The 142,986-nt window shown below is 51.4% G+C and overlaps 2 protein-coding genes across 2 annotated transcripts; both read right to left on the reverse strand.

Annotated features, from left to right (window-relative positions):
- Positions 1 to 16,158: 16,158 nt before the first annotated feature.
- On the reverse strand, positions 16,159 to 105,234 carry LOC147413167 (serine/threonine-protein kinase PAK 3-like). The gene is made up of 23 exons (XM_086480586.1): positions 105,223 to 105,234; positions 104,721 to 104,817; positions 104,442 to 104,637; positions 95,641 to 95,707; positions 94,993 to 95,098; positions 94,810 to 94,836; positions 93,980 to 94,003; positions 93,703 to 93,740; positions 92,592 to 92,719; positions 91,451 to 91,611; positions 88,290 to 88,353; positions 87,202 to 87,253; positions 83,109 to 83,188; positions 82,829 to 82,988; positions 82,442 to 82,579; positions 82,179 to 82,232; positions 69,441 to 69,554; positions 68,494 to 68,593; positions 67,861 to 68,057; positions 63,803 to 63,940; positions 62,230 to 62,258; positions 46,090 to 46,142; positions 16,159 to 16,181 (listed from the first exon to the last, which is right to left on the reverse strand). The coding sequence occupies exons 1-23, from the start codon at positions 105,232 to 105,234 to the stop codon at positions 16,159 to 16,161; spliced, it is 2,058 nt and encodes a 685-aa protein (XP_086336712.1).
- Positions 105,235 to 106,676: 1,442 nt separating this feature from the next.
- LOC147413168 (coiled-coil domain-containing protein 40-like) lies at positions 106,677 to 118,174 on the reverse strand. The gene is made up of 17 exons (XM_086480588.1): positions 118,029 to 118,174; positions 117,661 to 117,851; positions 117,055 to 117,138; positions 116,747 to 116,966; positions 115,758 to 115,912; positions 114,811 to 114,933; positions 114,293 to 114,414; positions 113,327 to 113,570; positions 113,037 to 113,219; positions 111,551 to 111,796; positions 110,565 to 110,778; positions 109,845 to 110,014; positions 109,629 to 109,720; positions 108,906 to 109,026; positions 108,054 to 108,242; positions 107,684 to 107,842; positions 106,677 to 106,923 (listed from the first exon to the last, which is right to left on the reverse strand). Exons 1-17 carry the CDS (start codon positions 118,129 to 118,131, stop codon positions 106,678 to 106,680), a joined length of 2,862 nt encoding a protein of 953 aa, XP_086336714.1. The 5' UTR covers positions 118,132 to 118,174; the 3' UTR covers position 106,677.
- Positions 118,175 to 142,986: the final 24,812 nt, after the last annotated feature.

The following is a 142,986-nucleotide window of genomic DNA, read 5'->3' on the forward strand; positions in this document are numbered from 1 at the left end:
AAGCCCAAAGAAAAAAAAAAAAAAAAAAAAAAAGGAGATTTTAAGGAAATAAAAGGGTGAGAAGCTCAGTGGGGACCAAGGCCGGGGCTCCCAGGAGCCTTGCAGGGGAAACTGAGGCACGCGGCGGTGTCACGGCCAGCACCCCACGGGATGCGGCACCACACCTTCCCTGAGAGTTTGTTTAGTGTTAAACTGGGCAGACCGGAGGCTGCTGGCTGGACCTCCTCAGAATTAGCCCTTGGGGTGGGGTCTGCCCCACGGTCAAGGGGAAACTGAGGCACGGGGTGGGAGGAAAAGTCAGTCCCTCATCCCTGCAAATGGGATCCTACTTTGCTGTCAGCAGGGGAAACTGAGGCACGGACTCATCCTCCACCTCTCCAAGGTGCCCCAAACCAGCTCCCAACTGGAGAAACTGAGGCACGGACCCACTGGTGCTCCCCCCCCAAAACCCCAGCCTTGCTCAGCAGGGGAAACCAAGTCACAGATCCACCTCCCCCTCACCTCCCCGCCCCCTCCCCCAACAACTCCAGCAGCCCCACTTCTCCCAGTTGCGCCTTGGAGTGCTCCCCCCAGCCCCGGCTGGTTTTGGGGCTCGGGTGGGGGTGACCCCTCGCCGCGGAGGGCCGGGCCGGCGGCTGCCACTCGCCGTAACGCCCCCGCCCGCCCCCCCAACACCCGCGGCCCGTCCGCGCTGGGCGGGGGCAGGTTCGGGCCGCGGAGGCGAGCGGAGAGGCGGGGCGGGGGCCGCAGAAGGGGCGGTGCCGGCGGCGGGGGCGGTGGTCGCGGCAGAGGGTCTGGGCAGGGCGGGGCAGGGCCCGCACCGGGCGCTCGGGGGCGGCTTCTTCGCCCCGCGACGGCCCGCGGCCACCTCCGCGCGTGCCAGGCGCCGCCGGAGGGCACCGGCGGGACCGGGGGGGGGGGGCGGGGGGGCTGGTGGTCGCCCCCCCGGGCGCGGTTTCTCCTCCCTCATGAGCGGGGGGCAAGTGCCAAACGGGCTACTGAGCCCTACGATCAGGCTTTTGCAGCCGAGGCCGGTTGGTGGGGGGTTGGCCGCGCTGGGATGACCTGATCTCCGCCACACTTTGGCAACCCCTGGCCGCTGCCGGGGCTTTTCAGGGCAGGGCCACGAGCCACAGCGGGGGATCGGTGAAACCCCCCACTCGATCACTCTTCCCTTCCGACCAAAGCTCCGGTCATACCGCCGTGTGGGGGGCTGCTCCAGGCGCAGTGATTTGCCACAGGAGAGTAAAATCATTTTGGACGTTGATACAACGGGGAGGAGTCGGTGCAGCTCGGCAGTCAGGAGCGCTGACCAGGATGATGCTGGACTCCCAGTTCATGGGGAGCGTGTGAGCAACCACGCTCAGCTCAGTGTGGGCACTTGCATCATTTAAAGGTCAGGCTCGCTGAAACACTTCCCTGAACCGAAGCCGCACTGGGTTATGCCCTAAAAATCCCCGGGACCGCCCAGCTGCACCAACCCCAGGCGTCTCCACCGGCGTGCCGTTCCTTGCAGGCTGGCCCGCTCCTGCCAGTGAAATCCCCGATCCCTGCTGGCTCCTCGGGACGAGGCGGGTCACCCCGCTGCCGCCAGCAGCACCTGCCCCAGCAGCGGGGCCGTGTGCCCAAACCTGGTGTTTCCCTGGCCATGGAAGTGCAGCTGGAGTGAGGGCCGAGGGCCAGCGGGGACTGCCAGCGCTCACGACACCCCTCTCATCCGAAGGGTCTTTGCTAGGGCAGTGCTGAGGGACAGGCTCTACTTAGACCATGCACAAGGTGTATTTATTTTTAATCAACTTCCTTGCTGACAGGTGCACACTTCAGTGAGAAAAGATCATTAAACAGCTTTCTGTACCACGGAAGTCTAACCATGCAAAAGAAAGATTATTCTGTTTTTCCCGGAAGAAAACATAAACTCCGAAAACAAGTCTCAGCACTGAAAGCAAATTATTAATTTAATAGCACTGTAAAACCAGATCACAAAACCACACATGCAAGACATACGATTAGGATGTCTAACTTGGAGCCTCTTTCCCTTGAGAATCAAGACAAAAACAATTTCACTAGAACGGATGGGTTATTTCTGTTACAGCAGCAGTATTTGGACAAGGCAGGTGTTACCATTCTTACAGCTACAAAAGCAGGGCCCTTCAGGCTTGACAGCTCCCCACTACTGTTAAGGCCAGAGGACAAGTTCATAGAAACCTCTAAATTGGGCATTACAAGAATTAAAAACCCTCAGATGTGTGATTTTCCCCCTATGCCTATGCAGAAGAATCAAAGCCCAGACAACGATCATCAGATGCAACCGCATTAAACAAGACTTCGTGAGGAATTTGTGAAGTAAAATTTTTCATCTTTTTTTTTTTTCTTTTTTCTTTTGGCAGTATACAAAGAGCCAAACCAAACCAAACCCCAACAGACTTATTTTGAGACCTGACTCTAAGATCTTAAAGTAAAATCAATTATTTTTTCCATTCTCTTTTTTTTCTTCTTTATTTTAATTTTGCAAGCAAAGGCCTGTAACGTTACACGAACAATCCCTTTTCGATGTGACATCACGTGGCTATGTACTTCCCAGACTAATGCTCAGGAGCAACCACAGCTCAAACACCACCCCGGGGTTTTGTTGGGTTGGTTTGTTTTCAAAAACATTTTATATTCCTCTCCGGTAAGAAAACAACAACAACTTGCCTGGGGTCCTGTGATCAAAACCCCCAAAATTCTGCCAGTGACACAGGGCTCGGAGCCAGGTATTCATCTGATGGCTGTTCCTGTCTCTTCCCTCGTCACTCCCTGCAACTGGAAGGAAAGAACACTATTTGTGTTCCTGATCCCTTCACCACTCCTCCCAAGACCCTGAAGTCTCTCTTGATTGCCCTTGGACTTCTGGTTACAACTTCATCGCTGCCTACCTGGAAAATCAATCCTGGATAATGTACAGGGTACTAATGGATAGGCACACCCTAGGCCATCCCCCCCCCCCGCCCCCAATACTTATAGTCACGCGAATTGGTGGGGTGAATTTCTGTTAGGCCATGATGCTGAATTTAAAGCAATCACTTAGACGTAAAATACAACTGTAACAGGCAGAAAATGTTCACCTCACTCTACAATGTTCCAGTAATTTAACCTTTGAAGGACAAGGAAGAGATAAATCACCATTGTTCCACCAAGTGAAAATCCAATGACCTATTTTCTGATGATACAAGGTAAGCACCAGACTGCAGTACTGTAATTCTTAAAGTTACCTTTTCAGGGAAACGGTCAGTATTTCTCCGCCCTCACTGAAGAGGGTATTTCAAGCAAGAGTTCATGCAGACAGCTGCAGTGCACAACCATCTGCATCAACAACTCAGCAGCCTTTTGCCACCTTACCCACTGTTTTCTATCACCTAAAACTGTTAGCTGTCCCGCCCTTTTCACCAGCAGGGCGGGACTGCAACATTTCCTGACTGCAACAGATCCAAGACGTTCACAAAACGTACCTCCTCAGGGGACACCACATGGGTGACTCTGACAGGAAAGGGATCTCCTGGACCAGGTAGCGGTGGCAACAGGTACGAAGGCAAACCAGGAACGTCTTCTTCGAGTAGCTCCTAGACCAAGAGAGGTTTTGGTCAGGCATCATGTTTAGTAACAAAATGGAAACTAGCTTTGGGATGATTCCTGGCACAAAGGAGTTATCTGAGAATGTAACCAGCATGTCTTTGATGAAAAAGATATTAATCAACATTTCCAACAAAAACTTAAGCTAAAAGATAACAGAAGAGAACTAGTTAATTAACACTTTTAAAATAGAAAGCATCTATCTTTGAAATGGTCCTAACACACTGACTTGCTAACTTGGCTGCTGTTAATTCAAAAGTGCACTGAATATGGCATTCCCTTTAAAGAGAGAAAATATTTAGAAAGAAAAACGAAGATAACAGCAATTTACCTGCATGGATTAACCCGAATGCCGTGCCCAAGGCTACTGCAGTTTGCCAGAGCAAGCTATCCCTTACGAGAAAGGCAAAGGATAATTTGACTCCTTAGCCGCCAGCACCATCCCACGTTCAAAACAGATCACAGACTTTGCAGGGTACAGATACCCATTGTCTGGGCAGCACAGCACGCTCCGGTCTGTCGTCTTCTAGACCCTCATATTGTACAGGTTCAGCTCTACGTGCCGTGCACTCACTTGGCTCAGGACAAAATCAACCTTGGCACATTCCATTATGCCTTTAAAGTAAGGATGGATAGCACATAGCTCAGCTGGACCATAGCTCCGGGGTACAGCTCCTGTCCTCTCTCGTACTTTAATGTCATACGTAACAAAAGGCACAATTTCTCTGAAATAATTTTATTTTTCACACATCTACTTGAACAGTTTTCATTCTGCCCAAAACAAAAAGTGGAAGCAATCAGATACCGATAACTGCAAAATAAAACAGCTTAAAAACCCCAACAAACCCATCTTGATAAATACCGGTAAAGAAAGGACATCTAACTAGATCACAGACACACACAAAGTGCCAGATTTCTGCCAAACCACCAGGAATATTGTGACGGGCCACCTGACTGCACCTGGCTCTGAAGATTCCTCTGAAATTCCTGCTTGTTCCCAACAGAGCACTGCACATCGCCCAGCCGGGCGCTTTGGTCACCTCTCGTGCGCTTCTTTGAAAGAAAAACTGCCCTCGCAGCTCTGCTGTTGTGTTACCAGCCCTTCCTCGCTGCCAGCAGGGTGCTTACTGCCAGATCTGCCACACCGGGGCGTGGACAGCCCAGTTGCAAACACTGACCCTAAAAAGGTGTCCTGCCAAGACCTCTCAAGGAGCTACCCGTTTCAAACGGCTGTCCCTCTGCCTTTCCGCCTTTCCGCCTGTTCTTGAAACACCTGAAAAGGCCTCACATTCCTTAATGCATCTTTGAAGCCACAGCCAAACCCTGAATGTTTAATAGATAATTCACACATCACCTAACACTGCACACTTAATAAGGCAACACAGGAGCGCTCTTCAGCACGAGGAATTCAATCCAAAGAAAGCAAAGGGCAGGCTGCAGGGCAGCGTGTCACCTCGTACCTCCTTCACCACACGCAAAGCTTTGGCCTTGAGCAGCCTACATGAGCCCAGCCAGTAGGCTGAGGCATTAAAGACGTCTTTAGGGTGAGGAAGATCGAAGTGACAGTCCGGCAAGTCTCAGATTCTGTACTTCCCCGACACGGACAGGGTACCGTAGACTTCCCTCTCCTGTTGACAAAAGGAAAGCAGAAAGGGCTTTCTACCCAGGTGTTTGCAGAACGCCTTTCCACTGGACTTGTTGCGAACATCAGCCACAGAACAGGTCTTCTTGGTGTCACAGATGGCGGGACCCACGACCCACACAGCTGGCCTTCAGCATACGGCCACAGTCACGTGACAGCCCCGTCCTTCATCCAGGCCTGGCCTGATAAATTTCTAACAAGGAAACAACAGCTCAGGGGATCGGGCAGGTCTTTCAGTCGTACAGATCACCGGTTCCAGAGGGAATTAACTGCCTGTGTAAAAGTGGGGAACAGGGACAGGAGGAATAAGCCTTCCTGCAAGCCGCAGGGACCAACCACCTCGCAGTCCCAGTGCTGGGATCTGCAACGCTGCCGGCAGTGCTGCAACACCGACTGCAGCATCTGCTCTCCTACCGTGGAAGCCCACGTGGAATCAGAGGAGAAGGAACCAGCCCTTCGCACGCTGCTGCTTCTGCCTAAAGGGTTCTCCCTCTGCCTGAGGAGACGCTGGTCCCTCCTAGAACGGCTGGTGGCTGAACAGCTCCTGGTGAGGCTGGAAGCGCTCAGACGACTACAAGTCAGTCCCATCACAAACGGCTGTGCGTCAAGTCTGTTCAGCACGGCCTTGGCTGTCATTCAGAAGGCAGGGGCTCACTGAATGAACGTGCCCAGGGTGTCAACAGCAGTTTGAAGCGCAGCTCTCCTCCGACCCGAGCTGACGGACTGTTCCAAAAGCCAGCATTGCCATTTCCAGGGGCAGATTACAAGGGACCAGGCTGGCCAAGGGCTCGCTCAGATCATGAGCTTAAAACCTGCAGACCTCAAGTACCTCCCTACGGAGGGGCTGACAGGCAGCGCGGTTAAATACAAAAACAGGCCGTAGGAGGAACTGGGGACTTATTTTGGCTCAGACGCTTGGAAAGGGTTTGTTGTCAACTGCTGTAGAAAAAGTAATTCTAGAAATGACGGTTAGTTAAACCTCAGCTCAGAACAAAGAGATTAAAAACTCGTCTGTCAAATGAAGCAAGGTCACAGTCCCCCAGGCCTGAATCTAGGAGCACAAGGCAGCACCTGTACCTACGCGTATGCACACGAAGACACGTTCACGTGCACACGTTCACCCAGAACGAGACTCGCTGCCGTGAGCTCACCACGCCCGGGGTTCTGGGGTCCTCTCCAACACCCTAGTGCCTGCCAGGGAATCTCCTGGCTAATGACTAAGCTGGGATGGTGCTACGGTAACAAAGACCAGCTCCTGAACTCGCCTGTCAGCTCAGCAGAAGCGCATCTCGCAGACAGGAACACACTCTGAAGCAAGACACCGGTGTAGCGGGCTCTGCATAAGCAGCTCATTACCACTGTTAACAGCACGACAACACTCCCAGAACAGACCACAGTCCTTACCAGGTTACCTACCCGAAAACACGCATGTGAAGCAAGGAAGTAAAGTTACTATAAAATAATAACATGGGTAATGGCTGTACTTTACATAGTAACGGTATCCTTCAGCCAACGCAGCGTAGCAGCTGGCTTGTGAGGATGGAGGGCTGCTGAGCCTCTCTGCAGCTAAACCCAGAGCTGATCGCGGCTGAACGTTCTCAGAGCTGCAGGCTTCCCCCTTCTGCTGTTCCCGAGGCTCGGCTCCCGGAACCAGCTCGAGCTCTGGATGCCTTGCCCTTTTCTGGTCCACAAATGAACACCTCCAACACCCATTTTCTTACACATTCTTCTGAACCGCTTATTTCTGGATCGGGTCTGCTTAATGCTACATGCCTTGCGGAGAGCATTCCGGGCTTTCCGAACGCTCCTTGCTTACAACCGCCTTACGCAGCTTGGTGGCTGTTTTCCAAATTTCATTTTTGTTCTAAGGGTACAATCCCATTTCAAGACAGTTTGCAGAAAGTCGCGTGTCACGTGCTGACTTTACCAAAACGCAACAAGAGACTGATTCACCATTGGGGTTTCACTGTTACTCAGTTCTAACGCACGCTGAGAGATTCTTCTAACTGCATCACTGCCATGCCCGCCACGATTACATCAGCAGTGACAGCAGCGTCCTCTGAAGGGGAAAACGATCCTCTGAAGCAGAGACGAGCAACTGAGCAGTCTTTTTAATGTCAGAGGGACAGCAGCAAGAGACACACCTACACACACAAAAAAGCTCACCAGCTTTGTTATGTCCTGACCCTCTTCAGCAACACAGAACTTCTGACGTGCCATGAAGGAAGAAAGCGACGTTCCACCAAAACACAGGCTGACGGACAATTTGCCCCACGGGTTATCTGGTAATTCCTACTTAGACAGGACAAAATAAGATTAGAACAGGCACAGTGTGACTGAGGTTTTAGAAACAGCGACCCGGAAGTTCCAACCTGTCAGTCCTACGCGCGCCCCACTCATTCGCCAACAGGACGAAACCCCCAAGGATGGTCGTTAACGTCAGGTAACGACACAAATGGGAACGTGCCCGTCCCTGGAACGGCAGCCCCTACCACTCGGTCCAACACCGAAACACCATCCCACGTTCGCTCACTCAGCGATAAACCCTTCTCTTCCACAATATACCATTAGAAATTAAATTATCTGAAATTGCAGGTTTTCAGACAATACAGATTATCTGTTTCCCTGTAGTGTCATACATTAATTTAAGCATGTCCATACTCGATTACGCCCAATTTTAATAACTTAAAATTGAATTGACAAGAATTTATGCTGTTGGTAGGTAGGTTGCTTGTCAGAACAACAACACAGAATACAAACAGCACCAAAAAGCATTTTTGACCTCTAAAGGACGCGTTTCGGGCCTGAAAATTATAACAAAGGTAAAGTCACGGGAGAAAACTTTAGTTTGGGATTTTGATCTTTCTACGCAACACATTTACTGCTGTACTCCTTCACCTATTATTCCTGATGCAAGTTAAAAGGAAATTAAAGCAAGATAACAGAAAGTAAGCCTCATTCCACACCCGTGAATACATTAAGCTACCTGAACATGGATTTCAACCTCCTCATGTGTAAGTAGTTCTTGAAGGCAATCCATTGCACCTTGCTGCCAAAAGCTGCCGATCTGTTGGGTGAAAGCAAGAAATCGCCACACGTTAAGACGCTGACACTAAGCCCCACACCATCCTCAACACAGGGGCATGAAAATAGGCGACTATCATTGAAAAACTTGGTTGAAAACACCCATCACTGGTTTGAGTTGTCTACAACAGTTTAAACGTTACCTGCTCTTTGGGACACTAAAACTTTCCGTGTGACAAAGCCCACCAGCCAGTTCAGACGTTGAAGTGGCTTAGAAAGAGACGCTGCTTGCCAAGGCTGACCTTTACCCCAGGCATAACAAGGTCTGTGTGCACAATCACCCAAAGCAGAACCCAAAGACACAGAATTACACTCGGAGATAACAGACAACAGGAAACACAGGACACTTTAAAGACTTCTGTGTTTCCCTGCAATATCTGTCTGCGTCCCAACCCGCAGGCCGATAAGCCTGTCTGTCTGAATCTATCCGTTGAACTGCTCCCAGCAATAAAAAGGTTTTCTTTAAGAACAAGTTCAAAAGTGAGCCAGTCGTTTCAGTAATTCACCTTTACTAAATGCACCATTCAAATGGGACTAAGGTGTGATGACACCCGAGAACGTTGTTTACATACCAATTACCGACTAACAAAACCCCTAAACCACTCACTCCCATGAGTTGAGCAGCGGTAACAGAGGGTTTCCCTCACAGCTACCTGCAGAATGACAGAAACTTTTGCAGGACTTGAAGACTGACAATTTTCTGGCTATTTTGCATTAAGAAATCCAGGCCCCCCTTCTTCTCGCTGCTACTGCAAAACAAACTACCACTCCTGAGTATCATCCTGCCAACTACCGCAGCGTCCCCTCTCACAAAGATTTAATTCCAAGGACAGCTGCTTCTGAAGTATGGTCGCTTCATAAAGCAATCCGGCGGCTCCTGGTAAAAGCCTGCCTTGCTGAAACCATCCTCCAGCTGTTCTCCCCATCCTCGCAGGCAAGAAAACACGCCAGCAACTAGCCTCAACCTTGGTGGGACTCAACAGCATACCAGTTTGAGTAACTACCAGCTAAAACCTCTTCCAAGTCACCGTTGCTCACCGGTACTGTCTTGTGGAGCTCACAGGGTATGCAAAACGCAGGAACACCAGCATACAGCGCGGCTGGATACAGAAGACACGGAATAACCCTCTCCATGTAACCATGGTCTATGTACTGTACCTATAGGAAAAGAAAAGCTTTCCTGAAATAATTCAGTCAAGTTTACTCAGAGAACGCGTTCATTGACAGCATTCACTTCTCTGGGGGAAAAAACAACAGTCTGCTGAGAGCAGGTGATGTGATGAGGTGGAAATGAAGGAAAGGATTAAAAAACCGCTATGGCAGGTCAGAAGTTCGCTTTCCAAACTTGTCTTGCAAGAGACCCCACGTGTTGTGCAATAACCCACAGCAGTTTAGAAGTGAAAGACATAAAGAATGCGTGAACCAGGCTGGAGTCAGACTTGCAAATCTACGTTGAAAGAGGGCAAGCAGACTCAAGAGTTTAGGTAGGATTAACTGCTCATTCGAAAAAGGAGCTCTGTACCTGTGCAGCAGAAAGCATTCAAAACACACAGCCAGCCCCGACTCTCTGGGTGGGGGGAAGCTAAACCCAAGTATTTTCAAAGCGTTCCACACATGGTAACACCAACAGCAAAAGAAGAAAAAACCTGCAAGGGATTACTTACAGGGGATCAAGGGGAGCTTTTTACTTAAGAACATTTATCATCACCAGGAAAACTACGGGAAAGATTGTGACAACTGAGATAGGTACGTAGAATTCATCTTTAACAGAAACATTAACATCCGGACAGTTACCACACTTTTAAGCAGAATGAGCATCTGGAAAGTCAGGTCAGCTGAATGAAAAAAAGGTGTGATCATAAACTGACGGTAGACGACTGGATTATTTGCCTTTTTTTTTTTTTTTTTTTAACATACACGTGCGCCTGTTCATACACACATGCCCCCTGCCCCCATATAATCAAACTTACCTGGAGATAGGCACTGCTGAGTCCTACAACTCTACCTCGATACCACATGGCATCTGGTCCTCTTACAACACAAGCTTCTCCCTTTGCCCAGCAGTACGGTTGCAGAAGACCAAGGCACTGGAAGTTACTTTGTATGTCAGTCATCAATTGGTTTAGTGCCGTTTCTGGGGGTGGGGGGAGGAATAAAAAAAATCAATTCAAAACAGTCTATAACATAGTAGTGCAAATGATTTCAGTCACCAAACCCCAGCAGATTCAGGTGAAGACCTGTATAAACAGAAACCACACGTGCTGCTCCAAAGAATATTTTCCAACACTGATACAATCTGTATGTTCGACGTCCAGCATATGCAAACACGCTACTGCTCAAAACAAAAAGCAAACTGCATTCTAATTGGGAAGCCATTAGTATTTCTGGACTCTCATCTCAGAGAAGGAGGGTCTGTAAATTTTGCAATCGACACCTTGACAGCACTAGTACAAGAGCCTCTCCATGACCAATGCAACAGATTGCCAGAGACAGCAGCAGGACACCATGAACCACCACCAAACACACGTCCGGACGACCCTCTGGAAACCGGGAAACTGGGTACTGAGCTCACGCAGAAAGGGGAAAGTCCAGCAGTAGCTGAGAACCAGGCTAACTCCCAAGCATCTTTAGGCCTGCACCTTCCTCAACAGCGGCAAAACGTACCACCAGCTCCGCGTTCCAAAGCCAAGCACTCGCTGCTGCACCCCAGACTGCCCAGAGAAGAGGTGAGTAACCCGCCTGTCGAAGCGCTTGGGCCTCCTGGATTTCTGGGGCGGACGGAAGGAGGGGAGAGCCCGTTGGGGTGGGTGTCAGGGCACGGCAACTCCTCCGGGGATCAGGGTTTCCTCTGCCAGGGAGCTGCCGGAGCTCTCCCCACCGCTGCAGCGCAGGGGGTGCACGGGCATGCACCCCTCGCCCCCCCTGCCAAAGGCCTCATCGCCTCCCAACAGCAATCCTCCCCAGCAGGAACCTTCCAGAGCCGGGCTCTGGCACAGGACGCGCACACCAGCACACAGAGCTGCCATGTTCCGATGCACCCAAGCCAGCAGATTCACAGGCACAAACGTATTTTCTCCTCTGGAACCTTACCGGAGGATTTGGGTATTATATAAATAGTTCCATCGCATCCAACGCAACTCACTACAGCTTGAAAAGTCTTTGCTTCAGGTATAAAGGGGGGTTTATAGATTTCACCCATTCCTGAATGACGCTGTGACACACGTGTTTTACACGACTGTTCTTCACTCTCTGAAACAGCGATGTTGTCCTCCAGAGCAGCGCTGGTTTTCACACGTGCCGTTTCTGAACCGCAGCCGTCCAGTCGTGTGTTCCCTTGCTCTAAATGTACTTTAAGATGTTCCTTGGAGACTGAGCGAGCCACACCAGCTTTATGAGTTCTAGCAGATTCAATCAAAGCATATCAACACATTAACTGGCAAAGAACTTGAAAAGTGCAAAAGAACAAAATAACAGAAGTCAAAACCCAAACACACCAAGATGGCAAATGCTTGTTAAAATACTGCCCAACATCTCATCTACCAGCTGAGAGAACTGAAACGTGCACTGGGTACAACTACGAACGTTATAATCCAAGTAGTTCACTGCAGATGGAGTTCAGCTGCCACATGTGCTGTAGAGGACAGTGCAAACTTCTGGTTTACTCATTAGCTTATCACGATGCGAATATGAGAGTCAGAAAGAACATAAAAAGGAAAGTATCCAAACCTCCTGTTTTGAAAAACCAAACCCTTTTTAACAAGCTGCTCTGCAATATCAATCAATTCTCCTGTTTCATCTTTGCAAAGAATTTTCACAGGCAATGCACCAGCCACATCCCTTTCCTGGAGAAAATGAGAGAGATCGACAACATATTACACTGTGCAGCTCCGCTAACTACCGGCATTTTCCATTGTACTGGTACTGGCCGCCAGTCAGACGTTGTTGAACAACTGGTGCCCACATCAGAAGACAAAAACCATTTGATCTGTGTCACAGTTCCCATCGTTTTACCACCTGTTCTAAACAGGTCATTTAAAAAAAAAAAACAAATCACAGCACAAACCCTTGCTTAGTCCCTCAGCTCTGTCACTTGCATGAGCTGCCAAACACCAGTTTTCCTCCAGCAGGAGCTTTAAGCCCACTTGTAACCACCTGTGCTCACCAGTGCTGTCACTTCCAGACACACTGTAAAGCCTCGCTGGCAGCTGCCAACGGACACTGAATCCATCAACCCCCACAATAATTCCGTTTTCTTTTACCGGTGCAAGCAATCAGTGACTAACGATGCTCGTACAGCATCGGACTCGTTCTTTCCATTTCCGAGCAAACTTGAAAGCTAATAGAGTGGCTGCTGAGACTGTTCTCCTCAAGAACGTGAGCATCTTGCTCACCTGTCCATAAAAGCTGTCAGCATCCAGTGATCCCAAAGATGTAAATATTATTCTTCAGTAACTAAATGTAGCTCAGACTCTGTTCTTTCCGCCCCGGGGGCCAAACTGCTCTAACGCACCAGGGAATAACGAGAGTAAAGCAGAAAACAGAAAAAGCCCCTTTCTCCCCACAGCAAACACCACCTTTCTCCCCACAGCAAACACCACCTTTCTCCCCACAGCAAACACCACCATCTAAGCAAACTCCATTCAGGACTTTTTGAAGAGTAACAACATTCAGAAAAAAGAAATAAAAAATTAAGAGACAACCTGACAGAAAGTTTACAAATCCTGCTGGGTTTGGTTACAAACCTGTAGGAACACTTTGACTCGTGCCCCAGCTAGGTAAGAGGATAAACACTCACATGCTGTTGCTGTCCACTGCGGGCTTCCACCTGCTGGTCTGACACAGAACAATCACGATCCCTTTAGTACAAGAGAAGTTGGCATCTCCTGAGCTTAACCACAAACCCTGCCCTTTACTCGGCTTTTGAATGTTTTTTGAAACTGCCTGAACTGTCAGGGGGAAAAAAGACAGTTTCCATTACAGTCAACAGGAAAAAGAAATGGTTATTCATCTCTGGATCTACACGACAGGAAGAATTCAAAAATCTAACCCCAAAACTTCAAAATGAGGAGCATCAGGAGGTCCAGAAGGATGACGCCTGTCTGAACAGAACAAAGGAAAATCCATATGTCATCTGCAAATTGGCTTTTTATAGTCATTCAGAGAACAGGTTTTACAAACATGATTATTTTTTCTTCACAGCACAGACGGCACATAAACAAAGGCACGGGACGATACCCCGGTTCTCTGACCTCCTGCATGTTTTCACGAGACCAGATTCATCTCAAACTCTGAGACAAGGAAAAAAGCACTCAGTGCAGTCAGAAAAACCTCTACCATCTGCCCACTATTTTAGAATTCATCCTATAAGTATGCTTTCTTGCTTTCTATAGCCCCGTTTCTGCTTTACTGGTAAGTAGCTCAACCCTTCGGAAAAAAAAAAAACCTTTTTATAGAGCAAATCACAGCTGCCATCCCGTTTCTTCTTTATTCAAAAAGCAAAGCCCATCCAAATCCCAAATAATCAGTGCTAACACAGAAAAATACTAAGTTATGGCATTATTAGGTGTCTAAGACTGCTACTCCGTATAAGGAAAGGCTACCTTATATCTGCCAAGGAACATTCTGTTGCCAATGGCCTAATGATCTTCAGATTTTCCTCGAGTCTTCTTAGACAGCTGATATCCACTGTTTTTTCAGCTCCAGAATCATAAAGCATTACCTGTTACAGATAAGAAACACAACAGAACAGAACAAAACCCCCCTCTCACTCTTCGCTGTAAGGAACAGAATTCAAAGCATGCCTGAAGAGGTGAACAAAATTCAAACAAACAGTACCAGGATTCACTGAGTGGCCTTTGTGCTGAAGTACTTCCTCACACAACACCGGTGACCACCGCAGCGGGCCGAGAGGACAAAACACACACAAACATGCTCAAAGGGGGTCCAACAACTTTACAGGGCCTGTGACTTGAGTAAGAAAAGTTCTTCTCCTGTGCTCCAGTTACGCGGGTGCGTTTCAGTTTGTAAACCCAGGAACGGCGGAACAGCTCCTCTCCACCCCCCGCTTTTCACTCCGAGGTGGTTAAAGAGCTGCTCGAGGGCTCTTTGTCTCAGAAAGCAGGCGACACAAACCACAAGTAGAGAAGGTCGCACCGCTGCTCCCAACTACCACCACCCACGGGCATCAGCTGATGAGGGTGGAGAGAACCCATGGCAATCCAGCCCTGGATTATCTGCAGGATTAAAAAGCCACTCTGACTTTTGAGGCAAGTGGTTATCTATTCACAAAATGCCTCTTCTGGTGCTCCTCCCTCTTTTCAAATGAGCGCAACAACACGCCTGTTTAAAGCCGCCCTGTGGGAGAAGCTCCCGGGGAAAAGGTTACCCCTGCTCGGCCCAGGGCGTCACCGCCCGTTTAGGGCCCAAGCAACAGCAGGACGGCATGGGTGCTGGGGTGCTGCTCTCCCTTCAGTTGGCTCCCTCGTTTACTTTGGATGAAGCGTGAACTACTGGGACCCTCAGGCTCACGCAGCTGGAATCTAAGCTAAACCATTAGGCTGCAGCTTGGGAATCTGCCATGGTGCAAAGCATCGCGTAAACACCCGCACAGTCAACCTCCTGAGCCCTCTGCCACGGCCGGGCCCCTGCTACAGGCACCTGCGCTTTGATCAGACAGAAAGCTTGTCTGCAGCAACGCACAACAGAACCCGACCTCTCGACAAAAGCAGGAGGCTGGATGAGACTGTATTAACACAGAAGTAAGCAGCAGAGATTTGACATTATTTCAATCAGCGCACGCTTACAACCTTTAGAAATCAAAGCACGAACCCTCCCCCGGCAAGAGGCTTACCTCTGCACAGCTGTCAGGCACAGTCCTGCTTACTCGACCTCTCTGCCACTGTTTCACCTCACAGCTGTAAACAGCACAGTGCGTGCCACGTTCCCACTTCACGGGCTGGGGCTGGGATTCTCTGTAGGTGGTGGCCATCTTCTCCTGCAAACTAACATTCAAGGAAACCACGTTTCTAGTGGCCCAGTTTTGTCCGGCGAATGAAGGGGTATTTAGCCCACCACTGCCCAACTAGCACACAGGACAGTCTCAGTGACCGTTTAACAGACACACAGTATGGTTGTTTTTCTTCATGACACGTTAGAAATACCTGAAGTGGAGCTCCCAAACACATGCCGTACCTAAACACCTGCCAAAGGCAGGCGGATGGATACACCATGTCTAGAAAAGGCCTTCAGACTTTCCTAACAGCCTATTAGAAGCACCTGGAAAGAACGAACTTGACTGAAGCTCTACAATGCAAGATACCGGGATTCTTTAGCAAGATTTCTAACACGGGAACGTGGAGGAGAAAAGAAAGAGCAGAAAGATTTCATCTCTTTCTGGACAGTGTGGCATTTATCAGGCCCCAACATTTACTACACTAGAACTGACCAGAAATAGGAGTTCGACATGTGCTTAATTTGGAATCCCAAATATTTAATAAAACACAACATAGTGCCAATCTGCCTTCTGGCCCTAGACTTTCCCCAACAAAGCCAGGGGAGCCCACAGCACCAGAGTTTGCTCTAACTACACTTCACCAGTTTGTCCTAAGAATGCTTTGGATTTCAGTACCTTTTCAGTGTCCTTTCTGATGACAGCCACTGTAGAAAGATTTTACTGGGAGATACAACATGACTAATTCTCGCTTGTAGCTCCTGCTTAGAAAGGGATTTGAAATCTCCTCCGTCCATGGACTCCACGTCTCTAGGATTTAAAGCTTCCGAGGCTTCAGGAATTTCTAGAGGAACATCCCATATTTCATTGGGCCTTACACCAGTACTTTCAGGGCACCTGTAAAGAGCATAAAGTCATTGGAACGGGAAGTTTAAAGCCATTTGAGACAACACAAAAAAGAGCTCAACCAACAGTTCAACATGACGGGAATCACTCAACGCGGAGAAGAGCGAAGAACAAGTAACTTAGAAAAGCAGACAAAAAAAGGCAAAATAATTTCTAAGTGCTGAAACACTTGGGAGAGTACCTTGCTTTTATTCCCCTTCAGAAGGCATCCTTGCACGTTCTGCTGAGAGATGGCAGCACTACACAGTCCAGGCTGCCAGCAGAAAAGCAAGCCTGACACAAACGGACTGCTGAACATTCACGTTTGCGTCTGGCTTAAAAGACATCAAACGACCGACATCAAGCTTCTGGGAGATCAGTGTTGTCTCCGAGCGAAAGCTGCAACATTCTGCTTCTAAGATGTGTAAGTATTCCTTCCAGACGCGAAGATGATGAACGTCAGCCAAACATTTACCTTTCTAGCGGTCCCTGAGCATACAAACACACCACAACCGGTGCCAGCACTGTCCTCAGCAGAGTCCCGAGTGAAGTCTGGTCATGCAACACCTTGACGAAAACTTGTTTAAATGGCCTGAACCGGATAGAATAAAGCCCAGCAGCAACCCAGAGGTGGCTGGTAGGTACTTTGAGCCACAGCCCGGCTCAGGACAAGCCTGTGTGAGCTGCGCCAGCTAGAGCCGTAAGAGACTGCAGCTCCAACAAAAACCTGTGAACACAAAAGAACTGGCTTCTGGTAACCACCGCTGACCAAAGGAGACGGCAAGCGTGAGTTTAACTGTAGGCACTGCTGGGCCGCCAGGAAGAAGCTCTGTTCTCGGAGATCTACCACCCATCTATGCCTTCCTTCACGGGAAGGAAACAAACTGCTCTGGCAGAGAGAAATTCCCTGAAGCTTTGACTCACCCGCTGCCCACTGCCCCACAGTTATTTCTGCAAACCTGCCTGGGGCAGGCGTTTGGAAACCAACGGGTAAAACAGCCGCCTTGTAGAACCAGGGAAGAAAGGAACACCAAAGTTCACAAGCAACGCTTGCCGTGTGTCCAACCAGCCTGAACTGGGAAACGGACAGAGGCAACGTGCCACAGAGAGCTCTCCCAAGTGAAGCACACGTTACGAGTCCTCCAACACCCTCTCTAGTAACTCCAGTACAGCAGTATCACTGCACACCCATCAGCAAAAACCATCTGTTTGGAATGAACTTCAGGCTCCAAGGTTGCTCCCCGGAATTCTGCATGGACTACTTCCTATCCCAACGCAAGAGCGAGGTGACTGAGGTTTGCTGGCCAGCAAGCCAGCTTCAGCAGAGCTGTACTCTCCCACTTAGAGTCTCTTCTACCAGTTCAGGGCTGGCCTGGGCATCCCCCAACAACAACCTTAAACACGGAAGAGTAATCCTAACGGGAGCCGGTGGCACCTCTCCTTTCCTGAAGGGCAGAAACGCCAGGGAGAGAGAGGAGGGAACAGAACAGAGGGAACAGAGGGAGAAGGAACCAAGGTCAGGAGAGCAGAGGGTATTGGGGGGGCAGAGGCACACTCCTGAAGGGACCGAGGCCTGCGGAGGGCCTGTGCTGAAGCACGGGAAGCAAAGAGCACGGAGGAAGGAGCAGCGGGGAGAAACGGCTGGTCCTGGCCCCAGCCCCTGCCCTGCCCATGGCCTCACCGAAGGGACTGAGGGGAGCCGGGGCATCAGGGGAGGAGAGGGGCTTGGAGCAAACTTGCGCTGGGAAAGGGAGAGGGGGCTGCTGTAACTGTTTGGGTACAATGCTTGCACCAGTCTTGAAGGATTTATGCTAATTAGCAATAAACTAAGGTAAATTGAGTCTGTTTTGCCCACAACAGTAGTCGGTAAGCAACTTCCCTGTCTTCTGTCATGTTGACCCATGAGATTTCTTGCTCCTCTTTCTTCTGTTTTCTCCCCAGTCCAACCAAGGAGGGGGCAGTGAGCGAGTGACCACAAAAATCCACATTAGGCAAGCCACCAACTTTAGACACTTACAGTAAAGTCACACGGCTGCTTGTTTGCAGCTGCCACACAATAAAACACCCCAGTGACAGTGACAAAACAACTCTGCTGTTCAGGTTTCAATAAAGCTCCTTCACTTGACAAAAACCTGACTGAAAAGCGTGACCAGTAAAGAAAAGTCTTCCTAGGACTTAGTCGTATTTCTGAGCTAAGAGACGAAAATCCACTTACTTACTTCCTCCTGAAAAAAGCAAATTCAGAAATTCCCTTTCGGAATCAAAATTTTCTACACAGCAATCTTCTTATTCTCATCCCTATTCAAGAGTTATTCACGAGAGAGTAATGACTGTTTTTCACAAACACAGCCCACGGATTAGCCTTCCAAAAAGCCAACAAACTAAATGCAGCCCTGTCATCTCCTTATCAGCCCCATCTCCCCCAGCAGGCTTCCCAACCCTTCTGTCTGTGGCTATCACAGCTGGTTACCTCAGTACTTCTTCTCCAACAACAGACCTTCCACAGAGACAGTTCAAAACGTTTGTCTTGCGTTTCTAAAGAACGTCTTACAAAAGCAGAATGAACTCATCTGTCCAGCTTCTCAGCATGTGAGACCTTGGTTCCAAGTGAACTGCCCCGGATAATGCTCGCCCCATGTTTTGCAAAATTCTGTTCTAATTCCTTGGCCTGAGGTCTGTCAGGAAGACTTGCTGATCTGGAATTTGGAGACTGCTGACATTGCCCAAGAGCCCAGGAAGTGAACACAGACGGGACCAACTCCAGGTGCCTGATTTTAACCTCCTGCAGGTTGACTCAGACACCTGAAGATGCCTTGAAGCTCCAAGTGCTCAAGCTGATCTCAACTCCCGCAGCAGACGAGGCATGTATGAAGAAAAAGAGCATCTCAAATAATCTGGGCAAGGGCAGGAATCGCTGAATGTGAATTTGATCAGAGATAAGAAATCCAGTTCCCTTCCTCACAGTCGACCTGAAGCTTCTCGAGGAGCCTTAATTAACAGTTGAGGTTAATGAAGCTTGGAATTTTCAGCCTCCAAACCAGGGACACAGGCCTACTGCCACCCTGCCAGCTGTGCTGCACTCAGCTGACTCAGCATCAGGCTGAACCCAAACCTGTTTGCTTCTTCTCCCCCCTCACGAGGTGGCACAGCGCACGCTGCTCCTTCTGTGTGCACTGGAACGAAAAACCTTGGGACACCTACCAAACCAAAAGAAGTCTTCCAAGAAAACTCAGGAACCTTTGTTCAGAGTGGAGGATTGACACTGGTGTAGTTGTTGTATTCCTTTCTTAAGTAGCCTGCCAGGGGGTATGTCCTGATCCTTCTGCTGTTTCTTCTCTCAGCCTGCAGCACGCACTCTGGGTGCTGTAGAGTAGGGAGAGTGCAGTCTTACTGCTGTGAGAAAAGCTACGCATCATGCTCTATTTTAATTCCAGCCTTAACAAAAATTCTGTGTCTATACACATGGGTCACAATTAATTTCCTCAAATTCCTGCATCCCTATCAGGAATTAACTGTGCAGCACCTAACTTTGTTCCAGCTACCAGTCATGAGGTTTTATCTTTATATACATTCCTCCACTATTACACACCCATTTGGGATAAGAGCTGGTCATTTCATGTTAAGAAATGAGGATGAAGCTGAAAACTTCAAATCATTAAAAATACATTCATTTACTACAAGTTTCTGTGCTAAAACACATTTTCAGGAAGTTATTTGCTAATGAGTAATTATGGCATTTCTATAAGCAGTGACACCTCCTGAAAGGCTCAGGTAAGCCATCGGCACTGACCCGTTTGAAAAGACTTCTCTGCCTGCAGACACAGCTGGAATGCTTTTCAGAAAAACTCCCCAACTGGAGAAACTTGCCGCTGAAAAATCGCTGTCACTCAGAGATACAGCTCAAAGAGAGTTCAAAAAACATACGAGGTATTTCAAGCCCCGTTGAAGGCAGAAATGGCATGTTTCTGAACTGGATACAAGTCACTGCTCTTTGGAGGTTCTCCCCTTGACGTCACCAAAGCTACAGTAGATGCTGCTGCGCTCCCTGACAGCTTTAGAAGTGGCCCATGGGGGAACTAGTTCCAGCTGATGCGGCTCGGGTTTTGTCTCATGGGGGACTAAACACAGGATAGATTTGAAAGACACTGGTATCTGATTTTATGTGCACCTTACCCTGAGAGGATCTTCACTAAAGTAAGGAGGTTCTCCACCCACCATCTCTATAGCCATGACCCCAGGCGACCAGATGTCCACCTTGGGGCCATAGGCTTCTTTTCTCATCACTTCTGGTGCCATCCAGTATGGAGTCCTGAGCACTGTGCTCCATCGACTCTGCTCAGGGATGATCCGAGCACAGAAGCCAAAATCAGCTGAGGAGAAAAACAAGTGGTGTTAAAGGCAGCTTGAATTAGGAAGGCGAGCAAAAGAAATCCCCACTCTATACCTGAGAACACGGTGTGGAATCTATCTGGAAAAGCTGCCATGCTCTGTTTACTCAGTGCTGTAGCCACGGAAATACTGATTTGGCCACTTAATAACACCCCTCAAGTTTTCTGCAGTGGCTTTTATTGACTTGAACCGTTAGACTGTAACTGCCTCCCTCTGGAAGGGCCACACACAAACCAAAGCCACTCTTGACACCTTTTTCCTTTCTATGCCTCTCTGCATGTTGGAACTGTCCTCAGAGCTGGCAGCAGTGGTCAGCGCACTGCCACAGGCATCCCTTCTGGGGAACTGGCCGTCAGTCAAAAGCAGCCCCGTGCCACAGCCTGGGAAGGCTGTGCCTGACCAGGAATACCCACCCAATTTGACAGACCTGTCCATGCCAAGTAGAATGCTGTTGCTTTTGATGTCCCTGTGAATCACTTGCTTTAAATGAAGGAAATCCAGGGCTTGAAGGCACTGATACGTAAAAAACAAACATGAGGGTAAAAATTAATGACCTGATTTCACCACACAAGAAAGGAAATGCCTCTAAAAGATTTAATTTCTAGATTAATTGTGAGTAACGCCCAAATATTGCGCTTTCCAGAGGAATAGTTTGGTGCTTCAACTTACTATTAAAGTAATAACTTTCCAAATAAAGGCTTATCAGGTTTGGAAAGAGAAATGTCCATTACTGTCACAGACTAGCCCCTGAAAGCACAGGCAGGATGGCTGCTGCCCAATCAGTGTGCTATCTCCATCCGTATGACAAACTATTTTTTGCCAAAAATGAGAAAGTCCCTTCCTTCGGTTTGAAGTGGATCACTGTTGGGTGGGAGGTTGCAGGACAAAGATTTTATTGTCAGGCTCTATAGCAGGATTGGAAACAGCACCTTAGTAATTTTTCAGAAGCAAATGCCATTTTGGGTCGAATGCTATCCTTTTAAGCTGAGGACTCTGACAAATGAGTCTCTATTTTTCTTTGCTGTTCTTTTAAAAATCTGCCACCAGCATGTTTGCTTTTACAGGCGAGGAATGCAGTACAGACATGCTCCAGGCATGTGTTTAAAGAGGTAGAGCTGAGAAGAGTAAAAAAAGAAAAAAAAAAAAAGAAAAGATAACACAGTAACAGTGTTTCAGAGTGTAATGACAGAGGACAGTAAGTGCAGCGATATTGGCAGGCAGTTCACTTAAGATGCCCTTTCTTCTCCATATCATAAAGCAACGCAGAAACAAAGCTCTCAAGATGAAATCCCTCATGTTCTTACCACCTGTTCACCAGTACCATCCTGTCCAAGGAAGAGGAAGCACACGCGGGATCCCTCACCTCCCTGCAGACAGCTGCCATCTGCCCTTCCTCCATACAAAACTGGGTAACATCTTCGGTTAAAGCGCCTCCGGCCATGTATTCCGTCACCACCCGGAGCTCATCACCGACCAGGTGGCTGAAAGAAGAAAACAAGGGCACTGAGATGAACAGGCACAGCTAAATTACCTCATGGAAAAGACTGCTGGTGGCTTTTGTTTCCAGGTCATTTTCAAACGAAGGCAGAATAAAATGACTAGACGTTCCTTCTAGGCTATACAGGACTTAGAATCTGTGCAGCCTAAATGAGAAAGGCATGCGAGTGAAAAATTACATGTCTTAGATGGCAAGCAAGTGAAAAATGCAGTTTACCAACAGCAAAGATAAATCTGGAACCAGGACATAGCACATCATCTGGTTCATCATCTTAACGCAAAGATTCCAGGATTAACTCCAGAAACAAGGCAACACAACTTTCATAGACATCCATGGTAGGAGGGTGTGTACCACTGAGGACAGAAATTGGTCCACAGTTTGGAAAACCTTACATAAAAAACACACAGAGAGAGGAAAAAAAAATTTAAAACTGGCAAATGATGTGTTTCTGGAAACAAGAACCTAGTCTTCCTGGCATCCACAGTAATGGAAAATAGTGGGAACAGCCCAACGGAAATAATTTCTGTGAGGACTTATCAGCACTTATCATAAGACAGAGAAAATATGATCAATTTAAAAAAAAAAGGAACAAAAAAACCCCAACAACAAAAACAACAACAAAACAACACAGAGGTAGTGAACTCATGGGCTGTTGTTTTAGTAAGACATGGCTGATGCACATTTTTAAAAACAGTCTTCAAACTATATATGCCAGAAAAGATTAACGCAGACAAAACACAATCTTCTCCCAGAAATTGTATATGAGTAGATAAATAATGAAGAGGTCAATCTTCTGCCAGAGACCAGAAGTTTTTTAATCTTTGGCTTGCAGTACGTAAATGAACATTCATGTGATAGTACCAGAACTACTTACCTGTCTAAACAGTTAACAATATTTGGATTCCTATTTTCCCTCATCACCAGGCTTTCGTTAAGAGCTCGTTCCTTTTTGTGCTGTTGTTGGAGATTCATTTGTTTTATGGCCACCTGAAATGACATTAAAAACCATTCATTTGAGCAGTCTGTGGTACGAGATCAGAATGAACACGAAGGGAGTGGGTTTGGAATGACATAGCAGAGCTCTGCCAAGCTGTCTTGTTATTAGACGTAAGAGGTCAGTAACTCACACTACAACGCCCTATTTCTTTGCTAGCTTGGGTGCTGCTTGCAGGACACATGGCCAAATACATTTTGCCTTGTAAATCTGTCAAAATGGTCTACCATTTTTAGGTCTATCTAGGTTCTTTTCAAATGGCCTTAGTGTATCACGGTATTATTATTCATGCACGCTTTCAAGCAGGAAGTGATTTTATTGCTGTGAAAACATAAAACCAGCTGGTAATGCTTTAGCAATCGTGATTTTTGATCATTATTTCAGCAATTGCTGGTGTTCTTGACTGCATAACTGAAACAAAACACAAATGCACGTTACGTGGCAAATGCTGTACTAAAAAGATTACTAAGGTTACACAAAAAGTACGACCCTAGCACTTCCTAATGCCTTGAATTTTTATTTTGCAACTCTGAATGCCATTCTTTAGCACAGTTTAGATTTGCAATTATTTTCTGGGTTAAAAAACAATAATCCATTCATCAGTATTTTATGGATACACCCAGGGTCATAAGCAGAGCTTAGGGCTTTTAGATCCCTTGCAGACCTCTGTCTCAGAGCAGCTGTAAAGTGCAGCACTGCAGGTGGATGAGACACTACCCGTGAGATTCAGATGTATCTGTTGACAGCCAGGAATGATAAATCAGAAAGCTGAAGCTGTAGCCCCAAAGAGCAAAGGGATTCTCTAAGACACCACCTTGTCTAATTATCACTAATATGACCACTTTTGCTCTGAACCGCTGTAGCCAGCCTGCCTCTGCCTCAGCCTGGCTCCTGCACCCAGTGCCACCTTCCCCCAGGCAGCCATGGGCCCTGCTCGAGCTTTTCGTCCTGGCCTCCTCGTGAGCCCACTTCTGCCAGCCCCGTCCCTCTGGGCTCAGCCCTGCTTCCCTCCCTGCCTTCCAGCTCAGCTCCGGCCAAGGGCTCCTACAAACCCACCCCAGAAGAGCCCCCCTACCCGACACGCGCCCGCTGGGGAGACGACGCCCCGGGGCTATTTCAAGTCTGCCTCTTGCTCCCCCGTAGTCTGGCCAGCCTCCCCCTCTGCCCAGTCCTGCTCTTGACATGGCCCAAAAGAGAGCACCCCTCCGCTCTCGGGCCTGGTTTTCCAGCCAGATTTTCAGGCAGTGTTTGCCCATATTCAAAAACGTTAAGATGCCACTTTAAAGGGGCCACTACAGGGACTGTCAGTGTTAACTCTCCTTCAAGAGCTGCTTCTCAACCCCCCGGCCCCCACTTCACTGCAACCACTCCATGGGCTGTAACAGGCTGTCACCGACACTGGACCTAAACACGGCTGTATTCTTTTGGAGAGAGCTTTGGTCTTGAGATACGTCTTCTCATCTGTCAGGTGTGTGTCAACCAGCTTCAGGATGACTAAAGCACAAAACTGAGTCCTAAACACGATCTCTCCTTCATTAGGTCTTGCATCACACTTTGGAGATGAAACACCTGATGGAAAAAATGCTAAACAGTATTACTGCCTGAAGCTGTGGTTAAGGTAAATTGGGACTGAATGACGGCAGCCTTCAGCAGCGAGTGGATGCATCAATATATTCAGTAACTAAGACAGAGCTAGTGTGGCCTTCTCTGAAAGGAGAAAGTGCCCTCCTTGCGTTCTTGCTGGTTGTTAATAAGGACAAAGTGTGTCCAAAATTAAGTGACGTAACAAAGCTATTTATTCCTCACAGCAACAGGGGAATCTGTGACCACCCCTGGGGTTCTCCCGAGGCCTCTCACTGTGACAGATCTTCAGATTTTACGATCTGTATTACTAACCAATCTATGGCCAGGTCCACAGGCAGTTTTACATGCTGTAAATGTACAGAGTTAAATTGTATATCGAGACCAACATTCTCTGTAAGAGCACAACTTCATGCACAGTGGGGAACAGAGATGTAACAATTTCTAAACCAACACATTCACATTGGCAGTAAAAACTATAGTTTTTAGCAGGCCCAAAGGCTTGCTGCGATTTCTTTACAGATTTCTCTCCATTCAAATGCCCAGTCAGGGATGATGTAACATGGTAGCAGCCGGGGACCAACAGCACTGTGGAGAGCACCAACCTGTCCTCAAGACACAGTAAGTAAAAAACCAGTTCTCTTACGATGGGCCTTGGAAGCGATGGGTGAAGCATCAGCCCAAGCACAGAAAGCACCAAGGCTCTTCCTGATGCCAGGGGGACCAGGACCTCCCCCCAGGAATTCGCAGGCACCTTTTCAGGCATTAATCAACCCCTCGGTGCAATGGCTGCTGGAAAGCGGATAGCCACAGGAAGCGTTCAGTTCCTGAGGCACAGAACCACGGTGCCCTTAAAGAGCTGTCCCTGAAAAGCTGAAGACAGCAGACAAGGTACGTTGCAGGCTGACGCCAGCCTGCGCTTCAGAGGAACAGCCTTTGCAGTAAAGATCTCCTGGCGATCCGAAAGCCCATCCGCTGTTCGCACCAGGGGGGAAAGCGCTGAACCCCTGCCAAATCTGCTGGGGCTGTTGACACCTACCTCTTGTCCCGTGCTGATGTCGAGTGCGGTATAGACAGTTCCAGACACCCCAGAAACAAAAGAGCAGCAGAGACATGAGAAGTGGTTTAGACCCTGGAAGTGAAAGCCCTGACAGGAGCTCTCTGTTGCCTGTAGTGTTTCCAAAACACCTTGGTTCCTCCACTCCTTCAGCCAGCAGTGCACAGCGCAGCAGCCCAGAAGCCCCCTGCCATGCAGGCTATCCAAGAGAAAACTTAGGTCCAAGAGGAAGAAAAAGGGCTGATGCAAATCTCCAGAGTTCATACTAAATTCTTTTAGTCCACAACTGAAAGGCGGGGTGCATATACAGACTGGAAAATAATAGATTTCATTCTTTTCCCTTTTTCTCCAGTTTTGCGCTGTTGGGTTTTATTTTTTCCCTTTTTTTTTTCCTGCGGTGTGTTTGTGTGGGTTTTTTCCGGAGAATGTAACACGCACACAGTCTAGCTGTGCCTTCTCAGATCTCTTCTTTGGATCTATCTGCAAAACTCAGGCAACACCACGCAGTCATTCTGAGAGCCCTGAACACACGTGCCAGCCATCTGAGGAAAGGACAGTGCATCGACACTGTGTTTATTACTGAATTGTTGGTTTTCACTACCTCTGCCAGAAAAGAGAGCTGAATATCTAATCTCTGGTTGCAGTTTCTAAACTATGCCGTTATAATCCTGATCACTGAGTATTTTTTGAAAGCAAAATATTGGAAAGAAATGTTCTTGAGAAGTGTTATTTATCTGACAGCTATCAGGTTCTAAGCTGCTCTTTCAGGCAATAAAGATTTTTCTCCTTTCTTTAGCGTGGCCGTATTATTTTGAGACACACAAAAATGATTTCCCCTAAGAAAACAAGCAAACGGGTGCCAGAAACTTGAGGGACAGTAGATCTTCCAGGTCCTGCCCCTCGCTGCAGACAAGACGTTGCCAGCATCAAGTGCTCTTTGACGACGCCTTCTGACCACAGGCACCAATTCTGATCAGTACTGAGAGACAGCAGAATCTAAGCCCAGGGTCTGAACACGTTTGGAGCTTGCCCGACTTCACGCTTGATATCACACCAGCAAAATACCTGGCGCGTGATTTTGTGTAAGTAGCTGTGACTGGACTTACCCTTGCCCGACTTGTTCAAATCGAGTGTATTTCTGCTTAGGATCTGCCACGCTCACAGTGCTCCCTGAAAGAAACAACATTAAAAATGGACACCCCCCCTTCCAGCAGATCAGAAATGCCGCCCCACTGTCTGGGGTTGGGAGCCGTTTGTAGGCAGCTGGGTGACAACAATGATACAGGCAGCTCCGCAGCACAGAGAGTCTCCACGAAGACTGATTTTTACAGTCCTCTGGAGAGTCACCCGGACAGGAAACCAAGAACTTGGAGAAACATTCACAGGAGCCGCAGATCAGAAAAGAACAAGTACCAGTGCAAGTGCTTGTTGTCTCGAAACACTAAGGACAGCTGGAACAACAGAGCCTTCATCTTCTTAGCAAGAAATAGTCTGTGCGATTCCCCAGAAGGTTTAAGACTTCTGGAGGTTAACTGCCCCTTGGGTTCTGGAATCCATTCTGATGAACAGGTGCCACTTGCAGACAGGAAGAATATTGCAGAGTGTTCCCAGGAGGGGATCTTCTCAATGTTTCAGCGGCTTGCCAAAAGAATGCCGTCATGTTTTTACAGAACAGCGTCTCCTGTTACAAACAAGAGAGAAAAAGCATCTCAGGCAAGAAGCCAGAGAGATTGGGAACAACAAGGAGGAATGCAGATTGGGACAAAGAGGCAGTGAACGAAAAACCAGCCATGCGCTGCAGGACAGAGACAGAGGAAGGAAAAAAGAGGGGCAGGGAGCAGGACAGAGGGAGAGCAAGGAAAACCAAAGGGGCAGGTAGAATAGCAGAACAAGAGAGGGGCTTGGAAACCAGAGAGGGACGAAGAGGGAGCAGGGGACAAGAACAGACAGAAGAAGAAAGGTACAGGGAAGCAAAAGAGTGACGCCAGTGATGGAAGGTGGGAGGGCACAGGCACAGGGAGGCACCCGGAGCACAAGAGGGGTGACACGGCCCCAAGTGTGGACGGAGGGTCGCAATCACGACAAATTTATCTACACACTTGCAGATAAGCCGGCACGTCTTTATTGCAGCGCTCGGAAGCACAGGGACAGCTCCACCCGACGGGCTTCAAAGTTACATCAAAAATTCAACATCTTATACCCTTTTTCTGCAAAGTCAGGATCTTTAACAGATTTTAACATAAGCATGCATGTTATGCCCACTATTAATTTTGACAGTTACAATGATTGGTCCGCCCTATTCTATAACTTTCTTAATAGTCCTATCCTAATCTAATCATTGGTTATTTTACTGATCAAAATCTCTGATATACAAATTAGGATGGGGAGGATGGGAGAGTCTTCACAGCAACATTCCTTTGTTTCAATGGTTTCATCACATAAGAGAACTAGCTGAGAATGTACAATTTCACCCCTTGTACCTGCCTCCCTCCCTTCTCGTTCTGTGTTCTGTACAGTTTCCCAATCCACAGCACCTTCAGCTTTGGCCATCTTCCTAAGGCCTGCATCTGCTGTCTCTTAGCATAAGTGAGGTTTTGTCTACTCCTTACCATAATGTAAATTATTTGAATCAGGAAATAATTAACTATAAGAAATTAGTTGTTTATTCAAAACAATTAATTATCAATGAAATTCAAAATTCAGATCTGATTATAACACAAGGGCCCAGGACTCACTGCCGCTCCCGCTCTTGGTGCTGCTGGGAGGATTTTACTGTTGAGACACTTCTGTCTCTGCCTCTCTCAGCTCTTACAATATGAGGCTTCCTACATACACAGCCTCACTGCGCACACACACACACCCCCCGCCCCCACGGCTATACCGTGCTTTGGTTACGCACACAGACCCCGCGGTGCATGTTGGTGACCAGCTCTGCTGAGGACTACTCACAGGGACCCTTCCTCACGCCGAGAGGCCGGCTGTCTCTTGTCTGCAGCTGGGGGCAGCTCGCAGCCGGATCCCCTTCGTGTCCTTCTCCGGCTGCTTTTCCTTTTGCCCATCTCCTCAGCTTCAGCCTGAGCTGGATGCAGCTGACGACATCCCCAGGGCAGGAACAGACCACCGAGCCCCTGGCACGGCCTCTGGCAGAGGGAAAGAACCCTGACTGTCACAGCCGGCCCCAGGCCGGAGCCTCTCCTGCTGCAGCCGCTCCTGCAGACTCCGCTCCTTCCCCGCACTGCTGCTGAAGGCCCCTGGGTTAACAGAGCCCTGGGCCTGCCCGAGGCCCCGCTCGCCGCTGCCAGGACAGGCCGTGGGGCAGCCTGGGGCTGCGGGACAGGCCTCAGGGGAGGGGCTGGGGACGGGGCAGCTGCAGGGGGGAGCGGGGCTGGGGGGGCTCAGGGGGGCTCTGAGAGTCGGCGTGTCCAGTGCCTGTGCTGGGGGGTCTGTCTCCCTTCTCCTTCCCCTCCCCAGCTCTCAGGTCACCCCCGGGGATGCCCCAACTGACCCGGCTCCGGCTTGGAGCTCCCACCCACCACCCCCGGGCAGCCAGCAGGCAGGAGACACCCCCTCCCCCGTGCAAGGCCCTCGCTCACCTCAGGGGCAGCCCAGCCCTCACCTCAGACGGGCCATGGCTGGAGCAGAGCCTGCACCTCCCGGCACCAGCCCCTGTCCCAGGACTACAGCTCCCAGCATGCCCCGGGGCCTCTTCCTGCTGCCTGCCCCTGCAGGGACACTTCCCCCGGCCCTGCCCCGCCCCCGCGGGCCCCATGGCCCCTCCCCCAAGCCAAGAGCAGGGCGGGAAACATCCCCCAGAGCCTGAGGGCCAGCGGGAGGGGGAGTGTGGGGCAGGGCGGCAGAGAGGGACCGAGCAACGGTGGCCGCCGGGGTGGGGGAGCAGGGGGAGCACGAGGGGCCGGGGCAGGCAGGGAGGAGGCTAAAAAAGATGGGGACAAGGAGCCAGAGTGAGGAAGGGGAAGAGAAGCAGCACAACAGGCTTTAAGGCAGAAAGAGAACAGCTGGAAACCAGGGAGCCAGAGCCTGGGAGAAGGGGAGAAAGATCAAAAATACCGGCTGTGGGCACTGCTGCCATTGCTTGAGCACTGTCCAGGAACTGCACGGCCAGGAGCCTCAAAATAGGGGTGGCCTGTGAAAGCCCTGCCCCGGGCCCGCTCCTGCACCCTGCTGGTGGTGGTGAATGTCGCCTGGCAGGGTGGCCAGGGCCTGGGGGAGACAACCAGTTGCAGGGTGGAATTGCCCAGCTTTTTTTTTGTTTGCTGGTTGCTTTTGCTTTTTTTAAAAAATAGCATTACAGCTCTGAATACAACCTGCAAGGAGAAAGGAACCAGGCGTACCGGGCTGGGCACATTGAAAGCCCAAACCCGCTCAACAGCCGCACAAACCACCGCTGGCTCCCGCTGTGCACACTCCACTGCCCGCCTGCAGGTACAGGCAGCCGCTGTTTCTTGAGCCTTCCCCAGGATCGGCACCACCGGGCAGCTCAACAAACCGGGTGGGCTGCAACCACAGGCCATCTGCACGACTGCAAGGGTCTCTCTCCTTTGCTCGTGAGCTAGTCCAGCTTCTGGTTTCCCTAGTGAATTGCACAAACACACAGCGCTCTGAACAGTAGCTGGCCCGAGACACTCGCTCTTGCCCACCGCTGGGTCGCCGTGGCCTGTGTTCCCTTCTGCCCTTGCTGGCCGCCAGCCCTCTGGACCCACCCGTGCCCTGTGTGCAGAGTGGGGCCGCACACGAAGGAGTGGGAATCGCTCTCCAAGAGGAGGTAGGACGCACTGCGGTGATCACCTGCAGGGCTCAGTCAAACAAGCACACCAACCAGCAGTTTGCCTCTGTGGGGTTGGCTCCTTGATCCCCCCCTCCCCTCCTTTTTCCATGCCTATACATGCCCCTCAAATGCCTTGACTCCCCTCTTTCTCCGCCCCTGTCTCCTCCCAAGCAAGGGACCTCCCCGCGGGTATTTTTTCCCCCTTGCTCCCAGGTTTGCCACAGCCGTCCACAGGTTTGGTGTTTCAGGCGCTGTTAGCTGGGTCACCTCGGACTTCCACGGCATTACCGATGCAGTTTTTTCCTGGGTACTGCTGTCCCTGCCAGACTGCTCTCCCCAAAACCACCCCAGCTCTTCCTTCAGTTATCTGTCAAGTGTGGCCACCTCCCACACCAATCCCCCTTAACTACCTGTGAAATCCGGCTCTTCCTCATGGCACTCTGACTCCCGTCAGCTTCGCACTCGCTTTGCTACAGGCAGCAATAGCTCTTGGCATGCTCAGGCGTTTCCCACGGTGTCTTCAGTAAGCGAAGGCTCCCGGCAGGCCCTAATCTTCAGCTTGCGTGCCTTAAGGCATACCCCCAACGCTGGCTGCGTGTCACATCATTTCCTCCTCTCCTCTTGCTAGCCTCCCTCTAGCCAGTCTTCTCCACTCCACGGTGGCTCTGAGCACCCTCGTCTCAGACCGGGCACGGTTTCAGCTTTTGGAGTGACTCTTTGCCCGTGTGACCGACTTGTCTGCCTGCAGCCTCGTTCTGCAGGTGCTGGGCATGGAAGTCCTTGCCTTGCACAGGAGACTGGACTGAAGCATGGTTAGCTGTGAAAATGGTCAACTTTATTTCAAGAACTAAGTCAAGAGCAGCAGTTGTGTGTGCCCTGAGAGGAGCGTGGGCAGGACCGAGCAGGCCACTGGCACTGAGGCTGCCTTTGGATCTCAGCAGGCATAGCCCCAGGAGGAAAGGGTGGTGCTACCCTACAGCCTGCACTGATCCTCTTCTTCTTGCTGCTCAAGCCTTTTTCCCCCTTAGCTCCTGCAGGAGCTCCTGCACCCGAGTAAAGAACTCCACCAGCTTCTGGAGTGGGAATGGGCAGGAGCTAAACGTGCCCGACTGTGTTGGGATCGGCCTTGGCCTCTGCACGGGGGTGGAGGCGGTGAGAAAATGACTCCATGCCCGCGCCGTTGGAGCAGCCCGAACTGCTGGGTGCAGTCCCATCTGTACCAGGATCCAGTCGTAAAAGTGCTGCGTGGAGGTGTAGACTCCGGGCCGCCTGGCTCTCGCGCAGCCTATCCCCCAGCTGGTCACCCCCACGAGCCAGAAGTAGTTGGCGTGCTTATCTTGGCAGACCAGAGGACCACCGCTGTCACCCTGCAGCGGAGCGGAGGAGAGTCAGAGGGTTCTGGTGGTGTTGGGTGGCCCCTGTCAGCACTGTGGCTGGCTCCTTCTCTCTCCTGGCACCTGCCAGAGCTGTACCCAGTGCCCAGCAAGGCTCTGCTCAGGTGCTGGAGCCTGCAGGACCTTGTCTGGGAGGGGGTGGTGGGCCTGCAAGGTAGGGCGCTCTCTCCTCTCTGCCCGCTGATCCTGGAGGTGTGGAAGGGGGACGTTCCAGGACTGGGATGCAGACCTCTGCGCTGGGGCAAGAGCACTGGGTGGCCTTTCTGGGCAGAGTGCCGGGGCTCTGGGACAAGAGGGGTGCTGGGCAAGGGCCTGCAGACGGGGAAGGGGAGGCAAGCCCCGACAGCGGTGGGGACCCAGCGGCAGGAGGGCGACTCGGCAGGCGCAACACGCGCCGGGGGACGTTTGGGCGCTGGCGACAGGGCTGCCTGTGCTGCTGGGGGCTGGCGCGGAGCACGCTCCTACCTGGCAGGTGTCGATGCCTCCCTGCGGATAGCCGGCACACAGGTTGTGGGGGTGGACGGCCCCTCTGTACCAGCGGCTGCTGTTGCAGACCTTGACATCAATGAGGTGGACCTGGGCCTCCTGCAGGACAGCGGTCGATCCTCCAGCTGTGAGCACAGGAAGGAGTTAGCAGCCAGCAGCCCTTCTGTTCCCACTTCTCCTCCCCTGTGTGGGCGAAGCCCTTCCCTAGGGCTCGCCTTTGCCCCTGCAGAGGCCTTGTGCCGGGCTTGCCCTTCCATCTCGCTTTGGCTAATGGCTCGGGCCCATCTCTCTGTGGCCGTACGTCCCCGCAGCCCGACTCTGGTTTTCGCCGCCGCCGCTGCCCAGAAGCCCAGCCCGCCTCCCCAGCGTGCCGAGCTTACCCTCGGCACACGAATACTCTTTGGGAACTCACATCTTGCCATGGTGGCACCCCAACCGCTGACGTAGCAGCTCGTCAGCTCTGACACTCTCAGTGAGGCGTCGGGCACGCAGGCCAGCTGTACGTAGTAGCCGCACTGGACAGGCTGGTCCAGTTCCAGCAAGGCGATGTCGTTCCTTTCCGTGACGTTATCGTAGTGTTCATGAAGTATCAGCCGATAAATACTGCGCACTTGGGTCTCAGGGCCCAGCTGACCCAAGTGGGTGGCCCCGATCACCACATGCCACATGGTGAGGTACCTGGAAGGCAGATGCAGAGAGGCCTCAGAGGGAGCGGAGCCACGTAATGCAGTAGCCCCGCGGTTCCCTGCCTTCTGCTTCCCAAGGCAGGGAGGAAAGCAGCGCTGCGGAGGGTGCCACTGCCCTAGCATGCCTTGGGCACCAGGAACGTGGAGCTGGAGGCTGCTAGGAAGCGGTGGCACGAGCCCAGCCTTCTGCGGAGCAGTCTCTCAGCTGGGCTCGCCAGTGCCCTGGCACCGGGCATACTGCAAGGCAGCGGGATGGCAGGAGCTCATGGAGCTGCGGACGGGGCGCCTGCTGGTGCTGTGGGGATAGCCCCCTTCCCTGCTCCTCCTTACCTGGCCGCGTTGAAGCAGTGGGCTGCTGTGAGGACCCACTGCGGGCTGATGAGGGACCCTCCACACACGTGGCCCCAGGGGCTCTGGATGCTGACGATCCAGGGCCAGGCCCCTGGCTGGGCACCCGTGCCACCCACGACGCGCGACATGCCGTAGCTAGCCGCCATGGGCCGGAGCCCGCAGGTCCTGGTGTAAGAAGAAACTCATGAGTGTGCTGCTGGACGGCTGTGCTGCTGTTGAGGCTGAAGGTCAGCCGTCTTCCCTCCCCCCGAGGGGCTGCACGGACGGCAGGGCCAGGGAACCCCGTGGCTGTGCCTCCAGCCCTCTGTCCGCTGTAGCCCCGTAGACGGGTTGTACCAGCAGCCTGGGTGCTGGCAAGGAGCTGAGGCTCCCACAGGGAGTTTGGGAAGCTGTGGAGTGGCCACAGGGGCCGCGCGGGCCCCCTCCAGGGAAGCCCGTCAAGGGCTGCCCGAGCTCCCTCCCAGAGCCTTGGCCCACTTACCCACAGCTGTCCCACATGCCGTGCGCAGGCCGGCACACGGCCAGCAGGACGAGGAGGGCAAGCAATTTCATTGCTGCCGGCGGCACGTGTCAGCGTCAGCTGCAAGAAGGAGGTCTGGTTGCCTCCAGCGCAGCTGCCGACGTACTGCCCGCAGCAGTCTCGCTGCCTCTGATGGCCTTGGCCCTGGGGCTGATGTCACAGAGCCGCCGTTTCTGGGCGTGGGGCACGGTGGCCTCTCAAGGGGGGGTGGAGGTGGGGGTGTCAGCAATACGGGGGGTTTCCAAGCAGGAGGGGAGGCGGAAGCTGGGATCGGACAGCCCTGACAAACCCCTGCTGAACACTCTGCCTGTGGGATGAGGGCGTGCAGGCCCCATGGCTGGCAGTGGCAGAGGCTGGGCTTTCTTTAAAAATGGATGCTGCCCAAAGGAAAAAATGCACTCAGATCTGGGTTGCAGGGACAGCAGTGTCTACCACCCCATCCCCTGCCCCTCCTGCGCTGGCTGGCACCTTCACAGCAGGGACAGCCAAGGGGCACACGGTGCCACCCCCTATCTGCCACAAAACCTGGCACCAAACCTGCAGCAGTTTTCATCTACTCGACTATGCCAGGCAACAGAAGGAGCTGTGACAAGTCCTGTCAGCCATCCCCGTTTCGCTGGCAGAAACCTCTACAAGTGGGGCAGGAGGGACAAGCAGGGGCCCCTCTGATGCTCACAGGGAGCACCCGCAGCCCCTTCCTTCCCACCGCCAAACCTCTGTCCGCTTGGCTGGGACTGACTTCACTGCGTTCCTCCCTGCTCATCTCTCGGCATACACCAGTCCCCAACCCCATTTCAGGCCTCTGCACCTGCTATCGTTCCACTGCAGTTATTTTGCCACCCTGTAAACCTGAACTTCCTACCAAAACACAAAAGAGGGCCACAAAAATGACCAGAGGGATGGAACACCTCCCCTGTGAGCACAAGCTGAGCGAGTTGGGGTTGTTCAGCCTGGAGAAGAGAAGGCTCCGGGAAGACCTTCTAGCACCCTTCCAGTGCTTAAAGGGGGCCTAGAAGAAAGATGGGGACAGACTTTTTAGCAGGGCCTGTTGCAATAGGACAAGGGGTAACGGTTTTAAACTAAAGAGGCCAGATTCGGACTAGATATAAGGAAGAAATTTTTTACGCTGAGGGTGGTGAAACACAGGCACAGGCTGCCCAGAGAGGTGGCAGAAGCCCCATCCCTGGAGACATCCAAGGTCAGGCTGGATGCGGCTCTGAGCAACCTGATGCAGCTAAAGATGTCCCTGCTCACTGCAGGGGGGCTGGACTGGATGGCCTCTAATGGTCCCTTCCAGCCCAAACCACTGTAGGATTCCACTGATTTTTCAGCTGAAAAGCACCCAGAGTGGAGACTAACACGAGGGGGCTCCATCTGATGCCTTTGAGTTCAGCTGATGACAAAACCAGGACACAGCGCAGCTGTTTCACCTGCAGCCGCTTTGCGTTTTACCTGCAGAAGGTCCTGGGCAGACCCTCGCCTGCCCACGTCCACCTCCAGGCAGCAGCTCCAAAAGGCCCGAAACTCAGCGGACAGTTGCTCGGGGTTCTGCAGCTCTGGTGTCCCGTTGGTCGCTATCAGATCCATCGCCTAGAGTGACAAGAAACACAAGACTCCACCTGTTTCTTTCTTACCCAGAACTGCTCACAGAGAGCCCATTTTTTAAGGTCCAGCCTCCAGTGCCAGTTTCCTCCCTGGCAGAGGGTTAGAGATGATTTTTCTCTACCTACAAAAAACCTCTGATGCAGCCACAGCTACTCCAACATCAACGTGATCTTGCCTCGACAGCTGATTGCAGTGGCTGACCTAGTTAGGAGGAACTCCATCAGCAAAAGCACATTTGGCTTCTCTGTGCATCGACACCAGCTTTCCTGGCTATTTTAAAGAGTGAACTTGGTCCAGCTGTATTATTTCAAAGGATTCGGACATAAAATGCATCCCTGCAGTGCTCACTGCTCCCTAAAGTACAGCTTCCTTAAAACAAAGGTAGTCCAGATTTTCCCTCTGTTCTAGATAAAAATGGTAACTAGAGGATAAAAAAGTAGATCCATCAGCTTATTCCTTGGCTAAACAGAAACATTTGGAACCTCATTTTCAACACAGACATGTTAGCTGCGTGCACAAATATATTATGAAGAAAACACATAACTGGGCAGACAGGAGCCACCCGCAACTCTGTCTTTCAGCAGTCTCCAAATTCCAGATCAGCAAGTCTTCCTGACAGACCTCATGCCAAGGAATTAGAACGTAATTTTGCAAAACATGGGGCGAGCATTATCCGGGGCAGTTCACTTGGAACCAAGGTCTAACACGCTGCGAAGCTGGACAGATGAGTTCATTCTGCTTTTGTAAGACGTTCTTCAGAACGGCAAGACAAATGTTTTGAACTGTTTGAACCTAAACTTGCAGAATATGTCCCAAATATACAGCAATAATAATAGAAATAGGCCTAGGAGTCTTCCATACAAATGTCCGCCATGACAAGAACAGCTCTGCGCTACTGGCGTTTAAAGAGACAGTGGCCAAAGGGACTTTGCTCTTATCCTCTTAAAGGTAGACGAAAATTTCCAGGCCTAAAAAGGCAAATGAACTATCCTAGAGGAAAAACAATAAAAGGAAGTTTCTCTACTTTTCCCACAAGAGAAGTGTCACAAAATCAGCCTTGTCCCACCCATCTGCAGCTGACCTCAGGCACCGGGCACAGCGGTGAGCCGGAGGGCCTGTCCTCACTGCGGTTAAATGGTGCTGCCCCAGGGACGTCCCTTCTCCTGCGATAAAGGAACACAGCATCCATGCCAGCCTTGGGAATTTTATTCCGGCTACATTCGCCTGGCTGTGAAACAGGAATGCCTAGGATTTGGTTTGTTGGGTATTTTTAAAACTGAAACTGGGGAGGTCCAACCAGCGTTTCAAAGGACGTTTATCGCACCAGTATTTGTCCCTCAGGCCCCAGGCGTATGCCTGGTGGAAGGAAATCCCAGTGAGAGAAAACAAACACTGTCACAGAAATATCCAGGCCACTCTTGGCTGGAAAATGGTTCATTCCTGTGAGTTCTGCATCGGCTGGAAAGAACGTGAGCAACAGGGGATGCATTTGCTCTACACGTGGAAAACGACAATCATATCTACATTCAGACTGGTGTTAACTCTTTGATCAATGATCCTTTAATGCCCTTAGAGTACATGTAGGTATTTCAACTCCTGTCAGGAACGGAAGCTGCTGCGTGCCTTGCACTGTTAAAACAAGCATTCACGAAAATGTGAAAGAGCATCCTTTGGTTTCCAGGCTTCGCAGAACTCCCTGGATGGGGTCTAAATGTGACTACTAAACCCAACAGCTACTGTGTGCCATCAGCTAAAAACCTGACCTGTAAAGACGGGTCTTGCTTATCAGCTCTCCTGTTTGGATGCAGCTGAGAGCTCTCGCTGCACTCTGTGATTCCACACACAACAGCAGAGGGATCCTGTCCCTGTTGGGGCTGATTCACCTTCATAAAACCAGCTGGGAACTGGGGAACTTCAGGCGGTCCATCACAAGCTGTTCACTGTTCCCAGCTCAGGGGCAACAGCCCCTGCCCAAGAGCCCAGGAAGTGAACACAGGTGGGACCAACTCCAGGTGCCTGATTTTAACCTCCTGCAGTTTTACTCAGGCACCTGAAGACACCGTGAAGCTCTGAGTGCTCAAGCTGATCTCAACTCCCGCAGCAGACGAGGCATGTAGGGAGAAAAAGAGCATCTCAAATAATCTGGGCAAGGGCAGGAATGGCTGAATGTGAATTTGATCAGAGAGAAAAAATCCAGTTCCCTGCCTCACAGTTGACCCGAGGCTTCTCCAGGAGCCCTAAGCAACCTTTGAGGTTAAGGAAGCTGGGAATTTTCAGCCTGCAAACCAGGGACACAGGCCTACTGCCACCCTGCCAGCTGCGGTGCACTCAGCTGACTCAGCATCAGGCTGAACCCAAACCTCTTTACTTCTTCTCCCCCCTCAGGAGGTGGCACAGTGCACACCACTCCTGTGTGCACTCGAACCAACAACCCCGGGCACCTACCAAACCAAAACAAGCCTTCCAAGAAAACTCAGGAATCTTTGTTCAAGCAGAGCGGAGGACTGACACTGGTGTAGTTGTTGTATTCCTTTCTTAAGTAGCCTGCCTGGGGGTATGTCTTGACCCTTCTGCTGTTTCTTCTCTCAGCCTGCAGCACACAGTCTGGGTGCCATAGACCAGAGAGAGCACAGCCTTATTGCTATGGGAAAAGCTACACGTCATGCTCTATTTCAATTCCAGCCTCAACACAAACGATCTATCTATACACACGGTCACAATTAATTTCCTCATACATTCCTGCATCCCTATCAGGAATTAACTGTGCAGCACCTAACTTTGTTCCAGCTACCAGTCATGAGGTTTTATCTTGGTATACACGCCTTCACTATCACACACTCATTTGGGATAAGAGCTGGTCATTTCATTTTAAGGAATGAGGATGAAACGGAAAACCTCAAAACATTAAAAATACATTTGTTTACTCCAAGTTTCTGTGCTAAAACCCATTTTTAGAAAGTCATTTGCTAATGAGTAATTATGGCATTTCTACAAGCAGCGACACTGCTTACCTGAAAGGCTCAGGTGAGCCATCGGCACTGATCCGAGTTTGAAAAGACTTCTCTGCCTGCAGACACAGCTGGAATGCTTTTCAGAAAAAGTCGCCAACTGGAGAAACTTGCCACTGAAAAATCGCTGTCACTCAGAGATACAGCTCAAAGAGATTTCAAAAAGCATACAAGGTATTTCAAGCCCAGTTGAAGGCAGAGATGGCACATCTCTGACCTGGCTACAAGTCACGTTTCTTTGGAAGTCTTCCCCTTGACGTCACCAAAGCTACAGGAGATGCTGCTGTGCTGCAGTGACAGCTTTAGAAGCGGGCCATGGGGGAACTGGTTCCAGCTGATGCGGCTGGGGTTTTGCCTCACGGGGGATTAACGGGATAGATTTGAAAGACACTGGTATCTGATTTTATGTACACCCTACCCTGAGAGGATCTTCATCAATAAAAGGAGGCTGTCCTTCTGCCATCTCTATTGCCACGACCCCAAGGGACCAGATGTCCACCTTGGGGCCGTAGGCTTCTTTCGTCACCACTTCTGGTGCCAGCCAGTCTGGAGACCTGACCACTGTGCTCCGTCGACTCTGCTCAGGGCTGAGCCGAGCACAGACGCCAAAATCAGCTGAGGAGGAAAACAAGTGGTGTTAAAGGCAGCTCGAATTAGGAAAGCGAGCAAAAGAAATCTCCACTCTATGCCCGAGAACACGGTGTGGAATCTATCTGGAAAAGCGGCCGTGCTCTGTTTGCTCAGTGCTGTAGCCACGGAAATATTGTTGAATTGGCCACTTAAAACCCACCCCTCAAGTTCCCTGCAGTGGCTTTTGTTGACTTGAACCGTTAGACTGTAACTCCCTCCCTCTGGGAGGGCCACACACAAACCCAAGACACTCTTCACACCTTTCTCCTTTCTGTGCCTCTCTGTAGGTTGGAACTGTGCTCGGAGCTGGCAGCAGTGGTCAGCGCACTGCCACAGGAATCCCTTCTGGGGAACTGGCTGTCAGTCAAAAGCAGCCCCATGCCACAGTCTGGGAAGGCTGTGCCTGACCAAGAATACCTCCCCAATTTGACAGTCCCATCCACTGCAAGCAGAATGTTGTCGCTTTTGATGTCCCTGTGAATCACTTGATTTGAATGAAGGAAATCCAGGGCTTGCAGGCACTGATAGGTAAAAAGGAAACATGAGGGTAAAAATTAATGACCAGATTTCATCACTCAAGAATGAAACGCCTCTAAAACATTGAATTTCCAGATGAATTGCGAGCAATGCCTGAATATTGCACTGTCAAGAGGAATAGCTTGCTGCTTCAACACTATTAAAGTAACAACTTTCCAAAGGAAGGCATATCAGGTTTGGGAAGAGAAATGTCCATTACTGTCACAGACTAGCCCCTGAAAGCACAGGCAGGACAGTACAGCCTTGATTGGAATGACATGTAACTGTTATTGGACTGCTTAACCGAAACAGAAACACAGTTGGTTATAAAAACTGCCGGGGATTTGGCAAAAGAATATTATGAGATAAAAAGGGGTGATGTTAAAGAATACTTCCCCTTGCAGGACCCAAACTGAGACCCTAATCGATCAGCTGATGTGGATACATTACGAGCAGACCAAGGATGGGTAGTGAAAGGAATGGAGAAGGCAATTCCAAAACCTATAAATTGAGCAGTGCTATATGCAGTGAAACAAGGTCCCTCTGAGTCCCCTTCTAAATTTCTGGATAGACTAAGGGACACGATGTGTTGTCATACACCACTGGACCCCGGGTCAGCAGTGGGAATACAACATCTGGTATCCCTATTTCTAGGACAATCTCAGAATGATATCAGACGTAAATGACAAAAATTACGTCCACCAAATAGTCGAAACTTGGAAGTGTTATTGGAAGAGGCTTGGAGGGTGTTTAGCAACAGAGAGGACAATTATAAGCAGAGTCTAGGCAAATTGGTGGCAGTAGTTAGAGAAGAGAGAGAATGGAAACCTAAATCCAGGATGAGACGTGGACCGGCGCCCCTGAGCAGGGATCAATGTGCTATATGTAAAAAAACGGGTCTCTGGAAAAGGGAATGTCCGGAGCGACAGCGTCAGGGGAACAATAGGTGGCGGGATAACCCAAGAAAAACGATCGCACATGTAATGGACTGATTAGAGGATCCATTGATTACAACGAAATGAGGAGAAAAACAACAAAAAAAAAAAAAAAAAAAAGGAGTTTCTAGTTGATACGGGGGCAACATACTCAGTTTTGAATCAAGCTTTAATGCCTTTAGGAAATGACTATGTCATGGTAAAGGGAGCAACTGGCCAGAGTGAAAAAGCTTGTTTTTTGGAACCATTAAAATATAAACTGGTCAAGCAGGTAGGCATCCATAAATTTTTGTCTATGCCAAATTCACCGAATTCCCTGTTGGGAAAGACCTATTGGAACAGCTGGAGGCCATGATAAAATTCAAAAAGGGTGAGATTACTCTGGAGGTAAATGATGATCAATATGTACAAATAATGAGCTTGTCTTTGGTGAATATTCCCATAGAAGGACAAATCGACGAGGAGATCATTAATCAGGTCTGCCCCGGGGTTTGGGTGACTGATGCCCCAGGACGTGCCAAGAATGCCCAACCAATAATAATAAATTTGAAGGATGGACAGAGAGCGGTAAGAATCAAACAATACCCACTTAAGAAAGAAGACAGGGAAAGGATTCAACCGAAAATAGAGCGATTCCTAGAATTGGGCTTATTGAGGGAATGTGAATTGGAGTTCAATACCCCCATTCTCCCGGCCCGAAAACCAGATGGGTCCTATCGAATAGTCCAAGATCTGAGGGCCATTAACAAAATAACAGAGGTTCTATACCCCGGGGTTGCCAATCCACATACCTTGCTAATCACCTTAACTCCTGATTTAATTTGGTTTACAGTTTTGGAAGTAAAAGATGCCTTCTTTTGCCTCCCTCTCCATGAAGCCAGTCAGAAAAGTTTTGCATTCAAGTGGGAAAACCCTAAGAGCGGTCGGAAGACCCAGCTCACAAGGACGGTGTTGCCACAAGGTTTCAAGAACAGCCCTACCATCTTTGGGAACCAACTAGCGAAAGATTTGGGATTATGGGAACCACCATCGGAAGAAGGAAAAATACTACAATACGTGGATGACATCCTCATTGCAACTAAAACCAGAGAAGCCTGTGTCACCTGGACTGTAAGTTTATTAACTTTTCTTGGGCTTCAGGGGTACTGAGTGTCCCAAACAAGGCACAAGTGACTTTGCAGCAGGTTACATACTTAGGGTATGAGATCAGTGCAGGGCAACGGTCCTTGGGGCAAACCCGGAAAGAAGCCGTATGCCAGACCCCTCGGCCACAGACTGTAAAAGAACTGCGGACCTTCCTGGGAATGACGGCGTGGTGCCGGCTCTGGATACATGACTATGGCCTGCTGGCCAAACCACTGTATTCCCTGATAAAATCCAGTCAAAGTCACCTCCAATGGGATGCTGAGTCAGATCGGGCATTCCATCAGCTGAAGAAGGCCCTGATGTCAGCACCTGCACTGGGACTCCCTGATGTGAGTAGACCATTTCTCCTGTTTTCCCATGAAAAGCAGGGAATAGCGTTAGGAGTACTGGCACAAGACCTGGGACCATACAGACGAGCTGTGGCGTACTTCTCCAAACAACTGGACGCTGCTGCCAAAGGGTGGCCTGGCTGCCTAAGGGCGGTAGCAGCAGTCATCCTGAATGTCCAGGAACCTCAGAAGTCTACCCTGGGTCAGAAAATGACTGGTTTCCTATCTCACACAGTGTCTACAGTCCTTGAAGTGAAAGGGGGACATTGGCTCTCCCCACAGAGATTCCTGAAATATCAAGCTATCATGGTCGAGCAGGATGATGTTGAGATTGTGACCACTAACATTGTCAACCCAGCTTCATTTCTTAGTGGGAAGGCTGGAGAACCAGTGGACCACGACTGCCTCGAGACGATTGAGGCCACGTACTCTAGCCGCATGGACCTAAAGGATACCCCCATGGATGGGGCAGAGCACTGGTTCACAGATGGGAGCGGCTATATCCTGGGCGGAAAAACGACATTCTGGGTACGCCATCACCACTGCTGAAAAGGTAATAGAATCTGGACCACTACCGGCTGACACTTCAGCGCAAAAGGCCGAGATCATAGCCCTCACTCGGGCCCTGGAGAGGGCCGAAGGAAAGGCTGTGAATATTTGGACTGATTCTAAATACGCCTTTGGAGTGGTACATGCCCACGGAGCAATTTGGAAGGAGCGAGGACTGTTGAACTCCCAAGGAAAGACTATCAAGCACGCAAAGGAAATTTTAAGACTTTTGAATGCAATCCAACTTCCTGAAAAAGTGGCAATTATGCACATCAGGGCACACCAGAAAGTGAGCACTGAATTGGAAAGAGGAAACGAACTGGCGGACAGAGAGGCAAAACAGGCAACTAAAGAAATGGTAAAGGTAGAGGGAGCACTAGTCCCAGACGGACAGATAACCCTAGAAGGTAAGCCAGAATACACTAAGGAGGATCGAAAGTTAATCACAGCTTTGGAAGGAACGTACAATTAGGACGGGTGGGCCATAACATCACATGGGAAACTCATAGTCCCCTCTTATACGGTTTGGCCATTGGTCCGGGAGGAACACAAGAAGGGACACTGGGGGGCGGAGGCATTACACAAATACCTTATCAGACACGGGACAGCTCGATATTTATACACCACTGTCAGACAAGTGACTCAGCAATGTGACCTTTGCCTCCAGACTAATCCAAAAATTGTCCCCAAACCAGAAATGGGCCAAATTGGGAAAGGGAATTGTCCGGGACAACATTGGCAAATTGATTTTGCGGAACTTCCTAGAAAAGGGGGGTATAAATACTTGCTTGTACCAACTGACACCTTTTCAGGCTGGCCAGAAGCCTTCCCATGCAGAACAGCTAAAGCTCGAGAGGTGACCAAGGTGTTGCTACAAGAAATCATACCCAGGTTTGGAGTCCCAGCGGTGATGTCCTCAGATAGAGGGCCGCACTTCATCTCCAAAGTTGTGCCAAAAATAAACCACCATCTAGGGACAGACTGGCAACTACACACTCCATACCGGCCACAATCCAGTGGCCAGGTGGAGAAAATGAATCACTTGATTAAACAACAGATTGTTACATTAGGACAAGAAACCAATTGGGCCTGGCCACAATCTCTACCCCTAGCAATGCTATGGATACGAACTAGACCCCGAGCTAAAGAAGGGCTAAGCCCATTTGAAATCCTATATGGGCGACCCTATGGGGTACAAAAGGGAACCTCTTCACAAATTGGTGAAGAATTGATGACTTCCTATATGGTGGCATTAGGGAAACAGCTTCGTAAATTTGAAAAACAGGTGTTTGGAACCCGATGCAGGGGTTTGGATGGGCCAGTGCATAACATAGAACCTGGAGACTAGGTGTATGTTAAGTCTCTTACAGAGAAAACGGTGGAGCCACAGTGGGAAGGACCATACCAAGTGCTTCTTACCTCTTTCACGGCAATCAAGATCAGGGAACAAAGCGCCTGGATTCACCACTCCTGAGTGAAGAAAGCTCCTAAAACTCCTTGGAAAGTAACACAGGGTGAGGATGAACTGAAACTAAAGCTTTGCCGAGCGAAATGAGTATATTGCACCCAGAAGTGTTTAGTAACTCGGCCTGCCAAGATTTAGTCAGGAAAATTGTTGTATTTGTAGTTATCGTAACCCAAGGGTCGAACAGTAACACCCCAGAATGGCCATGGACCCAAGCTCATATTGAATATACTGGGGATATGGGATCGCTCTCTGATAGAAAAAGCTTAAGCCTTGCCACCGTGGTTATGCATAAAAATGAAGTGTACCCCAAAAATTATTGGAGCACAGACCTTCAGAGAATGATGCCTCAACTGCAGGGAATGCTGGGTCAAAACATAAGCGTAGGATGCCGAGGAATTAACAGAACTTCCTACAAAAGGGCAAACCAGATAGGGGTATCCAATATAATAACAAACACAACAAATAGAAAGCCTTGCAGTATCTTGGATTGTTGGCATAATTTTACTCTAACACAACCTGTCTTTGTAACCTGGGTCTGGGCACCTGGTGAAATAGGATTACCATTGAAATCTTGTTGTCTATGCAGGAAAAGGTTGTGCTTGTTTAAGAACAACATGTCGCTTTGTGTCTGTAGAAGGAGTAGAAATAGACACCAGGAATCACTCGAACTTCTGTATTTGTAATTTTACCACCATCACAGGATGTGACTTTAGCTACTTTGCTCCTGTGGTTTCTCATCAAATCCTGAGATCAAACTATACACTGATTTCTGAACTAGAACCCACACCTACAGGGATGGATTTAGCAGTGACAAAAAGGTTGTTGAAACACCCAGACTTAATGCAGATATTAGAGGAAGCCAAGAATAACGGACAGGAAACTCTAATAACTGTTCATCATGAGGCAAATGAGATAAGTAGGGTCTTGAAAAGGGTCAAAAAGGACGGAGAACACAAATGGTGGGATACACTTTTTGGGTGGTCACCTTCAGACACCGGACTTTTTCAACGTCCTAATGCATCCAATAGTAGCGTTGTTGATAGCTACCGCTATTTTATTATTTCTAGTAGGGACCCTATATATGTGGGTTTGGCGCATAGTTAGAAGAATAACTTCAATGTACGAAGCATTATACCAACCAGAATAGCCAAGTAAAAGAATTCACTTAACTCAATAGAAAAGGGGGGAATTGGTAGGGGGCCATATAGAAAATATATTTTATAACCGAAGATATATCGAAAATATTAATAGGGAGCTACATAGAAAAAAGCTAAACCTATTAAAACTTGCTTCCCAGAACTAACATGCATGCAAGTAGACAATTAGTCACTACCCCCGCAAATTGCTTGAGAAAGAAGCTGATAAGGGAAACAGAAAAGACAGAAACAAGGACCTAATTCATGGCTCAAAGGCGTCAAAGGCAGGAGGAGCTAAGGGCTAAGGAGGGCTCGCTAACATCCATCTCTAACCAAGAACAAAGAGGAGACAGCCAGATGTGCACACAGGGACAGACCAGGCCGAAACCAGTCTGGTACTGCAAGCTCAGCCAAATTAGAGATTCCAGGGGAGAGGGGAGGAGTACAGAGCTAGGAAGACCTACGGCCTTCATCCCTGAAGACCCCTGCCCAGGACCACCAGGAGGAACTGCGCAAGCGCCCCGAGGAGGAGCCCGAGGCGGAGATTATGGAAATGACAAGTGACAGGAAGGAATGGCCTTTTTGGGGACAGGTCATGAATATGTCTAGGCGTTTCGAAATAGGTGATGTTTTAACTGGGTAAATACTGGAGAAGCGGCCACGGTGGGGATGCACGTTTGTGGTGGAGCGATCCCCCGTGCATCTGCGCGCAATAAACACACCTACTGTGTAACCTTTCGGGTTGTAAAGTCTTTTCCACACGTCAGGGTGTCACAGGCCTGGGGGACACAGGATCACCCCGGGGGTGGGGGGGTGGTGGTGGTGTGTGTGACAGGGCCTGGGGACACAGGATCACCCTGGGGGGGGGCAGCAGGTGGCAGGGCGAGCATGAGGGGCACAACAACCGAGCTGGGGGTGCCCCCCCACCACACACCACTGTCCCAGTTGTGGGACCCCACGGTCACCCCACCATCCCCACCCCTCCTCCTGCCCCACACACAGCCCTGAGGGGGTTGGTCTAGCTGTGACCCCAGCCCCACAGGGCAGCCATCACCCCTTTAAAAAGCTCTCCCGTTTCTTCAAGCGCCCCAACCCCACCCTCAAAGCAGGGGGGGACCCCTGAGCCCCCTCAGATTCGCAGCGCAGTCACAGACCAGAGCCAAGGCTTTCCCTCCTCACAAAGTTATTAAACAGAAATGTTAAAAAAAAACAATAAAAACAAACAAGACATGGGGGCACAGGGGCCATTCCCCCCTCCCCAGCATGTGGTGCTCTGGCAGCAGCCACTCTGGGGTGGGGGTGAAGCCCCTCCTGCCCCCCCCAAGTTAACCAACAGGGTGGCAAAACACCACAACAACAAGGAACTCCCCAAATAGTCAGTGAGCAGTACAAGGGGCACCCCCCAGCCCCACCCCCTGCAGCACCCCCTGGCTGCAAAGGAGGTTTAAGTGCTTTTCTATAAGAGTTCTGCCAATAAAGCTTGGCTGACGGGGGGTCGCAGCCCTTAGGGACGGGGTGGTGGTGGTGGTGTGTGTGACAGGGCCTGGGGACACAGGATCACCCTGGGGGGGGAGGGGGGGGTGTGATGTGCTGCAGCCCCGTGGCTTGCCCAAAGCTGGCAAAGCCACCCCCCACCCAGCCCAGGGTGCAAGGGGAAGGGGGGCACTGGCTTGGGGGGCTGCCCCACAGCCCCCGAGCCCCATCCCTGATGCTGGGGAGGGGAGGTAGCCTGACCCCCACTCCCAGAGGAAGTTTGAACCTGGCAGGGATTGAGCCCCCCTAGGCATTCCCCACCCACATGCTACAGCCCCCAGCCACCATTTGGGGTAAAACCTAAACCCTGTTTAGGTTAAAAAAGGGGTAAAAACCCACAACCATACCCCCCGGTTCTCACGCTGCTGAGGGGGGCGATGCTGGGCAGGGCACCCAGCACAGAGCTGGGAAGGCTGGGGGGGGTGGGGGGAGGGGGGCAACCAGGTTTTGGGCTGGGCGATGGTGAGCGCCGGCAGCCCTGGGTAGGGGGTGGGCAGGGGGCTGCGGGGGTCCCTCAGAAGTTCTTGAGGCGGCTGTAGAGCTCCCGCTTGCTGCGCTCGCCCGCCCCGCTGCGGCTCTTCTGGCGGAACTTGCGCAGGTCCTCCTTGAAGTCCTCGTGGTCCATCGGCCGGTAGTCCTGGGGCTCGCAGTGCATCTGGGCACCCACAGCTCTGTCAGCACCCGCAGGCCCCCCTCCCCACCCCCTGGGGCAAACCCAGCACCCCCCAGGACCCCCAGCACAACCCCCTTCCCCTGGAGATACCACCCTCATGGAGGATGCTCAGAGCCAGACCCTTTCCCCTCACAGGGCAGGGTTTTGGGGAGCGGAGAGGGTGTTTTCCTCCCACCCAGCACTCTCACCCTCCTGCCAGGGACCGCCCGCCCTCCCACACAGGGGGTGAAAGGTAGGGGGGCTTACCTGGTACTGGGGGAAGAACTCCCGGTACCCCCCCTTCAGGACATAGAGCTCGGGGTAGTGGAGGTGGGGGTACTCGTTACAGGCTCGGTCCTTCTCCCTGATGAACCGGCACCTGCGGGACAGGGGACAGGATTGGCACCCAGATAGGATCCTGCCATGTCCAGGGGGTCCGTCAGAACCCAGCGCCCACCCCCCCCCCCCCCCCCCAAACCCCCAAACTCACATCCTGGGCCCCCTCTCGGAGGAGAACTCGCAGTGGAAGATGACGATCACCCTCTTGCTGGCGTCGAAGGGCACGATGGGCTTCTTCAGCAGGAACTCCTCCACGTCCTGCTCCAGCGGCAGGTTGACGGCGCCCTGGCGAGGGAGAGGGGCCCCTTTCAGCGCCTCCCTCCTCCCATTTCATCTCAGGGAGCGGGGGGAGGCCTTCATACCCTGCCCCCCTTCTGCCCCATCTGCTGGGAATGCCTTCACACCCCTCCTCCTTCCAGCTGGGGCTCAGCAACTCCGGGGGTGCTCAGCACCTTTGGGGAGGCTCTCAAGCCCTCCAGGGGGTTCAGCACCTTTGGGGGGGGGGCATCAGCCCCTCTGAGGTTTGACAGGTTTGTGTCTCCCCCACCCATGACCACCCTGTCCCCAGCCCCGAGGGGCGCAGCGGCGGTTCTGACCTTGATGTGGCCTCCCTCGTACTCGTAGGGGTACCTGCAGTCCACGATCACGCAGCTCTCGATGAGGCTGCTGAACTGCCCCGTCAGCACTGCCACCATCTGTGGGGGGAGCCCGTCACCGAGGGGAGGGGGGCAGGGAGGCAGCCCTGTGGGGGTGTTTTTTTGGGGAAGAGGTCACTGCTCCCTTACCATTTCGGGAGAAATGTACTTCAGGTCCGGGTGCTTCCCCTCTACCGTCTGCAGAAGGTAAGGCTGGAGGAGAGGCGGGTGCTGGGTCAGAATCTGTCCCCGGGGAGACGTCCTGGCTGCCACTCGCTCCCCCCAGCCCAGAAGACCCCCCACCTGCGAGGTTTGCTCCCTCCCAAGAGGGACGGCGCTGCGGCACTGGAAGAGCAGCAGGTCAGGCTCTTCAGGCTGGAAAGTCTCAGCCCCAAGTCCCCTTGGTCCCAAACAAGGGCCACCAGCTGTATTGGGGCTCTGGCACCAGCGCAGGGCTCCACTGATGGTCCCCCTTTGTTTCAGGAGAGGGGGGCAGGCGGCATCCCCAAGCCTGCGGCACCCCCAGCAGCCCTACCTTGGAGAAGTCCCCGATGAGCTCCCAGTGGTCGTTGGCCAGCAGGTTCTCCATCTCCTCGTGGCAGAAGGACCTGGAGCACAGCAACCGCGCTTTCTGCGGGGACATGAACCAGAGACACCCCCCTCGGCGTTAGCGAGGGCGCCGGCAGAGCCGTGGCACCGGGCAGTCCCACCAGGGATGGGCAAGGACGCCTCACCCCGAGGATTCCCCATCACCCACCGGCTCCGCCGCTGCCATCTCCTCGCCAGGGCTACCGGCCACGCTCCTCCGTCGCTTGGTCTTGACGGGGGTGTCCCGGTCCTGGGGTCGGTCTATCCGCTTCAGGATGGGCCTGATGACGCTGCTGGGCATCGAGGGCGAGCGGAAGAGCTGCCGGCACTTGCCGCGCTTCACCGGACACTGTGTGGGGAGAGAGCCCGTGTTGGTGCCCAAGGGTCCGGCATTCCCCCCACATACACCCCCCCCAGCACCACGAGAACAAAGGGAAAAGGGTCCCTCTCTAGTGGCTGCACACCACCCAGGACAAGCCCAAAGTCCTGGGGTGAGTGCTGCTCGCCAACCAGTGACCCTCACCCTCAGACACCCAAGGAACGGGAGCCTGGGGCCCCATCCACCCCCCGAGACACCCAATGTACCGGCTCGGCCTCCTCCTTCCTCACCAGCGGCACGGTCAGCAGGTTCTCCATCCCCTGCGGCACGTCAGCATTGCTCTGCCGGGGGGGCACCCGGGGGGGCCACGGGGCGAGACAGAGGAGAGCGTGAAGGGAACGAGTCCCACTGCTGCTTCGCACCCCCCTGGGCAGGGATGGAGCCCCTGCCCAGGGTCCATCCAGCTGTCCAGATGGAGGAGCCCTCCCTACCTTCATCTCCTCCTCATCCAGGATCTCCACGAAGCCATCATCTTCCTCTTCAGACATGGAGGAGGTCAAGGAGCACCGGCGCAGGATGATGGGGCTCTCGCCCTGGGCGGCGTTTTCCTTCTTGGGGGTGTCGAACTGGGGAGGGGACACGACACAGCCCATGGCTCAGGAGTGGGGCCAGCCCCACACCAGCCCTGTTTGCAGACACAGTGACCCCGATCCCCCCAGCTCCCACACCCACAGGTCTCCAGTGCAAACAGGGAGGCTGGAGCAGCAGGTCCCGGCTCAGCAGCCCCTGCAGCAGGACCACCCACCCCCGGTGCCCCCCTCTCGGCGCCCCCAGCCCCTCTCACCAGCAGGCCGGGTGCAGAGCCGAGTCTCTGGCTGAGGGGGTCCCTCCCCGCAGCCCCATCGCCAGCGGGCAGCCAGCTACGCTGACTTGGCCTCTGCAGCTTCTTGAAGACAAACCCCTCCTGCAGCAGTGGGGGAGGGGGGGGTGGGCACGGCATCCCCCTGCCCCTTCCCCGGTCCTGCCTCCCTCTCTCCAGCCTTGCTGTCCCCGCTCACCTTGTCCTCAGGCTTCCTTGGGCCCCTCTGCTCCCTGGCCCTGTGGCTGTTGAACTCCCGGCAGTGGGTGATGTTCTTCAGGACCGGGCTGGCCCCCAGGAGCTGTGGCTGCAGGGCGGGTTGGGAGGGGTGAGAGGTGCTGCACAGCCCCTGCGCTCCCCAGCTCCATCCTCCTCCTTCTCCTCCTCCTCCTCCCAGCTCAGCCAGGCGCACAGCAGGATCCAGCCGCCCTCAGCTCAGCCCTGCAGAGCCCCCGGGACTTACCGGCAGTGAGTGGACCCTCCGGATAAGGAGCTTATTGCTGCAAAAAGAAAAGGATTGAATGAGGAGAGAAGATGCCCTGGACCAGCAGCATCCCACCCCCCCCACCGCCCCGAAGCTGGCATGGACCCCCTTGTCCCCTGGGTCCCCACAGTGGGGTGAGACCTCCCCGGACAGGACCCCAGGGCAGCAATTCCTCCAGCCACTGAGCAACACCGACAGCTTGATCCAAACCCCAGGGAAGGGCAGACAGACAGCCTGGCTTTCGGGTCTGGGCACAGGGACAGAGCCCCTTCACTTACTCTTTGAGAGCTCTCCTGGATTCTAGGATGGCTGTCTCAAAGCTGCGGGAAGAGAGGAGCCAGGGTTAGGGGGGATGGCACCCCGTGCCCTAGCCTGAGCAGCCCAGGAGCCCCGGGGATGGGCAGCCGCAGCCCTTACAGGGACCCCACCCCACGCAGGGGTCATCAGCCCCCCCAAGGGGAGAGCAGCTGAGCAGCTTTCAGCCCCACAAAGGGTTAAAACCCCATCTGGAAATCACTGGTTTCAGACGGGGGGACCCCAATCTGGGCTGGGGGGTTAAGCAGCACGCTGAGGTGGTCCAGGGCACCCCGCTGATCCCACTCGGGGCCCAGATGTAGCTGGTGGCAGTGGCGCCCACTCTCCACCTGTATGTAAATCCGGCAGCGGGGATGCTGGGGATGCTGGCCGTCGGCCATATGGCCATGCAGCTGCACACTGCGACAGGACGAAGGGGGCACTGGCGTGTCCCCTGCAGCCCAGCCCACCCAGCCCCAAGGCTGCCCCAACATCACCATCTGCCCCCAGTTACTCAGTCACCAACATCTGCCAGAGAGGGGCTCTGCCAACGGCCCCGGGAGTGGGCGAAGCCACCGGCGTGGCACCCAGAGCCCCTCAGCCCCGCAGAGCTCAGCTCTCAGCTGATCCCTGCACCCCAAATCTGCGAGGCCTGGGCAGCAGCACCCCAAGGAGGCTGAGGCGGGGGTGCTGGGAGCCCAGGAAGGTGCTCAGCACCCTCACCCCGCTGCGTGGTGAGGCAGCGAGCCGTCTGCCGGCCGTCCCTGCCAGAGGAGGACTTGGCACGGCAGCACCGCAGAGGCTTCCTGCCTGCACCCGCTGCCAGACCCCTGCCTGCAGCAGGGCTGGGCCGAGCACCAGCACTGACACCCCCACTAGAGGTGGTTTCTCACACCACCCCCCACCAAAAATCAATTTTGGGGTGGAGGGCACAGCTGGAAGCACAGCCCCCCAGCAAGGCTGAGACAGGCTGAGCGTGGGCACTGCAGGCAGCCCGGGGAGGGTGAGCGGGGGGACACAGTGGGCAAGGGTGGAGACCTCCCGGAGTGGGGGGACGCGGGGCGAGGGACACTCACACTTCCTCCAGTGCCGCGGGGTCCTCCTGCGTGGGGGAGTCCAGCCCCACTCCTGCGGGAACAAGGGGCAGGGGTAGCATCGGGGGGGGCGGGTGGGAGGCACGCCGTGCCCCCGGGACCCTGCTCCAGCACAGGTCCCCCCCGGCTCCTGTGGGGCGCTGGCAGGGTGCAGGGGAGCCCCCCCACCCCAGCTGTGTTCCCTTCTAGTGCTGGGGAGGGGGCCACAGGGTGGGATCTGCTGTATGCTCAGGCGGGACCCTCACCCAAAGCTTCTCCCGTCCTCCAGCATGGTAAAGGGACGACCCTGGGACCACCCATCCTGGCCAACATGTCCCACATCACCCTGCCCAGGGACCCCCACTGGGGTGGTCCACAGCCGAGCCGCCCCCCGGGGTGCAGGGCTGGGCGGGTGGGGGGGCTCCCACCCATCATCCAGCACAGGGAAGGAAGCGCTGGGGAGGAAATCCCCGTTTAAAATCCCAGTTTGACTCAGAGCATGGCCAGGAGCTGAGACAGAGCGGGGGACCCGGCTCCCACGTGCACCCCCAGAAAGACCCTTCCCTACCCTCAAACCCCACCCCTGCATGCAGTGACCCCCTGCCCAACGCCCACCCCCTCGGCACAGCTCCCCCTGCACACCCCCAGCCCCGGGGAGGAGGGGAATCGGGGCAGGGGCGGGTGTGGCAACAGCACCCATCGCTCACCCGCGTCCGAGGACTCGGAGGAGACGGAGCTGCGGGGGGAGCCCAAGGCTGCCGACCCCCGGCACGGGCTGGCCCGGCGCCTCTGCAAGGACAGCCCCGCCACCCGCCGCTTCGGGGTGTCCCAGTGGCTGCGGGCAGGGCGGGGGCGGCGATCAGCCCGTGGGGACCCACCGGTACCCCTCGGGGTGCCCCCCTCGGGTGGGGCGGTGGGTGGTGTCCCCCCCCTCCGCGCTCAGCACTGCCCTGAGCCGGCAGCATTCACGCGTGGGGGGGGGGTGTGGTGTGGTGCGGGGCAGCCCCCCGGTCTCCACTCACCTTCCCAGTCCCACCAGCTTGTCCGTATCCAGCGTCAGCGGGGTGACCGGCGACATGCCCGCTCGCCTCCTGGCCACTCCGGCTAGCCCACGGCCACCGGGGCCGCCCTGCGCCGCCATGGCGAGTGCAGGAAAGGAAGGGAGGCGTTAATTACACCCGTTGGAGCGACCGTTCCCGGCCCCGGCGGAGCGGAGCGGGGCCGCGCCGATGCTCCGCCGTCCGGTGCGCGAGGGGGGGGGGCGCGCGCCCGCGGCCGCCCCTATTTATATTCGAAAACTAACAGGGGAGCGGCGCGGCGGGAGCCAATGGGGAGGGGCGGGGGGCGGGGCCACGGCCGGGTCGGGGGCGCGCGGGCAGGGGAGCGGAGCCCGGGGGTGCGGGCAAAGCACGGGGGGAGGGGCCAGCAGGGGTGCAGGGGCATGGCTGGAGGGGCTCAGGGGGCATCGCCCAAAATGGGGGGGGGGCATGGCTGGGGGGGGGGACATGGCTGGGGAGCACAGGAGAGCTCGGCCCAAAGTGGGTGAGGGGCATGGGGGGGGCACGGCTGAGGGGGTAAATGGAAATGGAGGGGTGCGTAGTTGGGGTCTTGGGGGGCATACGGCTGGGGGGGCACAGAATGGTGCGTGGGTGGGGAGACATCGCTGGGGGGCTGCACATTGGGCGTGCGGCTGGGCAGGATGAGGGGTGGGTGTCCGTCAGTGAATGTGCAGCCCAGGGGGGAGCCCAGTGTTCGGACACTGCCCCCACCCCCAGCCACAAGCCCGCAGCCATGTGGAAGTCTGCAGTAAAGATCTCCTGGCGATCCGAAAGCCCATCCGCTGTTCGCACCAGGGGGGAAAGCGCTGAACCCCTGCCAAATCTGCTGGGGCTGCTGACACCTACCTCTTGTCCTGTGGTGATGTCTGGTGCTGTATAGACAGTTCCAGACGCCCTAGAAACAAAAGAGCAGCAGAGACATGAGAAGTGGTTTAGACCCTGGAAGTGAAAGCCCTGACAGGAGCTCTCTGCTGCCTGTAGTGTTTCTAAAACACCTTGGTTCCTCCACTCCTTCAGCCAGCAGCGCACAGCGCAGCAGCCCAGAAGCCCCCTGCCATGCAGGCTATCCAAGTGAAAACTTAGGTCCAAGAGGAAGAAAAAGGGCTGGTGCAAATCTCCAGAGTTCATACTAAATTCTTTCAGTCCAAAACTGAAGGGCAGGGTGCCTACAGAGACTGGAAAATAATAGATTTCATTCTTTTCCCCTTTTCTCCAGTTTTGCTCTGTTGAGGTTTAGTTTTTTCCTTTTTCTTTTTTTTTTTTTTTTTTTTCTTGCGGGGGTGTGTGTGGTTTTTTTCCAGAGAATGTAACACACGCACAGTCTATCTGTGCCTTCTTAGACCTCTTCTTTGGATCTATCTGCAAAACTCCGGCAACACCATGCAGTCATTCTGAGAGCCCTGAACACACGTGCCAGCCATCTGAGGAAAGGACAGTGCGTTGACACTGCATGTATTACTGAATGGTTGGTTTTCACTACCTCTGCCAGAAAAGATATAATCCTGATCACTAAATACTTTTTTAAAGCAAAAGAGTGGAAAGAAATGTTCTTGAGAAGTGTTATTTATCTGACAGCTATCAGGTTCTAAGTTGCTCTTTCAGCCAATAAAGATTTTTCTTCTTTCTTTAGCGTTGCCGTATTATTTTGAGACACACAAAAATGATTTCCCCTAAGAAAACAAGCAAACGGGTGCTACAATCTTGAGGGACAGTAGATCTTCCAGGTCCTGCCCCTCGCTGCAGACAAGACGTTGCCAGCATCAAGTGCTCTTTGACGACGCCTTCTGACCACAGGCACCAATTCTGATCAGTACTGAGAGACAGGAGAATCTAAGCCCAGGGTCTGAACACGTTTGGAGCTTGCCCGACTTCACGCTTGATATCACACCAGCAAAATACCTGGCGCGTGCTTTTGTGTAAGTAACTGTGACTGGACTTACCCTTGCCCGACTTGTTCAAATCGAGTGTATTTCTGCTTAGGATCTGCCACGCTCACAGTGCTCCCTGAAAGAAACAACATTAAAAATGGAGACACCCCCTTCCAGCGGATCAGAAATGCCGCCCCACTGTCTGGGGTTGGGAGCCGTTTGTAGGCAGCTGGGTGACAACAACGATACAGGCAGCTCCGCAGCACAGAGAGTCTCCACGAAGACTGATTTTTACAGTCCTCTGGAGAGTCACCCGGACAGGAAACCAAGAACTTGGAGAAACATTCACAGGAGCCGCAGATCAGAAAAGAACAAGTACCAGTGCAAGTGCTTGTTGTCTCGAAACACTAAGGACAGCTGCAACAAAAAAGCATCTCAGGCAAGAAGCCAGAGAGATTGGGAACATCAAGGAGGAATGCAGATTGGGACAAAGAGGCAGTGAATGAAAAACCAGCCATGCGCTGCAGGACAGAGACAGAGGAAGGAAAAAAGAGGGGCAGGGAGCAGGACAGAGGGAGAGCAAGGAAAACCAAAGGGGCAGGTAGAATAGCAGAACAAGAGAGGGGCTTGGAAAGCAGAGAGGGACGAACAGGGAGCAGGGGACAAGAACAGACAGAAGAAGAAAGGTACAGGGAAGCAAAAGAGTGACGCCAGTGATGGAAGGTGGGAGGGCACAGGCACAGGGAGGCACCCGGAGCACAAGAGGGGTGACACGGCCCCAAGTGTGGACGGAGGGTCGCAATCACGACAAATTTATCTACACACTTGCAGATAAGCCGGCACGTCTTTATTGCAGCGCTGGGAAGCACGGGGACAGCTCCACCCGACGGGCTTCAAAGTTACATCAAAAATTCAACATCTTATACCCTTTTTCTGCAAAGTCAGGATCTTTAACAGATTTTAACATAAGCATGCATCTTATGCCCGCTATTAATTTTGACAGTTACAATGATTGGTCTGCCCTATTCTATAACTTTCTTAATAGTCCTATTCTAACCTAATCATTGGTTATTTTACTGATCAAAATCTCTGATACACAAATTAGGATGGGGAGGACGGGAGAGTCTTCACAGCAACATTCCTTTGTTTCGATGGTTTCATCACATAAGAGAACTAGCTGAGAACGTACAATTTCACCCCTTGTACCTGCCTCCCTCCCTCCTCGTTCTGTGTTCTGTACAGTTTCCCAATCCACAGCAGCTTCAGCTTTGGCCATCTTCCTAAGGCCTGCATCTGCTGTCTCTTAGCATAATGAGGTTTTGTCTACTCCTTACCATAATGTAAATTATTTGAATCAGGAAATAATTAACTATAAGAAATTAGTTGTTTATTCAAAACAATTAATTATCAATGAAATTCAAAATTCAGATCTGATTATAACACAAGTGTCCAGGACTCACTGCCGCTCCCGCTCTTGGTGCTGCTGGGAGGATTTTACTGTTGAGACACTTCTGTCTCTGCCTCTCTCAGCTCTTACAATATGAGGCTTCCTACATACACAGCCTCACTGCGCACACACACACACACCCCCCGCCCCCACGGCTATACCGTGCTTTGGTTACGCACACAGACCCCGCGGTGCATATTGGTGACCAGCTCTGCTCAGGACTACTCACAGGGACCCTTCCTCACGCCGAGAGGCCGGCTGTCTCTTGTCTGCAGCTGGGGGCAGCTTGCAGCCGGATCCCCTTCGTGTCCTTCTCCGGCTGCTTTTCCTTTTGCCCATCTCTTCAGCTTCAGCCTGAGCTGGATGCAGCTGACGACATCCCCAGGGCAGGAACAGACCACCGAGCCCTGGCACAGCCTCTGGCAGAGGGAAAGAACCCTGACTGTCACAGCAGGCCCCAGGCCAGAGCCCCTCCTGCTGCAGCCGCTCCTGCAGACCCCGCTCCTTCCCCGCACGGCTGCTGAAGGCCCCTGGGTTAACAGAGCCCTGGGCCTGCCCGAGGCCCCGCTCGCCGCTGCCAGGACAGGCCGTGGGGCAGCCTGGGGCTGCGGGACAGGCCTCAGGGGAGGGGCTGGGGACGGGGCAGCTGCAGGGGGGGAGCGGGGCTGGGGGGGATCAGGGGGGCTCTGGGAGTCGGGGTGCCCAGTGCCTGTGCTGGGGGGTCTGTCTCCCTTCTCCTTCCCCTCCCCAGCTCTCAGGTCACCCCCGGGGATGCCCCAACTGACCCGGCTCCGGCATGGAGCTCCCACCCACCACCCCCGGGCAGCCAGCAGGCAGGAGACACCCCCTCCCCCGTGCAAGGGCCTCGCTCACCTCAGGGGCAGCCCCAACCCTCACCTCAGACGGGCCATGGCTGGAGCAGAGCCTGCACCTCCCGGCACCAGCCCCTGCCCCAGGACTACAGCTCCCAGCATGCCCCGGGGCCTCTTCCTGCTGCCTGCCCCTGCAGGGACACTTCCCCCGGCCCTGCCCCGCCCCCGCGGGCCCCATGGCCCCTCCCCCAAGCCAAGAGCAGGGCGGGAAACATCCCCCAGAGCCTGAGGGCCAGCGGGAGGGGGAGTGTGGGGCAGGGCGGCAGAGAGGGACCGAGCAACGGTGGCCGCCGGGGTGGGGGAGCAGGGGGAGCACGAGGGGCCGGGGCAGGCAGGGAGGAGGCTAAAAAAGATGGGGACAAGGAGCCAGAGTGAGGAAGGGGAAGAGAAGCAGCACAACAGGCTTTAAAGCAGAAAGAGAACAGCTGGAAACCAGGGAGCCAGAGCCTGGGAGAAAGGGAGAAAGATCAAAAATACCGGCTGTGGGCACTGCTGCCATTGCTTGAGCACTGTCCAGGAACTGCACGGCCAGGAGCCTCAAAATAGGGGTGGCCTGTGAAAGCCCTGCCCCGGGCCCGCTCCTGCACCCTGCTGGTGGTGGTGAATGTCGCCTGGCAGGGTGGCCAGGGCCTGGGGGAGACAACCAGTTGCAGGGTGGAATTGCCCAGCTTTTTTTTTGTTTGCTGGTTGCTTTTGCTTTTTTTAAAAAATAGCATTACAGCTCTGAATACAACCTGCAAGGAGAAAGGAACCAGGCGTACCGGGCTGGGCACATTGAAAGCCCAAACCCGTTCAACAGCCGCACAAACCACCGCTGGCTCCCGCTGTGCACACTCCACTGCCCGCCTGCAGGTACAGGCAGCCGCCGTTTCTTGAGCCTTCCCCAGGATCGGCACCACCGGGCAGCTCAACAAAGCGGGTGGGCTGCAACCACAGGCCATCTGCACAACTGCAAGGGTCTCTCTCCTTTGCTCGTGAGCTAGTCCAGCTTCTGGTTTCCCTAGTGAATTGCACAAACACACAGCGCTCCGAACAGTAGCTGGCCCGAGACACTCGCTCTTGCCCACCGCTGCGTCGCCGTGGCCTGTGTTCCCTTCTGCCCTTGCTGGCCGCCAGCCCTCTGGACCCACCCGCGCCCTGGGTGCAGAGTGGGGCCGCACACGAAGGAGTGGGAATCGCTCTCCAAGAGGAGGTAGGACGCACTGCGGTGATCACCTGCAGGGCTCAGTCAAACAAGCACACCAACCAGCAGTTTGCCTCTGTGTGGTTAGCTCCTTGATCCCCCCCTCCCTTCCTTTTTCCATGCCTATACATGCCCCTCAAATGCCTTGACTCCCCTCTTTCTCCGCCCCTGTCTCCTCCCAAGCAAGGGACCTCCCCGCGGGTATTTTTTCCCCCTTGCTCCCAGGTTTGCCACAGCCGTCCACAGGTTTGGTGTTTCAGGTGCTGTTAGCTGGGTCACCTCGGACTTCCACGGCATTACCGATGCAGTTTTTTCCTGGGTACTGCTGTCCCTGCCAGACTGCTCTCCCCAAAACCACCCCAGCTCTTCCTTCAGTTATCTGTCAAGTGTGGCCACCTCCCACACCAATCCCCCTTAACTACCTGTGAAATCCGGCTCTTCCTCATGGCACTCTGACTCCCGTCAGCTTCGCACTCGCTTTGCTACAGGCAGCAATAGCTCTTGGCATGCTCAGGCCTTTCCCACGGTGTCTTCAGTAAGCGAAGGCTCCCGGCAGGCCCTAATCTTCAGCTTGCGTGCCTTAAGGCATACCCCCAACGCTGGCTGCGTGTCACATCATTTCCTCCTCTCCTCTTGCTAGCCTCCCTCTAGCCAGTCTTCTCCACCCCACGGTGGCTCTGAGCACCCTCGTCTCAGACCGGGCACGGTTTCAGCTTTTGGAGTGACTCTTTGCCCGTGTGACCGACTTGTCTGCCTGCAGCCTTGTTCTGCAGGTGCTGGGCATGGAAGTCCTTGCCTTGCACAGGAGACTGGACTGAAGCATGGTTAGCTGTGAAAATAGTCAACTTTATTTCAAGAACTAAGTCAAGAGCAGCAGTTGTGTGTGCCCTGAGAGGAGCGTGGGCAGGACCGAGCAGGCCACTGGCACTGAGGCTGCCTTTGGATCTCAGCAGGCATTGCCCCAGGAGGAAAGGGTGGTGCTACTCTGCAGCCTGCACTGGATCCTCTTCCTCTTGCTGCTCAAGCCTTTTTCCCCCTTAGCACCTGCAGGAGCTCCTGCACCCGAGTAAAGAACTCCACCAGCTTCTGGAGTGGGAATGGGCAGGAGCTAAACGTGCCCGACTGTGTTGGGATCGGCCTTGGCCTCTGCACGGGGGTGGAGGCGGTGAGAAAATGACTCCATGCCCGCGCCGTTGGAGCAGCCCGGACTGCTGGGTGCAGTCCCATCTGTACCAGGATCCAGTCGTAAAAGTGCTGCGTGGAGGTGTAGACTCCGGGCCGCCTGGCTCTGGCGCAGCCTATCCCCCAGCTGGTCACTCCCACGAGCCAGAAGTAGTCGGCGTGCTTGTCTTGGCAGACGAGAGGACCACCGCTGTCACCCTGCAGCGGAGCGGAGGAGAGTCAGAGGGTTCTGGTGGTGGTGGGTGGCCCCTGTCAGCACTGTGGCTGGCTCCTTCTCTCTCCTGGCACCTGCCAGAGCTGTACCCAGTGCCCAGCAAGGCTCTGTTCAGGTGCTGGAGCCTGCAGGACCTTGTCTGGGAGGGGGTGGTGGGCCTGCAAGGTAGGGCGCTCTCTCCTCTCTGCTCGCTGATCCTGGAGGTGTGGAAGGGGGACGTTCCAGGACTGGGATGCAGACCTCTGCGCTGGGGCAAGAGCACTGGGTGGCCTTTCTGGGCAGAGTGCCGGGGCTCTGGGACAAGAGGGGTGCTGGGCAAGGGCCTGCAGACGGGGAAGGGAAGGCAAGCCCCGACAGCGGTGGGGACCCAGCGGCAGGAGGGCGACTCGGCAGGCGCAACACGCGCCGGGGGACGTTTGGGCGCTTGCGACAGGGCTGCCTGTGCTGCTGGGGGCTGGCGCGGAGCACGCTCCTACCTGGCAGGTGTCGATGCCGCCCTGCGGATAGCCGGCACACAGGTTGTGGGGGTGGACGGCCCCTCTGTACCAGCGGCTGCTGTTGCAGACCTTGACATCAATGAGGGGGACCTGGGCCTCCTGCAGGACAGCAGTCGATCCTGCAGCTGTGAGCACAGGAAGGAGTTAGCAGCCAGCAGCCCTTCTGTTCCCACTTCTCCTCCCCTGTGTGGGCGAAGCCCTTCCCTAGGGCTCGCCTTTGCCCCTGCAGAGGCCTTGTGCCGGGCTTGCCCTTCCATCTCGCTTTGGCTAATGGCTCGGGCCCATCTCTCCGTGGCCGTACGTCCCCGCAGCCCGACTCTGGTTTTCGCCGCCGCCGCTGCCCAGAAGCCCAGCCCGCCTCCCCAGCGTGCCGAGCTTACCCTCGGCACACGAATACTCTTTGGGAACTCACATCTTGCCATGGTGGCACCCCAACCGCTGACGTAGCAGCTCGTCAGCTCTGACACTCTCAGCGAGGCGTCGGGCACGCAGGCCAGCTGTACGTAGTAGCCGCACTGGACAGGCTGGTCCAGTTCCAGCAAGGCGATGTCGTTCCTCTCCGTGACGTTATTGTAGTGTTCATGAAGTATCAGCCGATAAATACCGCGCACTTGGGTCTCAGGGCCCAGCTGACCCAAGTGGGTGGCCCCGATCACCACACGCCACATGGTGAGGTACCTGGAAGGCAGATGCAGAGAGGCCTCAGAGGGAGCGGAGCCACGTAATGCAGTAGCCCCGCGGTTCCCTGCCTTCTGCTTCCCAAGGCAGGGAGGAAAGCAGCGCTGCGGAGGGTGCCACTGCCCTAGCACGCCTTGGGCACCAGGAACGTGGAGCTGGAAACTGCTAGGAAGCGGTGGCACGAGCCCAGCCTTCTGCGGAGCTGTCTCTCAGCTGGGCTTGCCAGTGCCCTGCCACCGGGCATACTGCAAGGCAGCGGGATGGCAGGAGCTCGTGGGGCTGCGGACGGGGCGCCTGCTGGTGCTGTGGGGATAGCCCCCTTCCCTGCTCCTCCTTACCTGGCCGCGTTGAAGCAGTGGGCTGCTGTGAGGACCCACTGCGGGCTGATGAGGGACCCTCCGCACACGTGGCCCCAGGGGCTCTGGATGCTGACAATCCAGGGCCAGGCCCCTGGCTGGGCACCCGAGCCACCCACGACGCGCGACATGCCGTAGCTAGCCGCCATGGGCCGGAGCCCGCAGGTCCTGGTGTAAGAAGAAACTCATGAGTGTGCTGCTGGACGGCTGTGCTGCTGTTGAGGCTGAAGGTCAGCCGTCTTCCCTCCCCCCGAGGGGCTGCACGGACGGCAGGGCCAGGGAACCCCATGGCTGTGCCTCCAGCCCTATGTCCGCTGTAGCCCCGTACACGGGTTATGCCAGCAGCCTGGGTGCTGGCAAGGAGCTGAGGCTCCCACAGGGGGTTTGGGAAGCTGTGGAGTGGCCACAGGGGCCGCGCGGGCCCCCTCCAGTGAAGCCCGTCAAGGGCTCCCCAAGCTCCCTCCCAGAGCCTCGGCCCACTTACCCACAGCTGTCCCACATGCCGTGCGCAGGCCGGCACACGGCCAGCAGGACGAGGAGGGCGAGCAATTTCATCGCTGCCGGCGGCACGTGTCAGCTGCAAGAAGGAGGTCTTGTTGCCTCCAGCGCAGCCGCCGACGTACTGCCCGCAGCAGTCCCGCTGCCTCTGATGGCCTTGGCCCTGGGGCTGATGTCACAGAGCCGCCATTTCTGGGCGTGGGGCACGGTGGCCTCTCAAGGGGGGGTGGAGGTGGGGGTGTCAGCAATACGGGGGGTTTCCAAGCAGGAGGGGAGGCGGAAGCTGGGATCGGACAGCCCTGACAAACCCCTGCTGAACACTCTGCCTGTGGGATGAGGGCGTGCAGGCCCCGTGGCTGGCAGCGGCAGAGGCTGGGCTTTCTTTAAAAATGGATGCTGCCCAAAGGAAAAAAAAAAAAGAAATGAACCATTACTTTCCAAACTCAGTTACTGACGGGCTCAAGCAGTGTTCTGCTGGTTACCAGCAATATGCAGAAATGGGACATAGGGGACCACCTGCACCTGCGTCTGCAATTCCAGTCCCTTGCTATCCCAGGCCAACATGGCCCGTCATTCGATTAATCCATTTATCAAGGTGTCTTCAGCTTGCTGGCAATTTTGCCCTGCCAGTGCTCTGGGAATGCTGCTTGCTGTCCCAGGGCCTTGTTCCTCTCAGGAACCTCAAAATGCTCACTTAGGTTCCTGTTTGCTACAGACACGGGCTCTTTTAGTGCTCAGAAAAGATGAGGGGCACAAGCCACACCTCAAGGAACTCCAGTACCTCTAGGAAATGTTTATCCCAGCAATATTTAGGCCCACGTGTTCTTCTGAAGGCCACTGAGGTCGAGAGAAGAGCAGGGAGACAAGTGACAGAGCGCTGATGCACTCAGATCTGGGTTGCAGGGACAGCAGTGTCTACCACCCCATGTCCTGCCCCTTCTGAACTGGCTGGCACCTTCACAGCAGGGACAGCCAAGGGGCACACGGTGCCACCCCCTATCTGCCACAAAACCTAGCACCAAACCTGCAGCAGTTTTCATCTACTCGACTATGCCAGGCAACAGAAGGAGCTGTGACAAGTCCTGCTCAGCCATCCCCGTTTCGCTGGCAGAAACCTCTACAAGTGGGGCAGGAGGGACAAGCGGGGGCCCCTCTGATGCTCACAGGGAGCACCCGCAGCCCCTTCCTTCCCACCGCCAAACCTCTGTCCGCTTGGCTGGGACTGACTTCACTGCGTTCCTCCCTGCTCATCTCTCGGCATACACCAGTCCCCAACCCCATTTCAGGCCTCTGCACCTGCTATCGTTCCACTGCAGTTATTTTGCCACCCTGTAAACCTGAACTTCCTACCAAAACACAAAAGAGGGCCATGAAAATGACCAGAGGGATGGAACACCTCCCCTGTGAGCACAAGCTGAGCGAGTTGGGGTTGTTCAGCCTGGAGAAGAGAAGGCTCCGGGAAGACCTTCTAGCACCCTTCCAGTGCTTAAAGGGGGCCTAGAAGAAAGATGGGGACAGACTTTTTAGCAGGGCCTGTTGCAATAGGACAAGGGGTAACGGTTTTAAACTAAAGAGGCCAGATTCGGACTAGATATAAGGAAGAAATTTTTTACGCTGAGGGTGGTGAAACACAGGCACAGGCTGCCCAGAGAGGTGGCAGAAGCCCCATCCCTGGAGACATCCAAGGTCAGGCTGGATGCGGCTCTGAGCAACCTGATGCAGCTAAAGATGTCCCTGCTCACTGCAGGGGGGCTGGACTGGATGGCCTCTAATGGTCCCTTCCAGCCCAAACCACTGTAGGATTCCACTGATTTTTCAGCTGAAAAGCACCCAGAGTGGAGACTAACACGAGGGGGCTCCATCTGATGCTTTCGAGTTCAGCTGATGACAAAACCAGGACACAGCGCAGCTGTTTCACCTGCAGCCGCTTTGCGTTTTACCTGCAGAAGGTCCTGGGCAGACCCTCGCCTGCCCACGTCCACCTCCAGGCAGCAGCTCCAAAAGGCCCGAAACTCAGCGGACAGTTGCTCGGGGTTCTGCAGCTCTGGTGTCCCGTTGGTCGCTATCAGATCCATCGCCTAGAGTGACAAGAAACACAAGACTCCACCTGTTTCATTCTTACCCAGAACTGCTCACAGAGAGCCCATTTTTTAAGGTCCAGCCTCCAGTGCCAGTTTCCTCCCTGGCAGAGGGTTAGAGATGATTTTTCTCTACCTACAAAAAACCTCTGATGCAGCCACAGCTACTCCAACATCAACGTGATCTTGCCTCGACAGCTGATTGCAGTGGCTGACCTAGTTAGGAGGAACTCCATCAGCAAAAGCACATTTGGCTTCTCTGTGCATCGACACCAGCTTTCCTGGCTATTTTAAAGAGTGAACTTGGTCCAGCTGTATTATTTCAAAGGATTCGGACATAAAATGCATCCCTGCAGTGCTCACTGCTCCCTAAAGTACAGCTTCCTTAAAACAAAGGTAGTCCAGATTTTCCCTCTGTTCTAGATAAAAATGGTAACTAGAGGATAAAAAAGTAGATCCATCAGCTTATTCCTTGGCTAAACAGAAACATTTGGAACCTCATTTTCAACACAGACACGTTAGCTGCGTGCACAAATATATTATGAAGAAAACACATAACTGGGCAGACAGGAGCCACCTGCAACTCTGTCTTTCAGCAGTCTCCAAATTCCAGATCAGCAAGTCTTCCTGACAGACCTCATGCCAAGGAATTAGAACGTAATTTTGCAAAACATGGGGCGAGCATTATCCAGGGCGGTTCACTTGGAACCAAGGTCTAACACGCTGCGAAGCTGGACAGATGAGTTCATTCTGCTTTTGTAAGACGTTCTTCAGAACAGCAAGACAAATGTTTTGAACTGTTTGAACCTAAACTTGCAGAATATGTCCCAAATATACAGCAATAATAATAGAAATAGGCCTAGGAGTCTTCCATAGAAATGTCCGCCCTGACAAGAACAGCTCTGCGCTACTGGCATTTAAAGAGACGGTGGCCAAAGGGACTTTGCTCTTATCCTCTTAAAGGTAGAGGAAAATTTGCAGGCCTAAAAAGGCAAATGAACTATCCTAGAGGAAAAACAATAAAAGGAAGTTTCTCTACTTTTCCCACAAGAGAAGTGTCACAAAATCAGTCCTGTCCCATCCCTCTGCAGCTGCCCTCAGGCACCAGGCACAGCGGTGAGCCGGAGGGCCTGTCCTCACTGTGGTTAAATGGTGCTGCCCCAGGGACGTCCCTTCTCCTGCGGTAAAGGAACACAGCACCCATGCCAGCCTTGGGAATTTTATTCCGGCTCCATTCACCTGGCTGTGAAACAGGAGTGCTGGGACAAAGGGAGCTCTTTCAGCTGCTCCTTTCTTCACAGAACACCAACCAGCAGAGTCATCTGTAGCTGGGTCCTGCACCTTTTAAATAGTTCTACGACCACAGCAAAAGCTCTAGGGGAAGCTCAAGTACCTTCTTGTCACGTCTCTTTTGCTTTCCTGTGATCCAGCTGGCAGAGAAAAGCAAGTACAGTCCAAAGGAAATGAGCGTTTGCAGTAGCTGCAAAGGGGCAATAAGCTCCTCAATTTCTTTAATGTACCCAGAAACAAGAAGGGATTTGGCATACAGCTGCAGCTGCAGTCTGTGAAAATGAGACCCTCAAGTTATCCAGGGCTCCCACATACATGACGGAACAACACACAGATGACTTAGCAGCCTGAAACTGTAGAAGGTCCGCAGCATTTGGAAAACATGCTCTAGTTTTGAAGAAAACTGAGGCACTCTGGTTAACAAATGAAAAAGCAAACAGAAATGCCTAGGATTTGGTTTGTTGGGTATTTTTAAAACTGAAACTGGGGAGGTCCAACCAACATTTCAAAGGACGTTTATCGCACCAATATTTGTCCCTCAGGCCCCAGGCCTACGCCTGGTGGAAAGAAATCCCAGTGAGAGAAAACAAACACTGTCACAGAAATATCCAGGCCACTCTTGGCTGGAAAATGGTTCATTCCTGTGAGTTCTGCATCTGCTGGAAAGAACGTGAGCAACAGGGGATGCATTTGCTCTACACGTGGAAAACAACAATCATATCTACATTCAGACTGGTGTTAACTCTTTGATCAATGATCCTTTAATGCCCTTAGAGTACATGTAGGTATTTCAACTCCTGTCAGGAACGGAAGCTGCTGCGTGCCTTGCACTGTTAAAACAAGCATTCACAAAAATGTGAAAGAGCATCCTTTGGTTTCCAGGCTTCGCAGAACTCCCTGGATGGGGTCTAAATGTGACTATTAAACCCAACAGCTACTGTGTGCCATCAGCTAAAAACCTGACCTGCAAACACAGGTCTTGCTTATCAGCTCTCCTGTTTGGATGCAGCTGAGAGCTCTCGCTGCACTCTGTGATTCCACACACAAGAGCAGAGGGATCCTGTCCCTGTTGGGGCTGATTCACTTTCATAAAACCAGCTGGGAACTGGGGAACTTCAGGCGGTCCATCACAAGCTGTTCACTGTTCCCAGCTCAGGGGCAACAGCCCCTGCCCAAGAGCCCAGGAAGTGAACACAGATGGGACCAACTCCAGGTGCCTGATTTTAACCTCCTGCAGTTTGACTCAGACACCTGAAGACACCGTGAAGCTCTGAGTGCTCAAGCTGATCTCAACTCCCGCAGCAGATGAGGCATGTAGGGAGAAAAAGAGCATCTCAAATAATCTGGGCAAGGGCAGGAATGGCTGAATGTGAATTTGATCAGAGAGAAAAAATCCAGTTCCCTGCCTCACAGTTGACCCGAGGCTTCTCCAGGAGCCCTAAGCAACCTTTGAGGTTAAGGAAGCTGGGAATTTTCAGCCTGCAAACCAGGGACACAGGCCTACTGCCACCCTGCCAGCTGCGGTGCACTCAGCTGACTCAGCATCAGGCTGAACCCAAACCTCTTTACTTCTTCTCCCCCCTCAGGAGGTGGCACAGTGCACACCGCTCCTCCTGTGTGCACTCGAACCAACAACCCCGGGCACCTACCAAACCAAAACAAGCCTTCCAAGAAAACTCATGAATCTTTGTTCAAGCAGAGCGGAGGACTGACACTGGTGTAGTTGTTGTATTCCTTTCTTAAGTAGCCTGCCAGGGGGTATGTCTTGACCCTTCTGCTGTTTCTTCTCTCAGCCTGCAGCACACAGTCTGGGTGCCATAGACCAGAGAGAGCACAGCCTTATTGCTATGGGAAAAGCTACACGTCATGCTCTATTTCAATTCCAGCCTTAACAGAAACGATCTATCTATACATACGGTCACAATTAATTTCCTCATACATTCCTGCATCCCTATCAGGAATTAACTGTGCAGCACCTAACTTTGTTCCAGCTACCAGTCATGAGGTTTTATCTTGGTATACACGCCTTCACTATCACACACTCATTTGGGATAAGAGCTGGTCATTTCATTTTAAGGAATGAGGATGAAACGGAAAACCTCAAAACATTAAAAATACATTTGTTTACTCCAAGTTTCTGTGCTAAAACCCATTTTTAGAAAGTCATTTGCTAATGAGTAATTATGGCATTTCTACAAGCAGCAACACTGCTTACCTGAAAGGCTCAGGTGAGCCATCGGCACTGATCCGAGTTTGAAAAGACTTCTCTGCCTGCAGACACAGCTGGGATGCTTTTCAGAAAAAGTCGCCAACTGGAGAAACTTGCCGCTGAAAAATCGCTGTCACTCAGAGATACAGCTCAAAGAGATTTCAAAAAGCATACAAGGTATTTCAAGCCCAGTTGAAGGCAGAGATGGCACATCTCTGACCTGGCTACAAGTCACGTCTCTTTGGAAGTCTTCCCCTTGACGTTACCAAAGCTACAGGAGATGCTGCTATGCTGCAGTGACAGCTTTAGAAGCGGGCCATGGGGGAACTGGTTCCAGCTGATGCGGCTGGGGTTTTGCCTCACGGGGGATTAACGGGATAGGTTTGAAAGACACTGGTATCTGATTTTATGTACACCCTACCCTGAGAGGATCTTCATCAATAAAAGGAGGCTGTCCTTCCGCCATCTCTATTGCCACGACCCCAAGGGACCAGATGTCCACCTTGGGGCCGTAGGCTTCTTTCCTCACCACTTCTGGTGCCAGCCAGTCTGGAGACCCAACCACTGTGCTCCGTCGACTCTGCTCAGGGCTGAGCCGAGCACAGACGCCAAAATCAGCTGCGGAGGAAAACAAGTGGTGTTAAAGGCAGCTCGAATTAGGAAAGCGAGCAAAAGAAATCCCCACTCTATGCCCGAGAACACGGTGTGGAATCTATCTGGAAAAGCGGCCGTGCTCTGTTTGCTCAGTGCTGTAGCCACGGAAATATTGTTGAATTGGCCACTTAAAACCCACCCCTCAAGTTCCCTGCAGTGGCTTTTGTTGACTTGAACCGTTAGACTGTAACTCCCTCCCTCTGGGAGGGCCACACACAAACCCAAGACACTCTTCACACCTTTCTCCTTTCTGTGCCTCTCTGTAGGTTGGAACTGTGCTCGGAGCTGGCAGGAGTGGTCAGCGCACTGCCACAGGAATCCCTTCTGGGGAACTGGCTGTCAGTCAAAAGCAGCCCCATGCCACAGTCTGGGAAGGCTGTGCCTGACCAAGAATACCTACCCAATTTGACAGTCCCATCCACTGCAAGCAGAATGTTGTCGCTTTTGATGTCCCTGTGAATCACTTGCTTTGAATGAAGGAAATCCAGGGCTTGCAGGCACTGATAGGTAAAAAGGAAACATGAGGGTAAAAATTAATGACCGGATTTCATCACTCAAGAATGAAACGCCTCTAAAACATTTAATTTCCAGATGAATTGCGAGCAATGCCTGAATATTGCACTGTCAAGAGGAATAGCTTGCTGCTTCAACACTATTAAAGTAACAACTTTCCAAAGGAAGGCATATCAGGTTTGGGAAGAGAAATGTCCATTACTGTCACAGACTAGCCCCTGAAAGCACAGGCAGGATGGCTGCTGCCGCAATCAGTGTGCTATGTCCATCCATATGACAAAGTATTGTTTGCCAGAAATGAGAAAGTCCCTTCCTTCCGTGTGAAGTAGATCACTGTTGGGTGGGAGGTTGCAGGACAAAGACTTTATTGTCAGGCTCTACAGCAGATTTGGAAATAGCACCTTAGTCATTTTTCAGGAGCAAACACCATTTTGGGTGGAATGCTATCCTTTTAAGCTGAGACTCTGACAAATGAGTCTCTCCTTTGCCTTGCTGTTCTTTTAAAATTCTGCCACCAGCATGTTTGCTTTTACAGGCAAGGAACGCAGTACAGACATGCTCCAGGCACGTGTTTAAAGAGGAAAAGTTGAGAAGAGTCAAACTAAAAAAAAAAAGTAAAAAAATGTAATGCAATAACGGTGTTTAAGAGTGTAATCACAGAGTACAGAAAGTGCAGTGACACTGTCAGGCAGTTCACTTAAGGTGCCCTTTCTTCTCCATATCATAAAGCAAGGCAGAAACAAAGCTCTCAAGATGAAATCCCTCCTGTTCTTGCCACCTGTTCACCAGTACCATCCCGTCCAAGGGAGAGGAAGCACACGCGGGATCCCTCACCTCCCTACAGACAGCTGCCATCTGCCCTTCCTCCATACAAAACTGGGTAACATCTTCGGTTAAAGCGCCTCCGGCCATGTATTCCATCACCGCCCGGAGCTCATCACCGACCAGGTAGCTGAAAGAAGAAAACAAGGGCACTGAGATGAACAGGCACAGCTAAATTACCTCATGGAAAAGACAGCTGGTGATAGGGGGCCACATAGAAAATATATTGTATAACCAAAGATATATCAAAAATATTAATAGGGAGCTACATAGGAAAACAAAGCTAAAACTATTAAAACTTGCATCCCAGAACTAACACGCATGCAAGTAGGCAATTAGTCACTAACCCCTGCAAATTGCTTGAAAAAGAAGCTGATAAGGGAAACAGAAAAGACAGAAACAAGGACCTAATTCATGGCTCAAAGGCTTCAAAGGCAGGAGGAGCTAAGGGCTAAGGAGGGCTCGCTAACATCCATCTCTAACCAAGAACAAAAAGGAGACAGCCAGATGTGCACACAGGGACAGACCAGGCTGAAACCAGTCTGCGACTGCAAGCTCAGCCAAATTAGAGCTTCCAGGGGAGAGGGGAGGAGTACAGAGCGAGGAAGAACTACGGCCTTCATCCCTGAAGACCCCTGCCCAGGACCACCAGGAGGAACTGCGCAAGCGCCCCGAGGAGGAGCCCGAGGCGGAGATTATGGAAATGAAGTGACAGGAAGGAATGGCCTTTTTGGGGACAGGTCATGAATATGTCTAGGCGTTTTGAAATAGGTGATGTTTTAACTGGGTAAATACTGGAGAAGCGGCCACAGTGGGGATGCACGTTTGTGGTGGAGCGATTCCCCCGTGCATCTGCGCGCAATAAACACACCTACTGTGTAACCTTTCGGGTTGTAAAGTCTTTTCCCTACGTCAGTTTTGGCGAGGCAGCCAGAAGGCTCTCTGCTCGGCTGTGGGATCGCCTGGGGAGCGGACGCCCCTGGGCGCACCCCAAGCACTTTCCTCGGAGGAGCCTCCGCTGCCAGCCGCTCACCGCGGGAGCAGACAACAGCCTCCTGAAGCCGCGGATCAAACGGTATGTTTTGTGAGAGGGGCCTGTAAGTCGTACGCGTGGCCGGGGCAGCTGGTAAATCGAGCAGAGACATCTGGCATGCAGCATAGTCCCCGTATGGGAGGAGGGTACCCTGCATGGTAACAAGGGGATTTGCTGACTGATAGGGCGGCCGCTAGCGATCTTGGCAGTAGATCGAGCAAATCCGAGGTTGCCGCTGCATCCCAACATCGGGAGCCAGGACGGACCTGCTAATGACTGGTACATAAGAAGCAGGAGAAGGGTAAGCGGGCCTCTCACGATCATGTCATCTTTCCAATATTTGCAGCTGCTTAGAAGGGTGTTCACTGGGAAGGCTAAATAACTAAACTTAAACCGCACAATCTTGCCAGGGGATGTTGGTTATGACTCTTGTCCAGGGAAGTCGGTTTGCCCGTGCCCTGGATGAGTAGGTGGACTCCATCACCTGGCAACAAAAGGGGAGGTAATTGTATGATTTGCCTGGGGATCAACATGAGTCGTTTGTGAATGGCTTTATATGTTAGTTGAAGCTTCCTGCAATTACAATTCCTGTCGTTACTATCAAAACTGTCCGGACATTCTGAGTGTATGCGTGAGTGAGACGTACGAAGTGAGTGAGGAGCTCTATCCACGGTTCCGAGCTGGGGCGACTGAGGCGGCCGGAGAAGAGCGAAGCAAGTGTAATAATTTGAAGTATGAATAAGGAGTGCCGTGCCCATCCTTGATACATCTGTGTAACACGTGGATATTGATAAGTAGTAATGTTGGTCCGTTGAAAGTAGAGTTGTGCGGAGAAGGAAGGAAAAGATAAGCGAAGAGTTCGGGTTTGAAAAACAAAAGATGGGGGGAGGAAAGAGTAAACCTCATGAAAAATCCCCTTTAGGATGTGTTCTGACACATTGGAAAGACAGAGCAGGACAAGGGGGCACAGAAAAGAAGAAAGAGTTAATTAAGTATTGCAATCAATGGTGGCCGCTTTATAAGCTGGAAGATGGGGCAAAATGGCCTAAGGAAGGCGGCACGTTAGACTATAACACGCTCTTGCAGTTAATGTTGTTTCTGAGGAGAGAAGGGAAATGGGATGAAGTAACATACGCTGATATGTTCTTTGTTCTCCGGGACAATCCTGAGTGGCAAACGGACTGCGGATTAGTACCCCCACGAGAACCCATGGTCCTTGCATTAGAAAAAGAAAACAAAAACAACAACAAAAATAAATTAAAAGGTGCTGTTCGGCTTGTAGCATTGGCCAAAGGTGTACAGAGAGAAGTCAAACTAACCGTGGATCAGAACAAGATCTAAGTGATCTATTTAGGCCCCCTCAGCAGCCACAAGGGTGAGATGAGGACTTAGAAAGGGTCCGTACCCCTCCACATCCTCCCTCCTCCCCACCAGATGGCCCGATATCTTCCCGAACCCGGGGAAGGCAGATAACAGAAACAGTTCTCCAAGCTCCTCTCCAGGACGCAGGTGGACCGGATGGAGAAACAGGAAAAGTCAAAATACCATTCTCTGGTAACGAGCTGAAGGAATGGAAAGATGCTGCCCAAAAATATCGCAGTGACCCAGTAGGCGTTACTCAAAATCTCCAGTTTCTAATAAAACAGTACAGCCCCGATTGCAATGACATGTAACTGTTATTGGACTGCTTAACCGAAACAGAAACACAGTTGGTTATAAAAACTGCCGGGGATTTGGCAAAAGAATATTATGAGATAAAAAGGGGTGATGTTAAAGAATACTTCCCCTTGCAGGACCCAAACTGGGACCCTAATCAATCAGCTGATGTGGATACATTACGAGCAGACCAAGGATGGGTAGTGAAAGGAATAGAGAAGGCAATTCCAAACCCTATAAATCGAGCAGTGCTATATGCAGTGAAACAAGGTCCCTCCGAGTCGCCTTCCAAATTTCTGGATAGACAAAGGGACACGATGTGTTGTCATACACCACTGGACCCCGGGTCAGCAGTGGGAATACAACATCTGGTATCCCTATTTCTAGGACAATCTCAGAATGATATCAGACGTAAATGACAAAAATTACGTCCACCAAATAGTCGAAACTTGGAAGTGTTATTGGAAGAGGCTTGGAGGGTGTTTAGCAACAGAGAGGACAATTATAAGCAGAGTCTAGGCAAATTGGTGGCAGTAGTTAGAGAAGAGAGAGAATGGAAACCTAAATCCAGGATGAGACGTGGACCGGCGCCCCTGAGCAGGGATCAATGTGCTATATGTAAAAAAACTGGTCTCTGGAAAAGGGAATGTCTGGAGCGACAGCGTCAGGGGAACAATAGGTGGCGGGATAACCCAAGAAAAACGATCGCACATGTAATGGACTGATTAGAAGATCCATTGATTACAACGAAATGAGGAGAAAAACAAAACCAAAAAAAAATGGAGTTTCTAGTTGATACAGGGGCAACATACTCAGTTTTGAATCAAGCTTTAATGCCTTTAGGAAATGACTATGTCATGGTAAAGGGAGCAACTGGCCAGAGTGAAAAAGCTTAGTTTTTGGAACCATTAAAATATAAAATGGTCAAGCAGGTAGGCATCCATAAATTTTTGTCTATGCCAAATTCACAGAATTCCCTGTTGGGAAAAGACCTATTGGAACAGCTGGAGGCCACGATAAAATTCAAAAAGGGTGAGATTACTCTGGAGGTAAATGATGATCAATATGTACAAATAATGAGCTTGTCTTTGGTGAATATTCCCATAGAAGGACAAATCGACGAGGAGATCATTAATCAGGTCTGCCCCGGGGTTTGGGTGACTGATGCCCCAGGACGTGCCAAGAATGCCCAACCAATAATAATAAATTTGAAGGATGGACAGAGAGCGGTAAGAATCAAACAATACCCACTAAAGAAAGAAGACAGGGAAAGGATTCAACCGAAAATAGAGCGATTCCTAGAATTGGGCTTATTGAGGGAATGCGAATTGGAGTTCAATACCCCCATTCTCCCGGTCCGAAAACCAGATGGGTCCTATCGAATAGTCCAAGATCTGAGGGCCATTAACAAAATAACAGAGGTTCTATACCCCGGGGTTGCCAATCCATATACCTTGCTAATCACCTTAACTCCTGATTTAATTTGGTGTACAGTTTTAGAAGTAAAGCCTTCTTTTGCCTCCCTCTCCATGAAGCCAGTCAGAAAAGTTTTGCATTCAAGTGGGAAAACCCTAAGAGCGGTCAGAAGACCCAGCTCACAAGGACGGTGTTGTCACAAGGTTTCAAGAACAGCCCTACCATCTTTGGGAACCAACTAGCAAAAGATTTGGGATTATGGGAACCACCATCGGAAGAAGGAAAAATACTACAATACGTGGATGACATCCTCATTGCAACTAAAACCAGAGAAGCCTGTGTCACCTGGACTGTAAGTTTATTAACTTTTCTTGGGCTTCAGGCGTACTGAGTGTCCCGAAACAAGGCACAAGTGACTTTGCAGCAGGTTACATACTTAGGGTATAAGATCAGTGCAGGGCAACAGTCCTTGGGGCAAGCCCGGAAAGAAGCCCTGTGCCAGACCCCTCGGCCACAGACTGTAAAAGAACTGCGGACCTTCCTGGGAATGACGGCGTGGTGCCGGCTCTGGATACATGACTATGGCCTGCTGGCCAAACCACTGTATTCCCTGATAAAATCCAGTCAAAGTCACCTCCAATGGGATGCTGAGTCAGATCGGGCATTCCATCAGCTGAAGAAGGCCCTGATGTCAGCACCTGCACTGGGACTCCCTGATGTGAGTAGACCATTTCTCCTGTTTTCCCATGAAAAGCAGGGAATAGCGTTAGGAGTACTGGCACAAGACCTGGGACCATACAGATGAGCTGTGGCGTACTTATCCAAACAATTGGACGCTGCTGCCAAAGGGTGGCCTGGCTGCCTAAGGGCGGTAGCAGCAGTCATCCTGAATGTCCAGGAACCTCAGAAGTCTACCCTGGGTCAGAAAATGACTGGTTTCCTATCTCACACAGTGTCTACAGTCCTTGAAGTGAAAGGGGGACATTGGCTCTCCCCACAGAGATTCCTGAAATATCAAGCTATCATGGTCGAGCAGGATGATGTTGAGATTGTGACCACTAACATTGTCAACCCAGCTTCATTTCTTAGTGGGAAGACTGGAGAACCAGTGGACCACGACTGCCTCGAGACGATTGAGGCCACGTACTCTAGCCGCATGGACCTAAAGGATACCCCCATGGATGGGGCAGAGCACTGGTTCACAGATGGGAGCAGCTATATCCTGGGCGGAAAACGACATTCTGGGTACGCCATCACCACTGCTGAAAAGGTAATAGAATCTGGACCACTACCGGCTGACACCTCAGCACAAAAGGCTGAGATCATAGCCCTCACTTGAGCCCTGGAGAGGGCCGAAGGAAAGGCTGTGAATATTTGGACTGATTCTAAATACGCCTTTGGAGTGGTACATGCCCACGGAGCAATTTGGAAGGAGCAAGGACTGTTGAACTCCCAAGGAAAGACTATCAAGCATGCAAAGGAAATTTTAAGACTTTTGAATGCAATCCAACTTCCTGAAAAAGTGGCAATTATGCACATCAGGGCACACCAGAAAGTGAGCACTGAATTGGAAAGAGGAAACGAACTGGCGGACAGAGCGGCAGAACAGGCAGCTAAAGAAACAGTACAGGTAGAGGGAGCACTAGTCCCAGACGGACAGATAACCCTAGAAGGTAAGCCAGAATACACTAAGGAGGATCAAAAGTTAATCACAGATTTGGAAGGAACAGACAATGAGGATGGGTGGGCTGTAACATCACATGGGAAACTCATAGTCCCCTCTTATACGGTTTGGCCATTGGTCCGGGAGGAACACAAGAAGGGACACTTGGGGGCAGAGGCATTACACAAATACCTTATCAGACACGGGACAGCTCGATATTTATACATCACTCTCAGACAAGTGACTCAGCAAGGTGACCTTTGCCTCCAGACTAATCCAAAAATTGTCCCCAAACCAGAAATGGGCCAAATTGGGAAAGGGAATTGTCCGGGACAACACTGGCAAATTGATTTCTCAGAACTTCCTAGAAAAGGGGGGTATAAATACTTGCTTGTACCAACTGATACCTTTTCAGGCTGGCCAGAAGCCTTCCCATGCAGAACAGCTAAAGCTCGAGAGGTGACCAAGGTGTTGCTACAAGAAATCATACCCAGGTTTGGAGTCCCAGCGGTGATGTCCTCAGATAGAGGGCCGCACTTCATCTCCAAAGTTGTGCCAAAAATAAGCCACCATCTAGGGACAGACTGGCAACTACACACTCCATACCGGCCACAATCCAGTGGCCAGGTGGAGAAAATGAATCACCAGATTAAACAACAGATTGTTACATTAGGACAAGAAACCAATTGGGCCTGGCCACAATCTCTACCCCTAGCAATGCTATGGATACGAACTAGACCCCGAGCTAAGGAAGGGCTAAGCCCATTTGAAATCCTATATGGGCGACCCTATGGGGTACAAAAGGGAACCTCTTCACAAATTGGTGAAGAATTGATGACTTCCTATATGGTGCCATTAGGGAAACAACTTCGTAAAATTTAAAAACAGGTGTTTGGAACCCGATGCAGGGGTTTGGAGGGGTCAGTGCATAACATACAACCTGGAGACTAGGTGTATGTTAAGTCTCTTACAGAGAAAACTGTGGAGCCACAGTGGGAAGGACCATACCAAGTGCTTCTTACCTCTTTCACGGCAATCAAGATCAGGGAACAAAGCGCCTGGATTCACCACTCCTGAGCGAAGAAAGCTCCTAAAACTCCTTGGAAAGTAACACAGGGTGAGGATGAACTGAAACTAAAGCTTTGCCGAGTGAAATGAGTATATTGCACCCAGAAGTGTTTAGTAACTCGTCCTGCCAAGATTTAGTCAGGAAAATTGTTGTATTTGTAGTTATCGTAACCCAAGGGTCGAACAGTAACACCCCAGAATGGCCGTGGACCCAAGCTCATATTGAATATACTGGGGATATGGGACCGCTCTCTGATAGAAAAAGCTTAAGCCTTGCCGCCGTGGTTGTGCATAAAAATGAAGTGTACCCCAAAAATTATTGGAGCACAGACCTTCAGAGAATGATGCCTCAACTGCAGGGAATGCTGGGTCAAAACATAAGCGTAGGATGCCGAGGAATTAACGGAACTTCCTACAAAAGGGCAAACCAGATAGCTGTATCCAATATAATAACAAACACAACAAATAGAAAGCCATGCAGTATCTTGGATTGTTGGCATAATTTTACTCTAACACAACCTGTCTTTGTAACCTGGGTCTGGGCACGTGGTGAAATAGGATTACCATTGAAATTGAAGATAGATGCTGTACCGTCTACGACAGCGGGGCCCTGCACAACCTATACAGCTGATACTAGCACTCAAACAGTCCGAACCCAAACTAAACTTGAATCTAAGATTTATGAGATTGGTCCGTATGTCATCAGACATACAGGTCAGCTACAAGTATTATTTAACCCAGAGTGGTCTCTAAAAAGGGTGGAACTGATGATGCAAATTAAGGTTTCAGAAATATAACCATTGTGTTCCCCTTTCTTACGGACTTCCTATGAAGGGTGGACCACTTGGCTACGCAGGAGAACGGGTATTTTTCAAAGGCGAATACCGAGGGATGTAGCTGGGGTGTTAGGGACAGGACTTGGGGTTCTAAATACCACAGATTCAGAAGTGATAATGAACAAATTAGCTGCCTCTACCGCTGATCTGTCCAAATTACAACAGCCATCACAATCCTCCCTATTAGCTCTAGGAGCTCACCAATGGTTGGTGTCGGAAGTTCTACCCGACTGGGAACGGACAAACATAAGGGATCATAATATCATTATAGCTGCAATTGGAGGGCTCCAAGGGAATATCTCATTGGCCCTGAGCTGTATCCAGGCCCAGCTGTGGATGCAATCAATAACTGCACCTATTGTAAGGGAAGGAGAGGAAGGGGTCTTCCCCACGGAGATACGAAAGATAGTCTGGGATAGTGCCACCGATACGGAAAGAGGGCTCCAGTCCTGCTGGGAAGTGGTAAACTTTACCTATAACCCCACCACACACACAGTCACTGCCCTCGTGTTAACTATCCACAATGCATCAGTGACTGTAATACATCCCATAATAGCCATGGGAATAAATCACGGTCAAAATTTGCTTTATCCTTTGGAACATAGGACATGGGCCCGAAAGACAGAGAACAAACGGCAAACAGTTGACTTAGAATCCTGCCTTGTACGAGAGCAACAGGGATTTCTCTGCGAAAGCAATACCATGAGTGCACAAGACATTTGCTGGATACCAACCAAAAGGTCTGTCACCTTGAAATTCGCCCGAATGCCAGTCCAAAACCGGTTGTCGTCTATGCAGGAAAAGGTTGTGCTTGTTTAAGAACAACATGTTGCTTTGTGTCTGTAGGAGGAGTAGAAATAGACAACAGGATTCACTCGAATTTCTGTATTTGTAATTTTACCACCATCACAGGATGTGACTTTAGCTACTTTGCTCCTGTGGTTTCTCATCAAATCCCGAGATCAAACTATACGTTGATTTCTGAACTAGAACCCACAACTATAGGGATAGACTTAGCAGTGAGAAAAAGATTGTTGAAACACCCAGACTTAATGCGGATATTAGAGGAAGCCAAGAATAATGGACAGGAAACTCTAATAACTGTTCATCATGAGGCAAATGAGGTAAGTAGGGTCTTGAAAAGGGTCAAAAAGGACGGAGAACACAAATGGTGGGATACACTTTTGGGGTGGTCACCTTCAGACACCGGACTTTTTCAATGTCCTAATGCATCCAATAGTAGTGTTGTTGATAGCTACCGCTATTTTATTATTTCTAGTAGGGACCCTATATATGTGGGTTTGACATGTAGTTAGAAGAATAACTTCAATGTACGAAGCATTATACCAACCAGAATAGCCAAGTAAAAGAATTCACTTAACTCAATAGAAAAGGGGGGAATTGGTAGGGGGCCATATAGAAAATATATTTTATAACCCAAGATATATCAAAAATATTAATAGGGAGCTACATAGAAAAACAAAGCTAAAACTATTAAAACTTGCTTCCCAGACCTAACGTGCATGCAAGTAGGCAATTAGTCACTACCCCCTGCAAATTGCTTGAGAAAGAAGCTGATAAGGGAAACAGAAAAAACAGAAACAAGGACCTAATTCATGGCTCAAAGGCGTCAAAGGCAGGAGGAGCTAAGGGCTAAGGAGGGCTCGCTAACATCCATCTCTAAACAAGAACAAAGAGGAGATAGCCAGATGTGCACACAGGGACAGACCAGGCTGAAACCGGTCTGGGACTGCAAGCTCAGCCAAATTAGAGATTCCAGGGGAGAGGCGAGGAGTACACAGCGAGGAAGACCTATGGCCTTCATCCCTGAAGACCCCTGCCCAGGACCACCAGGAGGAACTGCGCAAGCGCCCCGAGGAGGAGCCCGAGGCGGAGATTATGGAAATAGAGTGACAGGAAGGAATGGCCTTTTTGGGGACAGGTCATGAATATGTCTAGGCGTTTTGAAATAGGTGATGTTTTAACTGGGTAAATACTGGAGAAGCGGCCACAGTGGGGATGCACGTTTGTGGTGGAGCGATCCCCCGTGCATCTGCGCGCAATAAACACACCTACTGTGTAACCTTTCGGGTTGTAAAGTCTTTTCCGCACGTCAGGGTGTCACAGGCCTGGGGGACACAGGATCACCCCGGGGGTGGGGGGTGGTGGTGGTGTGTGTGACAGGGCCTGGGGACACAGGATCACCCTGGGGGGGGGGGGGGGGGGGGCAGCAGGTGGCAGGGCGAGCATGAGGGGCACAACAACCGAGCTGGGGGTGCCCCCCCACCACACACCACTGTCCCAGTTGTGGGACCCCACGGTCACCCCACCATCCCCACCCCTCCTCCTGCCCCACACACAGCCCTGAGGGGGTTGGTCTAGCTGTGACCCCAGCCCCACAGGGCAGCCATCACACCTTTAAACAGCTCTCCCGTTCCCCCAAGTGCCCCAACCCCACCCTCAAAGCAGGGGGGGGACCCCTGACCCCCCTCAGATTCGCAGCGCAGTCACAGACCAGAGCAAAGGCTTTCCCTCCTCACAGAGTTATTAAACAGAAATGTTAAAAAAAACAATAAAAACAGACAAGACATGGGGGCACAGGGGCCATTCCCCCCTCCCCAGCATGTGGTGCTTTGGCAGCAGCCACTTTGGGGTGGGGGTGAAGCCCCTCCTGCCCCCCTAAAGTTAACCAACAGGGTGGCAAAACAGAAGAAGAAGGAACTCCCCAAATAGTCAGTGACCGGTACAAGGGGCACCCCCCAGCCCCACCCCCTGCAGCACCCCCTGGCTGCAAAGGAGGTTTAAGCGCTTTTCTGTAACAGTTCTGCCAATTGAACTTTGCTGACGGGGGGTCGCAGCCCTCAGGGACGGGGGTCCCCACCTTCCACGGGGACACCCAGCCTCCCAGAGAGGGTCTGCCCAGCTCCATGGCACCCCCCAGGGCTCGGGGGGGTGGTGGGGGGGACGTGCTGCAGCCCCGTGGCTTTCCCAAAGCTGGCAAAGCCACCCCCCACCCAGCCCAGGGTGCAAGGGGAAGGGGGGCACTGGCTTGGGGGGCTGCCCCACAGCCCCCGAGCCCCATCCCTGATGCTGGGGAGGGGAGGTAGCCTGACCCCCACTCCCAGAGGAAGTTTGAACCTGGCAGGGATTGAGCCCCCCTAGGCATTCCCCACCCACATGCTACAGCCCCCAGCCACCATTTCGGGTAAAAACTAAACACCTTTTAGGGTAAAAAAGGGGTAAAACCCCACAACCATGGCCCCCTGCCCCGCGCTGCTGAGGGGGGCGATGCTGGGCAGGGCACCGAGCACAGAGCTGGGAGGGCTGTGTGTGAGTGGGGGCAGGGTGGCGACCAGGTTTTGGGCTGGGCGATGGTGAGCACCGGCAGCCCCGGGTAGGGGGTGGGCAGGGGGCTGCGGGGGTCCCTCAGAAGTTCTTGAGGCGGCTGTAGAGCTCCCGCTTGCTGCGCTCGCCCGCCCCGCTGCGGCTCTTCTGGCGGAACTTGCGCAGGTCCTCCTTGAAGTCCTCGTGGTCCATCGGCCGGTAGTCCTGGGGCTCGCAGTGCATCTGGGCACCCACAGCTCTGTCAGCACCCGCAGGCCCCCCTCCCCACCCCCTGGGGCAAACCCAGCACCCCCCAGGACCCCCAGCACAACCCCCTTCCCCTGGAGGTACCACCCTCATGGAGGATGCTCAGAGCCAGACCCTTTCCCCTCACAGGGCAGGGTTTTGGGGAGCGGAGAGGGTGATTTCCCCCCACCCAGCACTCTCACCCTCCTGCCAGGGACCGCCCCCCCTCCCACACAGGGGGTGAAAGGTAGGGGGGCTTACCTGGTACTGGGGGAAGAACTCCCGGTACCCCCCCTTCAGGACATAGAGCTCGGGGTAGTGGAGGTGGGGGTACTCGTTACAGGCTCGGTCCTTCTCCCTGATGAACCGGCACCTGCGGGACAGGGGACAGGATTGGCACCCAGATAGGATCCTGCCATGTCCAGGGGGTCCGGCAGAACCCAGCGCCCACCCCACCTCCCCCAACCCCCCCAAACTCACATCCTGGGCCCCCTCTCGGAGGAGAACTCGCAGTGGAAGATGACGATCACCCTCTTGCTGGCGTCGAAGGGCACGATGGGCTTCTTCAGCAGGAACTCCTCCACGTCCTGCTCCAGCGGCAGGTTGACGGCGCCCTGGCGAGGGAGAGGGGCCCCTTTCAGCCCCCCCATCCTCCCATTTCATCTCGGGGCGGGGGGGGGGCCTTCATACCCTGCCCCCCTTCTGCCCCATCTGCTGGGAATGCCTTCACCCCCCTCCTCCTTCCAGCTGGGGCTCAGCACCTCCGGGGGTGCTCAGCACCTTTGGGGAGGCTCTCAACCCCTCCAGGGGGTTCAGCACCTTTTGGGGGGGGCATCAGCCCCTCTGAGGTTTGACAGGTTTGTGTCTCCCCCACCCATGACCACCCTGTCCCCAGCCCCGAGGGGCGCAGCAGCGGTTCTGACCTTGATGTGGCCTCCTTCGTACTCGTAGGGGTACCTGCAGTCCACAATCACGCAGCTCTCGATGAGGCTGCTGAACTGCCCCGTCAGCACTGCCACCATCTGTGGGGGGAGCCCGTCACCGAGGGGGGGGCGGGGGGGGGCGGGCAGGGAGACAGCCCTGTGGGGGTGTATTTTTGGGGAAGAGGTCGCTGCTCCCTTACCATTTCGGGGGAAATGTACTTCAGGTCCGGGTGCTTCCCCTCTACCATCTGCAGAAGGTAAGGCTGGAGGAGAGGCGGGTGCTGGGTCAGGATCTGTCCCCAGGGAGACGTCCTGGCTGCCACCCGCTCCCCCCAGCCCAGAAGACCCCCCGCCTGCGACGTTTGCTCCCTCCCAAGAGGGACGGCGCTGTGGCACTGGAAGAGCAGCGGGTCAGGCTCTTCAGGCTGGAAAGTCTCAGCCCCAAGTCCCCTTGGTCCCAAACAAGGGCCACCAGCTGTATTGGGGCTCTGGCACCAGCGCAGGGCTCCACTGATGGTCCCCCTTTGTTTCAGGAGAGGGGGGCAGGCGGCATCCCCAAGCCTGCAGCACCCCCAGCAGCCCTACCTTGGAGAAGTCCCCGATGAGCTCCCGGTGGTCGTTGGCCAGCAGGTTCTCCATCTCCTCGTGGCAGAAGGACCTGGAGCACAGCAGCCGCGCTTTCTGCGGGGACATGAACCAGGACACCCCCCTCGGCGTTAGCGAGGGCGCCGGCAGAGCCGTGGCACCGGGCAGTCCCACCCGGGATGGGCAAGGACGCCTCACCCCGAGGATTCCCCATCACCCACCGGCTCCGCCGCTGCCGCCTCCTCGCCAGGGCTACCGGCCACGCTCCTCCGTCGCTTGGTCTTGACGGGGGTGTCCCGGTCCTGGGGTCGGTCTATCCGCTTCAGGATGGGCCTGGTGACGCTGCTGGGCATCGAGGGCGAGTGGAAGAGCTGCCGGCACTTGCCGTGCTTCACCGGACACTGTGTGGGGAGAGAGCCCATGTCGCTGCCCAAGGGTCCGGCATTCCCCCCACATACACCCTCCCCAGCACCACGAGAACAAAGGGAAAAGGGTCCCTCTCTAGTGGCTGCACACCACCCAGGACAAGCCCACAGCCCTGGGGTGAGTGCTGCTCACCAACCAGTGACCCTCACCCTCAGACCCCACCTTGGAGACCCAAGGAAGGGGGAGCCTGGGGCCCTATCCACCCCCCGAGACACCCAATGTACCGGCTCGGCCTCCTCCTTCCTCACCAGCGGCGCGGTCAGCAGGTTCTCCATCCCCTGCGGCACGTCAGCATTGCTCTGCCGGGGGGGCACCCGGGGGGGCCACGGGGCGAGACAGAGGAGAGCGTGAAGGGAACGAGTCCCACTGCTGCTTCGCATCCCCCTGGGCAGGGACGGAGCCCCTGGCCAGGGTACATCCAGCTGTCCAGATGGAGGAGCCCTCCCTACCTTCATCTCCTCCTCATCCAGGATCTCCACGAAGCCATCATCTTCCTCTTCAGACATGGAGGAGGTTAAGGAGCACCGGCGCAGGATGATGGGGCTCTCGCCCTGGACGGCGTTTTCCTTCTTAGGGGTGTCGAACTGGGGAGGGGACACGACACAGCCCATGGCTCAGGAGTGGGGCCAGCCCCACACCAGCCCTGTTTGCAGACACAGTGACCCCAATCCCCCCAGCTCCCACACCCACAGGTCTCCAGTGCAAACAGGGAGGCTGGAGCAGCAGGTCCCGGCTCAGCAGCCCCTGCAGCAGGACCACCCACCCCCGGTGCCCCCCTCTCAGCACCCCCAGCCCCTCTCACCAGCAGGCCGGGTGCAGAGCCGAGTCTCTGGCTGAGGGGGTCCCTCCCCGCAGCCCCATCGCCGGCGGGCAGCCGGCTGCGCTGACTTGGCCTCTGCAGCTTCTTGAAGACAAACCCCTCCTGCAGCAGTGGGGGAGGGGGGGGTGGGCACGGCTTCCCCCTGCCCCTTCCCCGGTCCTGCCTCCCTCTCCCCAGCCTTGCTGCCCCCCCTCACCTTGTCCTCAGGCTTCCTTGGGCCCCTCTGCTCCCTGGCCCCGTGGCTGTTGAACTCCCGGCAGTGGGTGATGTTCTTCAGGACCGGGCTGGCCCCCAGGAGCTGTGGCTGCAGGGCGGGTTGGGAAGGGTGAGAGGTGCTGCACAGCCCCTGCGCTCCCCAGCTCCATCCTCCTCCTTCTCCTCCTCCTCCTCCCAGCTCAGCCAGGGGCACAGCAGGATCCAGCCGCCCTCAGCTCAGCCCTGCAGAGCCCCCGGGACTTACCGGCAGTGAGTGGATCCTCCAGATAAGGAGCTTATTGCTGCAAAAAGAAAAGGATTGAATGAGGAGAGAAGATGCCCTGGACCAGCAGCATCCCACCCCCCCCACCGCCCCGAAGCTGGCATGGACCCCCTTGTCCCCTGGGTCCCCACAGTGGGGTGAGACCTCCCCGGACAGGACCCCAGGGCACCAATTCCTCCAGCCACTGAGCAACACCGACAGCTTGATCCAAACCCCAGGGAAGGGCAGACAGACAGCCTGGCTTTCGGGTCTGGGCACAGGGACAGAGCCCCTTCACTTACTCTTTGAGAGCTCTCCTGGATTCTAGGATGGCTGTCTCAAAGCTGCGGGAAGAGAGGAGCCAGGGTTAGGGGGGATGGCACCCCGTGCCCCAGCCTGAGCAGCCCAGGAGCCCCGGGGATGGGCAGCCGCAGCCCTTACAGGGACCCCACCCCACGCAGGGGTCATCAGCCCCCCCCAAGGGGAGAGCAGCTGAGCGGCTTTCAGCCCCACAAAGGGTTAAAACCCCATCTGGAAATCACTGGTTTCAGACGGGGGGACCCCAATCTGGGCTGGGGGGTTAAGCAGCACGCTGAGGTTGTCCAGGGCACCCTGCTGACCCCACTCGGGGCCCAGATGTAGCTGGTGGCAGTGGCGCCCGCTCTCCACCTGTATGTAAATCCGGCAGCGGAGATGCTGGGGATGCTGGTCGTCGGCCATATGGCCATGCAGCTGCACACTGCGACAGGACGAAGGGGGCACTGGCGTGTCCCCTGCAGCCCAGCCCACCCAGCCCCAAGGCTGCCCCAGCATCACCATCTGCCCCCAGTTACTCAGTCACCAACATCTGCCAGAGAGGGGCTCTGCCAACGGCCCCGAGAGTGGGCGAAGACATTAGTGTGGCACCGGCGTGGCACCCAGAGCCCCTCAGCCCTGCAGAGCTCGGCTCTCAGCTGATCCCTGCACCCCAAATCTGCCAGGCCTGGGCAGCAGCACCCCAAGGAGGCTGAGGCGGGGGTGCTGGGAGCCCAGGGAGGTGCTCAGCACCCTCACCCCACTGCGTGGTGAGGCAGCGAGCCGTCTGCCAGCCGTCCCTGCCAGAGGAGGACTTGGCACGGCAGCACCGCAGAGGCTTCCTGCCTGCACCCGCTGCCAGACCCCTGCCTGCAGCAGGGCTGGGCCGAGCACCAGCACCGACACCCCCACTAGAGGTGGTTTCTCACACCACCCCCCACCAAAAATCAATTTTGGGGTGGAGGGAACAGCTGGAAGCACAGCCCCCCAGCAAGGCTGGGACAGGCCGAGCGTGGGCACTGCAGGCAGCCTGGGGAGGGTGAGCAGGGGGGACACAGTGGGCAAGGGTGGAGACCTCCCGGAGTGGGGGGACCCGGGGCGAGGGACACTCACACTTCCTCCAGTGCCGCGGGGTCCTCCTGCGTGGGGGAGTCCAGCCCCACTCCTGCGGGAACAAGGGGCAGGGATAGCACCGGGGGAGGCGGGTGGGAGGCACGCCGTGCCCCCGGGACCCTGATCCAGCACAGGTCCCCCCCCGCTCCTGTGGGGCGCTGGCAAGGTGCAGGGGAGCCCCCCCCACCCCAGCTGTGTTCCCTTCTAGTGCTGGGGAGGGGGCCACAGGGTGGGATCTGCTGTGTGCTCAGGCGGGACCCTCACCCAAAGCTTCTCCCGTCCCCCAGCATAGCAAAGGGACGACCCTGGAACCACCCATCCTGGCCAACATGTCCCACATCACCCTGCCCAGGGACCCCCACTGGGGTGGTCCATAGCCGAGCCCCCCCCCGGGGTGCAGGCCTGGGCGGGTGGGGGGGCTCCCACCCATCATCCAGCACAGGGAAGGAAGCGCTGGGGAGGAAATCCCCGTTTAAAATCCCAGTTTGACTCAGAGCATGGCCAGGAGCTGAGACAGAGCGGGGGACTCGGCTCCCACGTGCACCCCCAGAAAGACCCTTCCCTACCCTCAAACCCCACCCCTGCATGCAGTGACCCCCTGCCCAACGCCCACCCCCTCGGCACAGCTCCCCCTGCACACCCCCAGCCCAGGGGAGGAGGGGAATCGGGGCAGGGGCGGGTGTGGCAACAGCACCCATCGCTCACCCGCGTCCGAGGACTTGGAGGAGACGGAGCTGCGGGGGGAGCCCAAGGCTGCCGACCCCCGGCACGGGCTGGCCCGGCGCCTCTGCAAGGACAGCCCCGCCACCCGCCGCTTCGGGGTGTCCCAGTGGCTGCGGGCAGGGCGGGGGCGGCGATCAGCCCGTGGGGACCCACCGGTACCCCTCGGGGTGCCCCCCTCGGGTGGGGCGGTGGGTGGTGTCCCCCCCCTCCGCGCTCAGCACTGCCCTGAGCCGGCAGCATTCACGCGTGGGGGGGAGGCGGGTGCGGTGCGGTGCGGGGCAGCCCCCCCCCCGCCCTGTCTCCACTCACCTTCCCAGTCCCACCAGCTTGTCCGTATCCAGCGTCAGCGGGGTGACCGGCGACATGCCCGCTCGCCTCCTGGCCACTCCGGCTAGCCCACGGCCACCGGGGCCGCCCTGCGCCGCCATGGCGAGTGCAGGAAAGGAAGGGAGGCGTTAATTACACCCGTTGGAGCGACCGTTCCCGGCCCCGGCGGAGCGGAGCGGGGCCGCGCCGATGCTCCGCCGTCCGGTGCGCGAGGGGGCGGGGCGCGCGCCCGCGGCCGCCCCTATTTATATTCGAAAACTAACAGGGGAGCGGCGCGGCGGGAGCCAATGGGGAGGGGCGGGGGGCGGGGCCACGGCCGGGTCGGGGGCGCGCGGGCAGGGGAGCGGAGCCCGGGGGTGCGGGCAAAGCACGGGGGGAGGGGCCAGCAGGGGTGCAGGGGCATGGCTGGAGGGGCTCAGGGGGCATCGCCCAAAATGGGGGGGGGGCATGGCTGGGTGGGGGGACATGGCTGGGGAGCACAGGAGAGCTCGGCCCAAAGTGGGTGAGGGGCATGGGGGGGGCACGGCTGAGGGGGTAAATGGGAATGGAGGGGTGCGTAGTTGGGGTCTTGGGGGGCATACGGCTGGGGGGGCACGGAATGGTGCGTGGGTGGGGAGACATCGCTGGGGGGCTGCACGTCGGGCGTGCGGCTGGGCAGGATGAGGGGTGGGTGTCCGTCAGTGAATGTGCAGCCCAGGGGGGAGCCCAGTGTTCGGACACTGCCCCCACCCCCGGCCACAAGCCCCCAGCCATGTGGAAGTCTTTGCAGTAAAGATCTCCTGGCGATCCGAAAGCCCATCCGCTGTTCGCACCAGGGGGGAAAGCGCTGAACCCCTGCCAAATCTGCTGGGGCTGCTGACACCCACCTCTTGTCCCGTGCTGATGTCAAGTGCTGTATAGACAGTTCCAGATGCCCTAGAAACAAAAGAGCAGCAGAGACATGAGAAGTGGTTTAGACCCTGGAAGTGAAAGCCCTGACAGGAGCTCTCTGCTGCCTGTAGTGTTTCTAAAACACCTTGGTTCCTCCACTCCTTCAGCCAGCAGCGCACAGCGCAGCAGCCCAGAAGCCCCCTGCCATGCAGGCTATCCAAGTGAAAACTTAGGTCCAAGAGGAAGAAAAAGGGCTGGTGCAAATCTCCAGAGTTCATACTAAATTCTTTCAGTCCAAAACTGAAGGGCAGGGTGCCTACAGAGACTGGAAAATAATAGATTTCATTCTTTTCCCCTTTTCTCCAGTTTTGCTCTGTTGGGGTTTAGTTTTTTTCCTTTTTCTTTTTTTTTTCTTGCGGGGGTGTGTGTGGTTTTTTCCCAGAGGATGTAACACAAGCACAGTCTAGCTGTGCCTTCTCAGATCTCTTCTTTGGATCTATCTGCAAAACTCAGGCAACACCATGCAGTCATTCTGAGAGCCCTGAACACACGTGCCAGCCATCTGAGGAAAGGACAGTGCGTTGACACTGCATGTATTACTGAATGGTTGGTTTTCACTACCTCTGCCAGAAAAGATATAATCCTGATCACTAAATACTTTTTTAAAGCAAAAGAGTGGAAAGAAATGTTCTTGAGAAGTGTTATTTATCTGACAGCTATCAGGTTCTAAGTTGCTCTTTCAGGCAATAAAGATTTTTCTCCTTTCTTTAGCGTGGCCGTATTATTTTGAGACACACAAAAATGATTTCCCCTAAGAAAACAAGCAAACGGGTGCCACAAACTTGAGGGACAGTAGATCTTCCAGGTCCTGCCCCTCGCTGCAGCCAAGACGTTGCCAGCATCAAGTGCTCTTTGACGACGCCTTCTGACCACAGGCACCAATTCTGATCAGTACTGAGAGACAGCAGAATCTAAGCCCAGGGTCTGAACACGTTTGGAGCTTGCCCGACTTCACGCTTGATATCACACCAGCAAAATACCTGGCCCGTGATTTTGTGTAAGTAGCTGTGACTGGACTTACCCTTGCCCGACTTGTTCAAATCGAGTGTATTTCTGCTTAGGATCTGCCACGCTCACAGTGCTCCCTGAAAGAAACAACATTAAAAATGGAGACACCCCCTTCCAGCAGATCAGAAATGCCGCCCCACTGTCTGGGGTTGGGAGCCGTTTGTAGGCAGCTGGGTGACAACAACGATACAGGCAGCTCCGCAGCACAGAGAGTCTCCACGAAGACTGATTTTTACAGTCCTCTGGAGAGTCACCTGGACAGGAAACCAAGAACTTGGAGAAACATTCACAGGAGCCGCAGATCAGAAAAGAACAAGTACCAGTGCAAGTGCTTGTTGTCTCGAAACACTAAGGACAGCTGGAACAACAGAGCCTTCATCTTCTTAGCAAGAAATAGTCTGTGCGATTCCCCAGAAGGTTTAAGACTTCTGGAGGTTAACTGCCCCTTGGGTTCTGGAATCCATTCTGATGAACAGGTGCCACTTGCAGACAGGAAGAATATTGCAGAGTGTTCCCAGGAGGGGATCTTCTCAACGTTTCAGCAGATTGCCAAAAGAATGCCGTTATGTTTTTAAAGAACAGCGTCTCCTGTTACAACCAAGAACTACAGGGCTCTGAGAACTATGACCCTCCTCACGTATTACCAGGCTAAGGCCCCCAGCAGACCTTGTTTGTGCCATCTGAAGAACCACGCTGCTTGTCCTCAGCGTGACCCGGATCCGTGACCAGCATTTGACTCGCACTCCCGACACTGCACACACGCTGACCTCCCCCAACAAGCACAGCCGTGCTGGACAACAGCAGCAGCAACACTCCTCAGGCGCTGGTGTCAGCCAGAGCTGCACAACCGAGATGCTGATCATTTCAGGGGTGCAGGGGAGGCGAGTCAGCAGGCAGGCCAGGTGGGCTGCTGCCGCCTCCCGGCAGCTCTGCGCTGCGGCAGGGGAAGGCAGGGCCAGCCCGGCCGGCACAGGCCGTGGGACAGGCCGGCTCCACCAGCCACCGTGCAGCTCAGCTGCCACTGAAGGCCAACAGGGAAGCGTGCGCTGCCTGACGGCTTCTGGCCCACTCGGAGGTGCAGGCGGTCTGAACGGCGAGGAGAGCAAGCAGTCATTAGGGTGCCGTGTTTGTGTCGAGTGAAAGAGCCAAGTTCTGCTACTCTAATCTGAAGGAATAACTGAAAAAAAACATACTGCTTTCTCTGGTCCTGTAGTTTCCCAGATAAAATACAAACAACGAAGGGGATGGCTCAATGCAAATGATTTCTCAAGGTTTAACTTGGAACGTACATCACTGAAATACTTGAAGAATCTTAGTTCAGGAGGAAGAATTCCAGTGTTTCACAGCATATTTTGTTTGACCCATCTGGCAATATTCCTGTATCACCAACACAAACACAGGCTTCTTTGTTCACCTGTGCATCCAAAGCAAAACCGGGTGACGCAACATTCACTGTAAGTAGGAACAAATACCTCCCTCCCCTGTCCAGGCGTTTTCTCTGGAGAAGAGGGCTTCAGCATCCACATGGGCATCTGACTGGATGCCTAGCCAGGAATCCTGCCTGCCAGCACGGCAAGACGACGGGGCAACCCCACCACCGGCTACACCCCCTGCTAACACTGTTTTGCAAAGCCTGCCTCAAACATTTAGCCTCTGTTGAAGACGCTCTAATTCCTCCCTTTATAAGCTGGCATAACTGCAAGTAACCCTCTGCTCTGGAATTTACTTCATTGTGCCCTCAGCTAAAGCTATTGAACTGAGCCCTTGGATACTCCCTCATGGCACTGAGATTCAGTTCTTGAGAGTCCTGTCAACCTGCTAAGGGTGCAGAGAACTCTACAGGAGCAGCTGAAATCTCCCAGCTGAGGAAGGCTTCAGCCTCTGCAGTCACACCAGCCATCAGCGGCAGGGCAGGTGCGACAGAAAGGGTGGTACAGCACAAGGACGAGCACTGACAGCCGCTGTGAAGAAGCCACAGCCAGACTGCACCCCTTTACAAGCTGTTGTCCCCGTTACAGACAGAATGGTGTTGGCTTTGAGATCACACACGAGGAGGTGTAGCTCCATCCGCTTGCTGTCCTAACAGTCAACAGCAGACACAGAGTAAACTGGGCTGTGCTACGGACCCAACAAGTTTCCATCTGAGAACACAGCACTGGCCGTTATGAAGTGCAAGAAGCAGATTAAGCTCTTGTACTGCAGAATCACAAAGGGCTTGGTGTCTTTTCCTAGAGTAGGGCCTAGCCAGGGGTTGGGGCCAACGGTCAGGATTCTAATGGTATGAACTGGCTGGGAATGAGCTATGACAAAGTGCCCCGTATCGGAAGGATATACGGTGGATGTGCTGCAGGCTGCCTCCTGAGACACGCCTGCAGTGCAGTTTTACCTGATCGTGCCACGCAGATGTGTCTCGGGTACATCTTTAGAAGCATAAAGCTAAGAAATAAAACAAGGATTGTTATAAAAGTTTTTTCTTTTTTCTGTTGGGGCACATTGAAAACACTTCCTCCTCTCTATCCACAGTGTCAACTGATGTTCTTTCAAAGGAGTTCTCTTTGACAAAAACAGAGAATTCTTATGAAAATGAACTCCCATCTATTAGTAGAAGCAGTAGTAGTAACAGCAGGCATAAAAATGTCACCAATGGAGTATCTGGGGCAGGAGAGCTCCTTGAGGCTGAAAGAATCAGCTTAGTGCTGTGGTTGTCTATGGGTTAAAAAAGAAACCAAACCCAACAAAACCACAAAGCAAAACAATCCCAAACCAACAGCCCAACAGATTTCTGCAAAGTATATTTGGCTCCAATGACTGCCGAGAATCAGGAGTCTAAAGATCACTCAGGAACCCAAATCTTCTGGTCCATTTGGCCATTAGCACACAGGCGTTCGCTAGGCCAGTCAGGAGGTCACAGCCTTCTGCTCAACCAGAAACAATCTCTGCTTCTGCCTTCAGCGGAGAAGGCAGCTCAGGCAAATCCAACCGCGTCACAGCTGCCCTCGGCGGCACAAGGAACACCCAGAGCGCTCTCTCGCTTCCTCTTCAGCACAGTCACAGTTCGTGTAGGGAGTCGGGACGCTGCGACACTGAACTGAGGATGAACACTGAGCACCTGTAACCCCGAGACACGCGTAGAGCACACGCTGCTTTATCAGACAAGAAATACAGAACACATACTCAGTTTCTCTAGGATCTCCTCATCGCTCATTTCGGGTTTCTTTCGCCACCGGTCCGTGTCTCTGTACAAAGCATTTGAGTTTTCAGGCTGGCAAGTGGTGGCTCCTTCAGCTGGTGCTGGTGCAGCCGCAGGTTCAATTACAGAGCGGGTGTAGGTCTGTGACGAGAAAGTATTTTGCGTCAGAAAAGCAGCTTGCAGAGATGCCCCTGAGATCGTGTTTCAAATGCAAACCCTTAGGAAGATGCTGTCTGCCCCATCCAGGGCTCTTAAAATGTTTGGGTTTGCTCTCCCCTTCTCAACCTCAACAGACAAAAGTGAAAGGCTGGCTTTACACAAGTTCATGGTCAGTTTCATTTTCAATTTTCATTGATTTTCTGAAAAGATGCCTCAAACAATGAATTTACTGTGGTGCAAGGATACAGAAATAGGTCTGTCCAGGGCCCCAGAGCCTTGTGCCTTGATGCTCGTGTGTTTTCTCGGGTAACGACACGACTCTTTAGCTGCTACGCAAATGTCTGAACAGAAGCAGGAAGCATCTCCCTTTTCTGATCACAACGGTGGAACTGACTTCTCATCAGGATTTCAAGCCGTAGGGAGTGGCCACGAGGAACTGCGTTCCAGTCCTTCAGAGACCTCCCTTCTCTTCACAAGGCAGAGCTGTGCAGGATTCTCCTCACCAAACTGCAGCCATGGAAAAGCTAAGGGGGCAGCCTAAGCTCTTCATTTACCTACTTGTACAGCCTGCAGAGAGCGACGGCTACCTCCAGGGGACACTTTCTCCTAAGGATCCCGCAAGGGGGTGGACTGTGTCTGATGACCGCTCTCTCCGCTGATGCCAGAGAGCCCATACAGGCACTTTGGACAAAGCTGCTCACGTTGACACCGCTGGCACTAACAGACACAGTGCTGCCTCTTATCTGATACTGATGAACACACGGTCCCTCTCAGAATCACAGGAAACTCATGACTACATGGGAAAGTTCAAGGCACACTTTCCTGGTGTCGGTGACGTGGGTGAAGCACTGGGTCACGGTAGGACTCCAGCCCGTTCATCCGTGGACGGCAAATGCTGTCTGATCCGAAACATGTAGCTCTGAATGACACCCACTGCAGTGCTGACCAAAGCTGGGACTTCCTGGTTTTGTATGTTCAGGCCACGGGGCGATAACAGGGGGAGGTTTGTTGTCCTCTTCCTCTTCTTCATCACCTTCATCCTCTCCTTCAGAAACAGAGGGAGCTGGTGGGGGTTGTGAGGCTGGTTTTGTGCTCTGTGGACAGACAGACAGCAGCGTGAGTGACAGTCCCCATTCTGGCACTTGGGAGGTTTGATAATCACACCACACTTGAGTCTGCTTTTCCCTGCACTGTGACATCCAACCAGCATTCTCTGAGTCGGTAACTTTTGAAAGCTCCCGTCTGGACTGTCTCACCACTGCCTACGTCTGCTAGAGCAAACTGCCACAGCATCTGCCAATGCACCCGTACCCACGGGAAAAGCCATGGGGAAGGCTTACGGTGCTCTGCTGAACCCCAAATATCCTTTTAAAGGTGTGTTTTAGCAAGATGATGAAAGTGGCATCAATTGAAAATCTGAAGTGTGACTATTCAAAGATGACTTTCATTTTGTTAGACACGCTCTCTGCTGTGTAATCCCAAACCTCAAATTAAGGTGCTTGATACTCGAAAATAAAGGCCAAATCCCCGTTCAGTCATTTGCTATTCAGTCCACTCACATCAACACTACTAAAGTTGGTCAATATTCACGGGGAGGGCATGACTACATCTCTGGGATTGCTATGCAATCCAGTATTCATTAGAGTGGAGGATTATTTCAAACTTTCTTGCAATGGTTCCAGTCACTTACGTATCAGTTCTAACCTTATCTATATTCAGCTCCACATCCATCTGTACTAAGGAGAAATCGTAACAAGTAACAGAAATCGACACTAAGTTGTTAAAAATTAAAATGGATTAATTAGACAGTACTGAATACTGTTGTGAATGATATATTCCACCATGCCCAAGAACAGCAAGCGATCTTCTGTCTGCAGAACCAGACTTTCATCTGTCTAAAAGTTCTTGAACAGAAAATTAGAGAACAGCCAGTGACCCCTTTACTGCCGCTGCATAGACACTAAAAGGTATTTTCGTTCAGCCTACGAGGCTGGCACTCTGTCACCAAAGGCAAAGCTCAGAGCCTGCTCCACAGTTCTGAAACGCCATGGAAGGAAGAGGTTCCTTTCACACTCACCGAAGGACGGGCTTCTGGGTATCCATGGGCGCTTTCACCTGCAACGTGCAAGGGAGAATTAACCAGATGCCGTTATAAAACTGCCTGATGGGGGGAACCCCACAAAACAAGTAAATCCAAACAGATAGCATTTCTCTTTCACAACAGCCCTCCAGCAGCCACAGCTATTTTACATAGCAAGCAAGACAGCAGGACAATATACTAGGCTACTCTTTTTCTAGAGTTTCTGGTGTCTATGTTTTGCCCGGTTTTGCCAGCCAATAAAATAAACAGAAACTTGATGAAGAAAATGCAAATTGCTCTTTAACAGTCAATGCTTCTGCTCTGCCCAAGAGCTAAAGCAGCTTCTTTTCGTAGAATGGTTTGGGCTGGAAGGGACCTTAAAGACCATCTCGTTCCAACCCCCTGCTGTGGGCAGGGACACCTTCCCCCAGACCAGGTTGCTCCCAGCCCCATCCAGCCTGGCCTTGAACACTGCCAGGGAGGGGGCAGCCACAGCTTCTCTGGGCAACCTCTTCCAGTGTCTCACCAGCCTCCCAGGAAAGAATTTCTTCCCAAGATCGCATTGAAATCTCCCCTCGTTCAGTTTCAAACCGTTACCCTTCGTCCTATCACGGCACTCCCTGACAAAGAGTCCCTCCCCACCTTGCCTGTAGCCCCCCTTTAAGCACTGGAAGGGCGCGAGAAGGTCTCCCCGGAGCCTTCTCTTCTCCAGGCTGAACAACTCCAACTCTCTCAGACTGTCCTCACAGGGCAGGTGCTCCAGCCCCCTCACCACCTTTGTGGGCTCCTCTGCACTATCGGTACCTTAATGGTATTTTATTAAGGTTATTAAGGAACAGCAAAAGGACACATCAATACAAAAGCCAGATATCCTGCACCTAGTAAACCCCTCTGCTTACCTGCTAGATCCGTCATCAGCCACACTTTGTCTAGCAAAAACCAGAAGGAACGGGCCAAAGGCAAAAGAACACTGAAGAGCACACCACAGACTTGCTCCTTCACCTTTGCAGCGCTACACTACAAGTCTGCAGACGGGGCCCAACCAAGGGGACAAAAGGGCACTCTCGTCACACCCTCCTGGAAGGAGCGTGCTACAAAGGCTGCTCTGGGCACTGACACTTTCCTTCTCCTCTGGGCCAACGTTCCCGTGACATCATGACAGCAGCCCTGAAAAATGTGCTGTGTCACAAAGCATCCCAAAAAATTCTCTTCCTCTGGAACACGAACACATTGCTCAAAGGATCCCACAATAACTCATAAAACGCACAAAACAAGTATACCCTGTACCCAGTCTGAATTTGACAACAGCTAGAACAGCTTGTCGGTTCTTCTTCTGCTCCAGTTTTGTTACGCTGGAGGTCTGGACCAGCCTGGCCCACTGCTCTGGAGTGCCCTGTAGATGTCAAGTGGAAAGAAGGAGCATTTAGAATACTGAACAGCCGCAGCCTCACACATCTTGACCAAGCTCCCATGCTACCTGTAAGATCACTTTCACAAATTTTGGTTGACACCTTACCATTCAAGTCACTAGCTTCTACACTAGATGCAATCATTTTCTTCTCTACCAAAACACAGAGTTAAAACCAGGATTAACATTAAAAACAAAAGAATGTTAGGACTGTGATAGGAAAAAAAGGGCATGAAACTCATCGTTAAATCAACTCTGCTCTTCATGGCATAATGATTTAAGGCTTCACTTGTTTTCCTGGTGATTCAGTGCAGACATAACCAGATGGTTCTATATTTGTGGACAACACTGTGTATTTTAGGAGCTTTACACTGGATTTTGAATGCTTAATAACGCAAACCCATCTTGCTGAAATGATCACTGCTGTCTGACTAAAAGCTAAACCCCATCCTGATACAATTCATTTGCAGCATACCAGGGAACCCTGTGGGCTTAAGAATCCGCATTTAAATTCTCAAAATCCTAACACTGAGTTCCGCCACTGCTGCTAAGGACACCTCTTTTGCGAGCTCCTGTAGCTCTCTAGGTTCTCTCCTGTAAAGGTGCAGAAACCAGGGACTGGGAAAACAGGCGGAAAGTGCCAAAGCCTTGGCTGAAGTCTCGGACATCTTACGAGGGAGGGTGGCATTTCAAAATTGATCCAATCGCTGAAAGCCGCAGCTCTGCGTTCAAACTATATGGATGAACAATTGCTTTAAATCTCCAGTGCAATTTCCTGAATTGGAAAGCCTGTCATTTTCCCCATATACCTGCACAGCCAACACCTACCAGCCAATTGCAGGCCTTACTGAATGAAAAACTCCACCTGAAGAACATTTAAACTTAGCCTTGGTGCCACCCCAATCTAGGGTTTGACTGGCTTGGAAGCCTCCCTCCTAGTTTAACAACTCTCAAAAGTAACATCCCTTGTGGTCATCCATCTCCTGAGCCTTTTACGATTGACAAATCTCACTTCAGCCCACTTTTAGTGACCCTGATAAAGCGTGAGTGGAACAAAGGCTGAGAGAAGCTGCCTTCCCTCTGATGCATCAAGAACCCATGTTCAACAGAGATTTATTTCTCTGAGAAATGGTCACAATAATGCCAGTTCTGGACAACTCCCAAACACCCAGATAAACACAGCATAAACCCACATGCAAACATCTATCCTGCTGGTGGGTACCTCACATATTGGGCTTCCCTGGAGAACCAGCATTCTCCAAGACTAACTACCACGTGGCTGGATAATACAGCACAGAGCTGTCTGTAGGATCTTCTCTAGTGCCAGTGGTACCTCTGTAACAGCCGAGAGGGGAACTGCCATTCTACCAAATACATTTGTCTTTTCACTCGAAAAATGACCGAAAAAATGTTATAGAATCAGAGAAGCGTTTTGGTCGGAAAAGACCTTTAAGATCACCAGGTCCAACCATTAACCCAACACGACCAAGCCCACCCCTAAACCAGGTCCCTAAGCACCACATCTATATGTCTTTTGAACACCTCCAGGGATGGTGACTCCAACACCTCCCTGGGCAGCCTGGGCCAATGTCTGACCACACTTTCAGTGAAGAAATTTTTCCTAATAGCCAGTCTGCCCTGGCCATTACCTCTTGTCCTGTCATTAGTTACTTGGGAGAAGAGACCAACACCAGCCTCACTACAACTTCCTTGGAGGGAGCTGTCGAGAGCAAATTCCTGTCTTACAGCGCTCACTTGCAGTATGCGAGAGCTATTAACACAAACTCAGGAACTAAGTCACGCTTAAAGCGCTCATGTAGAACACAAAACAGTCACATCCTCTCACATCTTTCAAGCAAGTACTCTGCCCCCAAGGATCCCCCCTCTCCTCGGCTGCCCTCCTTACCAGTTTAAGGTGTGTCTGGTCGACATATCCTCACCGTGGTGCTGAGCAGGCTTCTCTATAGATCTGATGTGACGTGACTTCATACTAACAGTTGTGAGAAACCCAGAGATAGGCGAGACATTTATACTGTGCCTCTCACAGTGGGACTCTCTATCGGGATCTCCAAAGGCCCGTGTATCACCGTCTATCGATGACAACATGAAAACGAATACACGTGCCATAGTAACACATCAGCAGGAGAGGAAGGAGCAGTTGTTCAGGTCCTGTGTTTGCCTTCCGTATTCCCTCCGTGCAGCACCAGGGACAGCCACGCTATGCACAGCAAAAAGAGCTGGATGAAAACAACTTTGCGTGTGTCTGACTTCAAAAGCAAGTGTCCCCGTCCACCCTTATCAACCAGGATGGAGCTTTGCAAAATCTATTTCCTGGCACATCAGTCTTCTAACATAAAGCACTACTATGCTCATGCACTTTTAATTAACATTTTTCTCTGATGTTTTACTAATATGTCTGCCAGCTGCCCAAGTTTACCTAGCGGTCTCATCCAAAGCCTGAACTCGCTATGGACCAGCACCCTCCCAGCCTGGGTCTGTCTTTGCTCACAGACACTAGCTCCACAAGGCCTCTCTTGCTGTGCCTTTCTTCTCCTGCCTTACAGCCTCCTTCAGTTGGAAGATGCTCTGCTCTTCTCTTCAGAATTATAGTCTAGAGTACTTTGGGTGTTTCTAATCCTTTCTCTGCATTGTTGCATTTACCCCCATTAAATAATTAACTGTCACCTTTGGTCTGTACTGCACACCCCTACACAATGTTAAGTGATGAATTATTTTCAGTTAGCATGCAATAAAAATGGCAGCAATAGATCAAATACAAAGGCAAAGGCTTTTCTCCTTCTTTTATCTCAACGACAATGTTGTTTGATTTTCAGGATAGATGTTGACAGTTACAAGACATCATCTCCATTCAGCACATATAACTTTTTACTGGAGATAACAAAATTGGCTTCTCCTACCTCAGCATTTCCAAGCAAATGCAGTGAAAGTTAGATTTAAAGGATCACCAAATTCAGTTCAAAGCAACAGCCAAATCTAGAAGCGAAATAAGGCATTCCAGGAAACGTTCCATCAAAAGCAGCACTTGTCCATTCTAGGCCTCTCGTGCCAGCAGGCAAGTGTTCCACCAGCTCATTCCCTAAGATTTGCCTCATCTGCTTCACAGACCTCTGCCTACCAGACTGGGGATAGAACATCCATCGTCCAAATGCTGATAAACCATAAATTAAATACAGCACTCAACATCTCCTTGCAACACCCTCACCCCTCCCCAGTCTAAAAACTCGGACACTTCTCTCTGTGCCCTGCAACTCACATCACTTCTGGGTTATGTAAGCTGGCAAAATGAGACGAAAAGGCATGACTCCCTTGAAGCAATGACTGAGTGGATTCAAGGGGTTTATACTGGGCATTCCTGTTGGATCTTCTCACAAACACCCCTCACAATACACTCCTGCCGCACAGCAGTTAGCCACAAGGGCCACCCACACTACCTCAGCAACTCTTATAGACCAAAGAGAACAAGGAAAGAGTTTTCTGTCTTCCACGGTCTGCAGCATCACCATCATTATTACGTTAAAAGAGCAGTTGTTTGGCAGAAAAACATGACTCAGCTAAGTAGCAGCTTTTCTCCAGAGAGAGAGAAAGAGTTTGACCCCACGCTTGCGCCCTCCTGTTTGCTTGCCTCCTCTTCATCTCATTCTCTTCTTTCCTCCATCTCCTCTCCCTGCCACTGTTACTCACGCTGTCCTCCCATCCTCCTTCCTGCTCTGCTCCTCCTGTCCTTCCCCAGCAGCCTTGTCCTTTTCTTTCTCCTCCATTAATCTCAACCCTGCTGGGCAACCGGATGGCTGAAGGTCAGACTGCTCCCATCCGCAGCTCAGTCTAGAGCAGCTTCAACGGAACTGAGACTGTTCACCCAGTAATCGTCACATGGATGTACCTCCTCAGTGGAAAGGGGCATCTGAGCTGGGGTGGGCCTGCTGCCCCTGCATTGCTTTAGGCTGAATGCTCTACAGCGCCTTCACGGAGCCACCAGCTCACACACAGCACTAATTGATTCCATAGCACGGCAATTACAGGCGGTTTAATGAAGGAAGAACAAGGCTGGATCAAACAACCAGAAGAACACAAGTCATTTCCTTCTGCTCTCAACTCTCCTCAGGTAAAGCACTCTGCTGAAAGGAAACACAAATGCTGTCAACTCCACCGAGGCTCCCGTCACCACCATTACCAGAACAGCCTCCATAAAGTGTCTTCTCAGGCCCGTACCCAGTGGTTAGTCTAACAGACTGATGCTGGTTTTCTGCAGTGAGTGCTTGCAACTCAAAAAACCCAAAAGCACACCCCCCCAACCCCCACCCCCACCCCAATGTAGCATTCCTTTCATTACTTTACCCAAAATAAGACCTATGGTTGGTCTTCCCTGCAGCAGGCACACATGAAGCAGCTATACAAAAGGCAAATCTCCTGTCACAATGTCGAAGCAGACTGGGTGCTGCAGGCTGTTTGGGGCAAATCAGTGCCCATTTACCATCTACCTCCCCCACAACACCTTGTTCCAGCTTTGTGAACTGCTACAAGTCAACTGATGGAGCCACTTCACAGACTGATTCGGGGCCCCAAAGACTTCAAGATCTTCCTCTGAGGTATCTTTTAGACCTTATTTCAATGACAGTTACAACGGCTCCACTCAATACTTGAGAAGAAAGTCAAAAGTTGAGCTTTAGCATAAAGCCCAGTAGTACGGCCTTGAAAAGAAATCAAAAGGCTTCAGCTGTTTTCAGAAGAACGTATAAAAAATCCTTCCCTTGCTCTCACCAAGGTCTGACATCCATTCTTTGACCAAGTTACTCAGTTTTCCAGGAACAACCAGCCTGTAAAGAAAACTCATCCGTTTGTCCTAAAAAAATGAAGAGGTGAACAAGTTTTACAGCCTTGTTAGACCTGCGATTCAGTTCTTCCTCGTCTTCAAATAGCCCACATGGCTTCATCGCTTCAACCAGCTTCTGAGTATGACGGCAATCTATATCCTTAGCAGGAGCCAAGCTAATTGCACAAGTAATTCATAGTGCCTCTGGGGCTGCTTCTGCAGCCTACAAGTACTGTGGCAGAAAATAAAATGCTGAAGACTCCACAAAAGCAAAAAAAGAAACTTATTGGGAAACACCCTTCAGCTTACAGGTTTCCAAATCAACTTCTACTCTTTTACCCAGCACTAACAGAAATGAGAAAAAAAATCCTGCTGATGATTTTTAGATAACTTGACCCAATTTAGAAGCCACAACTACCTCTTTTGAAAAACATTTGGGGATAGAAGAAAAGATCCAAGTTGCTACCAACTTAACACAACTGATTTGCATTGCTCTGGACAGCTAGAACTAATCACCAGGAAAGGAAAAGGTTTCAACCCTACTAAGGGCCACACAGCAGAGGTTTTGGACCCATTTCCAGTTCCATACCAGTTTTGACTTAAGGATATTCCCATCAGCTTCCTGATGACACTAAACAAGACAGTTTAACACCGGCTTCTTTTCGTTCAATGTATTTGCTGTGCTGTTGCTGATTCTGGAAGGGCCTTCTAGTGGAAGGAGAAATAACAAAGCAGTCTGTTGAACACAGCTCATGCAGTAAATTCAGTATTACCTTGGGTTTGTTTATGGAAGAGTGGGAGAACATGAACCAATCTGCAGAGAATGCTGCCAGGAGAGCCTCCTGCTCTTAACACGGTGTTCAGTTTTTATAGTCCAGAGGCTCAGCTGTACACACGTCTGTTTTATCTAAACCAGTCAGTATATAAAGCAGCCCAAGCCAAGCTCTGGTTGTAGAGGGTGTTCAGATCTGGCTCAGCCAGCTCACTGCCCCGTTAGGCAGAGCACGACACCAGGCACCTGGTTTGGAGGCCGCCCAGGTTACCGCCCTGGAACTCCAGCTACAGCAAGGCATCATTTTCACCTCCCACCCTCCACTTGTCCTGCGTGTTGAGGCTCATTTGCAGTCAGAAGCACAAGAGACCAACAGGGGAGGTGACTATTCAATTAAAGGCAGCATGAGCTTTTTTTTTTACACCATAAACCCCTTGCTTTACAAAGTGAAAAAATGGAGAAAACCCCTGACTTTTCACTACCAGCTGAAACCAGCAGAGAGGGAGGAGTGGGACAGGAGGCAAGAACTGTACTTAACAGATGAAGGATCCCTACAGAAACACTAGCAGCAACAGGGGGAGACCCATCAGAAGGTCTATTCAACTCCTCCTGCTTGTCAGAGTCCATACCCAGACCCTAAGGCTAAAGGCATTAATGAGGCCATTACTCAAAGCGGGTATTTTCCGCCTTCACATGTGGACAAGTGCAGAGATCAGCTGGGTCAGTTAAGAGATGCTTTTGAGGTACCTGACCCACTTCAGCTGCAGTGGGATTAGGAAATGCTCAAAGGACAGCTTCGACACTGGGGTTGAAAAAGGACACCTGATTACAGCTCCTCATTTCTAATCGTTGCCCTGACTCTCCCATGCAGGGAAGATGGATGTCTCTCTCTCTTGGAGCAGCTTTATCCAACTACAGACATAGCTCTTAGTCATCTGGTGGGTTTTCTTCCCCCCTCCTCTCTATGAGCTCCTTTGTCACACTTTCTTCTATGTGCTTTCCAAAAAGCTGGGGGGGGGGGGGGTATTAGCACTGTAAGTCCTGTTGTCCCCCAAATCAGGGTTCTTTTACTCAGTCTGCAAAGAGCTGAAAAACACAGTCAGGATATTTGTTTAATTCCAGTCCTGCACAGAAAAGTGTGCTAGGTGGTACCTCCACAAAGCTAGCACCCCTTTGGGGAAAGAAGCTGGGTCTTAAGATACAAAACAACAACAAAGGAACTGCAGTGAAGTAAATGATGTCCCTCCTAACTTGACCTAGGAAATCAGTCATTTACCGTTCTCTTATCTTCAAACTCCTGTTGTCTTTGTTTGAGATCAGTTTGGTGCCACCAAGGTCTGACACCCCTATGAAGACAGGCTGAGAGAGTTGGGGTTGTTCAGCCTGGAGAAGAGAAGGCTCCAGGAGGACCTGGTAGCAACCTTGCAATACCTGAAGGGGGCCTCTAAGAAGGCAGGGAAGAACAATTCGCAAGGGTTTGTAGCAATAGGACGAGAGGTAGTGGTTTTGAGCTAGAAAAGTGTAGATTTCGGTTGGACATTAGGAAAAAGTTCTTTAATATGAGGGTGCTGGGTCACTGGAAGAGGTTGCCAGAGAGGTACTGGAAGCCCCATCCCTGGAGCCATTCAAGGTCAGGCCTGATGGGGCTCTGAGCAACCTGACCTCGTTAGAGATGTCCCGGCTTGTTGTAGGAGGCTTGGACTAGATGGCCTTTAGAGGTCCCTTCCAACCCAATACATTCTACAATTCGATGAAGGAGAGAGAGGAGGACAGGGGCAGGGAGTGGGACATGCAGGCAGAGAGAGAAAAAGCAGCTCAGGCAAGAAGCCAGAGAGACTGTGAACAACAAGGAGGGATGCAGATCGGGACAAAGAGGCAGTGAACAAAAAACCAGCCATGCGCTGCAGGACAGAGACAGAGGAAGGAAAAAAGAGGGGCAGGGAGCAGGACAGAGGGAGAGCAAGAAAAACCAAAGGGGCAGGTAGAATAGCAGAACAAGAGAGGGGCTTGGAAACCAGAGAGGGACGAAGAGGGAGCAGGGTACGAGAACAGACAGAAGAAGAAAGGTACAGGGAAGCAAAAGAGTGACGCCAGTGATGGAAGGTGGGAGGGCACAGGCACAGGGAGGCACCCGGAGCACAAGAGGGGTGACACGGCCCCAAGTGTGGACGGAGGGTCGCAATCACGACAAATTTATCTACACAACTGCAGATAAGCCGGCACGTCTTTATTGCAGCGCTGGAAAGCATGGGGACAGCTCCACCCGACGGGCTTCAAAGTTACATCAAAAATTCAACATCTTACACCCTTTTTCTGCAAAGTCATGATCTTTAACAGATTTTAACATAAGCATGCATGTTATGCCCGCTATTAATTTTGACATTTACAATGATTGGTCCGCCCTATTATATAACTTTCTTAATAGTCCTTTCCTAATCTAGTCATTCTTTATTTTACTGATCAAAATCTCTGATATACAAATTAGGATGGGGAGGATGGGAGAGTCTTCACAGCAACATTCCTTTGTTTCAATGGTTTCATCACATAAGATAAGAGAACTAGCTGAGAACGTACAATTTCACCCCTTGTACCTGCCTCCCTCCCTCCTCGTTCTGTGTTCTGTACAGTTTCCCAATCCACAGCACCTTCAGCTTTGGCCATCTTCCTAAGGCCTGCATCTGCTGTCTCTTAGCATAAGTGAGGTTTTGTATATTTCTTACCATAATGTAAATTAATTGAATCAGGAAAGAATTAACTATAAGACGTTAGTTGTTCATTCAAAACAATTAATTACCAATGAAATCAAAATTCAGATCTGAGTATAACGCAAGGGCCCAGGACTCACTGCAGCTCCCGCTCTTGGTGCTGCTGGGAGGATTTTACTCTTCAGACTCTTCTGTCTCTGCCTCTCTCAGCTCTTACAATCTGAGGCTTCCTACATACACAGCCTCACGTGCGCACACACACACACACACTACATGGCTGTACCGTGCTTTGGTTACGCACACAGACCCCGCGGTGCATGTTGGTGACCAGCTCTGCTCAGGACTACTCACAGGGACCCTTCCTCACGCGGAGAGGCCGGCTGTCTCTTGTCTGCAGCTGGGGGCAGCTCGCAGCCGGATCCCCTTCGTGTCCTTCTCCAGCCGCTTTTCCTTTTGCCCATCTCCTCAGCTTCAGCCTGAGCTGGATGCAGCTGACGACATCCCCAGGGCAGGAACAGACCACCGAGCCCCTGGCACGGCCTCTGGCAGAGGGAAAGAACCCTAACTGTCACAGCCGGCCCCAGGCCGGAGCCCCTCCTGCTGCAGCCGCTCCTGCAGACCCCGCTCCTTCCCCGCACTGCTGCTGAAGGCCCCTGGGTTAACAGAGCCCTGGGCCTGCCCGAGGCCCCGCTCGCCGCTGCCAGGACAGGCCGTGGGGCAGCCTGGGGCTGCGGGACAGGCCTCAGGGGAGGGGCTGGGGACAGGGCAGCTGCAGGGGGGGAGCGGGGCTGGGGGGGGATCAGGGGGGCTCTGGGAGTCGGGGTGCCCAGTGCCTGTGATGGGGGATCTGTCTCCTTCTCCTTCCCCTGCCCAGCCCTCAGGTCACCCCCGGGGATGCCCCAGCCGGCCCAGCTCCGGCTTGGAGCTCCCACCCACCACCCCCAGGCAGCCAGCAGGCAGAAGACACCCCGTCACCCACCCAAGGGCCTCACTCACCTCAGGGGCAGCCCCAGCCCTCACCTCAGACGGGCCACGCAGCATCCCGGCAGAGCCATCCCAGGAGCACCCGTGCCCCCCGCCCGCGGCTCGGCCCTACCGATGACGTCCAGGTACTGCCGCACCACGCTCTTGGGGTCAGGGCCCAGGAAGACGTAGAAGTCCAGGATCCCGCCCGTCGTGCGCCAGGTCAGGGCCGGGCTGGGCTGCAGGAGCACATCTGGCAAAGCACGAGCGCCGGAGGAACAAGCTGAGGATGGGGACGTGGGCCAAGCCCATGCCCAGCACCTCCGTGGGACTCACCCATCGCGTTGCTGTTCAGCAGAAAGACGCCGTGAGCCGAACCGCTGTCCTCCATCACCAGGTAGAAAGGGTGGGAGCCGTAGAGGTTGACCTGGGGCTGGAGTAGAGCACAGCGCAGTGTGGGTGAGGCTCCGTTGGAGGCCCCAGCACAGCACCCACCCACCCACCTGCCTGCCACTGGCCAGAAGCACCGTCACGGCTCGGGGTGCAAAGCCAGGGCTTGCAGCCCCAGACACTGCCTGAGTCAGCAGAGCTCTGCCCCAAACAAGAGCCCTGGACCGTGTCAGGGAAAGCGGCTTCTGAGCCAAACAAGAGCCCCAGGGGGGACAAAGCCTGACTTGGGGACAACGGTCCCACGGGCTTGCCCAGGGCTGAGGCCAGGTCCCAGAGCTCCACAGCCACCGATGCCTTTCCCCAGCCCCAAACAAGATGTCAGAGGTTGCAGGGCCACCCCCACAGGCGCAGATGAGCCACCTCCCTCTCCCTCAGCCCCGCTCCGTACCACAGGCGCCATATCCCGATTCCAGAGAGTGACCCTGGTCCACGCCGTGTCGAGGACCAGCGGCGTCTGGTGCTCCCCCAGCCCAGAAATGAAATGGGAGGGCAAAGAGGTGGAGATCTGCAGGAACTGGTCTGCGAAGAAGAGGGGCGCGATGGTGGTGTTCGGCCTGTTGGAGAGAAAGGGAGACTCCGGCAAACAGCCCCAGCGGTGCCCAGCAGCCGGGTTTCGACTGATCTCTGAGACTCCTGCTTCCCTTCCCAGGCACCGAACCGCAGAGGGGCTCAAAGCAAAGCCCCCGCAGCCGCTGACCGCCACCCCGCTGCTGTCACCGCCATCCCCTGCCACATCCCTGCTCCGTCCCACGCACCGCTGGGGTTGGGGCCAGGACCCGCTTCCAGACCGAATCCCTTCGGGAAGGCTCGGGGCAGGACGGGCACTTACAGGACCTGCCCGTCGCGCTGCCGGCAGACGACGAGGCCGAAGGGATCCTGGTTGATCTGCAGCCCGTAGAGCGGGGAGGCGGCTCGGCCGCTCGCCCGCGGCGTGGCCAGGGGCACCTCGTACCGCTGCCGGGCCGGGTCCCGCAGCTGCGGGGACGAAAGGGAGGGGGGGGGTGTCAGCGGGGGGGGCCGGAGCACCGGGGCACCGGTCCCGGGGCCGGCTCGCACCGTGAAGCGGAGGCGGGTGGGGGTCTCCAGCGCCACGTCCAGCCGCAAGCTGCCCACGGCCCCCGGCAGGAAGCTGGCGGCGACGCGGCGGAGCCGGGTGGCGGAGCCGGTGGCGGTGGCCGTCAGGTTCTCCGCCCGGTAGCTCCGGTAGCCGCTGGGGAAGAAGCACCAGGGCGAGCCGGGGCTGGAGCCGGAGCCGGGGCTGGAGCCGGAGCCGGCGGGTGCGCAGCAGCAGCCCCGCTCCTCGCAGTCCGCCCGCGACAGCAGCCGCTCGGGGCCGCAGTCGAAGCGTTCGCCCGGGGGCACCTGGCAGCCGGCGGCCCCGGGGCTGCCCGCCGCGGCGGAGCCCAGCAGCGCCAGCAGCAGCAGCGCGGCCGGGAGCCCCGGCCCCGCCATGGCCCCGCCGGCCCGGCCCGGCCTCCCAGCAGGCGCGGCGGGACCGGCCCCACGGCACGGAGGCGTCTGCGGGGCGGGACCGGCCCCGGGAGCGGGCGGGCGCCTTCCCCCGCCGGGGCCGGGGCCTTCCGCCTCCCGGAGCTGCAGGGAAAGGCGGTGAGAGAGGGGGGGCCCGGAGGGGAAGGGGGCGGCTGCCCCCAGCGCCCCAGGCCAGGGGGAGGGATGAAGCCACCCTTGTGCAGCCAAGGAAACAAAAATCAGTTGCACTGCTACAGCTTTGGTGACCACTACCTGCTACACAGACTTAGTTTTTAGATATTTGTTTATTTACAAAGCCTGCAGGCTCCAGCAGAACAAGAGCTGAGGGTTACATGGACGGGGTTAGTGGCAGTCAGGCTTCCTGCGAGCCCAGCCTGGAGCCCAAGCACTGTCTGAGCCACTGGAGAGTCTGGTAGTGCTGGGGATGGTCCTGCTGGATCTGCTGGACGATGGCATCGATGGTCTGGAGCCGGTGGCGCAGTTTCTGGTGCTCATTTCTCCAGGCTTGCTCCGTGCGGCACAGGGGAGTGTACGTCCCTTCCTTCAGCGCCTGCAGGTGCTTCCGGCGAGTCTGGTAGGACACGATCTCCAAAAGGTTCTGAGGAAAGCAACAACAGAAATTGCTTTGACAGCAGGCCGCAGAGAGAAAAGCACTAAGAAAGGCAGGTGACTTTTGTCACCGGTACTGGAACCATCACATTCTGAAAGGGAAGGGCTTCTGAAGAGGGACAGGGCTATGAAGTCCCCCTTGTACCGGCAGAACAGCTGCTAACGGGTACAGCCAGAGAAGTGGTTAGGTTGGAAGAGACCTTTAAGATCATTGAGTCCAACCATGAACCTAACGCTGCCAAGTCCACCATTAAACCGTGTCCCTAAGCACCACATCTACACGTCAGCTAATAGAAAAAAAAAAAAAAAATTAAATGTTCATCACAGAATTCCATAAACCAGAGAAATACCTGCATGCACAGGGCAACCCTCGCCAGGACAGAGTTTGACCAACTTACAACCTTTGCAGGAGGCCATTCAAGACCTTCAGCTGGCTCTCAAATCTGTGACATAAGAGCAGCCAGAAAGCGCTCACAGAGGAGAGCTGTGACGGGGTATTTTCAAGACACAAACCATGTCCTTCAGGCTGATGTCTCCAGGTGAATGCTGCCTCGCTAAGAGTACAACTGCAGCCCCAATTCAGGACCCCCATGAGCCCTCAAGGTGTGCTCAGTTAACTTAAAGTGCCGCTAAAATGCCAAGCACACTCAGTTCAGGATGGTGGCGAGACAGGGAGATGGGGAGCCGGCACCAGGAGAAAGCAGCCGGTCCCGTCGGGCTCGCGAGCTCCAGGGAGCGGAGCCGCTCACCCGTCGCTTCCTGTTCCGACGAGCTTCTGCGTCTGCATCGAGGCCGTCGCACTCAGCCCCCAGCCTGCGCAGTTCTCGCTGCTTTTCCAAGAAGGCGGCACCGAGGGACGCCTGGGCGCTCTCCAGCTCCAGGAGGGTTGCGTTGCAGTCCTGAACGTTCTGGCAAACGGAAGAGAAGGAAAGGGCAGAGTGTGGTTCTTCGTCCAGCTGCACTCCCAGCCATCTCCCCAGAACTCTCCTGTGGGGTTTTTTAAGGAGCCTCCAAAGCCTGTCCCGTCTGTGTCCCGACACCCCGCGTGTCTGCGCTCAGCCCACCCTGGTGCTCCTTACAGCCCCGGTGAACTCCTGCAGCCCTGCTCTGCTCGCTCACCTTCTGGGCTTTGCTGATCTTCTTTCTCAGCTCCTGTTTCTTGCAGTGGAAGACGCTGTTGGGGACAAGCTTCTTGTCTCTTTTGTTCTGACCCTCTCCACAAAGCGCTATCACCTCTCTGCGAGAAACAGATGCCTCCATATCACGAATCATCTTCTCCTGCTGCTTCATCAGCTGGCCGTAGCGGACCTGCCGTGTGTCAAGATATGAAATAGGCTGAAAGTAACCAATGTTCACAAACGGCACCGAACCGATTCTGTGCGGCACATCCCCTCCACATAAACCAGACATACGTGACACGTGAGCGTTGGCAAGCCAAATTTGCTCTAAACCCAAACCCGGCTTGCCCTGTGTGGATCTGGAAAGCAAAGGGCTGGATTATCAACTCGTCTAAAGTAATCTTCAAAAGGTTTCACTGGAACTCCTTAGCAATAGGAAAAGCAGAAGAGTAAAGTAACCTGGGAACAAAAGGGAAGAGTTGCTTTGCCAGAAGACAGAAGGCTTCCCTAACCAGTGATTAAGATGATGCAATATTTAGTCATCAACATTCCTTTGCTTATAAATTGGGGTCACGGCATAAGGTGGCAAACATATTATGTTTTAAATAGATTTCTCAGGTGTCTCTAGACTCTGCTGCAGCCCATTACACGGCAGGCGCAAGGAAGGCACGAAGAGCACGCACGCTGGATGTATTTCATTCGGCCCAGCTGGAGGGTGTACGATTTCCAACATTGCTGTGGCCTGGCAATGCTGCTTCCCCAGCCCGTTTCTCATCTCCTGCCTTCAGCAACGCCGAAGCTGAATCCATCGTGTGCAGCTTCCCCTCCCCAGTGCTCCTCCCCCGGGGCTCACCTGCATCCTGTGAATCTCTGTTCTCATGGCGTGGAGCTCGCCGTGCCCTGACTCAGACTCCACCGCCGCACGCATCTCTCTCGTCAGCTGGATCTTCTTCTCCCACAGCAGGATTTGATGCCTTCAGTGACAGAAAGGGAAAGCGGCACCTTTGTCAGTGCCCGAGAGGACGCTCGCTCCCTGTGCACGCGTGGCAGCACGCTCCCGAGCTCAGTCCTGAACATGGAGCTGAAGGTGCAGCAGAACCTGAGGGTTTGCACGTGGGACACGTAAAAGGGCAGCCAGGAGCAGCGTGGAACCAGACAGGGAGCTCCGCCATCCACAACGTGGCACGGTGGTGGCACGGTGACTAACAACAAGCGTGCCCAGGCTGCCGGGGGCTGGTGGACCCCAGTGAGCTGCCCAGCGCAGCACGCTCGCTCCGAGTGACTGGCGGAGGAGAGCGCAGGCAGAGTCACCCCGTACAGATCTCAGCAACGTCCAGCACGAGCCTGCTGGAACTGTTAAAGCCGACATCCTCACGGCTCTCGCTGCTTGCAGAGACAGCTAAAGCACCTTTCAGCTTCTGCGCCCAAAAATCCATGAAACTCCTTTCATCTTCTCCGAGAAGGACAGAAGCACATTTGCTGTTGCTGGTTCAGTTCGATGAGCAGAGAGGAAAGGTGACATGGACACCTACATTCAAAGAGGGTGGCACAAAGCAAGAACCTCTCTGGTACCTACTCTGCTTCCACCAGGCTGTTTAGGAGTCTTTCCTTCTCCTCAGTCAGCTGACTGTGCTTCTCCTGCATCTCAACCGACTCTTTTTCTGCTGCCTAGGTTTGGGAAGCATAACATTGTCAGACAACACAACGTGGTCAGACTAAGAAAGATTTACACGGTCACTGTCTGCCTCCGATCTGCACGGGAGGCTGAGACCTGGAAATGAGATGTCTGTACCTTGAGAGAGCGCACAAACTCGTTCTCGGTGATCGTGTTGCCATATTGCAGCTCCTCGAAGCTGCTGCTGTTCTTGTGGATCAACACATTCAGCTTTATCAAGTCATTGGACATGTTCCTCATGTGACGTTCGATGTCTTTCTGCTCTTTTGTTTCCTGCTGAATTTCATCTACAGGTGAACAGAAAAAAAAAAAAAAAAAAGTCTTAAAATTCCCACAAGCAGCAGGTGGAACACAGGCAAGGCATGACAGACTGCCATCAGACCAGACAACGCTGCCTGCAGAGCCACCTGCGTCCCACGTACCCAGCCAAACCGTTTTTCCACAAGCCCAAAACCCAAATACGGTTTTGAAGGAGACTGCTGTGGAAAAGAGCTGGTTTGAGCCAAAGGAAGCACCATCGTGGTGGGGACATTTACCCACCAACTACTTGCAAACGTTATTTAAGAAGTGTAGCACGTGACACGGCCACTTCGGTTCGGTTGTGCCCGTTAAGGCAGCGGGATCAGTCGGGACAGGGAATAACGCCAGGCAGAGCAGCAGAGGTGCCTGGCTCGTAGCCCCAGAGCAGCGCTGGGGCCGCCTGCGTTACTGCTCACACGGACGTAGGAGCACGGCGCATTCTCTGGTGAAGGTCTGGCTCACCCGTCCGTAAGCCCTCGCTCCCTTTTTCCTCCATTCACAGCTGAACGTTTTAAAAAGAGTTGGGGAATGACCTACTTTCCCTGCGCACTTTCTTCTGCTGCATTACTGTGATCCGTTTCTTTAACGTATCCAGGGAGGCTACTTGTTCCTCCCGTTGGTGTGTTAACTTGACCAGCTCTTGCTGCTGATTGAGCCAGTGCTTTTGTAGCGTCATCACCTCAGAGTGATATTCTTCTATCTGTTTGGACAGCTTGTTGATCTCCATTTCCAGTGGCCCCAGTTCTTGACCCTGGATGAGGGCAAGGTTGGGGATTGATCAGGCAGAAGCTGCTGAAGCACTTTTTGCAGAAGGCCGGTCCAGCTGCTGAGATGCCTACCGAATACTTCTGCTATACTGCTACTTCCTTTGTGCCTCTATTTCCCAGGAGCTGGATGGGACCAATCATTCCTGACCTCACGGGAACAAATGCAAGGGAAGCCCGAACAGCTCTCAGGCTCTGGGGTGAGAGGGGCCTCCTAAGCTCCTACAACAGGCACATCTGGGTGTCCAAGAGTCTGCCACAGCACTCATTCTTGCATTGGGCTCTATAAAGGTCTTGCAGCTCACGGTGCCAGGGGCAGACCTGGGTATCTATCAGCTGAATGGGGCCAAGCACCAAGTGATCTACATCACCCCGCCTGCTCCATTCGCCCCTTGTCAGGATTTGCAGGTTTTCTGATGAGACCCTAGTTACTCCCAGGGTATTGATGTCATTCAACGTTTTCATCAGGTGCAGACAACTCCCTGCAGAAATCTGTGCTGGGCACACCCTCATTTCACAATTCCCTCATGCCAGCTCCTCCCCCCCCCCCCCCCCCCCCCCCCCCCCCCCCCCCCCCGTGCACTAAGAGCTGTTTGACAGATGTAAACATTTACATTAACTAGTGCAGCTTTTAAACCTCTATACTGATGCCTGAAAGTTTTAACTACTCAGCACTTACACAGTTACATTTATCAGGGGCACCTGTGGTCACCACAAAGAATAAAATCAAGCCTGGGACTGAAATGGGAATGTACATACCCCCTGCCGCGCAAGAATCTTCTCCAACCTCTTGTTGTACTGGCTGAGCACCGCTTGCCTGTTCTCGGTCAGGAGACTGCACCTTGCAATCTCGCTTTCCCTGCAGCTGATCTGGTCACGGGTATTTTTTACTTCCTTGTCCAGCTGACAAAGTGTGTTTTGGAGAACTGTCAGCCTGCAGCTGCTATGAGTTCCATTCAGAATAACCTGGGCCACATCATTCTCAACCTTGGAAAAATGCAGCTCCTAGGAACGCCAACAGACAGAAAACAAATTACTGTCACCAGCAGCAGCCCATTGATTTGGAACGCCCGCTTCCCGAGGCACAGGAGTCAGGGGATTTAGATTCTCCTCCCAGGTCTGTGCCACAAGCTGCGAGCCAGCCACTTACCCGCTCTGTACCTTTGTTTCTCCATCTCCTGACGGAGATACCAACATTTACCTCTGCCATAAGGCTGCTGAAGAGCATGAAGGAGCCCAAACATCCCAAAGCCTTTAAGAGGCCGCGCTCATCACCTCTGCAGTTACCTGCCCTGCCTGGGTGTCTCCACCTGCCCGGCTCACCGGAGCAGGACATTCTCCACCACACCCGACAAACACGTCCCTCACCGAACCACCACCGCAGCAGCCAGAAAGGCGGGTGCCTGTTGAGCGCAGCGCGAATGCAGCCGGGTGACTTCTGCTGCCCCTGCGCCGCCAGCGGCCACGACTCTCTGGCTACATCCAGCCGTGCACCGCAGGTGCTGATGGGAGACAACGCGAGTGTCCGCTTGTTGGTGTGCCTGTGGGAAGGGGGCGGGGGGCCCCTCTCTCACAACGGAAGCCAGCCCTGGAACTCTTCCTCTTGCTCAAGATAATGCCCCCGATTTAAAAATCCCAGGGCCAGGCTGAAGTAACCCACAGAAATACAGAGGTGTGGGTGCCTTGTTAGTGCCAGCCCACACAACTCAACACCACAAACACTACGCTGGATCTTCTAGTTTTTCTATCTGTTCCAGTTACACACTCCCAAAGAGAGCAACTGATCGTGCCACAAAGAACTGTGGGTCTGGTTCGATTGCTCCTTGGGCTGTAATCCTCACTCAGGAACGAGAGCAGGCCTGTATCGCATTCCATGATGCCGGACAGAAATACAGGTTAGTTCAATGTGGAGTACAGCAGTAATACATATCCACTGTCTTCCTCCAATACATAAGAACTGGTACTACTTTATGGTAAAAACTCCCAGAATTCATCGTTCTGTCCCGTTTTTTAAGTAAAGAAAGAACAGTACATTATGTGTCAAGGCCTTTTTGGCCAAACCCTCTCGCGTACACCAGAATCCCGCAATAAGAGCACTGGAAGAACCAAACTGAAGTCACAAACTCAGCAGACCTTCAACTGCAGATCTGAAAAGCAGAACGAAGGCGCGGACAAAACACACTTGAGAAACACCGCTCAGGGCGGTTTCCTTCCCCTGCCCTCCCAAACGGAAGAGATAACACACCAGGTCTGTTTTTCTCCTACGGAGCTTTGCAGCCAGCTGCGAGAAGTGCTTTGTGGCTTTGCTGGACACCATCTGGTCCTGAAGCTTTGCCATGATTTCGTTCTCCATCTGCACTTTGGCATCAGTTCCTTTCTCTATGTCCTTACTGATGGACAGCAACTGATTCAGACAAGCAGCTTGATCCTAAACGCAGGAAAGACAGGAGACAGGGTCACTACAACTGTTTGGGGAAGGGGATTAAACATCTGTGTCTGATTTGAAAGGTTCTTCTTCCAAGTAACTCTCCTCACCATCCTGGTCCTGTTGAGGGCCTGCTCTGTCTCGTGGAGAACGCGAGCGTAGGTGCCAGATTCCACCTTCAAGGCCTCCTGCCTGGAAAGGCACTGGGCAATCAGCTTCTTTGTCATCTTGGCATCGTTCTGTGAACGGCTCAGGATGGCGACAAGCAACTCATTCTTCTCCTCCTCCTTCCTGATTGACTTCCTACAGCCATGGATGTCCGTTTCTAGGGACTTGAGGTCATGTCTGTACTTGCTGGAGAGGCAAAGAGGATGGAAAATCACCACAGGGGAAGACTCACGCGCTGAACAGTCATCTACAAATTCCTCTTTTCAAACACGCTACTGCAGCGACAACAGACCAAGGAGGAAGATCTTTACAAAGGCCACCCTGCTGTGACAGTGCAGAGTCATCAGAAGATGGATGGAGACAGAAGACTGAAAAGCAAACGTACGTAGGAAAATTAATTCCCGCTTTCAGTCCTGTCCCCACCCCCCACTCTTACCAGGATGCCACCATCAAAGCACATTGCAGGCAATCAGCCAGGCTGACTCCAGAGCAAATAAGCGCTTCCTTTGGCAACAACAGGACGGTTTTCCTGATGATTTCTGAAGGCATCACAAAACCCTAACTGAGAGCGACAGGTAAAATCCCTCTTGAAGTCTAGCTCTTTGGATTGAGAGATGTTGCAAAGGTGAAGGAACTCTTCTAAAGGACTAAAATATGAACAGAAAAACTCTAAACAGCTTTAAAAACCCCACACATTTGGGGGGAGAGTTGTGTTTTGGATACAGAATAGTGACGAAGAACTGTGCTTCCTATCCTTTAACCTTACTACGTGCTTCAGAGCAGCAAACTTGTTCTGCTTGACATATCCTGCACGCGCAGCAATAAACTGGAGACGCACTGCCCCTTTCAGCAGCCCTCCCGTCCAACCCGTGTGAGGTCTCTCCTGGGACTGTTCTCAGATACCGTACCTCAGCAGCGCTTGGGTGGCGATATAGGCCTCATCTCTCTGCTTCATTCCCGCCAAGCTGCTATTCCAGTGGTTCATCAGTCGCTTTTTCTCCATGTTAATAGCCTGAACCTCCATACAAGCCTGGGGGAGAGAGGATTTGTAGACAGGATAAATCTATACTAGGCTGGGAAACCAAATTCACGTTACAATGCCTGTTTTTGGTGTGTGTTCATAATACGCTGGGCAGGAACAGCTTCAGCTAACGTGCCTCTGGTTTATGGTCACCCCCGACCACAGAGCATAGGTCTGCAAGGAAAAAAATGCAGAGAGGGTGGGGGAGGAAGTGATTTATAGGCAATTCTTGAGGACAAAGGGAAAGACAAAACAAACCAAAACAAAAAAGTCTTCATTCCTCCAAACAGGAACTGATCATACAACTCTGTCCTACACTGTAGCTACCACGTGAGCATGAGCCAACGGGGTCGGTCCTTCCAGAGGGAAATATTAACCAGAAGCAAAAAAAAAGCATTCTCCTACCTCATTTGCTGCTTGCCGAGTTACTTTTGTGTCCTCTGCCTGAGCCACAAACTGAGCTTCGAACAGAGCAATCTGTTCCTGCAGCTCGTAGGCTTTCCGGGTCAAGCGGTCTACCAGAAGATCCTAGAGAGGCAGAGCCAAACAGCTCAGGATGAGTAACATAATCTCAGGCTTAACCAACTAAATTCTACAGCAATAACTTGGGCTGAAAATGAATTCAGTTAGCTTTGATTCCTACTGAAACTCTTCCATTCCTATCCAAACGACTCCTGAATGCAGCAGTGACAATTTTCAAGAGAACAAAACCTTCTTTGCTGGTTTTTATCGTTCCACCCACAGTAGGAAATTGGTCCTTCAGATCTGAAGCAGCATTCATCCCTGCCAGCATGGGTTACATTGCGCCACCTCTCCAGCAGCTGGGAATCTTGATAATTTATGGTTTAAAATCCTTGGTTAAAAACCATCTAAACCCATTCCATCTCAACCGTTTGCCCGCAATTCTGCATCAACAGTAATTAGTTGGTGTCCTGCTGCAAGCAGGAGGCAGCAGAGGGAGCTCCAGCACACCGACCGCTCAGTTCACCTTCCAAGTTCGCTCTTCCTTGGGACTCAGAGCAATTCTCCAGACTTCAACATATGATACTTCTTTGCTAAATATCTTTCTGCCCCCACACCCCCATTGCCTGCGTGAAGAGTGATCACTACTGATTACTACTTCCTATTATAAGGCTCATAAAAAAATTCTGTTCAGTACATGCCACTATCTTGGTGGGGGGGATTCTTCTTATTTTCAATTATTTGGGGAAAATATCCCCAAGCACCTTCCATGGTGTCTGTATATTCACTACAGCCTTCCTTCTGCCAAGGCAGCACGTCCTCCGAGACTCGCCGCTAGCTGTCACCTGAATTCATTTATTTATTTGAAAGAAGAGAGTTTTACTTGATACCTGTTTTTTCTTTTCCACGTCAGCTTGGGCCTTCTCCAGCTCAGCCCTCTTTGTCGACCGTTTCGTTAGTAAAATATTATGGTGCATATGGTCCGTGTTCTGCATGTAGAAGAGGTGCAAGGCCAAGTTTTCAACCTGGGTCTGCATTGCAGAGACTGGGGAGGCAGGGGGAAAAATATTTACAGAAAAGTATGTTTGTAAGACACACTTTAAACAGACGTAAAAGGGAAAGAAACACAGAAACACCCAAAGCCAAATTCGCACACTGACCAGCCAAATCAGCCCCCCTGAAATGTGAATTTGCATCGGCTTTGGAGTACAGCTCCACAAGCACAGCTAATATCTTGGTAAGCAATTCATTGCTTCCCAGCACTCAGAAGCCCAGGAGATCAAAGAAGGGGCGGCCTCAGGAGGCTGTGACTCCACTCCTCTGCCCCAAAACAGAACTGTCTCTTTCTCAGTCTGTTGAACGCTTCTCTATTTTTTTCAGCAACCTGCCAAACCTTTCCAGGCAGTTTATCCTACGCTGAGCTACCCTCGCCATCACAGTTGTTTTCCTGTCCCCTACCCACAGGCCTGCAGCACAACCAGCATGAGTCAAGTCCATTTCTTTGGCTGGGACGGGTTCCCACACGGATGGCACTCTCAGGCTGCCGGGTGCCCCTCACGACCCACAACCTTTGCGATCTCGTCACACCCTTACAGAGACACAGGCAAACGTAACAGAGCGACAGGATCTTCCTCCTTCTAAGTCACAGAGCAGCCCATCTGCCCGGAACAGTTTTAGTCCTAAAGACCTTCTTAGAAGTACAAGGTAGCCACACGGTCTTAGAAACAACCAGGAATACCTGTGAAAGGTTTCAGCGAGTGCCTGATTCCTGATCAATGTTACTGTATTTTTCAATCCAATGCTTGACTTGGATTCAAATAAATCCCTTTCTCCACACAGTACTAGAGCCAGGAAACCTGGCAAGGGCTGCCTCGGTCACCTTTCTGGCGTTCATCGTGTGTGTTCTGACACATTTGCTTGTAAGTAAGCCTGAGGCCCTCCAGCTCCTCCTCCAGCTGCTGACGTGCTGCGGCCACCTGAGAACGGCGGTCGTGGCTCTTCTCCAGTTCCAGCTGCAGGCGGGCCAGCTGCTGCTGCGCTCCGTAAAGAACCAGCCCAAGCTCTTCCCTCTCTGCTTGCCCCTTCTTCGCTGCTGCCCTCTGCAAACACAAGAGGAAACCAGTTACCTGGCTTCAGCTCGGGCAGGGGTGGGCTGCTGCGGGAAGGCAAAGTAAGAATGCCACGTACCAGTTCCTGAAGCTCTAGGCTCACTTTTTCCATCTGCTTAGTGAGGTGACTCTTCAGGGCAGCCTGGAATCTTCTCATCAGAGGCTGTCAAGAAGTATGACATTGATACAAGTCAACGTACTTGTGTAAAGAAATTATGAAGAAACCTTACTGCTACCCCCGCTGTTAAATAACACAGCGTATTTTCTGCCACAGACCCTTGCATTCTTCCTTTAGCTACGCTCACTGTAACGAGTGAGAGGAGTTACACAGTGGGTATTTGTTGACAGCAGAAAGCCACTACTGAGGATATCTGAAAGTCAGAAACACATCAGAAGAGCTGCCTCTGAGAGCCCATCCGCTCGCTCTTGCTGACAGTACTTCTCTTTCAGGAGCACTGAGGAGTATCAGATTTACCCACTACACGGCTCCCTCCTGAGCCTCCCGTTTGGGGTTAACCCTGAGGGAGCAGACACGCTCAGGAGTCAGTACTTCTGCAAAAGCCTGTTTTAAACACGTGGTTTCAGCCTATGGCTGAGCCGCTGCTGACAATCTACCTTGTGTATTTCATACAAATAAAAACAGCAGGTCTGCGAAGAAGAACGACAAGATTGGAGGACTTCTCACATGTTCTAGATCCAAGACAACCAGCTCTGTTTCTTCTACGGTTTCTTCACTTCTTCCACTCGTTTCGTGCCCCTCAGCTCCACGCTGCTGGCATGCCTGTTCCCGCCTTTGGTCACCATGCTCACTGGTGAGCTGATCCAACTGCTCAAAGGCAGTCTCTGAGCAGAGAGAAATGGGTTCTCCAATGTCACCTGGACCCCACCCCCCAAGAAAAAAAAAAAAAAGAAAAAGAAGACAAAGAAAATGCTTAGATTTCAAAGCGTTGTGCCTCCAGTTGGACTAACAATGATGAGAAAGGGAGAAAACTAGAAACTGTGCTTGACGGGTGGTATGGAGTGTTGTACTGCTAGCAAGGGACTGAAGGATACCTGACTCTGTGCAGCTGTTCCGCTCCGCTGACCACGCAGACACCTGCTGAGGAGCTCCTGAAGGAAGGGGAGGGTTTTCTCTCTCGGTTACTGGCTGCTCCATGTCACCCAACGCAGGAGGACAACTGTCTAATTCGACTTTGTCCAAGAAAGTCTCAGGGGATTTTTTCTGAAACGTAAAATCCACCACCTGAAACAGCTTTTCAGTCTGCCCTGACAATCTGCTTGTTTCTGTCATCACGAGACAAGAACGATGCAGACACAGAATCGGCCAGAGGGCCTTGTTCTAAACTCAGCCCACAGATACACTGGCAAAGCTGTGCCTCTGCCGATTCAAAAACCACCTTTACCCACATGCAGCACAACAGAGGAACCTCTCCAGCTCTGTCACAGCTTTTGTAGACTTTGTGCCTGACCAGTTAGCTTCTCTCTGTTCAGTTCTGGTCGGGTTTGTGTTGGCAGCAACAAAACTGCCCCAGGAGAATTTGAAATTACAAATACCGGCCATGCCTTCTGTGAATAAGATTGTGTGTGTTATTAGTGTCTCACCTCTGCAGAACTAACAAACAGCTCTGTAGCTCCTCTTTCTGCTGGGGGAAATGTCTCTTTTTGGTCCTGCAGAGGAATGGACCCTTCTTCTTCATTGTCGCTCCCATTCTCCGCCTCTACTGCCTAGCACACACACAGGCAAAAAGCAGAATAGCAGCGTTACAGCAGGTTGTGCATTTGGTTTAATGCTCATGCTACGGTGCTGTAACAACTGCTTTTTGTCATGGGAGTTTAATTTTGAAGTTTAATCTCGTTCACAAAAACAGTCACCCAGGCAGCATGAAGACGGTAAAGATCCTGACAAAAATTCTACACACCACTTTTAACTTCAGATGTGTCTCTGGCTCACGTCTATTTTTTTAAAAAATGCCCTTAGGGATTTTAGTCCTCCAGCTGGTGCTACACGTAGCCAAACTATTATCTTCTTTTTAAAGAGACACTGTTTTATCCTGTACCATCATTTGCCAAATTCAAATATCGTGCAGTACCAACAGACAAAAAAAACTTAGCACCACCAACCTCGAACACAGCCCCCGTACGTGTGTCTGTGAGATGGGGACAACCTCCCGTTTAACATGCCTACAGCCATCTGGGAGCTGAGTGAGAAGCACATGCTTCAGGACGCTGCTGACACACAGAACTACAACTACATTTAACTTGGTTTTTTTAATAGGCAGGGCAAGACTTCAACAACCGCTCCCTTGTTTTACTTCTCCCTATTGAAACTGCTTCCACGAAGCCATCACTCTGCAAGGAGAGCGTAGGAACATCATGCTGCCCCACGAACGTTCTGAAGGAAATCACCTCCATAGCAAGAGGCGACGGAACTCGGACGATATCCTGCGCAGCGGAGCCGGATTCCACCCCAGAGCCCTCTGCTGCGCCACCGGCGGCCTCCTCCATATTGCTGGGCTGGGGATGGCCTGTGCCTGCAACCAGAGCGGAGGGAAGAGTGAGAACCAGCCCGGCTCCCCGGGGCCCGCCAGCTGCAGGCCGCCGCGGGGCTGGGCACGGGCACCCGCGGGGCCGGGGAGGCCGGGCGGCCGAGGGCCGGGCGGTTCAAGGCCCGGCCGCGGCCCAGCCCCGCACTCACCCGCCGCCGTCTGCGCCATGTTCCCGTGTTCCCGTTGCCAGGCGACGCAGCAACACCCGGTCACGTGAGCGCTCCGGGCCGCACCACCTCAGCCCGTGGAGGGGGGGGGAACGCGGGCCGCACCACCTCGGCTCGTGGAGATGGGGGGGGCTGTGGGGGGGGCGCTCGGCCCGCACTACCTCAGCCCGCCGGGCCCGGGGGGGGCCCGCGGCGTCCCGGCCGCCCTGGCGGCGCCAGCCCCGGTGCGGGGCAGCAGGTAACGGCGCCGAGGGCTGGAGTCTGGGCGGGGGGAGCTGCGGGGACGAGGCACCCGGGACGCTGCCCAGCACCCCGGGGATGCATCCATTTTCTTTTATCCCGCTCTTTGTCTTCCCTTCCCACCGGAGCCCCGAGGCGCTCGGTGTGCTGCCGGCTGGGGGCTGGCGGAATGCGAAAGAGGTCATTTTAACTTTATTTTCTGCTGTTCTGGGCTGGCTCCCTAAAGCTTGGGGTGTATTTAGGATTGCCCTCCTTTTGGGGAGGGGGTCCTCTCTCAAATTGCCCCAGTATCTACCTCTTCCTTTGCTGTTATCAGCAGAGACATGAGGGTGGATGATCGGTGTAATAAGTAACATATTGTGCTTTGTTCATTAAACCTGTATGGGAAGGTATGGAGGGAAGATTTATGTGCCCGCAAGGCTTGATAGCCCAACCGAAGGACATCCGGCAAAGTAAACAAGACCCGCAGCTGAGGGGGTTGAGTAATCACATTCTTGCATAAGTTCACCCACAGGGCAACGAGGAAGACCTTCAGCCTTCATCCTTACGACCACCAGGAGGCAGAGAAAGACCCCCCAGCAACAGAAGGAACATGCGCAGAGTATCGACCTGATTGCGACATCACGAATGCAGGAAATGAGACTGTATATAATGTGCTTACACGAGGCGGGAAGGCGCGAGCCGTTGGCGGAGCGCAGACTCCCCGGCCACCCAGCACTGCCTTTGCTCTTGTTCGCTTGCTAATATAATAAAATTCGCATTGGATTTTGACACTGTAAATTGTCCGTGTCTCTACCTATCACAATTTGGTGCCGTGACTCGGATCGCGACTAGATTGTGGCCTGCAGCTGCATTGGGGAGGCGCCCCGCCAGCCGGCGGCCCCTGCAGCCCTCAGGTCGCTTCTGTCTCGACCGACGACCCTAAATTGAACACTGAGCAAAGGAGAACCGGTAACCCTGTAATCTTTGTGCACGAAGCTCCGAACGAAGACGCAGGACGCGTGAGTATAGGCCGGGAATCCGTTCGGTTTGGGTTGGGTATCCTGGGGCACGGTGTATGAGACGTCCTGCCAGGGCGAAGTGAGTGCGGACCCTCTAGTAGTGCGTTTCTCGTAGCCCGCGAGGGAGCGAGCCCCAAACGAGGGGAGCGGTTGGGGTGTGTGTGTGAGTGCCTCAGAAGATGGGACAAAGGAAAAGCAAGCCCTTTGAGCCCATGGGAGAGGGGCCCCATGTGAAATTGCCCCAAATACCGCCCGATAGTCCCCTAGGGCTGATGTTGAAACACTGGGATAACTTTCCCTCTAGGCAGGGAAAGGATAAGGTAAAAATGATCCATTATTGCATAGAGGTCTGGGGCGGAAAACAGATTCGAGGAGACCATCTGTATTGGCCTGTTTTTGGATCATTTGAGGATTGGATATGTCAGGCGCTAAACATTTATGTTAACTCAAAGGAACCATTTAATTTGGAAGAAAGTGAATATGCCAGTCTGTGGATGGTGGCCGACACTAGGGTAAATTTATACCCTTTAAAAGAAAAGGGGGGTGGCTACCGAGGGAGGAAGAATAGAGAGGAAGAATTAATAAAGCTTTCAAGGAATATCAAGAAGCAGATGAGTCGCCCACTAAATGGTTAGAGAGACTACGAAAGAGTCTCCAAATGTATTCCAGTCTGAATGTAGACACTCAGGAGGGGCAGGCCCTGCTGAAAATGCAATTTGTAGCAAACGCATGGGAAGATATTAAAAGAAAAATTGAGAAGATAGATGATTGGCAGAACAGAGGTTTGGACGGGCTATTGAGGGAGGCACAGAAGGTGTTTGTCAGAAGGAAAGACGAGAGGTTTAAGAAGCAGGCAAAGGTGATGGTAGCAGTGGCTCGGGAAGGACAACGTGGAGGTGGGATTAGATCGACTCACAAAACGGACCCAGGACCCGGGGTGGAAGGAACAAGGAGAAAGGACGTAGGGTGTTATTATTGTGGGAGGAAGGGTCATATGAGAAGGGAATGCAGAAAGCGGCTGCAGGATGAGAAAATATTCAAGGAGGATTAGGGGTGTCAGGGGCTCTATTTGCTGGGGGCTAGACATAAAACCGAGTCCTTGATAAAAATTAAAGTAAGTCCCCAGCAACAGGAAATCGAGTTCCTTGTGGACTCCGGGGCCGAAAGGTCCACAGTACAAGAATTACCCCAGGGATGTCACTTGTCCCCGGAGACAATGCAAGTAATTGGAGCAAAAGGAGAGCCTTTCAGGGTTCCAGTAATAAAAGACGTTCTTTTTGAAATGGAATCTAAATTTGGGGTGGGATCCCTATTGTTGGTCCCAGAAGCAGATTATAACCTATTGGGACGAGATATGATCATCACACTGGGCATTAATTTGGAAGTTAAATATAATGAGTTGCAAGTAAAATTATGTCCCCTTAGGAGTGAGGATGAAGTAAAAATTAACCCCGAGGTTTGGTACACTCCGGAGACAGTGGGCAAATTAGATATCCCACCCTTCACTGTAACTATCAAGGATCCGGAAATTCCAATAAAAATAAAACAATACCCAATCTCACGAGAAGGCAGGATGGGGTTGAAACCAGAGACTGAAAGATTAATTAAACCAAGGCTACTGGAACCATGCATGTCTCCCTTCAATACACCCATCTTACCCGTAAAGAAAACTGATGGGTCCTATAGATTAGTCCATGACCTATGGGAAATTAACAAAAGAACACTTGCAAGGTTCCCAGTTGTGGCAAATCCGTATATTTTACTCAGCCAGCTGGGACCTGAAAGTAAAGAGACCTTACTAACCCCATAGTGGGAAGGGCCTTATCCTGTTTTACTTACTACAGAAACCTCCATACGAACAGCTGAAAGAGGGTGGACTCACGCCAGCCGAATCAAAGGACCCGTAAAGAATCAACAGTGGCAAGTGACCAGTGTACCCGGGGACCTAAAAATAAAATTTCAAAGGACCTGAATGAACACCTTTAAAATTGAATATAGTGAGAATCCAATTCTGACTGAAGATGGGCATGTAGATGCTGAAATCAAGTGTGGTATATTAACTGTTACCCATTCGTGTGCTTTGTGTGTAAGGTGTGTCGGGAACGGTGGTGGGCCCATTGCCGAAACGGAAGACCCCAAAGAGTGTCTGCCGGATCTGCTGGGAGTGGGAAAGGGAACTCACAGAATTGGCATTAAAATTAAAAGAATCACAGGGAGAGATTATTCTTGAATCAGAGGAATGGTGGGAGATATTTGCTAAAGGAATTCGGCCCGAAAATTATTGTTACCATTCGAATGAACCAATTCCTTTTGTCGCTGAAATAGTAAGAGGGCAGTGCCGGAAGTTCCTGAAAGGGGTGAAGTGCAACGCACCCCAAGTTAAAGATACCAACTGGAGTTCATACATCCTGAGGCAAGTGGCTAAAGTAAGCACGAGTCCTCCTGAAGAATTCCTCTGCTGCCGAGAAGATGGTACCCCTCGTGGCTCGAAGCAACCGAGTCGACGAGCGAGGCAGAGGAGTAAAAGACTGTGGAGGAATGAACCCAACGATTGGGACCGTAAAGCAGTGCTTGAGATCCTGCCTCAAGGATGGTAGCGAAGAGGCGAAGCCCTGGAGTGCAAACGACAAAAATCGGGGACGGGTATCAAATCGGGGTAGGAATAAGCAATTGGTATATTACAAAACCCACCACTTTTCCCAATACGTATTTATAGGGGCAATCTGGGTAGTATTATGCATCCCTGTTTGTGAGCCGTACGCGCATGAACCTTTTAAATGGACCCTGTTTAGATGGGAAGACCAAGCTGTAGTACAGACAAAAATAGTCTCTGGACCTCCCAGTTTTACTCCCACATTGTGCCAACTCGTGCCAATACAACCATGCTTAAACCTAAAAGGGTTTTATTTTTGCCCTAGTTCAAATCCAGGAAGGACCTACTGTAATTCACCAGGACATTATTATTGCACATACTGGGGTTGTGAAACCATAGCATCGGACTGGGCTCCCGGGGGAGGGAATGACAAGTTTATTACAGTAACATGGGGACCAGTGGGATGTGCACCCCCTCAGCGTGATAGTTCTGGTGGTATGCTATTGTCTGGAAATTGCCAGTTTGTATACATGAATATTTCTCAAGACCAGAACCCTACATGGTTTGTGGGAAAAACTTGGGGAATGCATTATTGGGAACCAGGAACTGATAGAGGAGGACTGATACTAATAAAAAAAGAGACCATTCCAAATGATCCGGAACCAATTGGACCAAATCCCGTGCTAACGCATGAACAAACTCTGGGACCCGCGAATGATACTGAAACTAGCAATGATACCCAGTTTACTGGTAATAATACTCACTCTGGTATAAGCAATGATACTTAGTTTACTGGTAATAATACTCACTCTGGTATAACTATCTCAGAAGAAGAAAACTTAGAAGGAAATACCCTATGGAAAGTGATGCAAGCTAGCTACCGAATACTAAATAAGACTAACCCGCAAATAACCAGCTCCTGCTGGCTATGCTATAGCATTAAACCGCCCTTTTACGAGCCTGTAGGAATTACATCCAAGGCTAGGCAGGTAAATGGGACAAACCCTGCATAATGTTTATGGAGAAAAAGGAAAGGATCAGGTCCAAGGTCTCACCTTGGAACAAGTAACGGGAAAAGGACGGTGCGTTGGGACAATTCCACCCACAAAACAACATTTGTGTAATGTAAGTATTTCACTCACAAAGGAAGCTCCTGCGGATTGGTTAATACCAGCGGCAAACACAAAATGGGTGTGCTCAAGCATCGGAGTAACACCTTGCTTGAGCCTCCGAAATGTTAATAAAAGCAAAGATTATTGCATACAAGTAGCAATAATTCCAAAAATTGTATATCACTCAAATGAGTTTGTCTACAATTATCAAACCACCCCCGAGCACCATCTTGCTAGGAGGGAACCGTTTACAGCTCTGACCATAGCCGCCCTCCTTACGATTGGAGGAACCGGAGCGACCACAGGGATAACCTCTCTATTAATCAACAAGCTGAATTTAAGTCACTTAGAGTAGCAGTGGATGAGGATTTGAGCAGAATAGAAAAATCGATAGACGCATTGGAAAAATCACTAAGATCACTATCAGAAGTGGTGCTTCAGAATAGACGCGGCTTGGATTTGTTATTCTTGCAGCAAGGGGGATTGTGTGCAGCTTTAAAGGAAGAGTGCTGTGTGTATGCAGATCATACCGGAATAGTACGGGACACAATGGCAGAGCTAAGAAAGGGGTTGGAACAACGAAGGAGAGAGCGAGAATCCCAACAAAGTTGGTACGAATCATGGTTTAACCATTCTCCTTGGCCTACTACTTTATTGTCAACATTGGCGGGACCATTAATACTGCTCACTTTAATGCTTGCATTTGGACCTTGTATTTTTAATAAAGTTATCGCGACAGCTAAGAACCGTTTAGAAGCTGCTCACCTGATGCTTGTTCGAGCGAAGTACGAATCGGTATCCGATGAGCCCGATTTGGCAGAAACCCTTGTTTTGAGTGCTCAAGAGCTACAACGGTTCAATGAACAAAATAACAGACAAAAGAAAAAGGGGGGATTATAATAGGTAGCATATTGTGTTTTGTTCATTAAACCTGTATGGGAAGGTATGGATGGAAGATTTATGTGCCCGCAAGGCTTGATAGCTCAACCGAAGGACATCCGGCAAAGTAAACAGAACCCGCAGCTGAGGGGGTTGAGTAATCACATTCTTGCATAAGTTCACCCACAGGGCAACGAGGAAGACCTTCAGCCTTCATCCTTACGACCACCAGGAGGCAGAGAAAGACCCCCCAGCAACAGAAGGAACATGCGCAGAGTATCGACCTGATTGCGACATCGCGAATGCAGGAAATGAGACTGTATATAATGTGCTTACACGAGACGGGAAGTTGCGAGCTGTTGGCGGAGCCCAGACTCCCCGGCCGCCCAGCGCTGCCTTTGCTCTTGTTCGCTTGCTAATATAATAAAATTCGCATTGGATTTTGACACTTTAAATTGTCCATGTCTCTACTTATCACAAACAGAATGAGTTAAAAAATTTCAACAAAACAAGGAACAAAGTCTGAAATACAAATTACTGGGATAAACCTATGTTAAGGCAGGTTTATTAAATGCAGTTATTCTGTCACAGAACAGATTGACAGAACAGTCGAGGTTGGAAGGAACTTCTGGAGACCATCTAGTCCAACCTCCCTGCTCAAAGCCTATGACCTCGTCTAGTCTTTCAGTTGGCTTTGGATTTTTTTATTTGACTTCAGTTTCTACACAAAGGTATTCTGACAAGTGTTCAAGCCATCCAATCACAGTTAACCTTAAGCCCAACAACAAAGAAGCAAAAGAAAAGGTAAGTGAAGGTAGTTTTTCTTCAAGGCAATAAATACTATTAAACATCACCAATTAACATGTGTACGCCCTGCAACTGAAGCATCCTGAATTGACAATAATTATAGCAGTAAGTCTAAAGTTTTACAATACTTACTTCACAAAAAGCAATTCCAAACCTAAGACTTTGCAGCTGTTTAGTTTAATATCCACCTACACCTGTTCTTTTACTCATTTTATTGACTCTATCAGCCTGTCAGGGCTCTACATTTTTCAGAATGCAAGATGTATATAGATATGGTCCTACTTTCTATCTCAATGAACAGTGACACAGTAAAGTACTCGGACATTTCCGATCATCACTCCAAGCTGGGCTAAAAACTGGCTGGATGGCCAAGCACAGAGAGTGGTGGTGAAGGGAGTTCAATCCAGCTGGCGGCCGGTCACAAGGGGTGTCCCCCAGGGCTCAGCATTGGGACCGCTCTGGTGTCACATCTTGATGGATGAGCTGGATGAGGGGATCGAGTGCTCCTGCAGGGAGCTTGCAGATGACACCACGTTGGGTGGGAGTGTCGATCTGCTGGAGGGCAGGGAAGCTCTACAGAGGGATCTGGACAGGCTGGATCGCTGGGCCAAGGCCAGTTCCACGAGTTGCAACAAGGTCAAGTGCCGGGTCCTGCACTTCGGCCACAACAACCCCCAGCAGCGCTACAGGCTGGGGAGGAGTGGCTGGGAAGCTGCCCGGCAGAGAGGGACCTGGGGGTGCTGGTCGACAGGCAGCTGAACGTGAGCCAGCAGTGTGCCCAGGTGGGCAAGGCGGCCAACAGCATCCTGGCCTGTGTCAGCCATGGTGTGGCCAGCAGGAGCAGGGAGGTGATCGTGCCCCTGTACTGGGCACTGGTGAGGCCGCCCCTCGAATGCTGGGTGCGGTTTTGGGCCCCTCAGGACAAGACAGACACGGAGGTGCTGGAGCGTGTCCAGAGAAGGGCAGCGAAGCTGGTGAGGGCTCTGGAGAGCAGGTCTGATGGGGAGCAGCTGAGGGAGCTGGGGTGGTTTAGTCTGGAGAAGAGGAGGCTGAGGGGAGACCTTACTGCTCTCTGCAACTGCCTGAAAGGAGGCTGGAGTGAGGTGGGGTCGGTCTCTTGTCCCAAGTGACAAGCCATAGGACAAGAGGAAATGTCCTCAAGTTGTGCCAGGGGAGGTTTAGGTTGGACATGAGGAAAATTTTCTTTACTGAAAGAGTGGTCAGACATTGGAACAGGCTGCCCAGGGAGGTGGTGGAGTCACCATCCCTGGAGGTGTTCAAAGACGCACCCATGTGGTGCTCAGGGTCCTGGTTTAGTGGCGGGCTTGGTAGTGTTAGGATAACTGTTGGACCTGATGATCTTAAAGGTCTTTTCCAACCAAAATGATTCTTCTATGTTGCGCCAGGGAGGTTTAGATTGGACATCAGGATAAATTTCTTTACCGAAAGGGTTATCAAGCATTGGGACAGGCTGCCGAGGGAAGTGGTGGAGTCACCAGCCTTGGAGGTGTTCAAAAACGTGTTGATGTAGTGCTTCTAGACATGGTTTAGTGCGCATGGTGGTGTTAGGTCAACGGTTGGACTTGATGATCTTAGAGGTCTACTCCAGCCTAATGATTCCATCATTCTATGATCACTACTGGCACAGTTTTAAGAATGGGTCAGTTCATACCTCAGAGCTATTGTTTTAAGCTCTCTGACAGCTCAAGCAGACAGTGTGTTACTGGATTGACTTGGTTTTGGTGTTGAACGTTTCCTGGCAACTACAACTACAGAACTGGTTCTCATTTGAAAACAAAATCAAAAACACAGGTCTACCTCTGTTCCCAAGATACTTTCTTTTATGTCCCCTGGGATTGCTGCTATTATTCTAAGAAGTTGGGCTTTACACAAAATCCTGCTTAAATTGAAGATGGCAAGGAACAGCATGTATTACACAAATCTGCACACAAAGTTCCACCAACAGAACTTCATTGATTCAGGTTGTGAAAATTTATGGCTACTGATCACCATGTTCAGAAAAAGGAATCAAATAGCTACACAAGTTCACTACAAATATTTCAAATTTTACTGTATTAAGCCTTTGAGTGGAATGGATCATCAAAAGCAACAGGACTGCTTAAAGAATGGAAGAGAACTTGCATTTCCAATGCACTGAGAAAAAAAATAATAACCACCATCATCATCATTTAGTCGGATCAAAGTAAGTCCTCGCTTTTTATCTGTTATCTGTTTAAAGGCTCCATATTTAATAACAGAGCTTTAATAAAGAACAGAGGACTTCCCACATTTAAGATACCCAGAGGACTTCATTAAGCTCCTCAGTACAACCTGACACCTGAAATAACAACATCCAAACAAAACACAGACATCTCACTGCGTTACTCAAAGGTCCATGGGGACTAAGGGTTTCTGTACAAAAGCCGGGGTAGTACAGATCTGGAAAAAACCAAAAACCGTAAAGCACACTGGAGACTTTCTGGACTAAATAGTTGCCAAAGGAAGGTGCAATGGAGAGGGGATAAAACTAAACAAAATACAATCCGTTTAACTCCCAGGACACTCTACACTTTGTAAGTGAACAGGACAAAGTCTCCTTATCACAGTAACAGGTAAAACTTGGGGATAACAGTATAGATTAGCCATGAGAGGTAGTTTTATGCATTTTATGCATATGAATATAACTTTTGATGAAGCTATTACAAAGTAAACATTTGAAGCCAGTTTATTCCCTACTAGTTGGTTTTCTGTAGTGGTTTTATTGCTTTTTACCCAAGGGCTTACAGAAATAAGCATTAATTAGGTCTTTTTTTTTCCGCTGATGGCAGAATACACACATGGTAATCTGCCCAAACCATTGTTTTCCCATGCTACAGCTACTGGCATAGTAGAAGCTAGCCCTAAAAGAAAAAAAGAGAGGACTAGAAGCTACTGAATATATTTTCCTGTTCATTGTCAGAGAAGTGATTGTCTCGATCTCTTTCAAAACAGACTTTGCTTTATACCCCTGTGTTTAGATACCCTTGCAGCTGGTTACCCTATGGAGAACTCCAAAGATTAACAACCAAATCTGAAGACCCAGGTGAACCTTGTAAAACACCATTCAGTGATTCTGCACCTTCCACACTGGTTTTGTTCAGCCATGTGCCTCTAGTGGTATATTCTACTTTTTGTAGTGAGATGCTCTAAGAGCTTTTACCAGCACATTATGTCAGCTTACGTGCCCCGTCATGACAAGCTTGAGTAAGGAATGCACTTGAACGCCAAGCTATGACTTTTCCTAAAGTCACTGGACGTGACCAGATCCGAAAGCACGCAGGGTGTTAACGTCAACGGTGTGATACACTTTGCAACAGCCCTACTGCTCATTGCTTAGTGAAGACACACCTCAAAAGAGCACTTAAGTCTTCCTCAGAAACTATCACTGACATTTCCAAGAACTAAAAAGACAGGCTGTCTTTCTGAAGCCGTGCAACAACTTCATGCTAATCATCCAGTGTCAGGAGACAGATCAAGAAGTTGTACAAGTTCAGAAGTACACTGACAAATCATACCTCCAAGTTTTTTGTCCCCGAGGTCGGTTGGAGAGTTATCGCTGCAGTGAACTCACAGTCCACAAAGATCACTAACTAGTAAAATGTTTTGGGGCTGTTGAACTATAAAGTTGCAACTGTCTCTCACTCAAAATAAAAAGGTTGTCAGGACGCACTCAGTTTTGTAAAGCAGTCAGAGTACTACTTAACTAGAGGCTCTAGTTTGAGACTGGAAAACTCTCTGAACACCAGTATCACAGAACACAACTATTCCCGTTCTCGTGTTTCAGATTTGGAAGTATTTGCATTTTATTTCCAGTACTAATGGCATCACTTTTGTTCTAGCCAGTTTTATTATTTTGCTGTCCTGGCTCCCGGTCCTTTTGAGAGAAAGGTTTCATTCAATCCTTTGAACAATAACGATGAGGTTACTAACAATGAGTTTAAGAAAGAACTGACACACACAAACTTGTTCAGGCATCCAGAACAAAAGAACCTGGAAGTGTTGAGAGCAAAGTTCAGGACGATGAAGAAAAGGATCTATTTTTCATTTGTAATTAGACCAAGAAGGGAAAATGCTATAAAGTAGATTCAAATCATTTAGATCAGATTACCAGTGCAGCACTGTGCCAAATTATAAATTAGGAGTTTACTTCATTTGACATTTTTATCGATATTAGAAGCATTTTCCAAAGCCTCAGTAGAAATTGATGGAAAAACCAAAATCTGAACTCTCACACCCTAACCATCAGACTGCTCTTCAGTCAACACTTACTCTTCCAGTGGTCATTCCAACACTTGGGACAACTGAAATAAACAGACTGTAACCAGGAATAAAAATCTGTGCTTTAAAAGTATTTTGCATAGTTAAGGCCAACACTTGACTGATTATTGCAAGTCCTGGCCAATTAACTTGAATATATCAAGAGTAAAATAAACACAAAGTGCATTGAGAGCAAAGCACAAACCAACGGGAACTTCTCACACAGGTGACCGCCACAGCATAGTATTAATAGCGATGGCTGGGGCTGGGACAACCACCTGAAAACCTCCTATTGACAGAAAGTAAGACTAAGGCTTGTGCAACTCTACAGAGAAGCTGGCCATTCAAATCCCTGGGGCTCTAGCCCTTTAAGAGACAAAGAATTCCTTTATTTCTAGGAAAAGCAGAAAAGAATTGCCATCGAAACCACCAGAAGACCTTGAGATCTAAAACCACAGGTCAGGCTATTTATTTTGTCGTGGCTTTGGTCAGAAACTCATTCATCAGTGTCACCGGGGTGTTTCTGCACTGTCCTGTTCTAAAATGAATGCTCCAGCAAACTTCATATTCATTTCTTCAGAAAAAAAAAACAAAACAAAACAAAAACCAACCTTTAAGAGAAAAACCCACTATATTTCTAGCTCTTTGATGACAAAGGCAGACTTCCAAATAAGAATCATTTCAACCCTATGCCTGTAGAAAAATTGTTCCTCTGCCTCCTCTGTTGCTATTCAGAGATTTCTAAGCAGCTACGAGTCCCGACCAGACAAACGTAACAAATTCAAACACTCCTGGCAGAGGCCTGTTTATTATTTTCCAATATGACTGTCTGCCAAGTTTCCCTGTCCAGGGTTTGGCTTGGCTTTGTTTGGCGCTTTTTTTTTTAAAAAAAAAGAAAGGAACTGTGTGAGCTAAGCTGTGTCAGGGACTCTCCTTCCAACAGTTCTTGCAGAAAGTGGAAGTGCACCAGCACGTATGCAGACTTGTATCTGAATATGGTTCAAAACCATTACAAGACACAGCACAGTCAAAACTTTAGTCTTCAAAAACCAAAATGCTATGCTGTGAGTCTTGGAAATCATTTACCAGTACAGAATACTCAAAGTTGTTCTTAACACTTGATGAAAAAAGCATAAACTTTAACGAAATCAAGCTGAAATTGATGAACACGGACATCTTTGGCTCCCCTCAAAATACAACCTTTTAATAACACCTTTGGTTTGACGACTTTTCAATGCAATTCTACAGCGCCTGTTTCCAGTCTATTGCCCATCAGTTTAGCTGTACAAATCTGCACACAGCGTTACAGCACAAAGGCACAGATCTGGTGAGGGTTTCTTAGAAGCACTGCTGCACACTGTTATCTTAAATGATGGTCTTGTGATTAAGGCACCTAAAGGCAAGAAAAGGAGGACGAACCCCCCTTCAAATCCCTCGCGACCCTGTACAGGTCATCCAATCCCTCGCTCTATATTCCACATCTAAAATACCAAATTAAGAATTGCTCAAATATTTTAAATTTTTTAAAATCATTCACTAACTGCATACGTGGCACTCAGACACAAATGCAGTCAGGCAGTCTGTATGTGCGATAAACACTGAAAACAATTTCTTTGCAGGAGTAGAATTAAAAGCAAGAAAAAAATCAAGAGCCTTTGCAAAGGTTCTGCACACAATTCTCAGCTTTCAATCTGAACACAGTCTGGAAAGGCCAACGTGAAGGAATCATCCTCTGGCGAGAGTTTAATCCAATCTCAAATAACTCCAGTAAAAGCACCCAACAACAGAGATATTGCTTAAAAGGGCAGTGGTTTGACACGGCAAGCCTTTTGATTACTCTTGCTATTAGGAGGTTTTCAGGTCTTGAGGTACAAAACTCTGTTCAGGACATGAACTGGGGAGTTGTGGGGGAGACAAAACCCTGAAGTTATGACTGCATGAACAACAGCAATCACTTCAAAGTTACCATCCTGAAGAACTAAAAACTTAAGCCCATACACGACTCACAAATGAGACCGTGGGTTCTGCTGCTTCTCTCCTACAAATAAGTAACTCTCCTTGACAATTATGCATTAGAAAAATGCAGGGCTCCAATTATTGTTTCTAACTAAAAACATTTGTAGCGTATTTCTAGGAAAAAAGGATTAAGGGTGGAACTCCTGGAGGCAGCCAGACATACACTGATTTTATAGGAATTGTGATCATTCTATACTTTTGAAAAACCACGTTCTCGATGTTACGGAGCCAGACCAGGCAGATCATCTCCTGACAAACTTCCTTGCACCCAACGGAAGGATTGCCCCTTGAAATTTTAATCATGTCTCAACTATTAAGAAACTGTCTTAAAACAAAAAGATAGATCTAATACATGATTTCCCACAACAACAGCAAGCTAACAAAAATATTTAAATGTGACATTTTGGACACATTCATCCTGTTATTGTGGCTGCTACTGGTCAATAGCCAGGGATCAAGGTCTCTGTTAACACAGACAACTCCAGAACATAATCCTCACATGAATACACTACCTCTAGTGCTAGCAGTACCCTGGTTTGAGGAGCTGAAACAGCAGAATTCTTCTGCAGAGCTTCAGTGTGTGCAGTATTTCAGGACACACAACTGGTAGAAAATCCCCTGCCCTTCTTTAGTTACTCATCGCAGCATCCACAGGCAGATCACAAAATACTCTGAAACAGTAAACTACTTTCAGCTCCAGAACAGCTCAAACCTCCATTAGTGCTAACAAAGAACTCAGTCATTTGAGGACAACAGACTGAGTCGACCTCCCGAAGAAAAAACCCGAACCAAAACACCCCCCAGCCCTCCTCAGCTCAGCAAATAAATTGCATCAGGCTTTCCCCTCTGCTTCCCCCTGCCCCACAATTTTAAGTGACTTTCTAGTCTAAAGGCACTCACAAATAGCCACACCGTGCCTTTGTCCAAACAAGCCCAATGAAATCAGACGGCTTCAGAAAGCAACATTTACGCCGTGTGACGGCTGCTGCATCAAACCCTCGCACTAGGAAACTCCTGTTCACTATTGCACACCACGAAACATCTAGGATTATTAACGAAACATAAAAGAAAAATAATGCAAGCTACTGGATTTGAAAACTCAGCCATCCACCTTCGAGGCAGGTGCAGATTCAACTGTATGACCAAGCTTCCAGTTTCAACTGATGGCTGCTGCAAAGCAGCTGTAAAAACAGCCAAAGTTTTGTACTACTCAGTTTGAAGCATTACTTGTGCTTCTCCTGACCCTTCTACACCAAATTATCTATCTTCAGATAATAAAAGCATTACGCTGCAATCTTAGTCGCCAAGGTTTCTCCTAAACCAACTTCTTACTAAAGGGTCTTTGGCCAACGCCACTCTGATCTACTGTTACTTTTCCATCACCATTTTATCTCCACAATTTTATTGTCAAATGTATAAGCTTCGGCCTCTCGCCGTCAATGTTCTGCTATCAAAATACCAAGTCCCTGGTCATGAGGGTACTACAAGTAAAAAAATGGAACCGCTCAACCTTTAGAAACTACAGAATTCAAACATTCAGTGAAATTAAATGGTTTACTACGAGACAGATGACTATTGACAGAAACCAGATTATTAATAAAATTAAAATATCGCATTGCTAGTGGTTTCCACAAGAGAATGACATTCTGAAAAAGCCAAAGACTATCTTGGAAAGAATCAGATGTTGCTAAGGTTTTCTTTCAACAACTCAAGCTCCCACAAAACAAGTAAGGTATTTATGGAAGCAACTGAAGAACATGACAAACAAACAGGCTACAGAAAGCCCCCTGAGCCTAAAGAAGAGATGATCAGTTGAAGAAGTGACCTGTTTCTCACTGTGTTTGTGTTTTGTTCTGTTTTTTAAATCTGCCACATAGGCACCTAGATTAGGCAGCTCCACCAAGCTTTCTCCGCCAGCAAAAGTATTTTCTTGTGCACGCATCACCCTGCAGTCAGGCTTGAAGTCTGGCTGGTTTTAGTTTATTTCTGCTGATAGACGGGCAAGATGAACACTAGATATTTGGAATCCATTTTATTTACATTTTCACGTCCCTTAACCTAAAAATAACCACCCAAATTTTCAGGAAAGCAGGCAACACAAAACGTGCTCACAAACTGCACAGTGCTCACGAGAACACTGTAGTTCTCCACTATGTTCAACACCTCTTGGACACTTCTCAGCCAGGGGGACTTTGTTCTCCTTCTCTCCCACTGCACAGAGCAATCAACCTCACCTAACACTTCACCTACTTCCAGCCACAAGTCTGGAGATAAGAAATTCCAGGGGATGAGTCAGCCCCGTGAACCAAAGCAAGCGAAACCAAAAGGGAGCAGCCTTGGATCACTGGTCCCTGTTGTTGCAACTCCCACGTCAGCATTTTCTGCAGCCCTGGCTCTCAGCACTCTCTTCCTCCAGCCACCCCCACCCTCCCCCCCACCTCACCTCACATGCTCTGCATCTCCCTTTCCGCTCCCAGCCTTCCTTTCAACACATCCTCCCCTCCTCCTGTTTGTCCACTCGGGCAATCCCTCCTACAAAATCCCACTTCAAAACGACGACTAACAATATTGCCATGCCATCTGTTTTCGTAACATATCACTCTTCCTACACCTTTTAATTCCTCCTTTTATAGAGAACAGAATTCTTTTAGAGTGAGGACTATCCACCATTACACTGTCTAAAACAACTGGTTTCTGTTCTTAAGTCTTTCATCTTTAATATAGCCGTGGTTAAAAACGACTATGTATTTCCTTGATTAGGTTTCCAACTGCTGGCATAAGAACACAAGCTCACCAAAACCTGACATGCTGGCACAACCTCTAAATGCTTAGCAGAGCTTTAGTCTGTTCTTCCCACCTATCCTATGGTGGGCGGTTTTGTTGGTGGGTTTTGGGGGTGTTTCAGGCATCAGACTCAAACCAGAAATCTAGACTGTAAAGGTACTAAATCCATCTCTGCATGGGCATTGCAGGTTCACAAACATACATGTGAATGCACAAATTCCTTAAGAACCATCCATTAAAAAAGAACATAATAAAGAATGACCTGAATTATCATGGCAAGTTAAATTACTTTATGCACAACATATGCCACTCTTCTGAAGTAAAGAAAACATGGGACAATTTAAAACTGTATTTCTGGTACAGAACACCTTCTTAGTCAAATGACGACTTATATTCAGTTATTTTAGATCATTCCTGTGTTTTCTGTTCAGGTAACACATACCATCAAAAATCAGAAAATACAGCCCCGGGATTTATCACTTTTACTTTAGTCATACCATACCCAAGATATCTACATAAAAGTTTTCTAAAAGCTACAAAACAAGCCTTGCTGTAATCAGAAATGACATGCAGCGCGTACACGTTCACCCCAGAGGACGGCATGTTAAAAAAAGGAAGAGGTAACAACAAAACACACCCTGGAGAGCTCTAAACCAGATTTGGCTGTTATGCAGCAGAGAGAGAAATGAAACTGAAGTGAGGAGAAGCAGCCTTGCGGTAATGCAACACAGAGGCCAGTCACTAGTGGTGCTCCAGAGGTCAACACTGAGGCCAATATTGCTGAACACCTTCATTAACGGCCTGGACAGCGAACAGGTGTACCCTCAGCAGGTCTGCAGATGATAACATTTGGAGGAGTGCCTTACACACCAGAGGGTTGTGCTGACATTCAGCAGGACCTCGGCAGGCCGGAGAAACGGGCAGAGAGGAATCTCCTGAAGCCCTACAAGGGGAAATGCAAAGTCCTCACGCGGGGAGGAATAACCCCGTCCCTCACTGCGGGCTGGAGGCAGACTGTCTGGAAAGCAGCTCTGCAGAACAGGACCCAGGGTCCTGGGTGAAGCAGCCAGCAACGCGCCTCGGCCACAAAGGCGGCCAACAGTGTCCCGGGCTGCATTAGGAAGAGCACCAGCAGGTCGAGGGACGTGACCCTTTCCCTCTGCTCAGCACTGGTGAGACACATCTGGAGTGCTGGGCCCAGGTCTAGGCTCCCCAGTACAAGGCAAACACGGACATACTGGAGCCCGATGAAGGGCTTGGAGCATCGGGCATACAAGGGAAGGCTGTGTGAGCCAGGATTTTGTAGCCTCAAGAAGGACTGGGGGTGGCGGGAAAGAATCTTATTGATGCGTATAAAAACCTGATGGGAAGCAGTAAAAAAGAGTGGGTCTGACTCACCCAAGTGGTGCCCAGTGAACGGACAAGAGGCAACAGGCACAACTGGAAACACAAGAAACTTAAAAAGGAAGTTTGGGGTGGGTTTGGTTTCTTTCTTCCCCCCCCCCCCCCCCCCTTGCTGTTTGTTTTGTTTTTCTGTGAGGGTGGTCAAACACTGGAACTTACCCAGACAGGTTGTGGCGTTTCCATCCCTGGAGCTGGTCTAGGTGACCCTGATGGGAGCAGGGCGCTCGGACTAACTAAACGATCTCTAGAGGTCCCTTCCAACCTGAACATTAATCTGAGGGTAAAAAACCCACTTCTGTGGTAGGAAACAGAGGAACAGATAATACTCGCAGCAGAACTGGGTTGGTTTTCCTGCTGCTATTTACACCTAACAGTAAAGATGATTAAGCCTCAGTACTACAAAGCTAATTCAAACAGCCCAGAAGTCAAAATAGTTGATACAAGTATTTATAAAACCAGCTTCATTTTACCTCAATGTAAGAAACTGCCTGTAATCTCTCTCAGTTTCCTACAGACACTACACTGGGTTTCACTGCTTACAAATGTGAATGCCACAAAACCGTTTGCTTAACGGTCAACGGATAAAACCACACAAGAACATGAAGCAAGATCCATCTGTGATGAAAGTCTTTTGTAACATTTTAGCTAGGTTAAATATACAGCTTTTTAAAAGGAAATACAAAAGCTGCTGTATCGAGAACTCCAGAAAACAACCTCCTCCACTGGATGACAAATATAATAGGGGTGGCAGCAATAAAAACATGTTCATTACTGATCTGAAGGCAGGACCCGCAGAAGTGAGGCCCGAATCAGTTTCCAGTTCCCACTGCTTAACCAGAACTGTGCTACACAGAAACCCACCTCGGCAGTTTCAAACACAAAAGGAAAGACTCATTGTACATCTCATCATACACAACTCAGAAAACTTGTATTGCAAACCTCCCCTGAGGAGCCATGCCAAGCATTATGGATTAGCTGCAACATCCCACAGCCCTTTCAACATTCCCACTAGGTACCGCGTACTGATATTGCACCTGAAACAGGACATACAGCCTTGCTGTAGCACACACTGGTTTAGGCAGCAAACAGCACAGAGGCACAACTGGGATGGAAATAAGCAGGGTCTGCTCCTACTTTCTCTGCAATTTTGAGGAAAAGAACCTGTCACTGAAGAACAAACCCAAGCTGACATGGTCTCTGGAGTTAATCTCTTTCTTTTCTTCTGCTTTTCAAATCTAAATCAGTTTTCACTAACAGTGCCAAAACCTGCCAGTAACTTTTACAGCTGCAGGGTCATCAACTTCAAGACAGCTACTTGGCAACCTTTCCACACCATTTGGATGTGACTGTGTTCACCCGGACACACAAACAGGCTGTACAGAGAGAGACAACATAAGACAGACAACTGTTTTCAGGCCAGCATGTTATTTTGAGGAGGTTCACTTTACACCCTGAAAAAGAAGATGTTTCAACAAGCAGCCAAAGAGCACCCTTAAGAAGTATGTGACAGAACTGGAAGTTGTAGCTGAGAGAGATAAGCTGTTAGCCTACTTCCAGGGGCACTGATCATAAACATCAGTCCCAAGTTATATATTAGACCCAGTATAGAAGCAGCTACTTTGTGAAACACTTTGATGCCTCCAGCTGATGGAGTTGTAAGCATGCAGTGTCAGCTATACGTGTATTTGTTTGATCGAATTACAAAAGCACGAATATATTCAGTGACTTGATCAAGAGGTGATCTACAGTAGCAAACCAAAGAACGGTTATGAAAGCAATATCTGCATTCTAGAACACCGATTTTGTCACAGTATTTTAAGGTTTATTCAAGAAACAGAACTAAAGCAAGCTGTATATACGGTACCATAGATGGGTACTAAATTTGCTACTGAACGAGTTTCATGCCAGCAGAGCTGAATCTCGCAGTCTATTCAGGCAGCCTCTCATTGCTCAAACAACTCAGCAGGCAATCTATACAAAGTATGGAACAAACGCCTCAAAAAAGGAGAAGGTTCTCCAAAAAACACCCCTACGACACACCAGACAACACATCCTTTTAAGAACCAGGGAAGGTAGAGGCTAATGACCTCCCATCTCATCACTGACAAAATTCCAACACTGAAAACAATCTCAGAATAACTACACGGTCTCCAATTCCTCAGTCCTACTCCAGCCCTATTCACAGCTCACAGAAGCTATAAACCTCTGGAGAAAAATGAGAAACAAAAGGACAGGAGGCTATTTTCCAAAGAGCTCTTCAGAAGCACGAGAAGCCTGCCCGTGCGAGGCGCAGAAATGGTGTGCTGGAAGCGGAGCTACACTGTACGATGCCGACAATCTGCGAGGCCATGCTGCAGCCTGCAGAATAACCCCCTGTCCGGAGCTGGATGCTGGGGTAGTTTGGGAGAGGGTGTGAGAAAGGAAGGCAGAGGCATAAGCCGCACCACAATGCCTGTATCCGCTTTGCAGCCTCAGCCCCTCCCTATGAAACCGCAGAAGGGACTGGAAGGCTGTGGACAAGAAGTGCCCACTTCTGAAAAACAGAACACGGGAAGTGACGGCAACTGGAACGATGCTGGGCCATGAGCACTGGGACAGTGAACCAAGGAGGCTACGGGGCACGAGCACTGCGGGAAACGAAAAGTTACTCCCGCGCTGAGTGTAGAAAGCAGCGAGTTCCTGCCATGAGCTCGTTCCTTCTCAAGTGAGCAGCAGTGGAGGAGAGACAGACACTTGGATGGCATCAGATACACAGCCCAGCCAGGGGAGGGAAGGGAAGAACAGAGGAAAGAAGAGAAGCAGGCCCCCTCACTGAGCCAGACCAGAGCTACTGCTGCTAGAAGGGAGCCGGATTAGAGCTGGAGCACTTGCCTCTGCTTTTTTCCCCTCTCAGAAAACCAAGGAGAAGCCACCAAACTTAGACACCTACCTGAAATGCATTCAGATTTTGCTGACTGCAAACCCCTACTCTGAATCACACCTAGCCTCAGAAAAACTCGCCATCAAAAGCACGCAAGAGTGACTTCAGAACATCCTCCTCTTTGGCTGAGTGTTTGTGCTGCCCTGAAGTAAGATTCATTCTTGGATCAGTGATTTCATAATGTAAAACACAAAACCCTTCAAAAAGAAACAAATACATAAGGTGGCAGTTAAGGACAGCAGTTATAATATTCCTCAAATTACACGTTGCTTTCTCTTAGGTAAATTCCTAATCTGCCTTCTCCAAAGACCCTCCTGTCAACTGAACACACATTTCTCAGGCTAACACCCTTCAAATGCAATTTTAAAATGTGTACCTATTTCTGTAAAATTTGTCACGTAGCAGCCTCAAATCAGAATTCTGATTTTTAAAAACACTTCACCTATCTGTTTTACAACACTCACCACACACCAACAGGTATCTTGTATGCTGTTTACTCTCAGTGTCCTCAGCTGCTTTGCACTCAGGCTTGTTAAGCAAAGCAGTAATTTAGCAACGTCGGCTCGTTTGTTAATGTCTCCCCTAACATGACATCTAGTCTCCCCCTGATTTCTTTACGGCTGGATTTACAGCTTGGTTCTGTCTTCCTGCAGTTGAATAAGCACCTGACAGAAACGCCCAACTGAACAGTCACATACTCATTTTGAAGCAGTCACGGAAATCTTGAGGAAAGACTCAAGAGCTTGAAATGGCCAAGAGCTGGTAGGAAATAAATCAAAACTTTGATACCTCCATACACCACAAGTTAGCAACAAGAACAATTCAAGAACACCAACTAAACAAAAGGCCGTATGTAAACAGAAAACCCCATTTTCATTATGATTTTACTCTAATAAACAGGCCTTGCAATTTCTCAAAGGGTTTTTTTTTGTGTGTTGAAATACTGCCTTAGAAGGTAACAAAATTTTGTTTCATAGTTCAGCATTGTCTAGTGAATTAAAAGCTACTGTTTCTATATATAAGCAGCAACATTGTGAGACTCCTTTAGAGATACAAAGACTACCGCATCAAATAATACCGACAACCTTACACCTCAAAGCATGAATTTAACTCTGCTTTCATTGTATTACCACCACGGCAGCGTTACAGCATTTCTGAAATTACACTTTTGTCCAAGTCACTGTGTCAACAGACAAGCCAGTCTGCTCCAAGCACCGAAGGGCTAAAATGGAATAAAAGGGCTCAATCAGCTAAGATGCATTCAAACATGAATTCTAGTGGTGCTTCACTTCACTTTGCTACTGTAGTCAAAATTTTACTCTCTGTATTTTACAGAACAACAGAAAATTGTAGGCGGATTTTTGGGTTCAAACAAAAGTTTGATGCCTTGCCTTTCAAGCTCTTACTACGTAAAGATGCAGGACATCAAGAGATGACGCCCATAGTCTTGCCAAATGCAACGAGATTTCTCCTTCAGAAGACCTACAGAAGTTGTCAAACCTTAGTGCCAGCACAGTCCATTCGAGGAGCTGATCCTTCCACCACTTTCAATTAAAAGTCAGGGTTTCACTTCCCCCAACCACCACAGCACAAACCACTTTAACTTCCTAGATTGTACCAGCAAACCTTTACAAACCGATGGCTGAGCACAGGAGCACACAAAAGCCCTCAGAGAGAAGAACACTGGCAGGCCTTGTTCATACACCTCGCTGAGCACAACCCCTCCAGAAGAAGAGGCAGAAAGACTAGGTAGGCAGCTTCAGAGCCAGCGCCCACAGCTGGCACTAGCCACGAGCTGCAGCGCTGCTGGACGTTCGGCTTCTGAACATCCGCATCAGCCGCTTCCACGTGCCCATCCGCCCCTTCACTGCGCAGGTGGAACGAGGAGCCTGGGCTGACCCTGACTCCCCAGCAGCTGCCCAGCCTGGACACCCAGCCTGACACAGACGGAGGCTGGTGCAGAGCTCCCCACGCCACAGGAGCAGCAGCCTGTACAGGCAGGGTGGGTGGCTGGCAGGCAGGCAGCCCGGCAGCTGAGCGCCTTCCTGCAGGCAAGACACGCACGTCAGACCCCGTGAGAAAGGGTCGTTCTGATCCCTACCAACTCCAGGGAAGACAAGCATCGCGCTGCCTGCGAGCCAAACAGGAAGGACACTCCGCTCTCTTGTACAGCGGGTTAGAAGTTGTTTCTGCTATTTCTTTCTCCTCAAAGAAAATGTCAGCGTAGACACAGGCGATTACACTTGATTTCATTCTGTATTTCAACTCTCAAGCAAATAATTGGATAGGTGCCTCTCTGAAGTCACCTACAGGACTTCTGACAATGACTGCGTGGGTCCAACACCTCTGAAAAGAGACAGAATTACATTTATCTCCTTTTTTTTTTGTTTTAAAGAAAAAAAAACAAACCACAGATATAATAAGAAGTTCTTGAAGCTTATTAGCAATCATCACTAAAGGTATAGAAAGCAAAAAAAGCCATTAAAAAGTTTCACATGGAAACAGATAGAAAATGACCAAATCACACTTCCTTTGCAGACTATAGTGAAGTGTCTTCTCTAACCAAGACAAATTAGAAACGCCTGTATTATGCAAACTAATATCACAGTTTACGGCTTGAGAAGCCAGGGATTTCCTACTGTGTTTCTAACAGCTGGACAACTAAACTACTTCACTGTTTACTTCGTGATGCCGCATTCGTGATATGGCAGAGCCTAAACATTTTCTTAAAAGAAAATGAGCCTGAAGGAATTAACCTCACACACAGAAAGCCTGATACCTGCCAGACAACCTCAGGCTCTACAGTTTTTAATAATGAATAGTTACTCATGCATTGCATAAATATTATTACATCATATCTCGTATGCATGCAAAATCAGAACTACAATAAAACAGGTTCCTCTGTTTCAATATTGTATCAATTAACCCACTCATCCACTTAATTTGGAGCTGTAGATGCATCAGGTCACAACAGCTTTAACATCTCACATGCCTCTGTGTCTAAACAGGGAACAGACAGACCATTCTAAATACAAAAAAACCCAACCCACCAACAACAAAAACCCCAACAAAAAAAACCTGCTCTACCATAATAACTGGGTGAGAGGAAAGATACCATTACTATGCTTTTTTATTATATTTTTGTCCTGCCTAACATCTAACGTACATATCAACACCTCACTTTCAAGATGTAAGTCAATAAAACACGCAGAAATACCTTCATCCCCAAGGTCAGCATTACACAAC

Source organism: Leptosomus discolor, unplaced genomic scaffold (genome assembly GCF_034619465.1).
Source record: "Leptosomus discolor isolate bLepDis1 unplaced genomic scaffold, bLepDis1.hap2 HAP2_SCAFFOLD_53, whole genome shotgun sequence".
NCBI classification, from domain to species: domain Eukaryota; kingdom Metazoa; phylum Chordata; class Aves; order Leptosomiformes; family Leptosomidae; genus Leptosomus; species Leptosomus discolor.

Coding starts and splice junctions, on each gene's coding strand:
- LOC147413167 (XM_086480586.1), bottom strand. Junction 92,720..93,702: donor ACCCAGAAGCCCGTCCTTCG/GTGAGTGTGAAA, acceptor GTCTGTCCACAG/AGCACAAAACCAGCCTCACA. Junction 82,989..83,108: donor TGCTCCTTAACCTCCTCCAT/GTCTGAAGAGGA, acceptor GTCCCTGCCCAG/GGGGATGCGAAGCAGCAGTG.
- LOC147413168 (XM_086480588.1), bottom strand. CDS start 118,131: ATGGAGCAGCCAGTAACCGAGAGAGAAAACCCTCCCCTTCCTTCAGGA. Junction 110,015..110,564: donor GAAGAAAGTGCGCAGGGAAA/GTAGGTCATTCC, acceptor GTTCACCTGTAG/ATGAAATTCAGCAGGAAACA. Junction 108,243..108,905: donor CAGAGATTCACAGGATGCAG/GTGAGCCCCGGG, acceptor GACACACGGCAG/GTCCGCTACGGCCAGCTGAT.